Source organism: Lissotriton helveticus, chromosome 9 (genome assembly GCF_964261635.1).
Source record: "Lissotriton helveticus chromosome 9, aLisHel1.1, whole genome shotgun sequence".
Classification (NCBI taxonomy): Eukaryota; Metazoa; Chordata; class Amphibia; order Caudata; family Salamandridae; genus Lissotriton; species Lissotriton helveticus.
In genome coordinates, this window is record NC_136070.1 from 935,686,944 (window position 1) to 935,831,122 (window position 144,179).

At 47.8% G+C, this 144,179-nt stretch overlaps 1 protein-coding gene across 2 annotated transcripts; it reads left to right on the plus strand.

Annotated features, from left to right (window-relative positions):
- Positions 1 to 8,381: 8,381 nt before the first annotated feature.
- LOC144782035 (protein ABHD14A-like) lies at positions 8,382 to 107,211 on the plus strand. 2 transcript variants are annotated; one of them, XM_078661165.1, is made up of 6 exons: positions 8,456 to 8,525; positions 14,313 to 14,489; positions 38,631 to 38,934; positions 77,003 to 77,118; positions 77,679 to 77,914; positions 105,409 to 107,211. In XM_078661165.1, exons 3-6 carry the CDS (start codon positions 38,636 to 38,638, stop codon positions 105,589 to 105,591), a joined length of 834 nt encoding a protein of 277 aa, XP_078517291.1. In that variant the 5' UTR covers positions 8,456 to 8,525; positions 14,313 to 14,489; positions 38,631 to 38,635; the 3' UTR covers positions 105,592 to 107,211. The 2 variants fall into 2 exon arrangements, with proteins under 2 accessions (XP_078517290.1, XP_078517291.1); XM_078661164.1 differs by lacking the exon at positions 14,313 to 14,489 and having other exon boundaries at positions 8,382 to 8,525.
- Positions 107,212 to 144,179: the final 36,968 nt, after the last annotated feature.

Below are 144,179 nucleotides of genomic sequence, written 5' to 3' on the forward strand. Positions count from 1 at the left end.
ACTCTTCAGGGCTCCCCTCAGACCCACCACCCTCATGGCGTGCGGCCCGGGCCCTATCTTTCTCACTGTGCTCACGTTCCCAGTCATCCTTCTGCCATAGGATCAGGTTATCCCTAAGCTTGGACTGGGTGTCTGACTCATTCACTGTGATGTCTCTCTCCTCACAAAACTGTACCAACTCATGCATACTGTACTTAAACAGACCACAGAGGTTACAAGGAGATTCCATCTTGACAGGATGCTCACAGACACGTGCAACACAGGGGACTTAACTGTCAGAGCTGAAGCAAGAGTACACAGTTCAAAGTATTTCAGCAAGCTCCCTACCCCAGAGAACTCACACTAATTTGTCCAGGCAACACACCATACATCCACACACAACGCCCCCTCGGACCGGTAAGGCAGTTTTTACCACCCCTGATTTCTCAACCTGACCACACGGGACACAGGTACCAAACTCTGGGAGCAGGGCAGGGGACAAATGTACTGGACACTCTTTGGAAAAGAAATACTAGAACTTCAAAGGACAATAATCCCCAACATGTAATTATCTAAAATGCAGAGTTTTGTAGTGTGGCCTGTTGCCACTGCGGTACAACGCAAACACAAATCCGGATCCTCACTGCCTGCCACCAATGTTAGAAACGGGATCTCTGGCTGGCCAAGGCTTGCGCGAACGTCAGTCAGAGACCACTACTTCCACGTCAGGGCAAGGGAGTCACACACAAAGATAACCCCTGCTCACCCTCTAGGTAACGTGACGCGAGCAACCAGGCTAAACTTGGAGGCTATGTAGGTTAAGTGTTTGCGCGCGCACCCAGCAACAACTCCCAAGGCCCACCACAAAGGAAACTCCACACAAGGTCATATAAAAATAGCCTTTGTATTATACCAAAACACATTAGATAAGAACACACATTTTACAATGTGCCAACAGGCACGGGCAGAATTTACAGGGAATATGTACAAGACAGGGCCACATGGACCACTGTCAGGAATCATCACTTTTTAGGAATAGTAATTAGCACATAGAACACTTTTAGAACAAGTTAGCACACAACCAGTAATTACTGGTAAAGGGTAAGTACCTCCTACGCAACCCTAACCACCTTAGGAAAATATTGCGCAGAGAACCAAGACCTCACTAGCAACACCTGTACTAGGAGAAAAACAACCACCTAAGTATCACCAACATTTAGGGGTATAAGCATAGGAACATTACACATGATGCATTAACATTCAGCGGTGTTGGCAAAGAAAACACATGATGCATCAAAACACATTCAGAGGTGTAAGGAAGGAAACATATGATGCAGAACCTACATTCAGCGGTGTAAAAACAAGGAAAAACACATGATGCATCAAAACACATTCAGAGGTGCAAGCACAAGCAATTGCGCAAAACACACATGAGCCACAACCTGGGGCAGTCCCTAGGCCCTCTGGACTGGTTGGGGCTAGGACGCCCTGTGTCCCAATGTCAGGGCCTAAACGTAGCAGCTGCCCACGAAGTGCTGGGCAGCTGTGTAGATAATGATGGGGCCAAAGGCGATGGGGGAGCCTCGCAGGCTCTGGACCACTGATTGTCCCCTCTTGGAGCCTCGCTGGGCTCTCAACACAAATCACTGCCCCTGAGCCTCTCTGGGGCTCTACAACAACAATGGGGCCCTGGAGCCTCTCTTAGGCTCGAATTACGAAATGCCCCCTAGAGCCTCTCTGGACTCTTCACAAGAAAATGCCGCCTTTTGGAGCCTCGAGGCTCTAAGACTAACTTGTCCCGTCGTTGGAGCCTCTCTTAGGCTCGAATTAAAAATGCCCTCACGAGCCTCTCGTGGTCTTGTGCCCCGGAGCCTCTGTGGCTCCCAACCAAGTATTGCCCCCGGAGCCTTCCTTAGGCTCAAAGACACTGTAATGCCCCCTGAGCCCCTTGTGGGCTCACAGAGCAACTTGCCCCGTAACGTTGGAGTCCCCCTCCTGGGGACTCAGAATAAACAATTATACCCCATTTGCTGGTGGAGCCTCAGCTCAAGATAGCACAAGCGGGAGGGGCGGGCACCGGCAATGTGCCCCGATGCCCTCCTCCCTTACAGAGCACCCAAGGGCCCCACTCACCGGTCGGGTTGCTGGGGCTCTCCTGACCGCACGCACTGGGCCCGCCTCTTCACACGGGAGCCCCGTTTCTTCTTTACTGGGCGGCTTGTCGGAGGATACGGGGCTCTCCTCACCTCATGGGAGCCCCGGTCTACTTCCCGTCTCCTCCGCCGGTGCAGCTCCGTGGGCAGGCGCGTCCCGGCCTCCTCGGCTGCTTTCTCTCTCGGGCTGCGGGGGCGGGACTTCCGGTCCTTCTCCCAGGGGACGCGCCGCAATTGGCTGGCCGGCCAAACACTTCCGGGTCGCCGCGGCGGCCCTTTTCAGGCACTTGCAGGCGGGGGATGAATTAACCGAGGGGTGGACTCCCTCGAGTTAAAATCTAAAAATATCGGCAAGGTCCCTGGGGAGGTGGGCACTCGCCAGGGGCTTCAAAATCGGCAAAATAGCGGAGTGGGCTCCCGCGCCGTTCCTCACTCAAAATGCGGGCCAAATAATTGCCGGGTGGGCACCGGCTTTAGCAATTAAGGCGCTCCCAGGCGCAAGAGGCCAGTAAACGCGCTCCCAGCGCTAAAGAAACAGATGAAGCGCTCCCAGCGCTAAACGACAGCACAAGTCCAGGAAAAGGACTCTCAGCAGAGCAAGGTGGGGGGGGGGTGCAAAGGCTGGGCCCAGGGGCCAGCTCACTGGGCCCTCCAGGCAGGAAGGCAGCCCCAAGTGGCGGTCTCTCCTGGCGCCCAGCAGCAGCAGCCCCCCTCAAGTAGGATCCAGGAACAGAACACCTTTCATGGGGACACAGCCCCTTCTTATACTCTGAAACCCTTTGTCTGTAGGTGCAGGGTGGGGGAGAAACCAGTCACAACTGGTTTTGGAGCACCCTTGATGGGCTCAGCCACCCCTTTCATTCACTGGCAGGGCTAGGGTCACCACAGGGGGCGGAGCCAGCATTGTGTGGGGAAAGCCCAGCCCTATCAGGAGCCAGGTGAAGCCCTCCCTCACATCACTCAGGCTGATCTCTCCACTCACTCCTGGGCAGACCCATCCAGACTTCCTGGAGCCATGCTTGCCAGCCAGCTCCAGCCAATCACACTCCAGCACCCTCACTGCACACACACATCAATGTCTAGAAGTGGCACTTCCCCACTAGACACATACATGCCGCATACATCATCACGCAGCATTCAATCTCACGAGTTCGCACATACCAAACTCGAGCCTGCACACCTCACACATCAGGAGCTACCAGGGACACAGATATTCCCCATTCATTCCTATGGGAGGGCAGGCCAACCTTACTCCACGCACGCACTTTACTCTGGGACCCAGGGAAAAAGTGCGCCAAGCCAGAAATCATGAACGCCAAGTCGCCATCAAAAGCAAAAAGTTCAGGGGTGAACCAGCCACAAAGGCCCGGGTCCAACAGATTTCAACCTCCTCGAAAGGAGTGTATTCATCCGGAGGTTCCTCTATTTTGTAATAGTGGAATTCGTGTGTTACAGCGTTTGCTGCTGGAAAGTTTATCCATGAATAGAATACCTCTGTCTGCCGATATTCATGGGCCTCTACCACGAATATGACTGTACCACCTCGTGATGTCAGTCCATTTTCTACAAGTTTAAGAGTTATAGTTTTTCTTACATTTACCGGAATGAGTATAACATTCGGGTCATTTTCTTTGGTGACTTGCGTCATCCGCTAGGAGTTGAGCTGCTATTCTAGCTGCCTCCCTTTCGTCGTCACTATCCGTCATTTTTACTAACAGAAAGGATTTTGTTGCAGATCAAGTTTCAAGGAAACAAAGATTAGGTGCACAATATTTTGGAACACTGTATCCTTCAACGTTGACTAAACCAAAAACTATACATAGGAATCTCTTCCTACTAAGTTCCGGCGGATTTTAACCTTTTACCCACTCCAGACGTCTATTGGAGTTTTTACGGGAAAAGGGTCTGTGTGAAAAAGCACGACTGAGTTACTCTAACGTCTTGCGTTAGATTTATCGCCTTACCAAACGTTGGGCGCCATGTAGTGTAGTTCCTATATTCCCAATAGGCTCTGCGCATTGGAATAATATAAACAGCAGTGTAGACGTAGGACTGAGGTCATCTAGGTCTCTACTGACTATATTAGACTTAAGATTTGCCAGCTAGCTCAGAGGTCACTAGAAACTTTCTCGAATAAACAAGGAGGAGTTTAACTTCCCTGGATAGACAAGAAGGGATTAGCTTCTGACAACCATAAAACATGACAACTTTGCTCCCTCAGAATAAGAGTGTATCTCTAGAGTCGTGTGAAAACAAAAGACAGCTATTTCACTCAGTCAAGTGTGCATACTTAGTTTCACCAGATTGCAGAGAATAGAGAGACGGGCGTTTTCAATAAAAGGTGTAATTTATTGAGCAGTCTACTTTCTCATGCAAGAGAAATGAATTGCCACAATTGCAATACTTAGTATAAAGTAAAGTGTGTACAGTAAAAGGAGTATTATGAAATAATACTGTAAAAGCATGGATATGGTTTCTTAGCCATATGATACTTTAAAATAGATAAAATATATACATACAAATATACATTGACTAACGTACTCAACTGGTGCTTCTAAATACGCCTACCCCGGTGTACCTGACCTAAGCCTAATAGGTGGGAAGGAGTAAGTAAGTAGCAGTTAAGTTAAGTTGGTTTTGCCAAGAATCTAAATCAAGAATTCTCTTTAAGGGTTTAGTCTGCTCCGTACCTGGGTAATAGAAAGAAGGAGGTCTGGTATCTCTCTATCAGGACTCGATATCCCAGTAACCCGCGAAGGTATCTGGAAACATTTCTCGGTAGGAGAAAAGACAGCGTCTCTCCCAGTGCGTCAAAAGGGAGGGGCGGCGTCCGTGGGCTCTCGCATCAGTTGGGCTCTCGGGCAAGTAGATAGCCGCTCTGCTCCAAACCACCGTGTGTTTGCTTAAGGCAACGTTGGTATATTTATACCTGAAAGGTGCCGGTTGTGACGTATGGTTGGACATAAGACGTCAATAAAGATGTCACTAAGAACTGGCCGTTCTTACAGTGCTCACAGGAGTTCTAGGACGAATCAAAACAAAAGCAATGGGGATTTCCCAGGTTGCTGGAGGTTTGGTTTGTTTAGAGAACTCGTTGTACTTTCTAGGAGTCCGGGGAAGTAGCCTTGCTTAATGTGGACTGCATGGGCTACGACTAAATATGGATATGATTCTTATGCCTTTATAAGGATATTATTTATTATAACCGTATAAGGGCATAAACTAGAAATATCGAATTAGGTTCCTAGATGGAAACACAATACTATGTCACGACACATTGATTATAATGCATTACCTGACAATGAAAAGGTATGTGTAGTCAAATGTTTAAAAGCATATGAGGAATGTACGAAGGCCTTGAGGCCGCAAGGTTGTTCACAATTATTGACTGCTTTGCAAAAGCCGTTTAAACCAGTGGTGGCTGCCACAATTGCCAGATGGCTTCGCTTCATAATGAAGGAAGCAGGTATTGATACAAATATCTTTGGTGCTCATTCAGTGAGAGGCACTATGGCGTCAAAGGCTTATGGTTTGGGATCTAGTATCCAGGACATTATGCGTTGTGCAGATTGGTCTTCGGAATCAACGTTTAAAACATTTTATTATAAGCCGGTGGGTGATATTACTTCTGTGGTTTTTAATGAGCGTTAAACTAGCATAATCTGAAGCCTCCGGTCCTGTAATAGAGTCAAAAATTTGCTAGCATTCGCGCCAAGAATTTTCAATTCTATTAAGGACACGGAGGCGAGGATTATCCCACCCGGCTTAGTTTACAGTAATAAGCTTACCCACCCAATTATGCAGTGATTACGGTGGTGTTATTTCCTTTCTTTCAGGATCAGATAAGAAGTCTGACTGATCGACGACAGACCACAGGATGTTTGGCCTGAAACCTTGTTTCTTACATGTTGGAGGAGTTATGATCTTATTCAAGTTATTGTTGGACTTGGTTCGCCTCAAAGAAAGAGGATGATGGGAGCATGCAAAGGGTTCTTATGGACTGTGGGGGCGTGCCTATACTCATGTGTATCATGGGAAATGTAGTTTGTTTTACTGTTTTTTATGAAAATATACATTTTCATTGCCTGCTGTGTTTATTGCAGTTAAGATTGAGAAGCATAATCCTCGCCTCCGTGTCCTTAATAGAATTGAAAATTCTTGGCGCGAATGCTAGCAAATTTTTGATTCTCCCTGAAGGAAGCCTGGGAAGTGTCACTTGCCTGATACACCCACCTCAGAAACCACCTCTTCCCATCAAAGGAACATTACATGGAAAAAAACACTTTTGAGAGTGATAATATTTAGAAAGAGATTTGGAAAAGAGTGTGTTTTACTGGGCCTTGTAAGACTAAGAAGAGATAAAGGAGGGCCCTGAAGCAGATCTGCCTAGACATATATCCGACAAATCGAGCCCGCAGTGGCCCACCCAAATGCACCCTTGGCCCACCCAAATAAAAATTCCCGGAGCCGGGCCTGGTTGTACATATTCCACGGCAAGTCATCCACATCTTTGCTCGGAGTTAAAACGTACTGGTGCAGTGAGAGCTGGATCGTGCAGACTAGCCTGGTTCCTCTGCAAATCCTGTGGGAAAGAGCAACGCTTCACTTATGGCTGGATTCCACTGCAGTGTGCACTCTTGTCGCTCGCTCTGAAATGGCAGAGCAGGGTCGCAGTGGTGGCTGGATGCTGCTGGCCCTCTACTGCGAGATCTGACTCCAGTGTGCAGAGCAGGGTCGTAGTGGTCCGTCCGGTCCCTGGTAGTTCGACATTGTTGCTGCTGCTCTGACCGCTGCGTTGCAAGAAGGGAACTCAATAGAGAGGAAAAAAAGTTTCTTATAAAGGATTTCTCTTCCTGCCTCAACGCTCACCTGGCTTGACATACCCCCAGATTCATCAAGAACACATTTTGCTATTCCTTAATAGCGAAAAATACCGAATCACTATTGAGGAATAGCAAAATGCTATTCATCAAGACATCACTTACAAAATAGCGATTTCTAACAATTCCTTTCGCAATGAAGGAATATCTCCCCATTCATTCTTATGGGCCTAGAGGCCCATAGGAATGAATGGGAAGACAATCTCAATTTGCTAATCGCAATTAGCGATTCGCAAATTGAGATTGCGAATTCAAGGGTGCAGGGGTGTCCAAAGGACACCCTGTTGCACCCCTGAAATTGATGTGTGCACATATGTTGCGCACACACATGCCCTTAGGGCATGTGTGTGCGCAACATGAAACTTTGAAAAAGGCACTTTAGCGCATTTTTCAAAGTTTTTGCTATTTACCACGTAGTTAGACTTCGCGGTAAATAGCGGCCCCAGATTGCGAATTCGCAATTTTTAAATGGTTCATGAGTTGCATTTAAGGAATCTCAAATTGAGATTCCTTAAATGCAATTAATCGCAATTTAGCAATTTCTAGAATTGCGATTTTTGCATTTGGGATGATTAATCCCAAATGCAAAAATAGCGCTTGCAAAGGGCCAGATTCTCAGAATCTGGCCCTTTGCGAGCCGATTTTAGTTTGATGAATCTGGCGGATAATGCTCACCTGGTTGATAAAAACTGCAAGACCCGGCCCACTTAAAGCTCTAAATGTGACTGTCTTCAGAGCTCCTCTGTGAGTATAGCAGCTACAGTGAGCTGAAAATCTTTAGTGATTAATCCCATGACCACAGAGGAAGCCTTCCTACGGTTTACTGAATCTCAACAGTGCTCATTGTAGGCATGAGCCACAGAAGTAGTAGGAGATTGGATTTGCTTGTCACGTGATTGTACGCCGTTGCTAAGCAAATTCCTCTAAAGCGCACTACAGAAATGGAGCACAAAGAAATATTTTTTCGAAACAGAGTTCACCGTGTTAGTAATGGGCAGTACAGATGAATGAAGAGTTTACAAAACAAAAATATATCGATAGAAATGCACAGATCATACCTTAGTTGGGACTTTATTTCCCTAGATATACTCAGAATATTACCACATAATTAAATATGCAATTATTTTATCTGCAAAATGATGGGTCGCTCACATACACAGAATGTATTATTTCACAACGTATTAAAATAATGGTCTTTTTTTGTTGCAAATCCGCTTTTCGTTCCTTTGAAACCAAGAAGTTTATTTACAACCCCCTTACGCCGTCGCGTCACTTTCTATGTGAGAAAAAGTGACGCACCAGCGGCGCAATTAGTTTGTAAATAAGCCCCTAATATGTCAACGGATGCGTGTCGTAATACTTACTAGGGTTCCAGTTGCAGTTGCAGATCTCGCTGGAGTCAATCCACGGAATTGAGGAAGTTTGGAACAACGGAAGTGATGTCAAAGGAGGCGTGTCCGAGACCGCGGCTGAAGCAGAAGGAGTGGAGTCTACGTTACCGCAGTAATGCCTGGTGAGGAGATGCTTTGCCATTGGAGCCCCTCCCCTTATTAACTGCCCTGTGGGGTGCACCCACTCTACCGCGCTACATGCCGGTTCATAGGTACCCGAGTACCTTGCCTTTCCATACGACTACGAGCCTCGTAGTTGCCTCATCCTTCCAATGAGATTATATGCGATTAGTGAGAAGGCTCACAGAATGCCCCTCCCGTAATATTAGAATGCACGCTAGTGCATAAATACTATGGCATATATATTCTCCAACAAGTGTGTCCCCGCCCATCCTTATAATTTAGAGGCACACCTGCTTGCCCGTTTTTACAGTGCTAAAAGAGAAGTCTTGATGTTTTATGTGCAGGGCCCCTGGAATTATACGATTCCACTGCTGTTTTTTCCCCTAACATTTATGGGTTTGTAACATTTGCCATGTAATCCAACATCTGCTAAATAATCTTGAGATTTTAGCTAACAAATGTTGTTTGTAGCTCAAACGGATTCATAGTTACTCAAAACATTACGATGTATGTTTGCACGCTGTGAAAGGTCCTTTAAAAATCATCTTGTCTTTTTTTCAGTTGCTTATTTCTGTATTTGGTTGTTAAACTGGTACTAATTCGGTGAAATCTTTCCCCAGACTGTATTAGCATGTATAAAAATTACAAAACAATGAAGAAATACTATGAAGAAACAAAAGAGATGCATACTTTGCTTTTTATTGCCGCCTAGTTTAGCCTACACTGCCGCTTAATTCCATTGATGTATCTACTGCTACCCCTGCACAATCCATCATATGGGATATTTTTTCAGGGGTATCCAAATATGATACTAGTACCCAGGCCCGGTTCTAGCGGGTGGGCCGGGTGGGCCGGGCCCACCCAAACATGAGCCTGGCCCACCCAAACGGGAGCCTTGGCCCTCGCTGTGAGGACTTGAAGGCAGGCCCCAACGCCTTTGGGATCAAAGGTCTGTTTGTGTGTGTGTGCGCGCCGGGGCTGAGACAGCTTCCCGTGGGCGCGCACACACACACATAGACAGTTTTTGAGATGATCGCACCAGAGTACTTCACAGGTCATTAAAAGACCATTTACATGTGACCGAGGCTTTGTTTATTTTTTCACCCCTTCATCTCCACACGGCAAAGGCGGCAAAGGCGACAAATCCTTTCTTTGACAAAGGTAACCTTTGCCTACTGTTCTGCTGCGTGGATATTTCGTTTCTATGCAGTGCAGGAGAAAAGTTTGTTTATTACTATTAACCTTTCCTGACCCCTGCAGGGCTTATCACATCAGGCTGTGACACAAAGTTTGACTAATGGAGTAGGTAAGAGAATGTTTTACTAAACTTTTTTCTTTTTAAAATCTGCACAGCCCCAGCAGGACACATACTTTCTGTGTGCCTAATTTAAACAGTTTTTATCATTATCATTATCATGGCCGATGCAGCACAACAAGCACAACAATAAGACAATTCAAAATGCCCAGATAACACTGGTGATTAATGATCCTGCTGGAGAGCAATCATTTGTCTGTTAGCAGTTTTTAAATGCAGATGAACTGTATTTTATGTGGATAGCTCAGTGGGTCACTGCCTTTGTCACAGAGATCCTTGTGCCACTTGCAGTTTATAAGTTACAATCCTAACATAGGACAGTGACCAATGAACTGTCATCGAAGAGCTGCATACAAACATGAATGTTATTGTTAGAACTTCCCTTTTTTTGTTTTGTGATACCGTTAGAACTTCCCCAGTCTCTCATTATTCTAATGTTGCTAAAATGAGTATGTTTGGGCAGATATACATTTTTATCAGTAAAGCTGACCCCCATGGAATACTCTTTAAATCCTAAGGTTGTGTTTCCCCAGACGCTGATATGAGTAGCGTTATACAACAAATTAAAGCATATGAGAGAGGGGCAACGTAAAGATGAGGGCACTGGAGGAGGGTGGCAGTGAGGGAATCTGAGGAGGAGGGCATAAGGGGGAGGGGCTGTGGGGAGATGAGGGGCACTTGTGGTGTGTGACAGTGAGGGAATCCGAGGAGGAGGTCATGGGGTGGAGGGGAGAGCTAGGTAGAGATGAGGGGCTCTGATGGAGTGTGGCACTGAGGGAATCCGAGGAGGAGGTCAATGAGGGGGAAGGGCTATGGGGAGATGAGGGGCACTTGTGGTGTGTGGCAGTGAAGGAATCCGAGGAGGAGGTCCATAGGGGTTGCATGGAGGAATGAGCGGAACTGTTGGAAGGTGGTAGTAAAGGTATTTACGGAGAAAGAGGTTATTGGTGCAGCACCAAAAAAGACTTCCGCATCAGCGGTGAAGCCGGCCCAGCCATTGCCTTTCTGTTTTGTTTATTTAATAAACAGTCGGGTCATAAGCGCTACTGTGGAACATACTTTAAAGTGCATGCTATGTTTACTGCTATATTCAATGTTTTAAGTTTGAAGGTGATTTTACTAATGTTTTTACCGGTAAAAATTAAAGTGGAGCCAGATGGTGCCTGATATGGGGCTGGGGCCCAAGGCCAGCTGTGAGATAAGGTGCGCTGGAGAGGAGTAGTGGATAATCATGCCTGTAAGGGAGTGCGTTGCAGAGTCCAGGGTCATGTGGAGGTAGTAATGAAGAGGGATCATCCCTGAAGGCTCGCACAGAGGGAGCCTGAGAAGTGTCACTTGCCTGATACTCCCACCTCAGAAACCCCCTCTTCCCATCAAAGGGACATTACATGGAAAAAAAACTTTTTGAGAGTGATAATATTTAGAAAGAGATTTGGAAAAGAGTGCGTTTTACTGGGCCTTGTAAGACTAATAAGAGATAAAGGAGGGCCCTGAAGCAGACCTGCCTAGACAAATATGCGACAAATTGAATCCGCAGTGGCCCACCCAAATGCACCCTTCGCCCACCCAAATAAAAATTCCTGGAGCCGGGCCTGCTAGTACCTCAAATCAGCTTGGTTTTAAGATGCCACACTCATTACCCCCTAAGCATGCAATTAGAGAGTAGTTTGTTATCTTTTCCCATTAGATAAGATGTAAAGCCAGTACATGTGGTAACGATATTGGAACAGAAAGTGTTTTTGAGGATTTTTCATTCGTAAAACTGTATTTATCTTTTAAGAAGTTCTCTTTCATGCCACCTTATGAAATTTAAAAACGTTGTACTAAATTTCGGTTACATACAAAGTGTTGTGATTGTAAGTCAATTTTTTTGATTTATAACGTTTTTATACAGCGTGGGCATTACCCAAAGATGTTAGAGAACTTTGCAATAGAAGCATCACCTTACATATGAATAATACATTACACCAGCAATACAAGTAGAGTGACAAGATAAAAATAGGTACAACGTTAAATAAAGTATCACACAAAGTCAATGATAAGCAGTAGTACAAGGCAACATTTGCATCACATATCAGAAGATAGTGCTGAGTTAAGGATCAAGGGGTAGGTAGAGAACGAGAGAATTAGAGGGCCACTAAATCGAGAGCAATCACCAGGAGGAACTGAGTGTCCAACAGAAACCGGGTAAGCGGTACCAAAAGAGTAATTAATTAAAGTATCTTACAAAGGGAGGGGCTGTCAGTTCGAACTTGAAGATCAGGAGCGATGTATTGAGATGTGAGCCCAGAGGCAAAGAATTCCAACTTCTGGTAGGACTCCCTGAAAAGGATGGAGCCACAGTGCATTCTTTCTTGAATGTCAGCTGTTCTAGAAGTAGTTTTTCAGCTCTACAGGCTGGTACCCTGCTACCAGATATCTATGCCTTGGGATCCAGGTATTGTAGGGTGAAAGTGTGTAATGCAGGCCCATGAGCCACGATTGTCCCATGTTTAGACTTGCACTATGCATTGAGATGTTATGTTATATACATTTATAGAGCACAACGGTTACCCAATGGTGTCCTGGTGCTTAGCTCAAACAGTTGAATAGCAGGATAGCATACAAACTAAATGCTAAAAAGACATGTTTTCAATGCCTTTCTAAAAGACATCAAATCAGGGGAGGCTCTGATATGGAATAGAAGTTCATTCCAAACCCTGGAGGGACAGGTAACAAAGCTTCTGCCTCACCAGTTGACTTTTTTAAAGGGCGGTATATCACCACCTTCTCTCCTAAGGAGCAAGGAGTTCTCTTTGGAGTGTACCAACTAAAACAATGTCTGATATGGTCTGGTCCTCCTTCATGCAGAGCTTTAAAGGCAGTGCAAAGGGATTTGAATCACACCTGTTTCCTTACTTGCACCCAAAGATGCTTTATGGTTTCTTTAGTTACTAATGGAAATTTAGGGATACCGGCGAGCAGCGTAGCTGCTGCATTCTGCAACAGTTGCAATTTATTAAAATGTTGCTTTTGGATGTTGAGATACAAGCCGTTGCAGTAATCCAGTTTTGATAAAATAAGGGAGATTATCACTATGCGTTGACTATTCTGAGGTAAAAGATGCATTATTTTCCTTATCATTCTGAGTTGCTAGAAAGTAGCAGCATTTACCTGATCCCTGAAGGTGAGCTTATCAACTATTACTCCCAGATTTTTTGCTTTCCTGCCTGACTTTGGGAGAGTGCCTAATTCCTTCGGCCACCACCTAGGTGACCAGAAGTTAGCAGTGTTTCCAAAAAAGATGACCTCGGTTTTGTTTCAGTTAAGTTTCAAACAATTCTGCGTCATCCCCATCCTGAACGATTTCATACAATTATGAAACCTCTTACCGCTCTCTGATTCCTTGCCTGGAAGCAGAGATACCACTATTTGTGTGTCATCTGCATAAGAAGTTAGGTGAAATCAAAATGATCGCTATCAAAGGGCCCAGAGCTGAGGCATAAACATTAAAAAGAGTGGGGCTGAATGAGACCCCTGTGGGACCCCACGAGGGAGAGAAAAGGGTTTAGATGTAAACTTATCAAAGGCCACTGTTTGGGTTCTGTCTGTCAGAAAGGATCGCAGTAGCCTCCAAGCCTTGCCCTGAATGCCACAGGCTGACAGACAGTCCAGCAAAAGGTCATGGTGGACCGTATCGAAGGCTGCAGAGAGATCCAGCATAATTAAAGTTGCATTGACTCCCATATCCAGTGCCTCCCTGATTTCTACGGTCGATTTAATAAGCGCCGATTCAGTGCTGTGGCCTCCCCTAAAGCCATATTGTGTTGGATCTAAAATAAGATTTTCCTGTAGGAAACTACTGAGCTGCAAATTTATGGCCCTCTCTATTAATTTAGCCGGAAGGGAAAGCTGGTACATAGGCTGAAAATTATTAGTATTATTGGGGTCTAAATTTACTTTTTTCAGCAACGGGAGGATCAATGCCTTCTTCCATGCTTTAGGGAAAAAACCCGAATTAAACATGGCATTGAATAAAGAGGTAAGAGTATCTGCAGTGGGTTCAGGAGCTAATTTAATCACTGATGCCGGACAAGGATCGTAAGGGGAGCCTGATCTAACGGAAGAAAGTAAATCCAAGGTGTGTTCCTTAGAAAGCAGGGCAAACTGTCAAGACAGCTGGAGGGTCCGTGTTAGGGTTACCCCAAATAGATAGGGCCTCCATTTTGCCAGCAAGGATTTGTTAAAGGACAAGATTTGTTCTACTTTCTGTAAAAAAAAAAAAAAAAAGCAGCAATATTCTCACATAGAGATTGGCTGCTGGCCATTTTAGGCGAACATGGGGAGGCTAATCTAGATACAGTCATAAAAAGTTCTCCTTTGCAAAAAATGTTTTTTTTTGTTTTAAGTAGAACCTTTTTGTATACAGTAAGACTTTGTTTGTAGTGCTCTTTTTCTACGTCTCTAATTCCTTCTCGAATTGTGTTCTAAGCATTTACAGATGAGTTTTTGTTCCCTGAGTTCCTCCGAGTACCATGGAGCTGTAGGCTGGAAGCGTTCAGAATGTAATCTTTTTTTGGGTGCTAGAGTTTTGCAAGCTGCCTCAACCCACTCTGTGTACCACGTGGTGGCCTCCTCTATCTCCACGGGTAGCGGTCGAATAGTAGAGGTAAGATAATCTTCTAACTCAGATCCCTTAATTTTGTTCCAGGCCCGCAACGTGACCGTCTTTTAGAGACCTAACGTACACAATGCTGGTCTGGAAGAAACAGCTTAAATTGGATTGCTAAATTATTAGTCCAGGAGAGTGTCCATGAGCCGGTATAGGCTAACAGTGGATGGTTTGAAAAAATGCCATCCAGGGTATGGCCTGCGGCGTGAGTAGGGCCTTGTATTCGCTGTTAGTCTTATACTACTCATAACATCAAGCAAGGTAGCAGTGTCTGCGTCAGTAGATGATTCCAAATGAAAGTTAATATCACCAAGTATGGTGAAATTATCGTTACAGAGCCCATCCTCTAATAGGGTCACAATATTAGCCAAAAATGCATTCTTTGGGCCTGGCGGTCTGTAAAGTAAAATACCCTTAAAGGAGTGATGATGCGAGAGGAGAAAGCAGAAAGACAGTGCTTCACAGGCGGAAGTAGCGACTGTTTGAAATACTGCAGTTAACGAACTATGATAGATGATCGCTAGGCCCCCTCTTACTGGGCCTATTTAAAGTGTGACATGAGAAACCAAGTGGTGTAGCTGTAATAAAGTCTGGCCCCGAAGCATCTTCCGTCCACGATTCGATGATAGATGCCAATGCTATATTATGTGTCTCTTAACTCAGTGCATTCTGTACAATGTTTAACTAATGATCTAGCATTTAAAAGGATACATCGAGGTGGTTTAACATGAAGCCTACCGTTACTTGGAGGTTTGTGATACATACAGGGCTTGATTGCCCGATGTTCGATCTTAGGTGGATAAACCTTACAATTGTGGTAGATGAAGGATAGTTTCAGGGACTCATAGAAAGTTAGGCACATAGAAGTTGTGTCCTTACGTCCGATGTTAAGTGCATATAGCTCAGACCTGGAGTAGCTAATAATGGATCTAGTTTCGCGCTTGAAAGGTGCAGGGTGGCTGGCGCTGAGCGCAGACCAAGCAAGGACGGGCGCAGATCGGTGCACCCTCTGCGCAGATGCGCTTTAGCAGTCTTTAAGTAACCCCCCCCCCCATTCAAGGTCAATCGATTCAGGTGGGCATGTCCCAGCACACTGAGAGCGCTAAGCAAAAATAATTGGGCAAATCGACATGAGCTTTTGACACGGGTCCAGTAACCCCAGGCTCAGAGGACAGGCTTCCCTGTTCCCTGGGTCTTGCTGGTAAAGTAAAAGTAAACTGAAACAAAAAAGGAAGAATTAAAAACCATAAAACAAGTAAAATATTGGAAGGCAACTGTTTCCAATATGACTCCTACGTAGTAGGACACAAAGGGTAAAGACTAAAGCTAAGAACAGGTATTAAATTAAATTGAAGTACCACAATTCAGGCTATTAATTCACATAGAAAAACATACGTTCAAGTGCACTAACCATAATATATACACATGACCATAAGTCTGTATTATTTCCACAAATAACTTAAAAAATTGTTTTTTTTCATTTACTTGAAGGCAATATATATTTTTTGTATAATAAATATTTACATAAAGTATCAAATTCATATTTTGTGGTATTTTGTACATTTGTTGATCTCAGTGGTTATTGATCCACATATACAATACACTTATTGGTCTATGAAAAACAAATTCACCTTTCTAGAGAACTTACAGACGTACATAAACATGAAAAGTACAATTACCATCACAAAACATAAACATTTAAATAAAGAGACAATTAATAATTAGATTCTCAAACAATTTGAGAGCTGGTGGTAGATGAAAACACTACGTGCGTTTCGGCTTGTATGTCTTCTTCAGGTAGACCGTCTCCACTTTCTCTATTCATTATATAGAAAGCCGTTGTTAGGAGTCCAAAGAAGGGTATTTGTAATATTTGAGGTTCAAATCCTCACATGGGGGTCTGTCTGTAGTCCTTAAGCAAATTGGTGATTATGGAACCACAACTTCCTTCTAATAAGATTTGCAAGTCAGCAATGAATTTCTCAGAGAATTGTCAATAGTGGCATATGCCAACAATGTGGTCAACAGAATATATATGGAATGTCCTGCACAGTGACTCAAACAATTTGTGACCAGTATAAAAATAATTTCTATCTCTATAGTGTTTGTTTGTTGTGCAATACTTATCTTCTTTGATCAATAGCAGGGTCTGTAATGCCGGCTATACCGCTTCCATTACGGTGTTTGCACATCTAATTCTGTTCGCCAAAGATTCTTCCTGCTGCCAGGATTGATGACTGGCCAACCTTTGGGGATTTAAATTCACTTTGCCTCCTAAACCGGCAGATTACCCGTTAACAGCCCGCCAATGACTCCACAAGCTTAGATCTCAAAGACTGCATTAAACGAAGTATATCTGTATTCTAGAGCTTTCCTGACATGTGCAGACCTACTGGCAGCCTTCACTCAACGAGGGACGCCCAAAGGATTCCACCCCATGTTGGGCTGTCATTCTTTTCCCTTGTCCTGAAGAAGACCCCCCATGACACTTGTTCAATAACGCTCTTGTCAGGGTCGAAACGTCAACGATAATATATGGCTCAGCTCTATCAAGTCTCTTGGTTTCAAAACAAAAATCAAATGTGCTATTCACTAGAGATATTGTCTTCTTTTTTGTTCTGACCACCTTTAGCTTTATTTCCCTTGATAACCTGTACATTATTTCACCCTGTATATATGATATGCACTGCACCACTGTCACTGAGCACCCATTGTCACTATAATATATGTCACTCCAATATTTAATTTAATATTGACAGCCTTATAAATATCTGTAAATATACGTGAATGCTCTAATTTACATAAAGTAATACTTATGCAGGCACTTACTTGCCAGTGTTTTTGTGTTCCAACAGCATTGAATATTTGTGCTTTTCTATGATTTATTTATTACTTGTAAACTAATTGATCTTTCCCGACAGAACCATTGTAGCTTCTCATGTACGTACCCAGGTTTTGAGGGACACAGGGTTACCCCATTGTGGTTATACTTACTCCGAGTATTGAGGCATTCTCATTTCTTAAATTGAGCTATAACTCTGAAAATTGTACTCTTTCTTGAGGTATGATCTTACAAATTACCTCTGTTTTGACCCATGTGCACAGGTTTAAGTAATCTCCTTGGTTCTTGTAATGCATTGGTTCCCAAACCTTTTCGACCTGCGGCTCCCATGACCAATTTGCCGCGGCTCCCCATTACGTTACTTTTTTTGCACCGGGTGGGAGGTCGTGTAAGCCCATCCTCTGTGGTACTTCTATTTTAATCCCTGAAAATAATTGGGATGAAGGTTTGGAGAATATTGCGTACAGTGCAAGGATATGTCTACTTTCTTCTTTCACAATATTTGTGTGCTCTTGGGTCATGCAGTGACTGCATCTGTTTGCTGTTCATGCGTGCTCAGCCTGGAGCTGGACACATCCAGCCTGGGGAACCGGTTTGCCAAGGCGCACAGTTTGGGAACCATTGCCCTAGAGCACTCACTGTAAGAATTAAGGCTTTGCATTAATGGAACATAAATACAAGTTCAAACAGAGTTAACATATGGATACAAATGTTACCATAACAGTCTATTGCAATACCTCATGAAACTTGGTGTAAATGCGCCCCACCCACACAAGTACTCCTTCTTAGATGGGACAAATATAATTTCGTAAGGTTCATCACAGGCGTACTGTGCCTTCTTTGGGGGGCTTCTATTACAGAGCGCTATCGCTTTTGTTTAAGTTGGCGTGTGGGCTAACACAGGTGGCAACAGTTTATGTGGTTGTGATCGTGGTGCAGGGCCACTCCTTTGGGCATGTTGACAAAGGACCGGCACGAGAGCTAACCGCAGCGGCTTTACCTGGGAGGCCTGACAACAGATGCGTGGGCCCACCTAATCCTATGATTGAGGATTCATCTAAAGGGTACACTAGTTCCCATCAGGTAAAAGAACAGTCAGTGTATTTCTCCTCACTAAGCACCAACCCATGACCATTTTATCAGCATCTGTTATGCACGTGTCGCTTTTGCGTTCTTTCACAATAGAGTTCACTAATTGGAGCAGATTTATGGATCACCTCCTTCCTCGACGGAAGAACACAAAGAGTCCGCCTACCACCGTACAAGTCAGAGGCCACCAAAGTCATCTGCGGCGTCCCTCAAGGATCCTCACTGAGCCCCACCCTCTTCAACGTCTACATGAGCCCCCTCGCGGCCATCGTACGCAAACACAACCTGAACATCATCTCCTACGCCGACGACACCCAGCTGATCCTCTCCCTGACCAACGACCCCGACACCGCCAGAGCCAACCTGCACGAAGGGATGAGAGACGTAGCCGAATGGATGACGACCAGCCGCCTGAAACTGAACTCAGACAAGACGGAGGTCCTCATCCTGGGCTCCACGCCCTCCGCCTGGGACGACTCCTGGTGGCCCCCCGCCCTGGGCACCGCACCCAAACCGACGGACCACGCACGCAACCTGGGCTTCATACTGGACTCCTCCCTCTCCATGACCAGACAAGTCAACGCCGTCTCCTCGTCATGCTTCAACATCCTGCGCATGCTACGTAAGATCTTCCGGTGGATCCCCACCGAGACGAGGAAGACGGTCACCCAGGCCCTCGTCACCAGCCGCCTGGACTACGGCAACGCCCTCTACGCCGGAACCACCGCCAAACTCCAGAAGAGACTCCAGCGGATCCAGAACGCCTCGGCGAGACTCATCCTCGACATCCCCCGTCGCAGCCACATCTCCGGACACCTGAGAGATCTGCACTGGCTCCCGGTCAACAAGAGAATCACCTTCCGGCTCCTCACCCACGCGCACAAAGCCCTACACGACCAAGGCCCGAGCTACCTCAACAACCGGATCAACTTCTACACTCCCAAGCGCCTCCTCAGATCAACCAACCACGCCCTCGCCGCCGTCCCCCGCATCCGAGGAGCGACAACAGGAGGAAGATCCTTCTCCTACCTGGCCGCCAAGACCTGGAACTCACTTCCGACCAATCTGCGCCTGACCCAAGACCACCTCTCCTTCAGGAAGAAGCTCAAGACTTGGCTGTTCGAGCAGTAGCGGCACCCCCCCCCCCCTCCCAGCGCCTTGAGACCCTACGGGTGAGTAGTGCGCTCTACAAATGACCTGATTGATTGATTGATTGATTGATTTATGAAAAGGGTCTAATATAGCTAATATAACTAGTTCAAATATTTTTCTTAATGTAAAGATGGACATGAAAGGATTTTGTTGCAAATAATTAAATAAAGTCGGAATAACAAGAAGAAACAAACAGGCATGGTATACTATTAAAAATAAAACAACTGTGGAATCGCACCCTCTATGGGTTTCACCTTTCCTACGCAAGGCAAGCTGGCCATTTGGCTGTCTCATAGAGGTAGTTGACTCACGAGCGGTATTAATTGGATATGGGGATTGGACAGCCCTACACTCGGCGGTCTCTGCAGTGTGTATGGCGCTGGGTGTTAAAATGCACTATTACTCTTACCCGAGCGGGTTGAGCAACTGGTGGTTGATCTCCTGATGCCTTGGGATGGGAGGTTGTTGGTGGATGTGATCAATGGGTAACTCGCACTAAAGCATGTTACTGGACGATTGCCTGCTTTAACACCTCCTGCTCGCTGGTGTGTTCCTTTAACGCCTCCTGCTCGCTGGTGTGTTCCTTTAACGCCTCCTGCTCGCTGGTGTGTCACTAAGAGGCACCAAGTGCCCTACCTAGTGAGCGCCAGACGCAGCGCACCCAGGCTGCACTCCAGAGGACGGTGTTATGTTATTACAACTTATATAGCGCACTTATACCCATGAGTGTCTTGGTGCATGTAATTCATAATGGACTCTGCACAGCAACAGCGACAACGGTGCCCCTGGCTGGTTTTGGCAGCCAACCGGGGTGCCGCGGCTCACAGTTTGGAAACAACTTGTTTTTGTTAACAATGTTTGTACTGGTACATGCATCTGAGTTCTAAGGGATCTGCTGAGCTCTTGTAGTTCAACTATGATGTGGCTAGATTCTTGCACGTATATCCTAGTACCACGACATTGACAGGGCTCTCACAATGCACCTCTATATGCCGACTTGACTGTGCATCATAGACCACTACTGAGCAGCTACAAAATGCACATTATACCTGTATGCTGACTCCCACCTTTTACTGATACTGTGGTATTGAGACCTTACCTAGCCCTCAGACTGCATATATAGTCTCACCTGCAATATGCAAAACGGGACCTCTGCAGCGACATTGAATTCACATAATGAACAAGACTATGTACATATTGCCCAGTATTTTGAGACATTTGGTAGGGCCCTTACAAGGCAGCTCTCTTCTGACATGGGGTATGCACTCCTGTTTCTCAGGTGAGAACATAAAACATTTGGAAATACTTATTTTTTTTAACATATTGCAGACACAGTGCATTTTCACAGATTAAATGTCAATGTTAAAGGTCACAATGTTTTTGATGCCAGATGTATCTGTGCAGTTTAGAAGTTCCTCTACAAGTAAGAATACACTGGTGCTTAGAACCTGCAGGGTACAAGTTAGGTTATATGTGAGGTAAATGTACTTGCAGCAAATATGTGTATGCAACATATGCGTCGTTTTCTCCGGTGTCAGTAAAATATGTAAAGGTGTAAGCACTCAATGCAGAGAGTTGTCTGGAAGTTGCCGGGGACAGTTCCAGTGAGAGAACTCAGGGAATTAACTGGTTTGCTGCTGGGGTGTGTGTCAGTGAGAATAACCTTCTGATCACATGTTTTTATCAGACTACAGTAGCTCAGCTTGTTATACTGAAAGATCCGCAATTCTTTTGTACTTTATGGTAATCCACAGCTGCACAGATTGTGAACCGGACACAAGCGTTTTTGTTTAATTATCACTGATGCAGAGATGGAGGTGTAATATTTTAAGGGCCCAGGTTTTACTGAACTACAATTGCCATTTTTTGTGCCTGAAAACTATTTTGCAAGTTCCTTTGTAAGGCTAACACACATTTAGTTTCTATCTCTCGAGATCACACGTTTTCAAGGAAAAAGTGTGGCCCTCTTTCCCGTTTTTAGAGCTATGACTATTTGGAATTGGTAGCAGATTTTCCTGCTCCTGATAAAATCTTATCAGTGCTGGAAGGGTCACTTATTTTTCTTTACCTCATATTAAGAAAATTGTGGCAAGAACATTAATATAAGAAATTAATTTGCCTGTTTTTACCCACAGCTCTATTGCCAAGACATCACAATAAACATTTTTAGGTCTCGCTACCGATGCAGCGCATGCGCTGCTCGCGTGGCGAGACTTATTGTCGCCGGGTAGCTCGCGAAGTGGAGACAGGAGAGGTGCACAAGCTTACCAAACCCATTGCAGACAATTGCTGTGACAGCGCGCTTTAGGAGACATGCGCTGTGAATGCACGCATCTCCTCTCACGCTCTGCCACGCTTTCACTTTCGAGAGGGCGCCTGGACAGCCCATGTGCACGCTCACGGCGTCTTGTTATATGTTGCTGGTGCATGCATATTCCACCACACCATACGTATATTTCTTTGTAGTTTTCCTTTGTTTCCTGTATCGTACACCGCCTCCATGCCAAGCCCGTCTCGGGAGCGGCACGCTGAGGTCCAGGAGGGGAGGGCCAGACCCGGGAGGCGGCAGCTCTCCTCCTCGGCTCTCGAGCTTCCTGTCGTCGGAGCAGCGGTGGAGTCTCAAGGACCGTGCCCGCCCCATCGCCACCATGCCGGACTTCATGGCGGTGCTCTCGGGCCTCTGCGTCCTCTTCACGGTCGGCATGTGCACCACGGGCCTGTGAGTGTCCTAACGCCTGCGGCGGCTCCCCCGCACCCCCGAACCCCCGGCGCACTGATATGAGGTGCACATGTTTAATCGAATCGCCATTGTGCACTTTATACATGGAAGGTAAGCTCCCTCCCGCCTCCCCCCCCCCCCCCCCCGCAACAACTCCATTTCCAAACCTCCTAAATGCCGGGCCGACTGCACATTATGAGATCCGCGTGTTAATAGACTGTGGCAGTTACATACCAACAGTGGCACTGTCCGTCTTTTCACAGCCAGCTAACTGGCGTCACCATCCACGGGGTCTCCTCACATCTCAGGCTCCCACTGCCACACACGCCCCACGCATGGTAAACATTCACTGCCCCGTCCCCCAATCAACCAGAGCCTGTGTACCCACCTGCACTAAGTCAAAGCGAAGGCTCCGACAATCGCCAGGCTCCCCACCCCAACTGACCTTAACAGCCCTTCACCTCCTGCACACCCTCCCGCCGCCCTTCCCAGGACTCTCACTCCAGCTCCCCACTGGTAATAAGAGTCACCCTTCCTTGAGCATGCACTCCAGGCCTCAGACTGTCCCCCGGTGTCAGCCTCCCTTAGTGCTAGTTTATTTCTGTTAATGTGCGGCAAATCCAGCAGTTGATGGACCTTAGTTATGCCGAAAACACCACAACCGCAAAATGGCATAATCCCAGTGGCCCTGTTCTCTGCCAAATAAACCAGGGATAATAATTTTAGTATTAAATCTGTTTATTGACATTAAAGAGCAGACACAAGCAATTATTCGTACATCACGAGACCATGACAATGATAACATGTGAGAAAAGGAGAACTCAAGAAGACAGCCGGCAGTAATGCAAAAGGAACACAATATCATTGCAGGCCAGCTGTCGTGCAGGCCAGATCCACTGGAAGCATCATGGCAGTGTCTATAGATGAGCACAACAACCAAACCCCATAACCAAAACCCCACCACCCCCCTCCAAGCCGCCCACCCACCACCCCTGTTCCAGGTCCATATTCTGTCCACTTGGGCCCTGTCGTCTAACGCTACTTCCCCTTGCGATAACCGCAGAAGGCGCAAATATCTGGGACAGGTCACTTCCCTAAATTCCGTGGCTAAAAGAGTCAAGAAGGGTCGCCACAAGTCTGGGTACTTGTCCCCCTCCCCCTTCGCAATTAGGGACAGCTTCTCCATTCCCAAGACATTCCAAAGACGGTGCAACCAGCCCTGAAAGGTGGGAATGTGTGTGGTCCGCCAGTAGGCGAGAACATTCTGCAGTGCGGAGCCCAGGGCAATGGCCATCAGTCTACCTCGACGGGCGCGCAGAGGATAGGTAATGGGAGTAGGTAAGCCCAGCAGCACATAAGCAGGGAATCTCGGGATTGTCGTGTCAAGGTGTGAGTCCACCTCATCCAGTACTTGTTTCCAATATCCCTGCAGGTGAGTACAGTCCCACAATAATTGCACCAGTGTACCTCTCTCGCCACAGCCACGCCAGCAGAGCACATCGCGCGTACAGTCTATCTCATGGAGCTTCTCCGTGGTATAGTACCAATACGTGGCAATTTTAGTGAGGGTGTCTGTCAAGCCCATGTGATAAGCTGAGTGAGGGGCCCGGTAACAGATGCCCTCCCACTCCTTATTACTGAGTGTGCGTCCCAGGTCTCTCTCCCACCTCACTCTCCCCGAGTTATGGACGTGTGTGTATCTGCCTAGCAACATGCGGTATAGATCCGATATGAGCTTTCGATCAGACTTCCTCGAGATCAGCCAGTACTCGTACTCACTGAGTCCACGGTCTGCACCGCCCCGGATATGTGCATGAAGCGCCCAGTGTCGCACCTGGAGATAGCGGAGGTGCTCCTCTTCAGGCATACCATACTCTCGCCGGAAGGCATCAAAGGGGATAACTCCCTCCGCTGCGTACATGTGCGATAGTACCCTGCATCCTGCCGGGCTCCATTGCGCGAAGGCCGCTGTGTCCTGACCAGGGCCAAAGTCTGGATTGTTCAAAAAGGGTGTCAGCGGGGATGGGAAGGATGTCAGCTCATGCACGACACCCACCAGGTCCCACACTTCCAGAGGTGTCCTCGTAATATACGAGGCGTAGAGGTTAGGGGGCCGATGTTGCCGCCGCAGGAAGGGAACCTCCTGTAGTGTGTGGCCCGCCACCGCCTGGTCCTGAAAGAGCCAGTGCTTCTCAGACTCCCACTTGCTCCATTCCACCAATGACCGCAGTTGCGCCGCTTGATAGTACAACAACAAATCCGGCAGGCCCAGTCCCCCATTCTCAGGAGGCAGCATCGCCAGGCGAAGCTTCATCCGCGGCCGGCGCCCGTTCCAGATAAATTGTGCTAATTCGGATTGGGTCTGACGGATCCAGCCCTCTGGGGGCTTCATAGGGATGGCACGGAACAAGTAAAGGACCTGTGGCAGAATCGTAATTTTAATAGCCGCCACTCTGCCCAGCCAGGATAGCGGAAGGTGTCGCCATCTACCCAGTTCTGACCGGACCGTCTGCCGTAGTCTGGCATAGTTGAGGCGAACCGTGCCTTGTAAGGTGGCCGCCAGCTGAATACCTAAATAGGGGATGGCCTCTGAGGCCCACGGAAAAGGAAAGAGCCCCTGCAAGTAAGCCCGCGTGGGCGCCTCCAGGGAGAGATCAAGTGTCACTGATTTGCTCAGATTGACCTTAAAGCCTGCTACTCCTGCAAAAGCGTCAAGGATGTCCACACAAGCCGGCAGCGATACTCCGGGGGAGGATAGCGACAGCAGAACATAGTCAGCATACAAACTGATGGTATGTTCGAATGCTCCCATTTTGATCCCGTGGACCGTGGGGGCGAGTCTAACGGCCTGCGCTAGCGGCTCCATATAGAGGGCAAAGAGCAAGGGTGATAATGGGCATCCCTGTCGTGTGCCCCGCTCAATGGGGAAGCGGGGCGAGGAGCAGCCGTTTACACGAACTGTCGCTGATGGCTTCGAGTAGCAATTCAAGATCCAAGTGCGGAATCTGTCTCCCAAACCGGCCCTCACCAGGACCTGCTCCAGATAAGGCCAGTGGACTCGATCGAACGCCTTTTCCGCGTCAATTGCGAGCATCATATATTCCCCTTCTGTACGTGTGGCTTTCTCGATTAAGTGTAGTGCCCTCTTGATGTTGTCTATAGTTTGCCGCTCTGAAATGAATCCCGCTTGGTCCGGAACAATCAGTCTCGGCATACGCGGGGCCAATCTCGCCGCAAGGATGCCCGTATATAATTTCAGATCGTTGTTAAGCAGCGAAATGGGTCGATATGCTGCGAACGTCGAGTGGTCCTTCCCGGGTTTGGGGATCACGGAAATGGTGGCATCCAAAAGATCCTCCGTGATCGCGCCCGGTTCCGAAAGGGAATTAAAGAGAGTAGTGAGCAACGGCGCTATCTGTACGCAAAATGTTTTTATAAAAAATGGCTGTGAAGCCGTCAGGCCCAGGGGCCTTACCTAGCTTGAGCTTGGAGATGGCTGAGATAACTTCCTCGGGCCTGATGTTGCGTTCCAGGGCCGCAGCTTGATCTGGTGTAAGCATCGGTAGCTGGGAAGAATCCAGGAAGGCCTCGCTCGCCGCCTGGTCGAGCGTGGACCCCTCATACAGGGAAGTATAGAAGTCACTGAAAGCGGCTGCAATCTCACCATCCCCTGTTGCCAGACTTCCGTCCGACTTCCTGATTTCCTTCACTGTGTGACGCTGCCGCGTCTCTCTAAGCGCTCGTCCCAATAAGCGTCCACATCTATCCCCCCCAGTGGGATAATAATTTTAGTGATAATAAATAAAACACATTATTAAACTAATGGACCGTGATAGGAATTGTAATGCTTAGATGGAATGTTAAATGTAGCTTCTAAATCGTTTTGTTGGTGTTTTGCGAGGTTTGATTTTACAAACTTTGTTGGGTACAGATAAGAGACTGTATTCTCTGTACTTATGTGTTTTCCAACAGTTACGAACAGGTGTTGCTATTATCAGATTCTTAAAAGGTTTCTCTACCTGCATGGCTGAAGCGAGGTCTTATTAAGGCTGGAATATCCAGTGTAGGAATAAGACTAGCTATAACGTAGAATTTTTTGTATTTGTTCACCCCCTCTGTGTTTTCCCATTGTTCTCTTGTCATTTAAAAAAAAATTTAATGCATGTTTCCTTCCCTGTACATGCCAGCCCACCTCCCACGCCTCTCTGTCATGGCATCCCCTAACAGTGTTATTTATGAGCTTTTTGTCTGCAGAGCTGCAGACAGAAAACGCCCATAAACAACTAGCTAATGTTTTAGTGGTACCCAAATCTCCTGCCACGGGGGGCCGACGGCCAATCCTCGACACTTTAGCTGCTTAAGTGGGGGGTTCCCTTCTCCTCAGGCACAATACTTCAAGTTAGTTCTGTGGTGCCTTTGCCGTAATTAGGAGTACTGTGCTGCTCTTTGAAGATAAACAAGCATTTGCAATGCAATAGGTCTCGCATTTGCGAGAGTTTAACATATTGGCACCCCCGAGAACAGGAGGCCATGATCAAGCCAGGGCCGGTTGTGCGACAGGGCTCTGAATAGGTGCCAGGTGGGCTAGCCTGTAATATCGTACGAACCCCGACCGAAGGCAGATGGGAGTGGGGAGACCCCAATGACCGGCCTGCAGCCAGCAAGGAGGTTTGGCACGTCTGAAGTGTGCCGCGATCTGGAACGGCCCCCCTGCGCGTCCAGAAAAAGCAGTGATACGGGAGGAGGACACCATACCCGCAGTGCGTTACCGAGCGGGGAAGCAGGGTGTGGTGAACCGAGTCTTCTACTGGTTGAGGTCCGGGGACAAGCGAAAGGGGAGGAAGATTCTGGGCTGCAGCGACCTGGGCCCCGATCCACGAGACGATGTGGTCCTCACCGTGGCATCCCTCATGAGGAGCTGGAATTATAAAGATCCGCTGCGACCAGGGAAGTACTGTGTGCGACTGCCGGGCTACCACCCGCTCCTGGAGTCAGCATCAGGCCATGTACACGTGGCAGACGGAAAGAGAGAACGTAATATGGGGCCCCCATAACAATAGTGGATGATCCACACTGCTTTGGGCAGAGGCCGGGGCAGGGTACATAGATCATCTATCTCTAGTGCCTGGACAGCAACTGGTGGACGCGACCGGATCGAGTCTGCATCTGGGCCCCAGAGAGTACCTGCAGCGGGTGCTGAGAGCGTTCTGGCTGACGAGAGGGGCGCTCTGAGTACTGGAGCTCCCAGAACCGGTATGCATCCACATGTAACTGTTGTTAACTGGTCTTAAAAGAGAGGGATGTATGGGTAGGTGGCCAGGCTGAGGGGGGGGGGGTCAGTCATATGCCGACTAGAGCGGAAGATACTGGTGAGTTTGCGTTACATCAAGTTGCCCTTCTCAAAGGGACCTAGGCCAGTAGCAGATCCAAAATGGTGAAAGATAAAACTAATAAAGTACAAACAAACAAAATGTAGAACTATGTTCAGCCGTGCCCTCAGGTGTCCACTTGTCCAATATGAACCAGGATGAAAAAGGGGAGGATGCGCAGCGTCTCCCAGATCCAAATCCGCCGCTGGCAGATATTATGGCGGCGATTCACCTCTCTAGGGAAGATATGGTACATAGGATAGATGCTGTGGCGATTGATGTTAATCTCTTGAGATGCGATTTCCATAAAGTGTCGGCTAGAGTGTCAGTCATGGAACAAAATGTGGAGACCATGCAACAGGAGGTCCGCTCTCTCAGGGACACGGTTGTGCTGCTGCAGAAAATGGTGGTCCATCTGGATGACCGTGCTGAGGATGCGGAGGGAAGATCGAGAAGTAACCACTCACATTTTATTGGCTTTCCTGAGAAGGCTGAGGGCCCATCAACTGAACTCTTCCTGAAAAACTGGATTGTCAATGAACTGGCCCCCAAAAGACTATCTAAATCTTAGTGTAGAAAGAGCCCACAGAGCGCTGGGTCCACAGCCTCGCCCCGTAACCCCACCAAGAGCTATCAAAGCCCCTTATTTTAACAAAAGAGATAGAGACATCATCCTCCAGGACGATCTGTCTAACGGACCTTCATCATATCAAGGACACTCCATCCCAATTTATCCTGATTATACTCAAAAGGTACAGGAACAATAACAAACCTTTCTGGCAGTGAAATTCCATCTACGAGACACCGGGCTGAAGTACAGTCTTCTCTACCCAGGCAAGTTGAGGGTGGAACATAAAGGAAAAGCCTTTTTCTTCCAGTCTGCGACTACTGCGACAGCTTGGCTAGATGAGTTGGGCCTGGGATCTGGCAGGTCCTGGCAGAGAGTGGGATGGACTGGGGGCAGGCCCCGGCTCGTTAGGAAAACCCACGAGGAGCACGGCGGCGGCCCAAGGAGAGTTCGGGTACGCTTGGGCAGAACTTTGCAAATGGAGCCGGCCCCTGACTCTGAGGACGGATCCCAAGATATAATTCCGAACTCAGTCTGCGAGCTGAGAGTGGAATGTACAACCTAACAGGGGTGTATCAGATCAGTGTTAATAATACCATATACAGGAATAATGCATAAACTGGGGTGGAATGCCTTTTTTGTAAATTGCTACCACCGGTGGGGAGACCTATCCCTGCACTCTAGGGACCGAGACACGTACTGGAAGCTAGAGGCTTGTCCTCGCACCCGGCGGCTTGCTCGGTCGCTTGTACGTTAAGTTGGGAGAAGCAAAGGCGCCAAGCTGAAGACAACATTGTTTTGGTCATTTTCAGTTTGTAATCTGTTCCTTTGGGGATATGGTGCGACCTCAGCAGGCCCTGATGTGCTATGTTCGGGGGGAGATAGAACCAGCTGTGTTGCCCAGGGGGATGGGGGAGTTCAGTTTGTTCAGCAAGTTGGGGCAATGTAGATGTCTTTCAGAAAGGTGTTTGGTCTGTTCAGTATATGTATAGCCGTGGTCCAATTCGCTAGTTGGAATGTGAGGGGGGTGGATGATGGGTGGGGCAGGGCGAACAATGTAGTATGCTGGAAAGAACAAGTTACTTCCCTTTGGAAACGCTTTTTCTGGTGGATACAGTATCTGCCTGTGGATTCCTCACCTTATGAATATCCCCTGCGCCATCATTCCGCTGAATTTTTTCCTAGCTCTCTATGCCGACGAGGACGTCTGCTCCGCTTGCGACTCCGCACGACATCACCTGAGCCATAAGAGAGCCTCGTCGGCATGATGACATCAGTTCCACCCATTTGTTCCGTGCCTCTGAGGCGAACAGGTGGACCGACAACCGATTCAAAGTATGCACAGTACACAACATTTGAACCAATATACACAGTACGAAATCACAGAGGAAAGCTAAAGAACATCAGCATTTCCTATTAATGTACCAGATAGAAAGAAGATACAATATAAAACAACAAGCCAAATAAGGCATACTTTAAGGTATACAAAGGTCGACAACTGGGAGGAGGGTGGGTCAGTGAGGAAACCACAGGCAGATACTGTATCCACCAGAAAAAGCGTTACCGAAGGTAAGTAACTTGTTCTTCTAATGGATACATCTGCCTGTGGATTCCTCACCTTATGAATAGATTCCCACAGCAGTCCCACTCACGGAGGAGGGTGTCCACCTTCCTTATACCAAAAAGTCCTGCAAGACAGAGCGCGCAAAATGGCCCTCCCTCCTCATCTCGGAATCCAAGCAATAATGCTTTGCGAAAGTGTGGAGGGAGTCCCAGGTGGCTTCCTTACAAATGTCCAACACAAGAACACCTCTGGCTAAAGCAGAGGTGGAAGACTTAGTCCTAGTAGAATGAGCTCTAATCCCCTCAGGTGGTTCCTTACCAGCAAGAGCATAGCAGATCTTGATGCACAAGATGATCCACCTGGATAGAGTGCGCTTGTGCACAGCTTTGCCTTTTGAGCGTCCAACATAGCCCACAAAGAGCTGATCGTCCAAACGTAAGTTCTTTGTCCTGTCCAAATAAAAGCTTACCGCTCTTTTAGGGTCCAGGCGGTGAAGTCTCTCCTCCTCCTTGGAAGGGTGAGGGGCCGGATAAAATAAAGGAAGAGTTATGGACTGCCCCAAATGAAAAGGAGTAACTACCTTAGGCAGAAAAGCAGCCCTGGTCCTGAGGACCATCCTTTCAGCATATATGGTCAAACACGGGGGTTTTGAACTAAGAGCTTGAAGCTCACTCACCCTCCTTGCTGAGGTAATGGCTACCAGAAAGACTGTTTTGAAACACAAAAGCCTCAAAGGACAGCTATGAAGGGGTTCAAAAGGGAAACCCATCAAAAAAGTCGAAACAAGATTAAGATCTCATTGGGGCATAACAAAGGGAGTAGGCGGAAACCTATTGGTCAGGCCTTTGATAAATCTCAAAATGATAGGAGACTTGAATGAAGACGGCTGATCAGGTAGACACAGAAAAGCTGATCAGGCAGACAAATAACCCTTAACCGTGGCCACATCACAACCCTGCTGAGCCAAGGAAAAAGCAAACTGAAGAACATTCAACAAGTGGGCCTTTTAAAGGGTAAATGGATCTCTCTCTACACCAATTAACGAATCTTGACCATCTATAGGAGTAAATGGACTTGGTGGAGTGTCACCTGGCCAATAAAATAACATCCACCACGTCAGACGGGAGAGAGAAGGTACTCTGGTTGCCCCGTTCAATCTCCAGGCATGATGGTGCAAGCTCTGGAGGTGGGGGTGTGAGGAAGAGCTAGAAGTAGTCTTAGGAACCTATTTTGTTCTATGTGCAGCAATACAGAACAAAAAGAATCGTGGACGTTCATAGCTTTACTCTATGCTTCATTTTAAAGCTAAGAATTGCTATGTGTGTCTGGGTTAGGTGCTGTTGCTTCTGTACCAGCAAAGGAGTCAACGACGGAGTCAGTCAGTCAGATTAGCTTTATTCGATTTTGGTTTAAAAAAATCATAAAAGCAGCAACAATACAAAAATACATACCTTAACATTTCATTATAAAGTTAATATCAACTATTAAAACAGGATTAAATGGATATGACGGATCAGCAAATCAATAACCGCTCTAAAAGAAACAAGAAGGGTCATGCATACAGTGCCACAAAATAGCTAATGTACAGGGGAAGAACATCGGGCAAACCTATGTCGGCACTTTACTTGTTAATTGCATACAACCGTATCAATTGAGCTGGTACTCATGAGTGGCCTCTTAAAATTTGGTTATCAGAAAATACAATTTTTAAGCCATGGTTCAAATCTGTTAAAGGCTAGATGGTTAGTGGCGCTAGATGCACAGGGTCCCCTTCCCCAGGGGTTGTATTTCTTAGCCATTAATCTGGGTAACGGAATGTGTGGGATACTTGGGTAGAAGTCATGCAAGTCACAAATGCAAATGGGGCCATCTCCTTCGTTGGGCAGCCAGGATCGTAAGTATGGGGTGGTGTTCTTATTCTTAAATTTAATTAACACCAGGTCCCCATAGGTGTTTTTGGGCAGCGTACCTATCCACCCCACCCTCCTGACGCTCAGGATTCCACCGTCTAGATCAGGTGGCAAAGGTCTATTGTTCTGTAACCAAACAATAGCCTTATTTAGCAGGTCCTGGTATCTTTCGTGTTTTCCCTGGCTAAGTGGGGGAACCCCAGAGAGGACAGTCACGTATGGGGCGGCTTCAGGAGGTAAGTTAATATGTGGCATTTTTACTGGAACGGCTCTGGCCACTGTGTAATTAGTTAACAGAGGTTTCAATGCCACTCTGGGACCTGTTGCGGTAGGTGAATTAAGAGGTAGTATGTTGGTTTGGGCATTCTTACGTATAATTGACTTAAACTTTACAGGGGTAGTGGGAGGATTAGGATAAGCGGGTGTTACCAACTTATTGGTTGGTGAGGAATTCCTTTTGATTTGTTTCTCAATGCTAGTCAGCCTGTCCCCCAAGTCATTAAGTTTTGTTACCAAAGGTGATATGACAGATAGAAACAGTTGCTCTAGCTGAGCCAGCAAAGTCAGTTGGGAGGACGGTACAGGATCATCTATTTTGTCCACATCCATATCCGCCATTGGTGTGGTTGGATTAGAGGGGGAAGATGTGGGGCTGGTGCATAACTTTAGAGTTTTTGGTTGTTTCTCATTGACATTTGCCCCATCATGCTTCCTTTTAATATTGGGACCCCGAGACAGAGCAAAGGACTCAATTTTGCCATTGTTTAAAGGTAAAGGTAGGTCCCGCGGATTTCCATTTAAACTGTCAGATATATTGCTCATAGTTGGGAGGGTGGGGGGGGTGATGCATCCAGGACATACTTGGTGCCACACAGGGCATTGAGCTCCTCCCAAACGGACATGTTTAGTATACAAACCCCCGAAAAAGCGACAATAAGCAGTACAGAGCAAGTCAGTACGTAAAGTGCGTCTCTATACCTCATCCAATGGAAAGGTCAGGTGGAGTAGCCCGTCCTTGCCTCTGAGGGCCTTAGAGGGCCGGCCCTTTGCCCGGGCTTTGCCCGGCGCCGCCCGCGGGCCGGAAATGAGACGTTGAATATATCCTCCCCGGTGTCCAAGGGGTGGGGCTGCCGGTCCTCTCCTCGCAGCCTCCTGGGACAGGTAGTCCCGCTGCGTCCCCGCTCTCCCCAAACAGCACAGCACACAGGGCCGATGCGTCTCCCGCGAAGCGGGAGGCGCGAGTAGTATTTCAAAATCCCCGGTGTCCAAGGGGTGGGGCTGCCGGTCCTCTCCTCGCAGCCTCCTGGGACAGGTAGTCCCGCTGCGTCCCCGCTCTCCCCAAACAGCACAGCACACAGGGCCGATGCGTCTCCCGCGAAGCGGGAGGGGTGAGAAGAATTTCAAAATCCCCGGTGTCCAAGGGGTGGGGCTGCCGGTCCTCTCCTCGCAGCCTCCTGGGACAGGTAGTCCCGCTGCGTCCCCGCTCTCCCCAAACAGCACAGCACACAGGGCCGATGCGTCTCCCGCGAAGCGGGAGGCGCGAGAAGTATTTCAAAATCCCCGGTGTCCAAGGGGTGGGGCTGCCGGTCCTCTCCTCGCAGCCTCCTGGGACAGGTAGTCCCGCTGCGTCCCCGCTCTCCCCAAACAGCACAGCACACAGGGCCGATGCGTATTGACCCTGAGAACAATGCAAGCAGACATCGACAACACCTCCTCAGCGTAATCCCTCAGTTCGGCTCCCTGTCACACAACAACTATCTCCGACACTCTTTCAGTTCAACTAAAGGCCTTGGCACCGAGGCGGATAATCCCTTCCGAAAACAAAAGCACAAAACGCCGCGCAGTGGATTCATGAAGCCGAATTGACAGAGGCCAAGAGCAGTTGGTGCATTCCCTTCAGCCTGGCGTCTGTGAGGTGGGAATGGGGGAATCTCGGACGACGGAGTCAAAATCAACGCATAGGTGTTTGTTGTAGTTAAAACATTCTTCAGCAGTACCTTTCACCCAACGGTCCTATTTTTCAATTTCTTGTGGCTAATCAAATTAATTGGGGAATTACTCCATAAATCCTTATGCTCCATAAACTCCACACAGTGCTTGGTTGTAACGTGAAGAATGTTACCTTTTCTGGCACCAGCACTGCAGTAACTGCATAAAGGACGAGGGCAGTGGCCACGGTCCATCATGGAAGGGCTCAGGCAATCATCCCTCTGTTTTATTTCCAAACTGAGATGGGAGCTAACATGCAGACCTGCCACTGTTCTCAATGAACTGGTGGAACAGGAACATAACCTACAGGACCATATCTTATTTTGCCAAATAACTTGTGTTAGTAGGATACACTCCGCCTCCCAATTCACAAACTGCTCATAATTTCCTTTGATTGATGTAATCAAAGGCTGAGGCTTGGTTCATAAAACCTGGTATAAAGTCACTATGCCAATATCCAATTAAAAATAGATTTAAACATTGTTTAATGGTCCCTAGGCTATTCTTAAAACCATATGTTACATCAGAACATTTCTGAACAATTCTAAGATGTTTCGCCTCCCCAGCATATGGAAAAAAAACTAACCTAAATTTTGCAGTACCAGTGGGACCTCATTCCATAAACACATTATGGGTGGGCTGCAGTTTAAGGAAAGTGAACTTCAACAGATTAACTTTATTGGTGTGTCTTATTTATTCAGTAAGCTGTACACTGATAAGAGAGTTGTAAGATTTAAATTGTTTTTGTGTGCTTGCCTCTAGCTATGCTTCCCACTGGTTCGGAAAAGGGCAGGCAAATAGCTCATATATAAGTTATATCCAAAAGCTGCCCTCTTTACCAGTGTTTTGGGTTACCCCCAATGGTAAACTAGCTTGTTTTAGGTTTTTGGTGCAGTTGAATGTGTTTGCAGTGGCCAAAAGGAGTAGCGTTTGAGGTACTGGCGTTTGGAAGAGTGTTGTACCTGACTGGCTTTTCTTTCTTTTCACGTGTACCAAATACATACCTTGACAAGCGTGCATTTTGGCTTACAGTATCTTCATGACGTATGTGGTTGTTGCTTTTCTGCATTTTCACAATCATTGTAAATTCATTCCTGTGGCATGCAGTTTGAGATATATTTTACTTTATTGAGCAGAATTTAATGTAGTGTATTTCACATTTATTTTTTCCCTTATATCACTATGGACTATTTCATGATTATATCTCATTGTCTTGTTCCTTTTTTCTTATCTGCAACTTTTCTATATTTTCAAATAAAGCTTTTTAAACAAAAAAATTGTGAAGAATAGAGTTTTGTTAGAAATACCAAAAAAAAAAACACAAAAGCTTTATATCAGTGTGTACATGATTCTTGGCACTTTGTGTGACTGTATTGATGTAGCTGCAATGTGCTTTTCTGTTGCTGAGAACCTATAAGGAACCAGAATCTACCTTGCACTCTCGTTGCTGATGCCTTCTTTCCAAAAGGAAATCTGCACGTAAATCAGAGTTTCCACAGATTGCGGACTACCTGCAACATCTGGTTCGGAGGACACTCCATAGTATCTTCCTTCCATTAACATTTTGTAGTTGAAACATATTCCGGTAGTTGGCAGCACTGGTTGCTTCAGGGGTGTGGAATTGAATAAAATATCTACTTGTCCATGGAGCAAGTTGCTTCATAAATCTATTTGTCTTGGAACAAAATCCACTTGTCCCTTTTGTGCCATGTAATGCAGAGACAAATTATGGCAGCTATCTCATTTTATAAGAGCTCTGAAATAGCCTCTTGGTATATGCCAGGGCTTCTTCCTTAGTAGGGTTTGAATACTAGCAAATTCCTTATGTAGCCACTTTTCCGCGGATATACATACCAGGGTTGAAGGTAATGGAAAGCAATAGTTTCAGGAATGAAATGCCCTTTTGTGCAAACCTACTAACTTGCATGTTTTAAGGGTTTTTACCAACTGTTCTCTAACCTTTTACCATACCGTGAAAGGAAATTTATTCCTGACAATGACAGAAATAAACTTTTCCAGGGTTGGGAAAAAGTGGTTGGAGGGAAAGGGAACTTGCACATTTTTCCAGGGTTGGGGAAAAAATGGTTGGATGGAAAGGGAACTTGCAAATACTACGATTTTCGCATGAGCAAATCTACACCTGCAAATTTGCTCATGATAAAATGCAGTTAACAAATATTTTCTAGGAGTACTATATCTTGCCCTACTTCTGTAAAGTCTTGTGTATTCATGAAAGCTGTATATCTGCACTTAATGCAAGGACATGGATGCACCTTTGAGACTTTATTTAATAATTGGGCCCCTAATTAGGTCTGGCGTTGACGTGTCCATTTGTGTTTAATAAAATTCTGTCTAGCTGCTAGTTTCTCTGTGAGTGACAGCATTCTGTTCTTTCACAAGGAGCATATCGACACAGTCGTTTTGTTCAGTGCCAGGAACTACTGTGGCAATGTCTGCTTTTTGAGACCAAAAACGATTATTATTATTATTTTTTTTTTGGTGTAAGACTTTATTTATATTTGCCATTAATACATTACACAGTTCAGTGGACCAATTGTCTGCCGCTTCTCATTCGGTATCAGATCTACGATATTACACAGCTATTTAGCCGACAATCTTCCGGTCCGGCAGCAAAGGTTGGTAAAGTACATAAGGCAATCAAAGAATATTTGTGGAGCATGCGTTGTCTTACTTTTATGTTAATTCAACACAACTTGAGACTCATAAAGATCAAATAGTTACTAAGAATCACAACCATGTATCCTAGTTGTCACCAATCGGTTCAAGGTTCCAGAGCAGTCATCCCACCCCCTCCGGACTCCAGGCCAAGTGGCACCTCTGGTGCTCGGTCCCTCTCCTCTCCCAATCCCCCCCCCATCTCCCAATGCCTCACTCATCCATCTCTTCTTCGTCCCCCGAACTATCCAATTCCTCTTCAGGAAGAGGTTCGCATAAGTCCCCTCTATATCTGTTCCATGCCTGCCAGACCATGTTCCATTTACGAGGGTTGGCTCTCATTTTATATACTGCACGCTCAGTCATCATGAGTTTGTCCATCGTCCTACACCACAGTGCTAGCGTAGGTGTTTCCGCCACCCCCCCACCTCTGTGCAATGTCTCGCTTGGCCACCATGTTCCCAATTGTGACCCATTGCCGCTTCTGATGCGTCAGGTCAGTCCCTTCCCACATATTCAGCAGACACACACGCGGGTCCGGCGTCAGTGAGGTCTCAAGAGCTTGGGAGATGGTGCGCATGACTTGTCGCCAGTATCCCAGGATGGCCGGACATTCCCAAAGTGTGTGCAACAATGTCCTCTCTTCTCCACACCCTCTAAGACAATACGGGTTTTCTGCCCTGTGTATTTTATGTAAGGTGGTTCTGGTGTAGTACACCCTGTGTAATATCTTTAATTGTATCAGCCTGAACCGAGCCGAGACGCCCGCCTCTCGTGGTGACGCCATTGCGGCGTTCCAGTCCGTCTCATCCATGGCGCCTAGTTCAGTTTCCCACTTCTCTTTTAATTTGAGCAAAGGGTCTGGAAGATTATTCAGTAACTTGCGATAAGTAAGTGAGGTGGCGCCGGTTTGCATGAAGTCCGTGAGCAGTCGGTCCTCCAAAGGCGAGGAGTCCGGGACAGTCGACCCTGGCTCAATTACTGGCATTAACGCATGGCGTATCTGTAGGTTTCAGTGAAGCTCCAAAAACTATTTTTGCTTTTGCCAATGTTTGTTATAATGGTGAGGGCCCGCCAGCTCCTACATCAATAAGGTTTTACAAAAGCCATGCCAAAACAAGTTGCACATTGGCAAAACCAAAAGGCTGACCAACTATTTCAGACCTACTGGCTTTACCAATGCTTGTTTGGGTTTTATGTTTCCCATAATCTTATTAAAACTGGTTACACTGATTTTCCATTATGAATATTTTGGGGAAATACTAGCCTACGTCAACACATTTTACTAAATGATGCTGCAAAGAAATGGTATCTAAAATTTTACAGTAGTTTAGCGAAAAGTTGTTGCATTTTTTTGTGAACATTTTATTTTGAAAGCAAAGAATCATCAATCTTGACTTCAAGCTTCTGCAAATATTTGCATCTATTCAGAGAGCACTCTGGGAGCATTACACATAGCCTCATATTGCTAAACATTGATAACGTGTGTACACATTTTTATACTGGAATCACTGTCAGGAGTGCAGTCTGAGCTTACCACATTTACTTGGAGTGCTCACCCTAATAATAAAGGCTTTGCATTAATGAACCATCAATACAAGTTTGAACAGCATTAACACATGGGCACAAATATTACCATAACTGCTGGCAATGCCTTTCCCTGATCCATATTGTGGAACTACAAACTGGCAGCCAAAGGGTTTCTGCTGTAGGGGGTTGGGCTTCTAGTCCCAAGGACAAAATACACATGAAAACTTGTTGCCCATGACCCCGAACAATATGTCCCGGACGTTGGACTATAGGAATTTCACATCCCTGTTGCTTAGAGGTAAACCGTATTTGTTTCAAAATGTTCTGTGAAATTTTCTGTGTAGAAACCGGTTTAGCTTGTACTCCCAAGGAGCATTGCTACTGAATCATTCTTGTTAGATTGTAGATGGCTTGTTTGAGGACTCTATTACAGTGTGAAATTTGGAAACGCAGGAAGAGAGAGGCTAGAGTTGGTTTAGGAGTAAACAATGGCGATTTCTGTTGCTATGGAAAGGACTACTAAAGTGGGGGTCTCGAAAATTTAGACTGCTTTGCGTGAACATCTATTTTATAGTCATTGAATAAGCTTAGTCCAAATCTAGTAGCTTTGGAGTTCATGCATTGTGTTGCACCACTCAGTGGGTCCAAGTAATGGTGGATGTGAAGTGTGGGCCCTCTCTCTGCTTGAAAGTCTTCATGCACAAGTTCTTATTGTTTTGCTTTCTTGCAGACCGAATGAGCCTTGCGATGATCCGCAGCAGGTTGGCCTTCCTTGGATTGGGATTGCTGGTCTCCTTCCTGCTGTACCTTCTGCTCCCTGCCATTCAGCAGGAGTCCTCTTCAATCTCTGGTGAACTGAGTCCCCCGAAGGACAGCATGGATGCACGTGTGGAGGCCCGTGCAGCTCCTCCGCCTCCTCCTCCTCCTCCTCGGAGTAATGTCAGCCTGCTTACTGGGAAGACCGCTGGTGACTCTCCTACCTTCTACATAGAGGCGGTCCCGGTAAATGATGCAGTGGGGAGGAAGGCAAACAGGTGAGTGTGCTCTGCCATTTGCCGTCCAAGAGTCCCATGTAGCCACACAAGATAATAAGCAAGTTGTTTGGTGACGAAGGAGGGTTGAGCAAAAGTTAGTTATTGTACAATTTCTTCCCTCTGCAGTCTGGTGGCCGGTTTCTCTCCATTCAAAAATTAGGAGCACAATCACATCATTGGTGTGTGTGTGTGTGTGTGTATAAAGGTAGTGCATGTACATTCATGCACAGGAGAAGACCTTGTCAGGCATGGGAAGGATAGTCAGACACAGCAAGCATTGCACAATTAAAAAAGCAACGGAAAGCTCTTGAAAATAGAGAGTGATTAAGAGTGGGTATATTTAGAAAAATATATGGGAATTAGAGACTGCAAAAGAAAGGAGAAAGGAAAAGTAATATAGAAAGGAAAAACACAGCACAAGAACGGTTGAGTTTGGACAGGGAAGACTGGCAAAGCAACAAGGGGGTAAAGACTGAAAGAAAAGAGAAGAGACCAGTTCTGGAAAACTTTGAACATGAATGAAAAAATAGAAAAAAGCATGACTAGAAATGGGAATTAATGGAGAAGAGCAAGTGTGAGACGTTGGCTTGGTATATGCTGTCCACTAATTAAAGTGCACCTCTAGGGTAACAATTTGTTTTTTGTTTAATAATTCCTTTGAATTCAACCTCCATTTGGCCCCTTTTAAAACTCCTCCATGATAAGCCTCAAAACAAATATATACTTGCTTTTTCAACCGATTCAGTATTAATCGTTCCAACAGGAAGTGGATCAAAATGAACCCTGTTTTTGGTCCATTTACTGGTGGCCATCTTTGAAATTTCAAGGTCTAGTGCTTCCAGCCTCACCTGTTTCCTATCAAGCATGCCTCCTTGCACTTTAAAACACCGGGATCTGGCAAGCCTCAGTTAGGTTCCGACGAGCCACGAGAAGGTACTACCTTTGGTGATCGCGCTCCTTTCAGCATTGTCTATTTGAAGGCGCCCTACACCGCTCGTGTGAGCTCATTGAGCAATAACGATTAAATTCTAAAGTATGTATTACTATATAAACAACAAAGGAGTGACTGTGATAAAAGTGCTAACAAAAATGAACTAGTGAGGCATGATGTTATTCCGCTATGTGCTGCACATGCGATCAATGCTCACACACGTGCATGCACACAGCGAAAGTCTCTCTGTCTCCCTATGCACGCCCCTTAGGGTCCTCCTCTAGGGAAGAAACCTGGTGGGCTTACTGGTCACCCAGTGTCAAAAGGAGGGAAATGACCTTACTTATTAGAAGGACCCTCACTCACCACTAGTTGGTGACATGCTTCATCATTGGGTCCCCGCTGGGGTGACCGAATGTCCCCCCCAGCGTGCTACGACGCCTGGTTACAGCGGAGCAGGATGTGGTGAGTGCAATAGTGCCCAAATCAGGAGGTGACTAAACGTGAATGTGTAAGTGTATTAAAAAATGCAAAGGTAGTGCCTTTACAACATTCTTTAATAATGGCCAACCTGCATTGAATAAAAACAAAGTGGGCGGACTCCCCAGGTTCTAAGTTAAGGAACCGAAGTCCTAATTAAGATCAAAAGTTGGTCAACATGTTTCTGCTGTCAATTTGCAATTAGCTCAGCATTCTTCAGGACCTACGCAAAAGTCCTCCGGTGGTGTGCGCACACTAAGGCGTACCCTCCCGAGAGGCTCTAAGTGTGAAAAATATATACAGTGTGGAATAACCAGATGGTTTCCATAAGTAACCCACTACAAATTCAGTAGGGATACAAAAGAATCCTGTAGGGAGAGAAGAGACAGACAAAAAACATACATGAGGAGAAATTACATAATTAATTTCATAAGTAAGATGCAATTTATGGCATTAGTCTCTTAAATGAGCAGGTATAGGCGTAATATTGAGTTTATATCACACCAACTGTGAGGTGCTACCCCAGGCTCTGGCGATGGGTGCACCTAGATTAACCTGAATGACCCTCCATACAATGGGACCGGCATCAAGTAATTGCTTAGCTAATAAATCATGACAAGCAATTGTGGTAATCGTTTCTCAATTGTGAAACGTTCGGTTAAAACGCAGTGTTTAAAGATGTTTTATATTTACAAAGGATTAAGATCAAGAACACGGAGATGACAGGGAACTCCCCTCTAAAAGCGGGAGAAATACGAAGCAAATACAGATCTCATGAAAAGCTAGGAAACTCACTTCCTTAGAGGCATAGTCGCGCCCCTTCGGTAAAGACAGCGTAGGGCTTCTTCACGCGGTGTTTGTCTAATGGAAAAGAAGGGGGGCGCGGGAGCCCGCAGGGAGTCAGTACGGGTTAAAAGATCAAAGGGTCAAAAATACATGAGAGGGGGTGGCAGCAAAGACTTACTTTGGCATCCGCGGCTCCCCTCAGTGTACCTGCTCTCGGCTGCTGTCTTCCGGGAGTGCCGGAGCCATGGAGGGGTTGGCTTAAAAGCAGCAGTGCATGATTGGTAGGGCGGGCCCTCGTGGGTGGATGACGTCGTAGGCAGAATGACGCGCCCGAGCGCCTTAAAGCTACACGGGCCCGGGGAATGGATGTCGATGCTGGTTCGAACCCCGGTTCTCACACAGATGTAGTACGGGTCTGCTCGCCCTAATTAATTGCCAATAATGGGAATAATACTGCTAAACGGGTAAAAGTGAATTTGTTAATTTAGAACCCTGTATGACGCGTTCGACGTCTCGAAACTCCACAAACCCGAATAGATGGTTCCCAGTTCAAAAGCAAAAAAATGTTTAAAAGCAAAAATAATTTTTGGGCTTGACCTGCCCTGATTGTTGGAAATTCAAGGGGCTAGGGTTGTCAAAAGGAGAGGGTTTACCAAATATTGAACTTTATGTGATTTAGACTGTTCTAAACAACGGGCAGCCTTCAAATATGTACGCAAATAGCGTGGGATATACAGTCAAGATTGGATGGACATTCCTGCTAGTCGAGGAAAATAACTATCCCATAGTCTGTTAGTATGGTAACATGACCATGAGACTAGTAGGTGGACAGGCGGTTCACCGCCTCAGAGGGAGTATGTGGAACCTAGATGGAAATTATTATCTGCGGACATATGTCAGCCCATCCGATGTTAACTCTGTCTCTATGGATGGTGGATTGATTACTAAGAACTCACACGCTGGTACTCAGAAGTAGTAACCCCAGACATAGAGGTAGTAACCGCAGACATAGAGAACCAAGGAGAAGGGGGTTACTACAAAGCTGGAACTTAGCAAATCTATCACTTTAACACACTGCCCCATGGTATGTCGTCGTTGAGGCCCGTTTTATTAGTACCCAGGCGGTACACCCAGCGTTGTTCCTTCTCAAATAATGAGGACTCAGAACTATTTTCCAGGTGCTCGAGGATAGTCCATTCTAAGTCATTTGTTGTGTGATTGGTTTGTAGAAAGTGGGATGTCAATTTTGTTGTTGATTTTTTACACCGTATATTGCTACGGTGTTCGCATATTCTGATTTTTATGCGTCTGGTTGTCATCCCCACGTATTGTAATCTGCATCTACAAGTAATCAAATACACTGCATTCGAGGTGTTACAATTAGTGTGGCTGCGTTGTTCCCAGCGTGTGCCATCTGTCAGATCAAGGGACTTGGTGTGTGAAGTGAGATGGCAAATATTGCAATTCCCACATGGGTGATGTCCTGTGACTGGTGGTAATCCCCATGCATTAGGAACACTCGGTGTCTGGTTGTTGTTTCTTCTTTCCTCCCTTGGTCGCATATGGACCAGGGCGTCTTTAAGACTTGTAGTCCTTTTATACGAGAAAAGAGGCTTCTGCCAGTGTGTCTTGTTGCTGGTGATGATTCTCCAGTTTCTGGATATGCATTTGCTCACTGCATTTGATAGTGGGTTGAACGTTGTCACACATGTTAAAGGGATTTCCCCATTTTCTGTCGGTGGAGTATCTTCCAACAGAACATCCCTTTGTTGGTTTCTGGCCCTCTTTTGACTTTTGTTTATTATCCCCTTCGGGTATCCTCTGTTTACCAATTTGACGGTCAACGCGTTAGCTTGTTGTTTGTAGGTGGACAAATTGCTGCAATTTCGCCGTATCCTCAAATATTGCCCATACGGAAGATTTTCGCGTAGGGCCCGGGGGTGGTAACTGGTGAAATGTAATAAGTTGTTTTTTGCAGTTGGCTTGTAAAAGGTTTCAGTCTCAAGCCGGTTGCCCTCCCTCCTGACGGTGACATCCAAAAAAGTTAATTGATCACGGGAGTGTTCGTGGGTGAATCTCAGGTGGTCATCGCAAGTATTAACCCAGGAAAAGAACTCGAAGAGTGTGGTCTCATCACCTTGCCAAATCATAAACACGTCGTCTATGTAACGTCGCCATACGGCGATGTTATTGCCGTATGGGTTCCTGGGATTCAGGATGTGTTTTGACTCGAAAACGTAGAGCCCTGCCACCGATGGGGCAAATGTGCTGCCCATCAAAGTCCCTGTTGCTTGTAGATAGATCTTCCCATCGTGTTCAAAAAAATTGTGGTGGTGTTAAAATTCCAGACCGCTTGATCTAGTGCTTCCTTGACCACCTTAATGGTCTCGTCCTGCGGAATGCAGGTGTACAAACTCTCGATGTCCATCGAGACAAGGAAACACGAGTCATTGGGCAAGGTGATTGTGTTGAGTAGAAATAGGAAGCTCTTTGTGTCCTTGAGGTAGGTACTGGTAGATTGCACAATGGGTCTTAGAAAAAAATCACAATATTGTGAGAGGGGCTCCAAAAGTGAGCCCAATCCGGAGACAATCGGTCTACCGGGGGGAGGTAGCACATTCTTATGTGTTTTCGGTAGTACGTAAAAGTACGGTACTCGTCCCTCCGATGTTGTCAAGAAGTCTGCCTCCTTTTTAGTGATCCAGCCATCCCTTTCTGCCGTTGACACAAGTTCGCAGATTTCATCTCTCAGGTCATCTGTTGGGTCCACTGTAGGGGGGATGTAATTAACGACATTACTCAGAAGTCGTCGACACTCAGTTTCGTAGTCTTTTTTTGTTTAGGATCACGATCCCTCCCCGCTTATCCGCACTCTTGATGATAATGTCCTTGTTCTTTTTTAAGGATTGGATGGCCTTAAATTCATCAGTGGTTAGGTTCTTAAAAGGGGTAGGTTCTTGCAACTTTTCCACTTCCTTAAACACAGCCTGCTCAAACGCCAGAATCTCTGGTGTGACTGTGTGTGGGGGTGGTGTGAAAGTCTATTTAAGTTTAAAATCGGTTTCACTTTCGAGCCCTTCCGCTTGGTCTCTTTCAGTGGATTCAAAGAAATTCTTTAGGCGTAGTTTCCTAAAAAATTGGCTCAGCTCACAATGGAGTTTAAAGCGATCAAGCTTCGGAGTAGGGATAAAACCTAGTCCTTTTTCCAAGACTTGTGTTTCAGGTTGGGAAAGGCTATGAGAGGATAAGTTAACCACTAGGGTTTCGCGTTGCTGGGCCCCGGTCTCTGATCTATTGGTGTTGTGTGGGTGAGATCCCCTGTTCCCTCTGGCATATCCCAATGTACTTGGTTGGAACCTTTCTGCCTCCCCCGGTTGCCCCGCCTGCCTCTGTCCTGAAAAGGATGCGGGTATCCTTGGGGGTTGAAATGTGGATATGGCATGAAGTGTGGGTTCCAGCCCATCATGGGAGGGAATGGTGCCTGAAATGGATTGGGATGATACGGGCCCATTGTTTGTTGAGGGAATGGTGCTCCCCAATTTGGCGGGTGATATTCGTTTGAAAATTGTTGCTGCCCCCACCCTCGTCCTTTGCCTCTGCCCCTCCCTCTAGGTCTTTTCCCAGTACTCTCAGAGCTGGAACCACTGGTATTAGAATCTACTGAAGTATCGGAATTGTATCCTGCACTTGCAGAAGGGGTAAAATCAGGAGTAGAGTAGGGATAGACTTTGGCGTAGGACCATCTTTTAAGATCTTTCTGTAGCTTTTGTGATTTGGATTGGGCCAGGTTCTCTTTGAACTCATTTTGTTCTTTATTGAGCTCATCGAGTCTCTTCTTGAACCCCGTAATGGTGGTTTTGAAATGGGCTTCTGTGGTCTGTATTTCCACCAACAGGGCATCAGTATTACTATGGAACGTCCTTTTGAGTGCATGAATACTATTAAAAAAAAAAAAAAAAAGACACACCATGAGATCACACTTTAAAAAGGACGAGTGCACAGACTTTTGCTAAACATCTCCTATTTTTCCAAAGCTCATCATGGGAGTATGAATGAGAGTGCTCAGTTGCTGTGAACATCAATCTGTAACCTTTTGGGGCACAATAGGAGTGTACAAATACTTCCTTTATATATGAATGAATTGTAACATAGGATGTATCTTGCTAGGAGATACATATGTATGAAAGAGTATTGATTAAATGTGATACTGGGCACTAGAAATCACAAGGAGTGTTCTTTTAGATTTATGAGCAGAGGATACTTACCAAATGGTACCATTACATACAACCGGGTTGCACAAGAGAAATATATCACAAAAAAGCTTAAAACTTTCCTTGTGATGGTGATGTGAATAGAAAAGATAAATAATGAAAGCCATGATTTATCCAAAATATTTTTCTTTTCAGGTTCTTAAGATATACAAGTGGTATATTTTTCTACTCTCATAACAGGTAACAAAGGACAGTGTTTGTGACTATCAAGCATATGTACATTTATTCTATCACCCATTGAGTGTTACAGGGATAGTTCTTTTGGTCCTGAGGAAGAAAGCCAAGGGGATGGCTTCTGAAGCATGTCGACCTTGTAGGAGGTGTCTCATTATAGTACACCACCTACACCTCCCCATTTTTACTATTGTCAGCCAGGGAATACAACGTTTTTTCGTTCCACTAGCCAGAGAATTTTTAACCATCTCACATTTTCTTTTCACGATCCCATGCACTACACCTACTCGCCAATCACTGAATAAAGTGCTCCTGCGTCTACGTAAGTCGTTGCACACCCCGTCCTGTAGATGGGCTGGAAGACCCCAATGATGAAGCATGACACTGAATCAGGTTTCAGTGTGTGAGGGGTATTTTACAATTTTTTGAAACATTGCTCTTCCCACAAATTGAGAGAAGGAGCTCTGATCCTTTTGCACCATTTTTCACGTATGACTAAACACTTCAAATAAATATAAAAATAGCAGCACACACATAGGTGCATATATATTCACATAATACATGGTAGAATCCCTATGTTGGATAACACTAATTAAAGTGGGCACCTTGCACCAGTACAAAAACACTTATGGTGATTTAACCACTACAGCGCTAGCGGGTTTTCCCGCTGTGCGCTGAAGGCTCATAAATCACACTTTACATGACAAAGCCAGCTCGTCATGCGCGTAGCGCAGGTAACGCCCATGACGAGCTGGCTTTGTCATTAGCGTGGAAGGGGTTAAGAGGTCAAAGATAACCTTAGAAAACTATCCAAGTGGTAGCTGTGGAGAGCAGCCTTCAGGCTTAGTCTTGAAGGAATGTTAAGCAGCTTGCTTTACCAGAATGCAAACTTATAGTATTGATTAAATGAAAGGCGACCCACATGATAGTTTTAAAAATATGTATTTATTGATATAACACTCTCTAATACAACACAGTATATGCTACACGCAGATATTCATAAAGCACACCACAATACTGTAGCATAGAAACAATAGTAAATAGCACTAATACACAGTGTGCTCCAGGTGGAGATCAGACCATATACTAAAATAGTGGTATAAGAACCACAACTCGAGTCAAGACAGTGTCTAGAGGATGTAGAATCGCTGGTACCGATTGCGTGCTCTGTACAATTCTATGGGGAAGTCGCGGTTGAAGTTTTAAAGTTTAAGGACCCTTCCCAGTGTACTTCGAAGAAACCCCGTGGAAGTTGGGAGGTTGGAGAACCACCCCACCCGTGGATATCGTAGTATCAGAGTTACCTATCCCTGGGAAGCCGGTTGCATAGTTCTGAAGTGGCCTCGGAAACCGCTGTTGATCTCTGTGGTGGACTTCGAAGAAGAGCCACTGGTGGAAAGAAGAAAAGTGTCCGTTGGAATCTAAAGGTGGATTCTTGGTGAAGAGTGCCTGAAAGCAGAGGGGACAGAGTCTGGGTCACTGAGGAGGGACCAGGGGTGCGGTAGACGAATGTCCACCGATGTTGGGGGCTTCAGGTGTGTTGAGTTTTTTTTTTTACTCTGCAGCCACAGGGACCAGGAGACAATGCGAACGACCAGGAGCTGGATGTGAGCTGTCCCACGAAGTATGTCAAGTGCTGAGGGGCCGGTGTCCGGTGGGAGCACCAGTAAGCCTTGGAAACGGCAACCGATGTAGACTGTCAAGAAAGGTTACGGTTCCGACCAGCAAGATCCAGAAGACTCGCCAAACACATGGGAGTCAGGGCAAATCTGGAGCAACCAGGTGAGCCCAAGAAAAGCAGTATTGACTCTCAAGAGGACCCACAGGCCAGAAGCACAGGAGTGGCGAGGGGACCTCCAGCAATTTCACAAAGCAGCAGGTCCACGAAGTGCCCGCTGCGAGGAGGCCAGAGTTCTTTGTAGGAAATGGTGCCAGAGGTTGGGGCTACTTGGAGTCCAGTGCACTTGTTCAGGAAACGCCAACAAGCATATACAGTTGCAAATGAACACGGTGTACAGGGGTACGGGTATTGCAGCCACCACGAGGGATTCTGGCCTCAAACTTGGTGAGAGGGCAGCTCAGACCTCGAAGGACGTAGAAAACCACTTCCTGTGTTGCTGTAGCCTTCGTAGTCCATGGGAGATCAGGAGCAGAATACCGGTCAATCGTGATGTGGTGCCTGCTGTTGCAGGGGACTGACTCCTTCACTCCAAGGGAGATGTCTTCGGTTGTCCTTGATGCACAACCGGTCCTGCACAGAGCCTGTATGGTGCAAGGACACAGACGATGCTTTGACTGAGAGGGATACGAAGTCAGGCCCAAACGAAGTCCAGAGTGTCCAGACTGTCGAAGGTCAGTGGTTTCTTGATCAGAATCTTGTCCACGTCGAATCTAAGGTCCTACAGCCAGGTAAGCCCTTTTGTACCCACCAGAGAGGATTGGACAGATTCAGGGGCCCTCCCAGGGGAGGGTCTGGACAGTTTGGAGGTTACTCCCATGTCTTTTGTCCAGTTTCGCGCAAGAGCAAGAGCAAGAGCCAACGGCTCCCAGGACTGGTTTGAACTGGACTATGCACCGGGACACCAAATATGCCCCTAATGCAGACTTTCGCTCGCTGGCAAGCACACCCACCCAGGCCTAATACACTAAATCCTGTCTGGGAGGTGGTCACACCTCCCTGTGACAGGATGCCTATTCTTCCACCTTCCTCTGTTTGAGCTTGGCTCGGCAGCAGGAGGGCAGAAATATGTCTCTAGTCTGCTGCAACCATTTTTGGCTGCCCGGGACTAGAAGGCAGGTACCGGGAACACCAGGGACCTCACAAAGCTTGTTTCTGAGGGATAGAATCCTACCACAATGTTTGACACCAAACACGATAGGGTTACTTTCAGCCGTTTTAGAGTTAGTCATCGCGCGGTCGCATAATGTCACTCTATAGGTCATAAATGGCTGCAGCACTAGCACTAACAACCTGGGAAAATTGACTCCTTAGGCTGCAGGGGTGTCCTGCTCATGCAGTGTCATCCGCTCACTTAGAACCAAGCACCTTGCCTTCAGGATTGTTAAGGCCAGCTATATGGGTGACTGAGGTTTTAAGTGTGGTTACCCTTAGATACAGTAAGCCTATATCTTAAGTAAGTGGTGAATGCATCAACTTACACAGACTGCAATGGCAGGCCTGTAGTTCCATTTTGCATGGCGTCTCATCGGTGGCACAATACATGCTTCAGCCCATCGGAGTCCTCTGGGGATCTATGCTCTTGGTACTTGACTGCAAGGGTACGCCAGTATCCAATCTGGAGTGTACCTAACTACATAACATGACAGTTTAGGGAGAAAGTAGATAGACCGGGGGTTCTGATTAGCAGGATCCCAGTCCGACTAGTCAAGAACAGTATCACATGAAGCAAAAAGTGGGGGTAACCATAAGAAGCAGATCCTCTGTTCCTACAGCAAGATGCAGTAGAACAGGCAAAGAGAGGAGAAAGGAAGGAGAGTGTGAGGAGACGACAAAAGTAAGGGAAGTGGGGATAAAAGATTTTTAGTGGAGATCACAGTAGTTATTTATTTGTAGGGTGTATGCGGTGAGAATTTGAATATGGAAGCATTCCGTCAGCTGTGTGTTGTCCTAGATTTTCTGTGTAAATTAGTTGATATTCTGTGTTACTGGGATGTTTGAAATCTCACTCAGAATGTGGATCAATGAAAGTACACGGTGAGATTTAAATCATGTTATATTTTTTCAGGTCTATTATGACATAGTGTTAGCCATAAAACGGCACATGACACAAAAGTACCTTTGGGGAGAAGTTGAGTAGCAATGCATTCTGAATCACTTCTACGGGTATAGTCATTCATAAGAACTAAAGAATAAATGCATCATATTATTCATGCCATTCAAACTTTGCAATAGTCCCTTCTTTAGTACTATAGACATCTTAATGATGGAGGCACAACTATGTGCCAACTGATCTGACATCACTCCAATAGGAGTAATGCAGTGCTGATCTACTAGGTCACACCTTCCCTACACACAGAAGCAATACAAGATGCATTATTGTCTCATTAGACGTCATCAGTGAGGTGTAGCTTACAATTATAAACATTACAAGCACCTTAGGCAATCCATGTCGTTGACCCAGTTTCTGAGGGACCTTAAGACCTGGCTCTTCGACTGAACCGTATACACACAAAGGGGGGCTTGAAGAGTTATGATGGACCAGCGAGAGCACACTCCCCAGTTGAAGACTCCAATACACACAAAATCCTTGGGTCCAACGCAACAGGGTGAGCGTCAAATAAAAGTCAAAAATTGTCTTATGGAGAGGGTTTCCCTTGTAAGGACGGTTTCCCTCACACACCAAAGGTGTCATGCTTCATCATGTGTTGGGGGGGACTCCTTTCATCATGAACCCTAGTCATGATGCGGGCTACAACCCCCTGTCTGCGAGGGGGGAGCTCAGGAATGTTTTCAAGTATGAGGGGTATTACTAAAACCCAGTGTGAGCAGATGGGGTGAAGGGAAAGGTGCAGTGCTGGTAAGTGGGTGACTAAAACTAGCTACAGGGTTAGCCTGATATGTTTTATTCGTGCTACCTTGTGCTAGGGTTAAAAACGAATAGCGAATAGTACGGTTGCAGACATTAGATGTAGTCGTACTGATCAACATGTTTCAGCCTAAGACCTAGGAAGTGTTGTGGCTTTCATCAGGATCTCTATAATAGCTACTGCTGTGTGAAAGTGAGTCAAAGAACAAGAAAAGTAACAACGAGTCGGCGTGCATGATATAAGATACTAAACCAGTGATCCAGCCAGTTCAACGGATTCACCGGTAGGACCTGTGGGTGAGACCAACAATAAGCTGTGCAGTTAAATCAGTATAAGAATGTGCTGTACATTTGTCCCACATTTGACATTCCAAAGTTACAAAAAGCGATATTTTCAGGCAGATGCAAGAGAAAAAAAAGAGAAGGCATGCCTGGGTTGAAAATGGCACAGAAGGAGGATGCCCACATTAGTAAGACCAGGGAACTAGTAGTAGTACAGAAACTTTGGGTGTATGCGATACACAGGTGCTCATATAGTCGGTATCACTTCATATAATTTTAGCAAAGCAGATCAGTTTGGTGCATCCAATAAAACATAGGGAAGAGAACACCCTTCATCCCTAAACTCAATCGGAGATTGAAAGCAATTACACAATACTTTTTGGAGCACACAAAGAACAGTCAAAGTCTTAGTTCATGAATATAGGAAGAAATCCGCAAAAAATATCAGTGGGGCTCTTGTTGTTCTTTTCACCACACTCCAATCCCTTAGTGCCAACGCCTACGGCTTCGTCAGGGCTGGAAATAATACAGATTATACACTTTTATTCACAAACAATAGCACTGTGAGTCAGTGCCAGTAGAGCCCACAATATTGCAACCAAGCGCAAAGGAACTAATCAAATGTTTCATGTAAGTGTCACTATGCAGCAGTCCTATGTTTGGATTTCCAAACCACATACATTACCAAGCATGACTAAATAGTTTAAAATACAAAAACAAAACATGTGGTCCTTTAACATCTAGTTCATGGTGACAACGTGATCATTCAACTACTGAACCCTGGGTTAACCAATGTGTTTTTATTTTTATACAACCAATGTGAAAGTGGTAAGTAAATGTACATCCAAGTTGATGCCTGTACCTCTAGTTTCTCTCTGGTATTGATTCCTGATGGGGCAGAGGAGATTCTCTTAGTGCTTACAGAACACACAAGGCAAGGCTTCATAATTATAAACTACTTATCAACAAATAACTCATGAGTGTATGAAAACTAGTCCTACCTCGCAGAATTTTATTTAGTGCTGTTCGCTAGGTCCACAAATTCCTCACAAGTCAGTTTCTAGTCATAGAGCATTCATTTTGAGTCCAATATCCACATGACGAGTTTAGTCTAAAAATAAAGTGCACAGTGTTGTAATTACAGTCGCTTCCCATAAACGTGTACAGTATTGCCAATTAACCTAAAATTCAAGAGCAGTCCGAGACCACACTATGTATAAAGTCGGAAACTCCTCTTACCTCCAAGAAGGACAATGAAGTCAAAAATCCCAAAATGATTCACTCGTCTCTGTGTCCAAATCGTCTGTATCAAACCAGACTCTCCACAGATTTATTAAAGTCAATATCGCAGCGTTATTTGGTAGCCTTGGTCAGCTGTTAAAGGTAACTTTAAATAAAGAATTAAGAAATTACCTTTTGTTGTAGCTAACGTAGAGTTAGTGCCGAATAAATAACGCGCAGCCCTCTTACCTTTACCAAATCTGGTTTACCAGCCTCTCGTTCGCGTGTCCACACCCGTGTGCCCGAGTACTACCATCTCATAAGTATTACTACAGCGATATTTTCAGGCAGATGCAAGAGAAAAAAGAGAAGGCATGCCTGAGTTGAAAATGGCACAGAATTAGGATGCCCACATTAGTAAGACCAGGGAACTAGTAGTAGTAGAAACTTTTTCTAGTGATTCAGAGCCCTAGTGAAATTGGATCACTTGACATAGCAAATAATATTTGCTGTAGCCAACAGACTACAAAGGCCACAAAACCCATGTGTGAAAGCTAGGCATGTCGGAAACTAAATAGCTATTTTCAATTAGCCAGGTCTGTGAAACTCCTGGCACATTGAAGGTGAGTTACCAAAAGTCATTGTCCAATATGGCTATACAGCTGGCACGTATTGCTCTTAGAAAAGAAGTATGTACAACAGGAGTTACCCATAGAACAAAGAGGACGAGGGTTTTAATTATATGTATACAGCAATCTCCACATAGGTGTCATTTAAAGTAAAGATATTGTTATTCAAACTATACTTCGAAAATGTATTCTTATGCACAATACACCAATGGACAACGATATGCCAAGGATGATCAGAAATAAATATGTGTATTTCTTTCGTATAGTCAATGGCAGCACAAATAAATACAGGAAAGTAACTACCGAGTGTGTCAGATGAAGAGACAGTGGTAAAAAACGTGATTCCACGTGTTAAATGAATAGACTATTTTGAATTTTGAAGAGACTTTATCATATTTGTGTATGGCTTTTGGTACAAGATTTACATGCCACTCATTTGCAAAGCTCGGTTCGTGCTCGGGCTCTTAATCCCAAAACCCTTGGCTCGGCTCTCCCACCTCTATTGTCCTTATTTATTTATTTTTTATTATTTATTTATTTATTGGATTTGTAGGGCGCTACAGCTACCCAAAAAGGGTTTCCCGGCACCATGGCAGACAGGGAGCAGAGATAGCAAGGCAGTCGGATGAATATATTGATCAATTAGCCAGGTCTTAAGAGCTCTGCGAAAGTGGGTGTAAACAGTTTCTTTGCGGATGATAAGGGCGAGAGTGTTCCAGAGGGATGGACCGAGGTAGGAAAAGGATCTTCCCCCTATCCTGACACTGGGCACAACAAAGTTGTCCTTCTCCTCCCTCCCACTTTTACTAAATATATCCCTCCTTTTCTCTAGCTGTTATTTCCCCCTCCTCTGCTACATTTCCCCTGCTCTCTGCTGTTGCCTGTTCCTTAATTTGTCATTTTTTTTGTCTCTTTTCTCCCTTTGCTTCTCTTCTTTTGTTTCTTCTTAATGGCATCTGGACCTCTCCTCTTCTCTCCTTCTATATTGCTCCTCTCACCCACCTGTTGTGCCTGCAAGGGCAAAATCCTCAATTTCACTTCACTTAACCCTTGATGGACCAGATGCGCCAAGTAACGTATTTAATTTAACTTGCCATTACAATGGGATACATGAAACTAAACGTTCCTGATTAGAACATAAAGTTATTTTGTCAGGCAGGTCTGTCTGGCTGTCTCGCATAACACAGGATTCCTTCTCAATGATTTTGCCATTTATTAGTGGAATGCGTTTTTTACAGTTCACTTAATAGGTTGCTGTGCACACAAAAACCCATTTAAATGTTAGTGTAATAAGACTGGAAATACGTAAAAACAGTGGAAACGGTTGCATTTAATCAAATGTTGATGTTTTGGGTTGGTGTCACCAGTGCACAGCATGGTAGGATGCCACACTTTCACAGAGGCACACCTTGAGCTGAACAGGGCCAATTCCAGGTCATAGCAATTTTTAAAAAGAATTTTTTTATTCAACATTACATAATCCAGCGAGGCCACTGGAGTGAGAGACCACATGAATACCAAACCTCCCACAATGTTTGGGGGATGTTCACCCACCGCACAAGCCCTCTAGTCAGCGTGTTTTTGTATTTTATGAAGTTTCTGCCACTTATTTTTGGTCTGTATGCGAAATTGCACAGCGGTGGCTCCGCAGCAGGCAGTAATGTGGCTGGATGTACCTTGTCACCGGACATATTCCTGGGAGCCACCAGAGTACTGGACTCTCTTTACATCCACGTCTTGGGATGAGTCAGCCAGTAGTGTTAGGCTGAAGAAAGAGCCAGTGCAAGGGATTAACTGAAAGGTGAATGCCAGAGACTTCACTCTCACAAGACTCCAGGACTACAGGCAGCTCAATTGGCAGAGAAATGGAAGGGGCACATACAATGGTGTTACTCTGAAAACCTGAACCCCTGACTTCTTCTGAAACCAGAGCATGTTATCGGAGCAGTAGTATGTAAACCCTGGAAAGGGTGTCCTTGGCCCAAGACCTAATTATATACAACAAGGGGTGGTGATGGACAGAGTCTCTGAATTAAGCAGAGTACTCTCACCCAGTCAAAAGATCAGGGCTAGATCCAACACCGTTTTTTAGCTCATTGCACCATCCCAGTTTCAGAACCTGGCTGTATGCAAATTAGTCTGTCCCTGGCCCAGTGCATCATGGGAACAGGGGCAGACCAGACTACAAAAGCCAATTCTTACACTGGGAAGGAAACAAGCTTCCGGGGACCGGTTTCTGCCATTTCAGGCGTCTTCGGCCCGGCTTGCTTGAATCCTGATGGTGCAGTGAGCAAGGGACTCACATCTGAGCATACCCTTCCACACTTGTGGTGGCCTAAACGATTCAAAAAGGGGGTGGTGATGGACAGAGTATCTGAATTAAGCAGAACACTCCTACCCAGTCAAAATATCAGGGCTTGATCCATCACCGTTATTTAGCTCACTGCACCATCCCAGTTCAGAACCTGGCTACATGCAAATTAGTCTGACCCTGGCCCAGTGCATCATGGGAACAGGGCAGACCAAACTACCAAGCCAATTCTTTACTGGAAAGGAAACAAGCTTCCGGGGACCGGTTTCTGGCATTGCAGCCGTCTTCGGCCTGGCTTGCTTGAATCCTGATGGTGCAGTGAGCAAGGGACTCATGTCTGAGCATACCCTGCCACTCCTGTAGTGGCCAAAACGATTCAGAAAAGGGGGTGGTGATGGACAGAGCATCTGAGTTAAACAGAACACTCATACCCAGTCAAAAGATCAGGGCTTGATTCATCACCGTTTTTTAGCTCACTGCACCATGCCAGTTCAGAACCTGGCTACATGCAAATTAGTCTGACCCTGGCCCAGTGCATCATGGGAACAGGGCAGACCAAACTACCAAGCCAATTCTTTACTGGAAAGGAAACAAGCTTCCGGGGACCGGTTTCTGGCATTACAGCCGTCTTCGGCCTGGCTTGCTTGAATCCTGATGGTGCAGTGAGCAAGGGACTCACATCTGAGCATACCCTTCCACACTTGTGGTGGCCAAAACGATTCAAAAAGGGGGTGGTGATGGACAGAGTATCTGAATTAAGCAGAACACTCCTACCCAGTCAAAAGATCAGGGCTTGATCCATCACCGTTTTTTAGCTCACTGCACCATCCCAGTTCAGAACCTGGCTGTATGCAAATTAGTCTGTTCCTGTCCCAGTGCATGATGGGAACAGGACAAACCAAACTAAAAAAGCCAATTCTTACACTGGGAAGGAAACAAGCTTCCGGGGACCGGTTTCTGGCATTACAGCCGTCTTCGGCCCGGCTTGCTTGAATCCTGATGGTGCAATGAGCAAGGGACTCATGTCTGAGTATACCCTTCCACGCTTAGGGTGGACAAAATTATTTACAACAAGGGGTGGTCAGGGACAGAGTCTCTGAATTAAGCAGAATACTCTCACCCAGTCAAGAGATCAGGGCTAGATCCAACACCGTTTTTTAGCTCATTGCACCATCCCAGTTTCAGAACCTGGCTGTATGCAAATTAGTCTGTTCCTGTCCCAGTGCATGATGGGAACAGGGCCAACCAAACTTCCAAGCCAATTCTTACACTGGGAAGGAAACAAGCTTCCGGGGACCGGTTTCTGGCATTTCAGCCGTCGTCGGCCCGGCTTGCTTGAATCCTGATGGTGCAATGAGCAAGGGACTCACATCTGAGTATACCCTTCCACGCTTAGGGTGGACAAAATATTTAACAACAAGGGGTGGTGATGGACAGAGTTTCTGAATTAAGCAGAATACTCTCACCCAGTCAAGAGATCTGGGCTAGATCCAACACCGTTTTTTAGCTCATTGCACCATCCCAGTTTCAGAACCTGGCTGTATGCAAATTAGTCTGTCCCTGGCCCAGTGCATCATGGGAACAGGGCAGACCAGACTACAAAAGCCAATTCTTACACTGGGAAGGAAACAAGCTTCCGGGGACCGGTTTCTGCCATTTCAGGCGTCTTCGGCCCGGCTTGCTTGAATCCTGATGGTGCAAGACCTGGCACCAGTGGCAAACAATGTCAACCAAGTCTGAGGCCCAGGAGTCCTGGGGCTCCTTGAAGGGTTGGCTGACAGCCTCCGAAGCCCTGATTCTTTCCCAAGTAATTTTTTAAGTTTTTCACATAAAACTCTACCAACTACACTTTATGACCAGGGGAAGCATTAGCAAGATCATTATGTAATTATCTCTAGAAATCTGTTATGCAGTCTTGAAAAAACATCTTTATTGGCACGCTCTTTCGTGTTCTGGGAGATTTCAGTTCCTTGCAGTTCTTCAGAACATTGTTGGAAAACGACTTTACGGGATGCCAAAATTGATGTAGTATTCCAAGGACTTGTTCAGATAGATAACTGTGCTGCATTTGGCAACAGGATACTTGGCGTTGATGACCTTGCTACTCTTGGTTTGAGGAGGGGAAGATGCATTGTCTTACGTGAACAAACAGGAAGGGGGGCCTTCATCCCCAGCCCTGTACAAGTTGACTGTTAAGATGGATTAGTGGCCTTTGATCTTCAGCATTTACTCATTAGCCAATCATACTCCAATTTGAGTCACCCCAACTAAACAGACTGATTGTGCACCCCACTGCACCAAAAAACGGTGGATTTTGTTCTCGTTCGTTGGTGTTTCTAGGACACAACCTTTTTTGGATGGAAGTTTCCTCATCTTGAACTCCTGGATAGATTGGTGCCTATTGACCTTCCCAGGTGAACCATGCTGTTTTCATATTTTCCTTCTCTATTTTCATGCTCCCCTCACTGTACCATCTGCTAAAGTCAAACATTAAGTCCTGGATCATTCTCATTACTCTTGTGGCAGGTTCTGCTTCTGTAGCTGTCAGCCTGTCCCCTGGATACTCTTTCTTTATGGGGCAACCACATTTTGAACTGAACTTTGACTACCTTAATTAAAAAAAAAACAGACCTGCAGTATCTAAAATTGTCTCAAGATTACCTAGAAACTGTTCTGGTGACAAGAAGGGTGTCTAGTAGTCTTCAGGACAAAAACATGTAGCTCGGATGTGTCCTGGGACCCTTTCAAAGGATCTCGTGCTCTCCTTTATGTCTCACCTAATCAGTGAGGTATTAGGTCAAGAAATGTTGGCATGCAAGACTGCCTTTTTAAATGCCGTAGCTTGAGCTTACTGAATCTGATCTGTCTTCCTTTGTTCCAAGAAATCTTTCTTGGTTTTCAGAGGGACAATTTAATTCAGTTTGTTGGTTTCTAAATTTTGCAAAATTTCTTGTTGGAAGTCTGCATAAAATAGGAAGAATTCTTGCCAACCTCCAATTTCATTAGATGTCAAAAGGACCCTTCACATCATGAATGTAATGTTGGGTCTTTTGTTATTTCATAGATTGTGCTAGATTTAGTCGTCCCTTGCCTGGGTTGTGTATACCTTCAGCACTTCCATCGCGACTTGGGGCAGATTCATGTATTCTTCACTGTTACTAAATGCATGATCTTTTTCCTTCTGAAGGCATAGAGTCCCTCAGAAACAGAGAATCTTTATTCGGATGAAATATACAGCCATAAAAGTTTCATAACAATCGGTTACAATTAAAATCGCATAGTATTAACACCATCAATGCTGCAGAGATTCCTCCTCTGTGCTGCAGGACCTACATTTCCCATTGTTCATGACGAGCTCAGCTCGTCATGAGCACACAAGCAGTGTACTGCATGACGAGCAGAGCTCGTCATGAGCATGGAAGGGGTTAAAACGACATATCAAATAAGATTGTCGGATACATACATATATTAGAGAACAACCTATAGAGTGCATTACCCATATACAGAAGATGCAGTCAAGAAGTTGTGTAAGTGACTATCAAGGAATCTGGAATAAGGAGTCTTGGTGCATCGATAAAATGTTTAAAATGATAATTTCAAAATTACTATATATGGTCCCTCACAGTTAAACAACAGAATCTTTAATTTAAAACATTTTATAGTTTCTCTACTATGTTAGCTACTTAAGGTAAGTCGACAGCAGGAACTTGAATAGTCTAAAACAATTAAAAGCCTACCCGGTCCTCCCCAAGCCGGCCAAACAATCATGTAATATCATCAATTATTTCATCATACAGACATATATGATGCCCCATTATATTTAGATTTTAGAAGAATAATCAGGAACTGATTTTTGTTTCAAAGTCTGTTTTATTTTCAACTTCAGGGGAAACATAGCACAGGTCTTAAAGTACACAGCGCTAAGCCAACAACCCTATACAAGGCCGGCCGCGTTTGCAAGCGGCACAGTTGTTACACAGAAAATGCAACACAAGGAACAAGTATTAACACAGCATGTCGCCTACAACCCCTGTGGGGCCGGCCGCGTAGTGCATTAGATTGTGCTATCTGGAGGTGGAGCAGGAATGGACACAACCTCTAGGGGACCAGAACTTGAATTCACGGGCAAGAGGCCCTAAAAAGACAAACAAAGCGCAAGAGGCGTCAGAAGAAGAGTAGATAGATGAGAAAAGAAAGAGGTAGAAATCAGAAGAGAAGGAGTGGCATGGGCGTGAAGGAGGAGGGAATACAGCGTGATAGCCCCTTGCAGGCCCCGTTGTCCACGCGGGGGGGGCTGTTACGCTAATAGGGCTTCTGCGTGCGGAAGCAATCTGTCAGGAGCAGGCGGGAGTATAGCATCTTCAAAAAGTCGCAGAGCCCTAAGTTTAGTGGGCATGTAACGTGCACGCTCTATCGCGCAAAGGTATTTAATCAGAGGTTGCCAGACCGCTTTGAAACGAGTGTCTCGTGCTTGTAACTGTGCTGTGAAGAGTTCCATCGTAAGAACATGCCATAAGCGCACGTACCAAGCAGCTATTGATGGGGACTCTGCTTTCTTCCAGTATAGCGCTATAAGCTGCTTAGCAGCTCCGAGCATCTGAAGCGCTAGTATCCAATCGCTGCGGGTAAGTGCCTTCAGGTTGACAGGTTTAATGCCCAAAAGAATCGTGCTTGTGGCTTCAGGCAGGGGGAACTGGAAACACCCCTTTAATATGGCTGAGGACCTCCTTCCAGAACAGGTTCAGTAGTGGGTAGGCCCACCAAATGTCTATGAAGTCTCCAGACGCAGTCGAACACCTCCAGCACAGAGGGGAGGCCGCAGGAAGCATCTTATGTGTGGGCGTATAGTGCCATTGCGTCATGACTTTATAAGCATTCTCTTGCTGTGGGACGCTGCGATAGATCTTGGGGATATCGCGCCACAGGCGACTCCACTATGGGGGCGTGATTTACGTATCGGACGTTGACTGCCATTGACGTTGGGATGGCGTGTCCAGGGGATGCTGCAGGATCTGATAGATCAGAGAAACCGGGCCCATCGATTCCTCAAAGGAGCTGACCAGCCGCTCAAAGGAGTGAATGGACGGGTAACCGCCTGATGCATTTCTGCCGAGGAGACCCAATGTCGCAGCTGTGCGTACTGTAGTCCTGCTGCAACTGGGAGACTAAACTCTTCTCTACACTGAACAAACGTTTTGAGGGTGCCTCCCTCAAATAGATCGCCAATCACTCTGAATCCCCCTTGCGCCCACTTGGTAAAAGCACACGTGTGTTATGCTGGAGGGAATAATGGATTCCCTTCGATGGGTGTATGCAGAGAGGGGACTGTTGTGGGGCCTCTGCGCACCGCCACCTTGTCCCAGATATCCAGGACCGTTTTAGTAGGCACCACCATATAGACACTTCGGGAGCGTGCCTCTCGGTGAAGCCATGTGAGGTCCCAAATGGTACGCCAAGTTACCATTCTATCCATGTGTAGCCAAACCATTTCACTCTCAGTTGTTGTCCATTCCGTCGCAAACCGGAGATGGGAAGCCCAGTAGTAATCCATGAGGTTGAGACAAGCCAGTCCCCCTCTGTCCCGCGGTAGCATGAGAATCTTGTGAGAGAACCGCGGTTTACCCCCTCCCCATATGAATGTAGTAAGTTTGCATTGAAGGCCCTGTATCTGATGCAGAGGAATGGGAGTGGGAAGGCATTGGAATAAATATAAAATTTTGGGGAGTACCGACATCTTAATGGCATTAAGTCTGCCCTGCCATGACATCACCAAGGGTTTCCATCCCCGCAGCTCCTCGAGAAGAGCCCTCTTACATTCTCTCCAGTTCACCTGGGACCACGTGTCCAGGGAGGGAGTCATCTGCAGACCCAGATACCGAATGTGACCAGTGGCCCATTGATAAGGAGCGAGAGTCTCCAGAAGCGGCATCTCCTCCTGTGGAATCGTGAGATTGAGCGCCTAGGATTTGTCATGATTAATTTTGAGACCGGAGGCCCGCTCAAAGGTCTGCAACAAAGAATGCAGTGCTGGGAGAGACTCCAGAGGGCGTGAGAGCGTGAGGATGAGGTCGTCCACAAAGAGTGCCACCTTGTTCGGCCGGCCCCCAAGAGAGATGCCGTGTATGTCTGTTGCCTGCCTGATTAGCTCCGCCCGGGGCTCCACCACTAGGGCGAATAGCTGCGGGGACAGGGGGCAACCCTGTCGGGTACCCCGATGTATAGTGAAAGGCTCCGTAAGTTGCCCGTTCTAATCCTCGCCTGCGGGGTAAGATATGGCGCCATGATCATGGACACCGTGTTCCGCCCTAGCCCAACTCTCAGCAGCACCGCCCAGTCCTCCCGGTCGAATGCCTTCTCCACATCAAGCGATATGAGGCAGGCCGGGATATTCCAGTGACGTGCCTTCCCCACAAGTGCGCGATTCTTCGTACATTATCTGCCCCCTGGCGATTGCGGATGAAACCAACTTGGTCTAGATGTACCAGAACAAGCATGTGGAGATCCAAAAGTTTTGCAAGCATTTTGGTATACATTTTCAAATCTGAATTTAACAGCGCTATAGGACGGTATGAGGCACAGAGAGTGGGGTCCTTCCCTTTCTTAGGGATCAAAGCTATCTCTTCCATACCCATAGAGGGCGTGGCCCCTCCGTGTCGGAGAAGTTATACAGCCTCAGGAGATGAGGCTGAAGTTGTGCTTGAAACATGCGATAAAAGGATAGGGGCAGGACATCCGGGCCCGGCGTCTTACCAAGCGGAAGATCTTTTAGGGCTGCCATTAATTCCTCAGCAGAAAGAGGGCCCTCCAGCGTTCTAGCATGATGGGGGGTTGTATCGGGGTCCAAGTGCATCTGTCCAGCACTTCTTCTAGGAGATCCGGCGATTGTTCCTCCGCCGTGTAGAGGGCTGCATAATATGCCGGGAAAGCTTCACATTTCCCGTGGTAACCCTCGCTCCATTCGGTAACTGTCTATTCGCTATATGGGCCTTGGCTGCCCGCGCTCTTAAACGTCTCGCCAATAGCCTGCCCACCTTATCTCCCCCTTCGAAGTACCTCTGCTTCAGCGCTAGTAGGGAGGTTTCCGCTTTATTCGTGCGCAAGAGGCGGAGCTGTCCCCGGAGGTTCGCCAGCCGCCGGCGGGATATATGCGAGAGTTGCTCCTGATCCCGTTTTTCAGCCAATTTTATGTCCTTGGAGAGAGTGTCTTCAAGTTGTCGAGCCTCCCGCGCCCACGCAACCGAGAGAGAGGTGATGTGCCCGCGTATCGTGTCCTTGAAGGCATCCCACACCACGGGAAAAGGCGTTTCCAGGATATCATTTCTGGCAAAGTAAGAGTCAATGGCAGCAGGAATGCTATCCACGTCCGCTGGATTCCGGAGGATAGTCGGCGGCAACCGCCACCGCGAGATACGGGTAGGGCAGGCGGCCGGGTCCTGCAGGAGCAGCTCAACATGCGCATGATCAGAGAGCGATATGGACGACATCGACGCCGCCAGCATGTCCGCACCGGGGAGTGAGATACAAACAAGCAGTCGATGCGAGAGTATGAACGGTGGACATGTGAGTAATACGAATAGTCCCGGATTCCCCGGCGAGTGGTAGCGCCACGTGTCTAGGAGACCAAGATCTGTAATCTGTTTCCGAAGACTGGAGGACATGTCCCCTGCCCCGTCAGGAACTGATTTTAAAAATAAAATACATCAATCCTAAAAAGGAAAGATAAAATATACATAAAAAGATAGTTTAACCGTTTCCTCAGGCGAGTTAAAATGCATTGTTTTTCCTTAGCCTGATTGCAGCAGTAATACAATTGAGAACTGCAGTGCGAATATCAAGCATCACTCATCCACGACTGTGGTTACTTATTCTACTTTTCAGTGCCTTGTTCTGAATCGTCTGGATTATAAAACAGTCACATTGACTAAACGTGATGTACCGGATTGATCCACTTCAAAGAACGTGCCAAGATTGGTCAGGCTTTACCAAAGAGCAGCTTGTCTGAGCCTACAGGCTTTAATTTACTGCCTCCCCTAGGGTGTTCAGTGCTTGGCAATTTTTTTAATGTTTTGGGAGGGAAGAGGGTTTGCAGGCTTAGGCATTAGAAAAGGTTACTTGGCATAGTGTACTTTGTAGTAGTAATCTTGCAGTCCGCTCCTGCCCTTCTTCATTGTAATTCTTTCTTCCTCGTGGTGTGTGCACCCAACCTATATCTGGCAAAAAACTGAGTATGAGTACTGAATTAGGGCTTGCAAAACCAAAGTGGCACAGAAGTATGGATGTTTCTTTCTTACCCTTCCACCCATTCCCCACCGACCAGCTTTCAAGTATTTTCCTCTTTGTGTAAGGTAAGGTCCTGAGGTCGTCTACAGAACAAGCATTTGTATATCTTTAACTCAACACATTTTCTTTAATTTCTTTTCTTACATTTTTATTGTAGACTTGTAGTGCGCTGGTTCAACATTAGATATTCAAGTGGTTTACAATAACGAGTAATCAATTACATCGTAATAACGAGACCCCCAATGGCAATTATAAAATGTTAAGGAGAGAAGGTGGTTAGAATAAGGGGGAAACCTCTTAGAGGCAGAGAGCATTGTCTTCTACTGCAAACCAGCAATACATCTTTCTTGTCTGGTTTCACTGCGAGGTTGGTCTGTTCATGACCGTCTTTATGTGACACCCCTATGGTTTGGTTTCTTCATGCTCCGAGTTTTGTAAAGTCCCTAGAGGTGTGTTCTAAGAACTTTTCTAAATGGTAGAATTTTCGGAGCTACCCTCAAGTTAGTTCCACTTTACAAGTGCCTCTGCAAGCATTCGCCACTCTGATGTTTTCTCTTGGAGTTAAATACAGTTCTTCATCAGCTTCTTCTCTTTGAAACACTTATTGCTACACCCATTGGACCAAGTGTCAGAATTCTGCACACCTGCAAAAAGCAAATGAGAAACATGTTCCTGCACAATTATAATAAAGTGCCTGGAATATTGCCATATCTTGGGTAGATCACTTTATTGTTCTGAAATTAATGATGCTATATTAGAAATTAATTTCATCCTGTTGGTTCCTAGAAAGTTCTGAAATGTTACCACTGGCAAATTATACAACAGGTTGGTTACTTCTCTGGAATTAGGCAGAGGAGTGGAGATAATGGCTCCCTGCATATACGTTACTCTGTACCGGAATTTCAATCCCACTCTTTCCTATTGCACTGTTTTCTCGCCTCACCACTTGGAGTTTTGCATTGTTGTGAGATCTCTTTCTGCCACTAATGCTTTCCTCAAATGTCAATTTTTTTCTACATTTTGGGCCTTGTTTTGGTTGGGCTTCCTATGGCCAGTGTGATCTTCTAACAACTGATTTTTCCAAGGAGCGGTGTTTTTTTTATGGGCATCATTGTTCTGGTGGCGACAGCATCTACCTAGGCTTTTTTCATACAAGGTGCCAGATGTACGACCAGTGTAAATTGCGACTTGCAATTTGCGTTCAATTGCAAGTCTCAAATTGCGAGTCACAATTAACGTACAAAAGTGTGAGACACACAGATTGCGATTCCCAATGGGGTCGCAAAATGCGACCCTCATGAATATTAATGAGGCACTCACAAATTGTGACCCCATTAGGAATGGCCGGCCTGCTGGGCTCAGCAGACCCCCCATGTCTGGGCCTGCTTTTCAATAAAGCAGTTTTTTTTTTAATGCAGACCATTTTCCTTTAAGGAAAACTGGATGCATTTAAAAAATGAAACTTTTCGTTTCATTTTTTAGGGGGTGGTAGTGATCCATGGGACCACTGTCTGCCCTTAAAAAATATTTTTAGAGCCAGGCACAAAGGGGAAGGAGTTCTCTGGTGTCCCCTTCCCGTTTGCGAGTGGTTTACCACCCTTCATGGCATTTGGGGTCACTATTAGGAAGGGAACGCCCCTTCCTAATAGCGAGTCGCAATACCTATTTAGCGAGTCGCAAATAAATTTCAACTCGCTAAATAGGCTTTGTACATGGCCCTGTAGGTTTTTGCATGCGCAAACGGGTCGCAAACCAGTTTGCTCATGCAAAATCAGGTCATACATCTGGCCCAAGGCTCCAAACAAATGCCCTCAAATGTTTGGTTGGTGCATGTATGATATTTCACCTTGTTCTGTAGGCAGCTAGTAGCGTCTTCCCATCTCAGCACACGTCACCCTGCATCAGAGTGACTGGTGGGAAGGCTGCCACCATCACTGTTTCACCTTTAGGACAACCCTTTGGGGCTATAACACTCACTTGCCAATCTTGCTGCACATCTGGCAACTAGCCAGTTGAGATCTTGGCATGCTGTTTTCATTTCTGTATGCCATGCATGAGGAAACCTTTTTGGTGCTTCCGGCCTGGCTGAAGGTTCAAGGGCTTGAGGGAGAGACTGAACAATCCTGTTAGAGGAAGATTTGTTTGGCCTTTAGCCAAATCACATTTTGTGTTCTTGCATAAATTCCGGAAGAGCTACTCTAGAGGATATTTTTGGGGAGAAGGACTGTCTGCTCTGGCGTCCATAGCGCAGGGCAGAAGGATTGTTTGCATTGGAACTACACCCATTTCCTCAAGATCTTCCTTAGTTTGTATTGACCATGGTTGTGCACAGGCAGCAGAAAAAGCATTGGCGGTATTCCACCATTTACTGCTTAGTGGTAGAACTAGCACTGTCTCAGTTGGACATGCTGTAGTAAGTGGTGAGGAGAAAAGTTAATCTTCACTAAAGAAAATCCGCAGTAAGCTTTGTTTTTTGCCTTGAAGCTTTTGTTTGCTGCACTTAATGAAGAGAGCTAATCATGAAGCATCGTATTAGACTTTGGCCAACTACATTAATCCCGAAGAGCATCTTCTTATTGAATAACAGCACAAAAGCTGGCAGGGCACAATAGTTTTAAGTTTTCGCTCAAGCAGCAGTCAAACCTCAGATCTTTTAGGGTGCTCAGTTTATAAGTGCTCTGTGCACTTCTTTTGAACAGGAACTTGTATGTTGAGTTTTGGTTATCCTGCAATATATTGGGATAGGAAATCCATCCCTGGACTTTAAGACTTCAACCTAGGCATTATCTGTATAGGGGTAAGGGAGAGTGAGAGGGAAACACCATGCCAGCTGGGAAACATCACAGGAGACTCCCTCAGCATGCCCAGAGAGGATGGCTTTGGACTTGTCAAATTCAAGGTCGGGTGGAAAGGCCCTGTACTAACAAGGGGGACACAATGATGATTTACCCGTAGGAGCAATCAATCAATCAATCACAGCATTTATATAGCACACTACTCACCCGGTGGGTCTCAAGGCGCTAGGGGAGGGGGGGTCCGCTACTGCTCGAACAGCCAGGTCTTGAGCTGTTTCCTGAAGGCGAGGTGGTCCTGGGTCAGGCGGAGGTGGTTCGGGAGGGAGTTCCAAGTTTTGGCGGCCAGGTAGGAGAAGGACCTTCCTCCTGTGGTGGCTCTTCGGATGCGGGGGACGGCGGCGAGGGCGTGGCCGGTCGATCGAAGTTGGCGTGTGGGAGCGTAGAAGTTGAGGCGGCTGTTGAGGTATCCTGGGCCTTGGTTGTGTAGGGCCTTGTGTGCGTGGGTGAGGAGACGGAAGATGATTCTCTTGTTGACCGGTAGCCAGTGCAGATCTCTCAGGTGTCCGGAGATGTGGCTGCGACGGGGGATGTCCAGGATGAGTCGTGCAGGATGAGTCGTGCAACAAACATGGAAGTCTGAGTAGGGAATGGAAGGCAATATGAACTCGCTGGCTACTGCAGAAGAGATGGCAATAACGAGTCCGAAGGCACCAGGAAACACAGTTAGACCCAGAAGCAACAAGTAAGCAGGTTGTCAACAGGCCAGCTGCAGATCTAGAACTAGACCGCCCAGTGCTGAGAGAGCACAAACCAAATTCGGAAACTGCAGTAAAACAACAAAGCAAAAGGGGATACTCAAGCCAGGGAAAGAACAAAATAACAATCATGAAGCACACAGTGCAGTGATTACTTGAGCGAGGGCAGAATCCATGCAACAAATGGAAAGTTGTCATGATCCACCTTGTTAGTTTGTAGTCTTTAGTAGGAACTAAAAAGCACCCTTACACACACCTGCCTGTTTTTGTACCTAAATACCTCTTGATGGGCCTGCTGCCTAGAGCTGGTTCTCCAAAGTCTGTAATCTTTACCAGCTCTACCTGGGTTTCTCAGACAGAACTGAATTATTTTCCACTAGAGCTTCCTTTCCTGAACTCCCCTTGATGAAATTCTGACACTCATCTTTTGTCTATTTTGTAGTGCAGTTAGGTTATAGGACAGAGGTTTCTCTTGCGTATAATATTGTATTTCACACTTCATCCTTAGACAAAAGTTTGTTGTACTGCTCTTCGGATTAAGTCCTTAAAACTCCTACAAGTTTTCCCATTTGACATTAGCCCCCGTTGTAGTACTGAAGATTTTCCTGTATAAAGCAATGTATCTAATATTTTTAAAAGCTTCCTGGTCCATTTGTCCTTCCTCCGCTGTGCTTCCCAGCCTATAGCTGGCCTCCTTTATCCTGTGAATCTTCCTTCTTCTCGCCACAGATCACCATTCTCCTCCTTGGTTTCTAGTTCCTCCTGGGCTTCATGATACCATTGTTCTTTTTCATCTCCAGCAAATCTTCAGGTTCACCCACGAGACTTCGTATTTCTGCATGTCTTTCTTTCCTGATTATGGTCATCTTCATACTTGTAAAATGTAATCTTTTAGTATGATCAGTGCTGATATTTGAGCTCATAATTCACTATATTGTATGTATGTTTTTTCGTGTTTGCTCCCGATTTCTAATGTGACTGGTACATTAATTGTGCTGAAATCTTCCTTCTCCCACCCACTGCAAAATCACCCCCTTGTATTTTTTACATCCACCTCCCCAGTTAGACACTTGGTCCAAGAATGTACAGCCATTGGGAATGAAGAATTTCAGTTACAGTCTCTTATAAATTCCACAATTATTCTTTATATAAGGGCAGAAGGTGTCACCGTCTTTGAACATATGGTGACAAGAGGCTACCAGGTCTGTGATTTATGAGTTTTCAGACTGTAAAATTCCTAGCAGTATCCTCATTTTAATTCATTCATTTCAATGCTGGTAGCTTCCTGTGCTGTACGAGGAGAGCTCAAAAGGAATTCTGTGGCAGGGATTGTTAGGTGGAGTTCACACACAGACTAAAATATAGAGTTTAGATGCAGTAGAGGGCCTTTCAGGGCAGAACATTTGTTGTCAGCATGGCCATGTAAGCTCCAAAATGGCGCTTTGATTAGAGTTCTGTGCTGCTTATGGCTTATTCCTTGTTCTCCGACAGTGAGTCTGCCCTGCAGGGCCCAAAGAAGATGAAGAGGCATTAGTAGGCCTGGGCCAATTGATGATGATGATGATGCCTACAGTTGATGAACAGTGCCACAGACTTTCTTGCCTGAAACAACTACAAGATGGTGACTTTGGGTTGAGATTTCTGCTCTGCAGTTTGTTGCGGCGTAGTGGCTACAGGAGAATCCCATATCAGATCCGGGAGCCACTCTGGAACACTCTAGTCCTTCACGGACCTGCGGGCAGGTCTGAGGCAGGAGTGGAGTCCATTCCACCCGACACAGAGTGGGTGTGATTCCCCTCATGTGCTCCACGCTGAGGGAATCTATCCTACCTTCAGCTGGAGGACAGGCAAGGTGGAGCCCTAGTAACTGTGCAAAACATTGATAAGGTTTTTATGATTCCCCCTTCCTAAGAACTGGATTAGCAAGCACATGATGTGGTTATGATGTCGATATACAGCTGACAGTGTAGAAGATGATTTTCAAGACTATTGAGAGGAAGAACACTGGTTCTGAAAGCTATGACTTACAGTAAAAAAAGAAAGAGGTTCACTTTATGAACCTCCGAGTTGCTGCTTTTTTCCAAATGTTCCCAAGTGGCGGAGTTGCGAATGGGTGAGAAAATATCCATGTTTTCTCTGGTCAAACCTGTAGCAGTGTGTTTTTCAGAAGACGTTTTAGATCAGAAAGTATTGAGCGGATCCTCCTGGATTGGCTAGAGGCCTGATTTATATGTTGCTGTTTATTGTTGAATAGTCGAATCTAAAACTGCTGAGATTCCTCACTTCAATTATCCCCTTCCGCTGTGTATAGTTCTACTGACTAACAATAATATGGCTTTAATCTTTCTCGACTAAGATGCATTGGTTTGTGCTGGCAAAATGTTTTTCTGTGTCAAATCTAATAGTCATTAAAAACGAAAAAGAAATGTTATAGAGCCACTGGGGGTTCTTTTGGGAATGTCTGATATTGCAGATGTTTCTTTTGAGTGAAGTAATCATATGTTTTGTTTAATATACAACAAGTTGTCTTTAGTGTGCAATATTGGTATTTCAGAAAGGGGAATTTACATTTTGTTCCTAATCTAGATTCGGACCATGTTTGTCAAAATTCAGATATTAGGTTTCAGCTTACATTATTTTTATTTACCTCTAGGAAGTTAATTAGTGGATGCTTGTGCAAGTAAATACTGGTGAGGACTACTCATTTTAGTTAAGAAAATAACACTTTACTTATTGGTATATGTCATGTAGCTGTGAAGTTTAGATTACAGGCAACAAAGAACAATGCAATTGCCTTCACAAAGTGTGCTCAACAGTTTTAAAAGCCAAGTAATTTAAAAAAAACAAAAAAACCTTCGTGGATGCATACGCAGCTTTACCTGAATAGTTGACAGATCTTTGGATATTCACCAATATTCTCAGAATGCTAAAATCTTATGCTTGGTACACCTTTATTTTCAACCGTTTCTTACAAGTAAGTCTACGATTGCATTTGTTTTCTCCTAGGAACAAATCTCATGTTGAGCAAAGGGGTTACACTTCAGCTCATATCTCACATTGGAACTGTTTCTCTTGGACATATGATTTATACTGCAAGTATTTCTCCTGAACTTTTGTCACAAGCAGCTTTTTTGGTGACTTGCCATAAAGGGATAGTGTTAGCACCCTGTGGCTGCGACAATTTGTCTCCTCAGGATCGGCTGCACTTCACGTTTTTCTGTAAATATTATGAAGTCCCAAGGGCTTTTTATTTAAAATCCATTTAAAAAAAGTTAAACTTCGTGCAAGCTCGTCCCGCCTTATATTACTTGCAATTGCTCAAACCTGATTGTATACCATTTGTGGCCGGTTTCTTGAAATGTTCAATGACGTACAGAAAGAGTTTGGATTTTTAAAGTGTTTTAGCATTTTCTGGTATCTTCACCTGTCGCCCTTCTAACCGTAGAAGTATAAACCACCTCACTGTTTTAACTTGGGTAACATGTATTGTGTATTTTAACTTTATGCTAGAACTGTATTTTGTGTTATGAACTTTTATGGTTTTACACCAGTAAACCGAATAAAGTGCTTTGAAATGAAATGACTTGCTTTCTCTTGCAGATCTTCCTTTTTTTGTGTATTGTGGACATCTGTGCTTCAAGTAATAATATATAGGATATAGAAGCCCCTGTTGACATCATAATGATATTACAGGTCACTGAAGAGTTCCCTGTGCATGTAGAGGAAGGAGAACACCGGAAGTGTTCCTTTATAAGGTCATGGAACAAAGAAGGCACTTGTAATATCGTTTCAATATACGATGGAGGATATTTTATTGGTTATAATCTAGCGACACCATCAACCTTCCCTCCAATTCTTGGTGTCTTGCTCTTTCATCAGAAAGAGCATGTTTGCACATATGACGAAAAAAACAACTCTATACTGTAAAATTAAATGCAACAAAAAGCAATTATATATTTGTTGCAAAAAGATACTCAAATCAGTTTCATGTAAGTCAAATTGAAATTGCTATAGCTCACAGTGCCTAGAAAAATGCTGAGACGTTCTGCCTTTCCTGTAATGACTAATAGCCTGAAAAAGGAATGTTGCCATAAATTTCTACTGTCTGATGAGCACAATGACGTGTGTACACAAACGTACACTTCATGACAGTATGGTGGCCGAGCGTGATATGATGATGTATGCCCGTGTATGCCTAACCAGGCATACAGGCACATACAGCATGATGAGGCTGCCATTTTAATTATTTTTTACTTACCTCTCCAGGATGGTGGATGCCACTTGCAGGGATAGGTAATACATTTTTTTTTAAAATAATATTTGAAGGTGGGCAAAAGCGCTTTTGAAAAACAATGTGGGCTAGAAGCAAATGGCAGCTAGTACTCTCTCCACCAAAAAAGGAAAATGTGGGGGGAAAGCAGTTGGGAGTGTGCAAGGCATCAGTGGAGGAGCTTGAGCCGGGTGGAATATATGAAACGCAAGAAAATTGATAGGGAAGCAAGCATTGGATGAGCTGAGGGGAGGTGGAGGAGGAATAGCCCGCACAGAGCGGGGGCACACACAGCAACAAGCAAGAAAACACATGCAGTCTTATAGAGTGCTAAACACGCCATCCAGTTAAAAGGATGGACAAGCACAAGAAGCCATTGACTAAGAAGTAAGCAAATATGTGTGATAAAGTCAATCCGTGGAAAGCAGAGGGCTGGCTCTGAGCCCATTGAAGGTTTTAGTCTGGTCCACTAGAGGTCTTTTGACAGCAAACAGCATAAAACTGTTCGTAAGTAAGATCTGAAAAAACGAGCGCTATGTTTATGACTGGGTTATTTGCAAAACTACCAGACATGTGCAGCAAGAAGCCTAATGAGCCTCTCTTCTCTCTCCAGTGTCTACACCGATGAAAGCAGGGGTGTCCCAGCTTTCATTCTTTACCAGTGATGGATTTCCACACCAAGTCAAGTCAAGTCAAGTCAGAATTTATATAGCGCACTACATACCCATAGGGTCTCAAGGCGCTTGAGGAAGGGGGGGAGGTTTACTTATCGAATATCCATGTTTTAAGTTGTTTTCTGAAGGCTAGGTGGTTTTGAGTAAGGCGGAGGTGGATGGGAAGGGAATTCCAGGTCTTGGCCGCTAAGTAGGAGAAGGATCTTCCTCCCATGGTGGCTTTGTGGATGCGCGGGACAGCGGCGAGTGCTTGGTTGGACGAACGCAGCTGGCGGGTGGGGGTGTAAAAGGAAAGGCGCGTGTTGAGACAATCAGGTCCAAGTTCGTATAGGGCTTTGTGTGCGTGGGTGAGGAGACGGAACGTTATTCTCTTGTTGACGGGGAGCCAGTGAAGGTCTTTCAGGTGAGCGGAAATGTGGTCTGTACGGGGGATGTCTAGTATGAGTCTGGCTGAAGCATTTTGGATGCGTTGGAGTTTTTTCTGTAGTTTCGCGGTGGAACCGGCGTAAAGGGTGTTTCCGTAGTCCAGACGGCTTGTAACCAGAGCGTGGGTGACCGTTTTTCTTGTTTCGGTGGGGATCCAGTGAAATGTTTTTTTGAGCATGCGTAGGATGTTGAAGCATGAAGATGAGACGGCGTTGACTTGTCTGGTCATCGAGAGTGAGGAGTCCAGGATGATGCCCAGGTTCCGTGCGTGGTTCGTCGGTATGGGGGCTTTTCCTAGGGCCGTTGGCCACCAAGAGTCGTCCCAGGCGGAAGGGGATGAGCCTAAGATGAGGACTTCCGTTTTATCCGAGTTCAGTTTCAGACGGCTGTGCTTCATCCACTCGGATACTTCTTTCATCCCTTCGTGTAGGTTGGTTTTGGCGGTGGTTGGGTCTTTGGTGAGTGAGAGGATCAGCTGAGTGTCATCAGCGTAGGAGATGATGTTGAGGTTGTGTTGACGTGCGATGGTTGCGAGGGGGGCTCATGTAGACGTTGAAGAGGGTGGGGCTGAGTGATGATCCTTGCGGGACGCCGCAGATGACTTCGGTGGCCTCTGACTTAAAAGGGGGGAGGCGGACCCTCTGAGTTCTTCCGGCGAGGAACGAAATGATCCAGTCCAATGCTTTTCCTTGAATTCCGATGTTTCTGAGGCGTTGTATCAGGGTGCTATGGCAGACTGTGTCGAAGGCTGCGGAGAGGTCAAGGAGGATAAGGGCGACTGTGTCTCCGTTGTCCAGTAGTATTCGAATGTCGTCTGTTGCTGCGATGAGGGCGGTCTCGGTGCTGTGTTTGGCTCGGAAGCCAGACTGTGAAGAGTCGAGTGATTTGTTGGTTTCGAGGAAGGTGGCGAGCTGATTGTTGATGGCTTTCTCAATGACTTTGGCAGGGAATGGAAGGAGCGAGATGGGGCGGTAGTTTTTGAGTTCGGTGGGGTCAGCTGTGGGTTTCTTCAGAAGGGCGCTAAGTTCGGCGTGTTTCCAGCTTTCCGGGAAGGTGGCGGAGTTGAGGGAGTAGTTGATGACATCTCGGAGATGGGGTGCGATAATGGAGTCTGCTTTGTTGAAGATGTGATGGGGACATGGGTCAGTAGGGGATCCTGAGTGGATGGAGTTCATCAGGCGAGTGGTCTCTTCTGTGTTGATTGGGTTCCATTCGAGAAGGATATTCGGAGGGGGTGACTGTTCGGAGGTGAGTGGGGTGGATTGGTTTACAGGTGTGTTGTCGAAGCTGTTATGGATGTCGGCGATTTTGTCATGAAAGAATGAGGCAAGGGAGTCGCAGAGGACTTGAGAGGGGGTGATGTCGTTAGAGCTGGCGGTGGGGTTGGTGAATTCTTTGATGATGTTGAAAAGTTCCTTGCTGTTGTGGGCGTTGTTGTCTAGTCGGTCTTTGAGCGCTGATTTCTTGGCTGTCTGGATTAGTTGGTGGTGTTTGCGGGTGGTGTTTTTGAAGGCGGCTTGGGTGATAGTGTTTGGGTCTGTTTTCCAAGTTTTCTCAAGGGAACGACAGAGCTTCTTGGATTTCTTAAGGTCATCGTTGAACCAGGGGGCGTTCTTGCTACCTTGCTTGGTTTGATGTTTTTTCAAGGGTGCTAATTTGTCGGCGGTTTGGGTTAACCATTGTGTGAGGTTGATGGCGGCTTGGTTAGGGTTCGTTGAATAGGCAGGGGTTTTTTGAAGAAGCGATGTTGAGATCTGGTCGATGGTGATTTTGTTCCAATTTCTTCGCAGAGTTGGTTGAGGGTGGCTGTCGGTCGAGGTCTTATTGTAAATAAAGTGGATGCAGCTGTGGTCCGTCCAGTGGAGGGGTGTGGTATGAGTGAAGGAGATATGCTTGCTGGAAGTGAAGATAGGGTCGAGTGTGTGTCCTGCATAGTGTGTGGGGGTGTTAACAAGTTGTCTGAGTCCGAGATTGGCGAGATTGTCCAGAAGGGTGGTGGTGTTACTGTCGTTGTTCTTTTCCAGATGGAAATTGAGGTCTCCCAGTAGAATGTATTCTTCCGAAGGGAGGGCGTGAGGAGAGATAAAGTCAGTGATGTCTTCGCTGAATTTTGTACGGGGTCCTGGTGGACTGTAGAGGAGGGTGCCCCTAAGTGTTGTCTTGGGGTCGGTGTGGATCTGGAAGTGAAGGTGTTCGGCGATAGCGAGGTTGTCATCTGAGCTGGTTGAGACGCGGATGGTGTTCTTGTGGACGATGGCGAAGCCTCCTCCTGTTTGGATGGGGCGGTCCTTACGGATGATCTTGTAGCCGTCCGGGATGGCTATGGTGATGTCTGGGGCTGAGGAGGCGTTCATCCAAGTTTCTGTTAGGAAGGCGACGTCTGGAGAAATGGTGTCGAGTAGATTCCAAAGGTCGATAGCGTGTTTGTGAACCGAGCGGGTGTTGAGAAGGATGCATTTTAGGTGGTTGGTGTTGGCACTCTGTTTGGTGTTTGTGGGTTTGGTTTGGGATGTGATGCAGGTAAATTTGCAGGAGTGGCAGGTGAAGGGTCCATGGGTGTGTCCTGGTGCTGCTTGGGCGCAGTTGGTGTGTCGGCCGGGGTTGAGTGCAAAGAGGGAGGAGGTGTTGTATGTAATGCGGGGAGGATGGGTGAAGCGAGGACCAGGGGGTCTGGCTCTGGGCGCGGTCCAGGCACGGACGGGCGTAGACGGGCTTACCTTTGGCGCACCTTCGGCGCGGCCGCAGCGCGTGGACGCTACGCGTTGGGACATCTGTCTAACATGGAAAGTGGGGGGCGGAGCGTGGGAGGGGCAGCAGCTGGGAGGCGGTAGCGGGGAGGAGGGGCGGGCCTGGGAACTGCAATACAAACAAAATGGAGGGTCAGAGTGAAAGTGAGGCAGGGGCAGCAGATGGACCAAAGTGCCTACTGTACAATCAAAGCGCCAGCAAGCACAGAGAGCCACAGCAAATGTCGCGCTGCAATGCAGAGCGGAGCGAGCGGCGCCAAAGGCAAATCCAGGTCAGCTTAAAGCTCTCAAAAACGAGCTACGATGCAAGGCATACACAGCGCAATTACATGAGACACACAGCGCTAATAACGATACCAAATGCGACCAGCAGCACCCACAGTGCGTGAGACCAGGGAGTGAGGGAGGGAGCGACCGTTCAGGAGCAAGTCCGGGCGGTCACAGTGGGTCAGAGGAGGTGGTGAGCCCTCTATTCGTGGGTTGGAGGGGCAGCAGCTGGGAGGCGGTAGCGGGGAGGAGGGGCGGGCCTGGGAACTGCAATACAAACAAAATGGAGGGTCAGAGTGAAAGTGAGGCAGGGGCAGCAGATGGACCAAAGTGCCTACTGTACAATCAAAGCGCCAGCAAGCACAGAGAGCCACAGCAAATGTCGCGCTGCAATGCAGAGCGGAGCGAGCGGCGCCAAAGGCAAATCCAGGTCAGCTTAAAGCTCTCAAAAACGAGCTACGATGCAAGGCATACACAGCGCAATTACATGACACACAGCGCTAATAACGATACCAAATGCGACCAGCAGCACCCACAGTGCGTGAGACCAGGGAGTGAGGGAGGGAGCGACCGTTCAGGAGCAAGTCCGGGCGGTCACCACTGCTATGCAAACAGTCTACCTCTTTGCTGAGGCCAGACAGAAGTGAGGGGAAATGGTACCAGACATTCCTTAAGACCACAACCCCTTTTGTCATGTCATTTGGGTTTTTGATGTAGTGCTAAAAGTCACAAGCAATTTTAAGTTGTTTGCTACTAAGAGTCAACCATAATAGGTATCTATAATACACGTAAAGAGGGAAATACATCCTCACTCTACTGAAAAACAAAAGGAGTAATCTCATATTGTTGTTGTATTCCTACACTCTTATTTTTGATGTTTACGTACTGCAGATTTTCAGTATGTAGGGTATAGAAGTATGCAACATTAAGAATAATAAAACATTTTGGCTATCTCCACTACTTGTCCGTATTTTATAGTTTGTTATAGTGCTTCTTTGAAGTTTAGTAGTTGTGTTAGAAAGGGATATTCCCAATTCTATCTTTGAATAAACCTGGCGTCATATATCATTGTCCCTTTTCACCCCCACGTTTCAGTGGACCCCTGTTTGTCTTCAAAGACCGTCTCAAACAAATGGAGGAAGAAAATCTTGCTCCCTATACCCATATCACATTTACCTGTATAAGGGAAGGCAGAGTACAAAATCCCTTTTCAAAAAGGGCTCATCCTCAGAATAGTGGATCTGCTCACAGTAGGAAAAGAAAGGCAGATGTTACATGAGAGTTTTGGATGTTCTCTAATTCTTGTTAAGAGGAACTGGGCTGACCATTTGGAAGAGTAGTTTGGAGAGAGGACCAGGGTTATAGAAATGGTTCAGACTTCAGACATCCTGGATTTTTGTTGTGAAATCGATTCTGGGATTGTGTTTGCAGTTAGCCGTGAAACAGGAACAGAAAAAATCCTAACTTTGTGCTCTGAATGATTCCACTCTGTCGAAGGACCTGGTTTCGGTCTTGGTGATAGGATATCCGTCACCGTTGTGACAGAGTAATCTATCTGCCGAGTATAAATCCCATATGGTATAATGGGATATATATTTTAACGGACGGTATATCCGTCACCGTTATGACGGAGTAACCCATTCGCCAAGATCGAAATCAGGCCAGAAGTATTAGTCCCCAGCTTTTGGCTTGAATTTCTGGAACCAGATAGTACTATTAGACTTGAATAAACTATCTGTTGACAAACAAGGACAAAGAAGTACAGGCATATATATATTAAGTCTGCTTGACTTGCAGAAATTCTCTCTTGGAGTGCAGGGTGCATACGGTACTAGAGACGGAAAACTGCCCAGAAAATTGACCATTTGCAACTAGACAATTCTGCCCTCTGTTGTGAAGCTTCTTCTCTGTGTCTGGAGTGAAAAACACCCAGCCAAGTTAATTTTTGGGATTCCTATACAGCAGCTCTAACTATTTATAACAAGCCATTTTGCCGTGGACCTGAAATGATGATGGAGGGAGTCTTCCTAAACTTGATACAGTGCTCCAGAGACATCTGGGGCACAAGGAAAGAAGTAAAAAATATGTGTTGTAAACTTTAGGACTTGACACTTTTCTGTCCCTTAGCGTGACTCTTAAGCACAGCACTGGATATTGTGATAGTTTCTCCTTTGCACTGTTCTCATTTGTGAGAGTTTTCTAACTCATGTGTTTTCTTGCAGGTTTGATATTCTGCTTCTTCATGGACAGTCGTTCACTTCCAAGACATGGCAGGATTTGGGCACACTGACCCTGCTCGCTGAGCATGGACATAGGGCGGTTGCTCTTGACTTACCAGGTAGGCTCATAAAATATTAACTTTATGCCTGAGTGCAAAGACATGTCAAAAAGGAGAACAGAGTTAAAGCCACTAATCATTGAGTTTGCAGATCTACATCTTCGTCCCCATAGTTGCATAATCAGGCTTCCTCTAGTTCTGTTTTCCCTGATTGTCATTCTTGTGTGCCCCCATAGCAGCATTGTTTCGTGTCCTTCCAAGCCTAGCTTCCAAAATCACCATTATCACTCAATTCGCTCGTGTTAAAGGACCCTAGCCTTGATACTGTCAGTCATCATGTGTGATTCTGCAGCATCAACCCAGTGTGCAAAGTGTCTGGTCCATCTTTTCATGTATGTGGCTTTTTAAAAAAAATGTAGATCAGTTTGTTAGATGCGTCTTTTTTTAAAAATGGGGGTTGAGGAATGTAAATTCTGTATAGGAGTGGTTTATTTCTGACTATTCCGAAAGACCAATTTGGGTAGCAGTTGTGATGTCTCATCTGGTCCGTGGCTGCTTATGGTTGCATTTTAGCTTGTCTAGTGCCTGAACCATGTTAATATGTTCCTTTCTATTGTTAGGTTATGGGATGTCCCTGGAGTCGAAGGCGAAGGCATCGGATCAGGGCCGACTTGATTATATGCTGCGCATCATTGAGACCCTGGGTCTGAAGGACCCTATCGTGATCAGCCCTTCAATGAGTGGCCTCTTCTCCCTGCCCCTTGTCCTGCAGCATGGAGAGCACCTCAGGGGATTCATACCAATTGCCCCTGTGGGCACCAAAAGCTACAGTGCAGAGCAGTATCAAAGGGTACAGGTGAGTAATCTGTCACCCCTGAAAGAGCATAATTAAAAGAGGGGAGAAGGGGGAGTGAATTTTCTTTGAACCCCAAGATGAGCTAATGTAGTGTGTATTTTTGGTAGAGCTACCATTTTATTAATTCATTCATGTGTGATATTAAATTGCTGTCATATCCAATGAACAACAGAGGCCAACAAGGGCATTTAGTGGTTGAAAAGTTGGAAAAAGTTGGGGACTGCTATATGGTGGGAAATATTTTTCCAGATTCATCCTGGGAGAGAGTAGACATTCAAAGAGGTAGGAAGAACGAGTTTTAGTTCGATTAATCTAGTTTGCGACTGCTTTGCAAAGCCTTTTGCCATGTGTGCACAGGTGTGTTTCACTTCCCTTCACTTGGAATGTCAGACTATAGGAATGTTTTGCTCCTTGTGTCTCTGGAAATGTCTGAGTTACCGTTAGTTTCTATGATAGGGATGATGTTGCAAGTGGATACATTTGAATGTGGGCGGCAGAACAATGCTCATTTGCTCTTGTTTGACACTGTATCTCCACCATGTTGCTTCGCATGGCAGACGTGTGTGATGGACTGGAGTAGGGTTAATGGAAGTGACCATGCCTAGTTAGATTATTTACTTAAATATTGTACTACGGTGCTCTCATCTCGCCTTGCGAATCTCTGTTCCCGTCTATCAGTTATCGATCCACCTGGACTTGGAAGTTCTGGCATCTCAAATTTGTCTTGCCTAATGTCCCACACCCATTTCTCATTTGAGGAGTCTCAGTTTGTTGAAGCTCACCAGTGACAAACCTACGTTCAGATATTAGGAAGCGCCCACCCCTCTGTGGTCAGACAACTGATAGTGTGCTTTGATGGTCTAGTAGAGCCTCTCCCTTCAAGAGCTATTCATGACCTGGGCATACTTTTTGATCAAGTGCTCACCGCTAAAGTGTTTTTGTCCTTCTGCCACAAATCTGTCACCTGTGCCTTCCTCTCTTCCTGTTTCAATTTTGGCAAAATGGTCTGTCTGGGTCTTCCTTAAATATATGCTGGCCCAACTCCAATTAATTAAATACACAGCAGCGAGGCGCGTACTGGAACACGTGCTAGGATCCATTCTCCCACCATTTGGCAGAACTACATGTGCTCTTAGTAACGAAGAGGGTAACTTTAAATGCCTCAACATTTGCTCCCCAACCACTTCCAGTTTGGACCCCCATCTTCCTGCGTTTGTACTTTTAAATACATTATTCGCACAATCTGACAGTGCAAGCTCAGCCCATATTTTGAGCATTAATAAGATCTGGTGCTCCTGTTGCGATGGTCACTCCTTCGCGTACATGAGTGCTTAAATGTGGAGACTTTTTCTCTCTTTCTGCTTTGTCGTTCTATCCTGAATCTTTTCCTTAAGACTTGGGATCTGATTTATGTGACTGATATCCTGTTTGCCTTATTACCAGTGCCATGGGATATAATTCACTTGTAATAAGGTGGACGGGATATCTCTCCTGTTGGCTGAGAAACCTGTCAGCCGAACTCTAAAACATATGCTTTGTTGTTTAAACATTCATTTATGTGTAAGCGTTCCTCTCGACCTTTGTTTGGGACCTCATTCCACCAGGAGGAGAATGGGGAAGAAGAGGTTGGTAATGAGCTGGTGCTATTATGTGGATTATTATTTCGAATAGTTGCGAACTGCCTTGGAGTTAACTCAGTTTGTGTTAAGGATGATTGTTTTATGTGAAAGATGAGTTTGTTTTCGGTTATTTTATTAGTTCCTTCTGACGGTGTGTGCATTTGCCCCTGTTTTGGATAAATGTTTGTCTGTCTGCAGGATGCTTGTGCTTTCTGTGTGTTTTTGTGGATGAAAGATGTGTGCCTGCAAGGTATAAAGGGAGTGTGTGTTCACATACATGGATTTCGTATGTCCACATGTGCCTGCAGGAATTATAGTTATAATTGGACATGTACAAGGGCGTGGGTTTATGTATGTATGCTCATTTAGTGGTGTATATGCAAGCACTCTGGGGATGTACAAATGTGTGTGCACTTTCTATATGCGCACAGCTATGCAGTGTTTGCAGGTGTGAGTCTGAAGAAATGTCTCTTCTGTGCTTGTGTGTGTGCCAGTGTGCTGTATGCATTGCAGGATGCATGACTTTGTGGGAAGTAGACGTGTTAATGCAGCTAAGAGAAGGAGCATCTCTTCCTCTGTTCTTCCTTGCTAAAAACTAAAACAAAATATTTGAAATGCAAATGCCTCAAATAATCATTGTACTCAACCCCTGTCATCAACATGACTGCCCTAATCTGATGACCATCTCAGGAACAGTACAAATATGTAAAATGAAAAGAAGCGAAGCAGCCCACAATGCTAGTTGGAAGCCCAATGCCACATGCAGATGTTGCCAGTATGCAGACTGCCTAGTTTTGAGTCTCAGTTAGACCACTTTTTCCACCACTTTTTTTATTTAATTCTTGTAAGTTTTTTTACATCCCTATTTTAACCTTTTGTCACTAGTTTCCTATTTTTCCATTCCTCCTTCTTTATTTCTTTTATTTTGTTGTCCCTCTTGTTCTGGGTCAAAATCTAAGGGGGTAAAATAAGTACTGGTTCCCAAAAGTGATTGCCTGTGTCCGCCTCCCGTATCCACCTGTAGAAATTAAACACTGCTTGCAAAAAAATTGAACATTTCCTGAAAACATGAAAATCAAAGCAAAAGAAAATTCAATACGAAAAAGCTGGGAAAGCCTGGGAATAAAGAGCATTATTATCAGACACTGGAAACATTGCTCTCGGTCATAAGTCAAATGAAAGAAACCGTAAGAAAAGTTCACTTCATGTTTACACCATTACAAAGAGGTTAAAGATACTTCACATGTAAAAGCTTTTTCAAAGGGGTTAAAATACTTCACACGTGTGAGCCATTTCAAAGGAGTTAAATATGTCTCTGGATATCCTGCAAACTGAATCTCAGTTTAGAAACAAAATGGAGGTGGCAGACAGCAGCACATAAGGCAGCTTAATAAATTTCACAATGACCAAGCAAAGGTTTTTGAGACTGAATATCTTTTAGATCTTAACACAGGATGATGAAAACAAGCATTGACTTAGCCAATAGGTCTCACCTTTGGGACCATATAAGTATGCTCAAATACACAGAGGGCAGGCTTGAAGGGGAGGGGTCTGTGAGAGAGACTGTTTGCCCGGCTGGGCAGTACACGCAAACTGGGGTGATCTGTGACCCACAGAGCCGGGCTGGTTCGGAGGGGAGGGGTCTGTGAGAGAGACGCTCACAGCTGGCCCCGGGCTGCATTGCACAGGGAGAGAAGGGAGCCATGTGCCAGGGAGCCCGGTTCGGCTGTGCACACCCTAGGAGTGACCTAGCCAGAGATTCAAATACACAGAGGGCTGGCTCGAAGGGGAGGGGGTCTGTGAGAGAGTGCCTGGCCGGATCACACACAACCGGGTTCTGTGCACCACAGAGCCGGCTGGGCTGTATACACAAATGGGGTTGATCTGTGACCCACAGATCTGGGCTGGCTCGGAGGGGAGGGGTCTTTGAGAGAGAGAGAGAGAGAGATGGGCTGGATTACACACAGCAGGGTTCTGTGCACCAGAGACCGGGCTGTACACACCCACAGAGGAGATCTGTGAGCCACAGAGCCGGGCTGGCTCGTATACACAGAGGGCTGACTCGGAGGGGAGGGGTCTGTGAGAGACCGTCGTGCTGGATTTCACACAGAAAGTGGGGTGCTCCTGTGCCACAGACCGACCTGGCTCGGCTGCATTCAGAAGAGGCTTAGGAAACATGAGACAGGGGGCAGGCTGGATTACACACTGGAAGGAAGGGACTGCTGCCTGCCGGTGGGGGGAGAGAGGCCTCCTAGCCGGCAGAGGAGGAAGCGAGGCAGCCTGGGAGCAAGGAGGAAGGAATGTGCCGGAGGAGTCGCCGAGCCTCACCAACCGGGAACAACAATAGTTGTCCTGTGAACACATTTTAGCGAGGGGGTGTTTATCAATGAACCCAGAGCAGTATGCTAAATGGATACAGCGAAAGTGAAAGCGCCGCGTTTAAAGTGCACCAGGGCCAGCACGACCGCCATCTGTTTCCAATTAACGGGCGCGATAATTGGAAACAGATGGCACTGATGCTCGCTCCGGAGCACCCTAGGCCAGAGAACAGAGAAGGCAGGACATGCACCCGCCTTGGGCCAATTGCGTGCTATCTTTCTTAGAAAGACGCATTCAAAGCCCAATAGCAAGTGATTAAAAAAAAGCACACGCACAAGCGTGTGTTTGGAGTTTAAAAGCCCTTACTAAATGCCTCGCAGCGCATGCGCGCTGGATCAGGCGAGACCTAAAAATGGATGGTTGAATAAAGACATTCTGGCGTTTTAACATGCAGAGAGGACCATATGAGGGCAATGACAAATGCACCATTACTTATGACAATGAAGAGCAGGAGGACACCACCAAACATCAACTATCTGTAGATCCACCAGGATTGTGATGATTCCCATGATGTTGACTGTGCCTATGAAAGTGTGTTTGTAGAAGCAGAAGTTAACTGAGCCATAACCATGGGACAAACATACCAGAAGGCATGTGCTACAAATATGAGCAATGACCAGGCTGTTTGAGAACATCCGCCTCACCACAGCCAGCATGCAGGATAAAAACAGCAGGCATTGACCTGCATGTGCCTCACCAAGCACCCCTAACCCAGTAATCACCAAAATTGCGGAAAAGGAAACGTAGAGTAAAGAATGAAACATGAATTAAAAACATCACACTTAAAATACAAGTAGTTCAAGAAGAATGTCTCCAACTTCTTCGGAAAGGAGACTGCACAGGAAACCAAAACAATCATAGAGTGACACACAAAAGCTCCCAGCACATGCAACCAGTCGATCCGGGAAGTGAAAGAGAGAGAACATGAGGACAATGGTGTGAGAGAAGTAATCATGTGTACATTTTTATTTAGAGGCCCTCATCCTTCAAAATGCGTAAAAGTGTGTATATGTCACAACAAATCACTTTTATTAGAATAAGGGATCCAGAACACTTAGGGCCTCATTACAATGTTGGGCGGACTCCCGTCGGGCCAACATCGCCAAGGTGTTGGAACCGACTGACCTCCGGTCTGACACCTTTATTACAATGCGACCGCACATGGTGCGGTCGCATACTCCCATTTCTCTATTGGAGCTTGTGCTGCAACCGTAAACTGGCCATTGCACAAGCTCCCATAGATTAATGAGTTTCTGTTCATTCCTGCACACGTGCAGGGATTAACAGGGGGCACATAGGTTCCCCTCGGCCGCCAACTGGAGGCCGCAGGGAGAAGAGAGCTCTGCTAGGGGCCCCCAAAGTCCGCTTTCTGACAGGCTTTCCATGTTGGGAAACCTGCCATGGAAAGCCTGTTGGAAACCGGCATCGTAATCCCGACGGCGGAAACACCGTCCTATAGAGATTACGTGCCGGTTCAGAATGACCGTCCGGTCTGACTTTTGACTGCCTAAATTGTATTTAGGCGGTCGGAAGTGAAACCGTAGATGTCGGTCGGAAAGCCTCCGACTGTAGGCCGGGGGCTTTCCGACCGACATCGAAATAGGCCCCTTAATCCCTGGTTAGAAGTTCCAGGCTTAATTCTTTTCCCTGTCCAAATACGAGTTTGCACAGGGATCAGAATGCAGGGTTGCCGTGTACCGATTATCACAGCTTTGACGCTATCCTCTAATAGATTCCAGCAGGTTAAATTTGGTGTGATTCATCAGGAAAAAGAGCCTAGAAAAAAGGCAAAACCTGTGAATTTGGGTGTTAAATACTGAATCTGCATGTTATGACTGCTGTCAAAGTTGAAACCTCAAAATTCCTGGTGAATTGCAATAAACCTGAATAGGAGAAAGTGTAGGGTGCACAATCAAATATTTTTAAGGCAATCTATGTCAATAACTTATTTTTGTGTTTAGGCGCCCTACCCTGGTTCATTTATTATTATTATTTAGTTGTGGAAGAGGTGTGGCGCCGCGGCCAGGGCGACTGACGCTGGAATCTGGGGACCACGGTTCGATCCCCGGCTCCGGCGGCAGGTTAGCCCAGCACCATGTGACTCTGGGCAATAGCTCGCTTAATCTTCCCGACGGCCCCCAGCGCCTAGAGACCCTTACGGGTGATTGTGCGCTTTACAAATGTGGACTTTACTTTATTTAGGCTGTAATCATCCTTATCGCAACATCTTTCCTACATTGAGGCTGGTTCCTCTAATTTTACTACAACAAAAGGTGTATTCCATTTTTTGTCATCTACTTTTGTTAATATGCAATACTTCCTATAAGGGTGCTATATCTGATACCGGATTTCCATTTTAAGTACAGAATAAAATTAATTTAAATTGTAGTTGTATTTAATAAGCAAAAATCTGGTAAAAGTAAATATTCCCTTTGCCCTCGGATCTGCAGCATACGGCACTCAAAATAGGAAACAAATATTTTCTTCTGATTTTCAGGAAGTGGAGCTATAGTGTAATTAGTATATAAATTGGAACCCCAAATGCATATTCTTGCTATTATCAATTTCCTTTCCCTGTCATTGTGATCTGATGGAGACACCTAGCCGCAGATTCCTTACCTTTGAACTTTCAGACATCAGGCTGCATCCAAAAGATTTTTCATAGCACTACCCCTGCCCCCTGCGTCGGTCGACTCTGCGTGACCTTGTATGACATTGAGTTTGTTGTGACGTCCACAGGGCCACCTCAGCACACTGACGTCAGTTCTTTTCTTACCGCGCCAGCCAGCGCAGATCTGTCGAAGAGAGCTTACCTCCTGTCATTTTTTGACAGACCTTCTTGTAAAAATTTTCCGGTGTGCAGGATCTCAAAGAAGACCTCTGGGTTCAAACCGTGTGGCTCCTGTACCCGCGCCATGTTGGTTATGGACCTCCACCTCCAGTGTCTTTGGTGCCTGGAGCGTGTCCACAATCCAAAGTCATGCAAGGCCATGGCGCAGATAGCTTTGAGGGAGCGGTCCCTAAAGCTGCTTGCGGCCTGGCATCGGGCACCTCAGAGATCTCATTCCAGGTCTCGGTCGAGAGGACGGTCCAAGCACTATTCCAGTGGATCCAAGTCTTCATCCTCCCATTCAAAATCTTGGAAGGGGTCAGGTAAGAGCCACCATAAAAGCACAAGAAGTCGAAGCGTGCTTTGACTTCGCCCTGTCTGTCGCTCAACGAGATGAAGGAGTCTTGGCGTTCAAGGCCACGCTCCACGGAGCGGGCGCCTGGGTGACTCCGCGTATCCATCCCTTTCCAGAGCCCGGAGCGACCCCACCCAGTTAAGAGTTTTATGACATCATGTGCGCCATATTTGGGTGGCCTGACTCTGCTGGTGCATTTTCGGGTCTCGCAAGCTCAGAAAAAGGAGCTCCTCTGAGTTCCGTACCGTCGGCTCTGGCGCGCAGGGCTCCCCTAAGATCTGTTCCCGTAACATTCGACCTTCCCCAATGCCGCATCCGACGCCGAGGCCCTCGACGTCACCGGTGCCCACCTGCAGCGCCGACCCCATCCTGATTCCAGACGACACGGAGCCGGCCGGGCGTCCACTGACACTGAGGCCAGCAACGACTGAGCCATTGGATTTCATGTTGTATCCTAAGTCTTAGTCTGAGGGGTTGGATTGGATGAGGATCGGGAGGGGCAGCAGGACCACTTAGAAGACCCGCCTTATATAGAGGAAAAGGACTGGTACGCGGAACTAGGTGAGACCAGTGGCCTGGACCACATCCCCAGAGCCTAGCATGCTTTCTGCTCCTAACCTTAATACAGAGGAGAGGGCTTCCTTCGCTATAGTGGTGCGTAGGGCTGTGTAGGTCTTGGACCAGCAGCTTCCTACTGTGGCAGTCAAGACCAACGTCTTGACCAAGGTCCTGCTGCCTGGTGTCTCTACTTCAGAACCCTTGCTGCCATTTAATGAGGCCAACCTTGTTCTGGACACCTGGTCAAAGCCCAGCACAGGGACTCCTATGAATAGAGCCATAGCCTGCCTCCATCGCCCTGCACCGGGGGACCCTGCCTTCCTCTCTGCTCATCCGACCCCTGAGAACTTGGTGGTCCAAGCCTCTACTTCCCGTGGCGTGTTCCCTTCCGCACCTCCGGAGAGGGAATACAAAAGGCAGGATCTTTTTGGCAAGAACATTTTCTCTTCCACCAGCCTAGCATTGCGGTTGGTAAACACTGCATTCCTTTTGGGCGGTTACTTCCAATTGTTATGGGAGACGGTTGCACAAGTGCTGCCACAAGTCCCAGAGGAGTCCCGGGCTGTCCTCTCCTAAGTGTTGTAGAAGGGAGGGATGCAGCAAAGTGTACCATACGCTGTGGTCATGACACAACAGACTTGCAGGGCAGAGCTGATTACATCTGGCTTACTTGTGGATGTCCAAGCCAACCTTATAGACATGCACTTTGATGGCTCTCGTCTCTTCGGAGACAGGGCGGGCGCGGTGCTAAAGCACTTCTAGGAGTCGCGGGCTACAGCCAAGTCCTTGGGCCTCTCATTATTATCCCGTCCTGCATCCGCATTTCGCTCCTTTGGTGGCTACGGAATGGGCTTCCAGACGAGCCAGCCCTGCCCTAGACAGAGGACTGCACAAGTTATGCAAACTCTGCGCTGCCGTTGGCGTGGTACGCTCCAACCCGGTGGGTCGGGCTGCCAGAAGTCAAGTAAGTCCACAAGCCCCCACCCGCCTCCTAACTTCCTAGTCCGACTCTCCGAGATCATGGACGTCCAATTGGTGGCAGGATAAGCCATCTCCTTCACTACTAGCAGACATCACCTCGAACAGGTGGGTTTTGCAGATAGTCTGAAGGGGCTACTCCCTGCCCTTTGAGACCTCCCCTCCCTCCACGCCTCCAACATACGATCGGCTGACAGAGGATCACCTTGCTTTGCTTCGAGAGGAAGTCAAGACTCTCTTGGCCAAGGGAGCTATAGAGTGCGTTCCCGGGCCAGAAATAGGCTGTGGTTGCTATTCTCACTATTTTCTGCCCCCCAAAAAGGACAGAGGCCTTCCTCCTATTCTCGACCTCTGAGCCCTCCACTACTACCTCAGAAAAGAGAAGTTCAAGATGCTCACTCTTGCTCAGGTTCTGTCTGCCCTGGACCCAGGAGACTGGATGGTAGTCTTGGGCTTGAAGGACGCCTATTTCCATATCCCTGTCCTGCCTACCCATCGTCGCTACCTGTGGTTTACGGTGGACCACAAGCACGTGCTCCCCTTCTGCCAAACCAGTGATCCTACGGGTGTTCACCAAGGGGATGGCGGTGGTTGCAGCTCATCGGCGGAGATCAGGGTTTCAGTCTGCCCCTATCTCGACGACTGGTTCTTGAAGGTGGGCTTACCCCAGGCCGTCATCTCCTACCTCCAGACTATGGCAAATCACCTGCATTCACTGGGGTTCACTATCAACGTGCCAAAGTCACAACTGACTCCCTCTCAAACGCACCCTTTCATCAGAGCCAATCTGGGCACAGTGCAATTTCGGGTTTATCCTTCTGAGTGACGAGTCCAGGATATCTTGGCTATGATACCGATGTTTCAGCCTCTATCTTGCAATCTTGACTTAAATGCCTTGGGCTTCCAAATACTACAGGCTTCTGCTTCTCAAAAGTGAAGCCAAACACAAGGGCCCAGTATCCGTCAAGTCTGGATTCCCATGGGGCCACTACTATATTTGCTTAAAGTGTACATCACTGTGACCAGCAATGCGTAAAATTCCATTACGAGAAAATATATATTTTTAAATGTATTACATCGAACATCCATGTGACTGTAAAAGCATGCCTTGGCATTCATCTCCTAAACATGTTTTGTCATTGGCTTCTCCTGTTCAGATACGACAACACGTTTTGTTTTTGAGCCCGAAAAGTGTAGCACTGCCTTGTATGCCTATGAAAAAAATAAAGCTGCATTTCAAATGTTTAATAGTCACCAAAGTAAGCAAAGCTTTTTTTTTAACCCCTAATACTCATTCGTGCCTGTTACTTCAAAAATAATTGCCTTGAAAGTTCTGGCAAAAAGATTGGCACCACCACTCTGTTTCGTGCGTCAATGATTGGTTGCAGCATTGATGTGGAAGTTGATAACAGCGGTTAATGAATCCCCTCTGTGGAACAGACTCGGGGGGGGGGGGGGTCTCTGGTCCCAGAATTATCAGGTCCAAAAATTCCGGACCAGGAGACACCGGAGCCCGACTTGCAAGTGCAGCTGTGGGCAGCTGCTGTGCCTGAGATATGCCGGCCACATAAAGCAGCATAGCGGGAACAGAACAGGCTCCACTCAGCTGAACAAAAACCGTCACTGCCATCCAGCCAGGCTCCACACCACGGCTGAGAGCGAAGGCCAGCCACACTATTACCTGCTCTGAGCAGATAGTAAATGTGTGCAGATGTTTTTGTGTTTGTTTGTACTGGGAAAAACAGGCAGAATTGTGACTAGTATGCCTGGGTCTATGTGTTCGAGAGCAGTAACTTGTAATTCCTGAATGTAGGCAAAGGGAATACAGACCAAATCAAAATATTTCATTTGCGAAATCCTTGCATTTATATCTGCGGAACGTGTTATGAGGCCTTAAGAGTGCTAGCCGCTATGTTGGTGTCCGAAGCCCACAAACATGTGTATCGTTTTTGTCTGTACCACCTCTCTGGCCCTGTGATTCCTTGTCAGCCATGAACCAAAAGACTGAGTATGGGGGATTAAAATAACTCTTTGCTTCCAACCAGGCAAAGAAGAATCGCTGTCCTTGGTCCCCTCAGAGCATGGCTTTTATTAGGAGACTGCATCAGTGCCATTCCTGACCAATAGATATACCTTCCTCAAAGATGGTATATCAAAGAAGCATTGGCCTTGCCCATTTAAAGACTACCCACGATTACCCACGTCTGCGGTCAATGAAAACACACAAATTGTGGAAACATCGTACACTCACCACACACCTGTCCAACACATACATACCCATCCACTTCACACAGTCACATACCCACCCATCACTTAACTTCCCCTCCATGTGCGTATTCCTGACTCTTACACACTCACCAATCCAGACTTAATCCCCCCACCAGACATCAGCAAAGACCTCTCACACAAACCTGACTGTTCCCACCCCTGCCTGCGTCACCCTCTCAAACACAAACGACATGCACCGCTGCAAGGACATAACACCCAGACACAAATTCTTCTGACACACTTCCCCCCCACCAGACATACACTGCTACCAAACCCTGAACAGACACTTGCCCACCCTGGCACACATGTCGCACACACACAAAGACAGTGTAGCATAGACATGCACAACAGAGCAGACGCACATTCAAGGCTGGGGAAAACATGGCAGGACTAGTGCATGCACATACAAGACTGGACAAACACACATTCTGGTCAAAAGGGTCACAGATAAGAGAAAATAATGTGTTGTGCATCCCTTTATGAAACGCAAGCAGCCACCAGAAAGACAGCCTGCACACACGCACAGTCAAATGCAGATGCACGCAGTCAATGTCATGCCCTCTTATCCACTACTATCTCTGATGCTGAGGGTCTGGTTGAGCAGCCAGAGCTAGGTGCTGTACCAGAGCTGCTGATATGAGAATGCAGGATGCGATTGCTAAAGATCGAAAAATGGTGCACTGGTTGGGCACACTGTGTTGCAAGTTCTTGAATTCAAGGGAGGACCAGTGGTGAGTGCTGGGAATCAATGCATCGATGACACATGAATCTGGGGAGAGTAGAGGAAGTTATGTTATGTTAAACTTTATTTTTATAGCGTACGTACACCAGGTTGGTTTCTTGGCACTGCTCTGAAGGTGTTAGACTCAGGTGTTGCTAGTATGCCTGTTTAAATAGCCACGTTTTTAGGAGTTTGTTGAAGCTCATGATGTTTGTGCAGGATCTGATCTCAAGAGGCAGAGAGTTGCAGAGTTTGGGGCCTAGGATGAGTAAATGCTGGGGTAAGTGTAAGCAGATTGTGTGTGTGAATGTCTACAGTGTGTTGGGTTCTGTGAGGGGGGCATTGTGTGCGTGTTTGAAGACAGTGTGGGGTGCAGTGATGCTTCTTTGGATAAGTGTACAGATGGTGCCTGCACCAAAGTGGCAGATGATCAGAGCGGGAGACATGAGTGTGAATATTAGGTGAAGGAAAGAGCAGGCTGTCTGCATTGGTGCTGAAGAGCAAGAAATGGGGGGGCATTGAAGGGCAGGTTCTGCCTGTTTCAGGATGGTGGTAGCACAGGTATAGTGCTTGTCAATATTGAGGCTGCCAGCATGGTTCTGACTATGTGCTTTGACTTGGAATGTATGGCCTTGACTTGCTTGGTTGCTTGCAGGGGGAGATGTGAATTTTGTACTGACTCCTTTCCCTGCTGTTTGACCTTCATACACCTGTGCTCTATAGTCAAGACTACCTCAACTCCTAAGCTTAGTAGAGAAACACGTTTTAATTCCATCATTGTTGAGGCGGAACAAGTAGAGAGCAGGGCGTGCTGCCACGCCCCTAGCCCAACCTCTTTCTTCATTTGTGCCCATGTGTGCATCACTACACACATTCGTAAACACAGTTCTGAAAGTTGTTTCTAGTTTAAGGACTAGTTGTTGTATTTGCATTCATCCTCAGCAGCTACTGAGTTCTCTCTAAAGGTGTAGAACATGCAGAGAAATGGCCTTTAGTAGATCTAGTGGCTTGCCTTCGGTGCCGCTTCTGGCTATGCTGACTACAGCTTTCTGGTACTTGAAGTTGTTCTGGCACTACCTTGGATCAGGAGGTGCTTTTACAAAATTTCCTAAGTCTGGTAATGTCTCCAGGGTTATTTGTGAAAAGGAAGTAGTATTCAGCAGAAGAAAAGGTCTTAACGAAGGCAGTTTATTGGCTTCAGGATGAAGACTATTCCTGAAGGACATCTTTGCATTCAACCTTGTCACAGGAAATAGTTTTGTAGTAGATGGGAGATATTCCCGTTTAAAATACTTTACTTTTAGAATGAAGCCTATGTGATTCGTTTACGTCAAGTGCCTAATCGTGTTTCCTGTATATCTGTAAAAATGGGACACTCCCTTCAACCATTGTTGACAAGACTGTTGAACATTTTTCCATAATCCTACACTGTGACGGAAGGAATGCTTGAATTAATCTCAACCATTGGTGATCGCTTGGCATGCAGTTGGTTGTTCACCTCCTGTGCCAGTCTAGGCAGAGGCCAGCCATATGGAAATCCGCCTTGGTTCAGCTACAGTAGAAACAGTCCAACCTAAACTTCTAAGTCAGGTACCCACCCTACGAGAACACACGTAGCCTCAAATGCTCCTGCACATAGGAATGTCAGGAAGTAGCAGAAATGTATTTTGAAGCAACTGCATAACCCCTAGTTTGACAGTCAGTGCGTGGAGATCGGTTTCACCCAATGCCAGAAAGTTGGGTTTCTGTTGGCCACCATAAACAATTGTCAGACTATCTTGCATTCTTCTTCAGAACCAATGGTATTTCAACAATTAGGCTGTTGCACGGAAATCATCCACTTTGACAATAACAATATTAAAAATGCTAATTGAAATGACTTCCTTTTGTATCTGAGTAATGCCCAGTTATCCTTCAAAAACATGGTATAATGGAGAAATTATACATTTGTTTGGAACATCATAGTTTGGTTTGCTGGTTTCACTCTATCCCAGATTCCTTGCTGTTGTAGTAATTGCTTGAGATAGAGACATGTCATCTTGCAGCTTGACAATTGTTTTTTTAATTAGAATCATAAACATTTTACATCACTACTTAAGTTTAGTCATACAATGTAAAGCATAGGCAAAGGCAAAAACATAATATATCTTTGAATTCATTTTCTTCTCTCCCTCCCCCTCTACCCCTCATGTTCCTCAGAATACCCACTTTCCTACCATCTCCTAAATAACCCATAGATTTAAAACATAAACATTCTAGTCTCATAAACAGGACAGTTCAGAAGCAGTAAAATTATGCACTGGGCAATAAATCTGTTACCGACTCTATAGAACCAGCTTGTGCAAATCATCCATAACCTAATAGGTGTATCCATTAAAGATACATCTATCCAATAGTCTATCTTCCTCCTTAGTAGTACCGCTCGAATGCTGCCCCTCTTTCCTCCTCTAAAGTCCACCAATCTCCTATTTTGACCTCCATTTCATATGATAACTAAAACCTCCGCAAACTTTTCCATTTAGTCATTCAGTTGCTATATTATGTTTTCGTAGGAGGCCATGTTAAACATTTCTTATATCCAGGGAACTATTGCCAGTCTATCTCGTGTTCTCAATAACCAAGAATCCAAAGCTTGGCTTTTGCAGTGCATCTGCTACATTATTATATCATGTATTAATACTGCATGGGCTGTAAAAGTGCCCAAGTGTGTGTGTGTAAGTTACCTTTCATTTTATTCCAGACATTAGCTCCACTACTGTTCCAGAAAGCTACATTCCCAAGTTAAGTGCAGTATGCCACTATTGAAGGAAAACTATCTCCAACAGTTTCCCCTTGAACATCACCCTATAATGCTCAATCTTTTGGGGGAGACATTGCCTTCTGGGTAAGAACATGTAATACTCAAATGTTAACCATGCCTGTTAGAAATGGGGTAGCGTGGTGCAGAGTGGGTAGGCTGCACTCCAGGACATTGTGTAAAGCATACACGCAGCACACACAGGTGACACACAAGGCACACTACAAAAAGAGACTCCACACCAGGTTAGGTGAAAAACAGTATGTGTATTGTAGGATAAACACATCAGAACGTAATCACAGTTGCAAATAAACTGTGCCAGCCGGCACTAGGTACTGATTCAAAAGGTACTATATACAGGGCCGGGCCAATCGGGCCGCTGCCGGAACCCTCATGAGTCCACGAATAAATGAAAGTCCACAGGCAATAATGTCTCACCGGCCGTACCTACTGGAGAGAAGACATGCACTTGGCGTAAATCGCTTTAGGCATTTATCGAGGTAGGCCTAAACATAAAACCAGCCACGTAGGCATTAGGGAAAAACATTAGCATAAAGGCATTAGTCAAGAAAACACATTATGCATAACTTCCGGCGTAAATCAACGTTGCTGTAGCCTGGAATAGAAACATCTGGTTAGGCATAGTACGCAGAACACCAGCATTGCAGCCTTAGGGGAAAAGAAACCTTAAGCGTGAGGCATGAACACATGCGCCAAGGACTTCATCCTGGACATAAACATGATGCACCCTAACATCCGTATTCAGCATCAATCACCTTTGCCGTAGGCCTGGAAGGAAAACCAGCATGGCATAACATTAGTCAACATCACAAGCATTAGACCTCTTCAGGAGCCTAAATACCTTAGGCCTGAACCGTGAGCATGTGGCATAGCACCCGATGCATTCCAATAGGCATGAATGCAGCAGTAGGCCTGACAAAACATGTTCTGCACCAATCCTGGGGGATAACATAATAGGCATTATCACTTGCATAAATCCTATCAGGTAGTACATTGGGCCCAGTCATATTAGCATAATGGTGTATCCCTGTTAACACCACATTAGCAGTAGGCAGAGTGGAAACCTGTGGGCATAATCTCATTAGCAGTAGTAACATTAGACCTAAATCATGAGTCATAGGGGCAATATCCTTAGGCATATAAATGCATTAGCACAGGAAGGCGTTAGGCATACCCCCAGTACCTCAGTGGCATCAAAGACATTAAGATAAATCATGGCATAGATCACATCCTGCATGACATTAGGTTTAAACCCCAACAGTGGACATAGAATGCAGACACTGTTGCATGACATTGGGCAGAATCATCTCAGCATAAGGCATACGCCAGATTAGAGTAAACGCACGACACCCACTTAAGTACATTGGCCACCAACGTTGCAGACTCCCACTTTCCGGTGGGGCAGCTGTGACGACCAGACTCAGTCATTGGCGCGTGGGAAACCCCCTTTGAGGTTCAAAAATGCCCACCCCCCCCAGAAGAACACTGGCACCACGGACCAATTAGGAGCCCAACTCCGGGACTTCTGAAGTCAAAGGTAGCCCCACCCTTGCAGCGGGGTTCGTTGGAATCCTCTTAGTGGGACGGTGAAGTTCAATAATGCCCCCAAGAAGTACCGTTGCAGCGGCCCGCAACTGTGGCGCCGCTGGGTAGCCGAAAAAGTCACTGGCCTATCACCACTGCGGCCCGGGGGAGGGGCACACCCCACGGGGAATGAATCACAATGAGAGGCTCAGCAGCCGTCCGTTGCAGCCTCTAAGCAGCGATCTCTCCCCCAACATTGGAGGGGCGCGCTGTCCTGCGGGCCTGCTCAAGACCCACTGGCCCAACGGCTCGGGCGCCTTGCGAGCACAACACAAGCCCCTCCTGCAGCCCCACTCACCGGGGCTCCATGCGTTGCTCTGGGCTCCTCTCTTGGCAGGCCGGGCTCTCCCCTGACCTGGGCACCCCGCCAGCAGCAGCCCTCCTCCTCAGCTGCTCCGGTCGCGGCGGTGCTTCTACTCTTCACCCGGTCCCTCTTCTGGGGCCCGGACTTCGGTATGGAGCCGGCGGCCTCCGGGCTCTTCCCCTCAGCACCGCGGGGCTCTCCCAGCTCACGGGAGCCCCGCTCGGCCACGCTACTACTTCCTGCCTAGGCCCCGCCCATGCCAGGCAGTCTACACACCTTCCGGGTCGCCGCTGGCAGCGCGGCGGCTCTTTCCTTGCCCTGGCCCAGGCGGCGGCAGGGATTTACGGTGAAAATGAGGGGTAGGCTTCCTCTAAACAAAAGCACACACGCGGGCGGGCACCTGCGGAATTTAACCAGGCACAAGTGCGCACACATGAGGATGGGCTCCCGCGGTGCTTTCCTCCAACCGCTCAGAGGCAGCACCCACGCAGGGTAGGCTCCAGCTTAATTTCAAATAGGCAAGACTAACGCAATAACGCGGGGTGGACACCCGCGAAAGGCAAGACACAGGGGGAATCCCACACGCCGGGATTCCCTCAGGGCACGTAGATTCCTCAACAGCGTGCTGCAGGGCAGCAGTTCCTCTTCTCTTTCCACAAACTGGGGAAGTCCTGGGTAAAGTATAGCGCTCCAGGGACAAAAGATAGCTCCCCTCCCTTGGAAATTTAAGAAGATAGTGCTCCCAAGGCGCTAGGCAGCAGGCAGCTAGGATTGCAGCACTCACAAGCAGAGCCCAGTCAATTAAAATATAGCGCTCTTGTAGCACAGCACTGCCGGGGTCAGCTCCTCACCTTGTGGGCAGTAAGGTACAGCGCTCTCCTTCTCCAGGCATCAGCCAGCAGGCAGGGCACAGTTGTAGCGCTCACAAGGCGCTAGGTAGGAGAGCAGCAGGCACTACTGGACAAAATCAGCGGTCAGTGGGCACTCATCAGGACAGGGCTGTAGGTCCTAGGAACCATCATCCTCTGTAACGTGGCACTCCTCCTGATACAGCAGCCTTTAATCCAGCAGCGGGGCTCACTAGCCCTGTGGACAGCAGAGGGGTACGGTTGGGCACAGGGGCCAGCACACAGGCCCATGTGGCGGTACCTCCTGGCAGTAGGTCCCCTCTTATTCAAGTCCACACTCAGTCTGAGCACATGGTGGCACAGCCCCCCTATTTATACGCCCCTCATCCCACCTACCAGACAGTGCCAGAAGCTTCTAGAATCGTCTTGGGAAACCGGTCCTGACTGGCTCTGGGGGAGGTGTAGAGAACCCTGGGTACCAGGCTTACCTCCAAAAGCTTGTGGTGCTGGGAAACAAGCAACTAAGACTGGTAACCCACCTCAGGCGGCACAACACACATCCATTTTAAAAGTAACATGTTTAAATAGTGAAAGTCAGTCTGCGCGCGCCATTGCGCGGCATGTATTACAGCATCTCATACCACACATTGCCTGTACATTCCTCTACCATGGGGGAGATATCCTCTAATGGGGAAGGGGGGGGGGGAGTGGATCCTCTGTTAACAACAGTACAGGCCATTTGTCTTCTTTGTAATGAACTTGGAACCGCGTTGATCACCACTCTTAATTGTTTGGTAACCAGACGCGTAAAGATTGAACCTGCAATACTCCTGTCTAATCCTGACACCACCTTCTTATAAAAGCACATAGTAATATAGGTATTTCATGATTTTTGAATCTACCCATATCCTCTGCCAGAGCTGCCAATTGATAGTACCAAATTAACTACTGACCATCACACTCCTACAACAGTGAAAAATCTGACTATTCCAGGCAAACCAAAGTTATAAAATTACGTGGGCAGCAGGGATTAGTCATTTTGAATGTATAAAACAACTGTTATTGTGCTTATAAAATTAGACAAACAGCGCCACCATGTGGCGGATTGTCATAAGAGCAAGAGTTGACAATTAAGTGCTGGTGCCACTTACTGGGTCTTTCCAAAACTGCAAAACAATAAGGGGTAGCCCTTTCCTAACCAATATGGCTACTCTGCCTTTACAGCGGGGTATACAGGTATAATCTTCGCTTTCCCCACGCAGCCCTTTTCTAGCTTATTTCCTCCCTACTCAATCTCTTCCAAGTTTCTCTCTCTATAATTGAGAGGCGAGTCTCCTGTTTCAGGGCGATGGCTGGGCTTGTTGTGTGATATAAGAGTTTTCCTTTTATTAAAATGAGTCAATTGTTCACATCAAGTGATACTGTTGTTAGGTCTTGTTAGTTTTGCAAGGTTTAGGGCTCTGATTATAAACGACATTTTAGAAGGGAAGTGTCAGAGCTTAGTTTGTAAGAGATCAAAGAAAATGATGCTTACATGAGCTTGTTTTATGCTGTCGTATATAGAAAGTAAGATTCAGGTGTAGCAAATGGGTTCTGGCCATTTAGTCCCTAGGATTATTTGCTTTTGAGTATTCACTTTTGCTGTGAGTGAATCTGACTACTTGAGTCTCGGTCACGATAAATGGACTGAGTACGCTAACCACGACCAGTGTCTGCCTTTTAAGAGAAGGGCGCTGCTCCGCAGCTAAGGTATAACAATGGACTGGTTACTCATGAACATATGAGCACATGTGTGTGAGTTCATGTGCGGGCTGCACATATGAGATTAACGCTGTGCACAGCCTGGTATCTCCGCAGAGATAGCCTTTCGCAGAACGGACACTGCTAGGATTGATACTGACCTAGGGGAGGCCTTAGAATGAGAGTAGCCATTCATACTGTAGGTCCATGTTTCTTACTGAGGACCTGTGATGTTTACACTGCGGGCACATTATAGAGGCAAACTATCTTAAGGCACAGTTTTGCTCTACTTAGGCCTACATGGTCAGTTCCTGGGAAAGTAAAGGGGTGGGAAGGAAAGCTGCAGCTTATAATTAGCTTGTCACACTGCACCTGGTGTGGAACAGCCGAGGCCCAATGTAAACGAAGAGGGAGCCCAAGCATTTAGAGTAACACATGAGGGCCTCGCCTTTGTAGTTTTGGAGGGAAGAGATCAGGCAGTATTGCCAGCTAAGGGCGGAAATCCAGATGCAACTTGAAGTTATCATCTTAGATTGTCCCAGAATTCTGTGCGGCAGAGTTGGGCCATGGGTGGAGAGATGATGTAGTATCCTAGGATTGATTGGCCAGGAGTGCCTGGCTCCTAACACTTTCCACCCTCACGTAAAAACCCCTGCACAAGGGAGAGACAATTGAGAAGAAATTGGGCTTGATAGCGAAAACAGTGAAAGGATGCTCAGCTGGAAGGAAAAGCCACTCGATGCCTTGCAACTAAGGACTGAGGACTTTGACTCCAGCCGACCACCAATACTAGGATTGATGTCTTCAGGGCCATTTATTCTGCCCCCCCCCCTCCCCTATGCCCTCTGTGGACCCATTTGAGGAAAGAAGCTGCACTCCACTGCGTCCTGGAAGCTCTGGGGCCTGAACGGTGCGGCAAGGGGGGGTGCTCTTCTGGCTGGTTGCAGAGGGGCTGCACTAGAGGCCCCCATCAGCAAGAAAAGAACCCAGGAGACAGGCAGATGACGGGCCTGGCACAGGGAGTCCAAAACTCCTGCTCTCCAAGCAAAACCTCATTTAGAGGCCAGGAGGCCTGAAGAGAATGATCCTGGTGGCTCGCACCAGCTACAAGGAGCAAAGCAATCGTAAGATGAAGAAAGTAGGGTCAACAAGGACCGAGATATTCATCTGCAAATATTTGCTCTTTAATACAAAGCAAATGGTGCATAACACTGCACCATATTTCATATTTTAAAGCATTATCTGGGGGTGGGGGGGCATGGCCTGGTGGATTTGATGTTGAATTTATCCCTGTTATGGAGGGGATGTGCTTGTGGCTCTCCCCTTCTCAGTAATTGCCCCTGGGCTCTCCGTCTCCCCGGGGACTGACACAGTAATACCTGGGGGCCGGGTACCCACTCCTGGAACCCCAATGTGAAAAAGAGATTCCACCCCTGCTTCCTACGCTGACATCTGTGGGAAGCGGTACACGCACCACAGAATCCGCACCCTGCCCGCATAGAGCGGGCAGTGGGAATGAATGTGCTTCCCCAATGCCAGCAACCAGATGTGCTGGCCGGGCAACTCTGTCTGGCAGCCGGTAATGGACTGCATGCACTCCCCACAACGTTGTACAGCACTTGGGGACCCAGAATGCTGGGTGTCACCAAAGATATTTCCATCCACCTAAAGATCATAATTGTAATGAGAGAGAGATACACTTTTCCATTTTCAAAGAAAAAGCACTGACTGGACAATGATTTATGGAAATGTTGTTGTTGTACTAGCTAATTGGCATTACTAGCCTGGTATTGGGATGTGGAATTACTTCACTATCCTAAGAGAGTCAGGTTCTATAATGGAGTACTTGGTTCACAGTAAAAATACAATTGCAGAATTATTACTTGCAAAGGACTCACACCCTTCACACTAATAACCCAATTACTTTCTGTTGGCATTACATCTAATGAGGAAGCAAATGGTGTGAGATCCTGTCCCAAGTCATCCTGAAAGCTGTCGGTTGCTGGAAGGGGCGTGCTGCACAGGTCCAGGGCTTTGTTTCCTCTGTGGATTTTCCTTAGTGCTTTCAAACCCGCGAAGCCCGGGCCAAGGGCGGGCCCGTTGTAGCCCGGTGGAGACCGGACCGGGCCATCCCTCCAGGCCCGCGGCTAGCTGCTCTAGTCCCGCCTGTGCCCCACTGTCACGGCCGGGTTGAGACCCAAGTACGTCAAGACCGGACAAACATGGCAACGAGGGAGACAAGGGGTAAAGCCACGGCATCGTCCACCATGGTTGCAGGTACTTTGGACAGCTTTCTCATCAGAGCTAACACTGCAGTAAATAATGAATTGACAGCCCTAGAAAGACAGCTTGTGGAAGGGATTGAAAGTGCTAAGCGATCTTCCCTGGGTTCAATTTTGAATGCTAGATCCCCAGAATTATCGGATGCCTCCCACTTATCTCTCTTGGATAGCATTGATCAAACAATTGAATCAGTTTTACAACAGCTGAGGACCCCCTCAAACTCACACCGAGACTCCCTTCATACCATACCGGAGGTGATTTCTTCTCCAACATCTCACCCAGTTTTGACTTTGGACGAGGGGAGTGACTCCAATTCAACACACTCACGGGGTCTCCGGGAAGGTGCTGTCCCAAAAAGAAAAAGAGCTAGACAGTCAAAGGGTGCAAAAAGGGCCAAATTGGATCACGCCTCCAACTTCACTGTCAATATGCCTGACGTGATGGAAACCTCCTCCACCGCGACTGTTAATGTAACGGCGAGTCCAATGCACCCTGCACATATGCAGATGCCATTGCAGTCTGGCCCGTTTATTTTTGGTGAGGGGTCTTGTGGTGGTAGGGATCAGTCCATTCACCTCATTACCAACGTTCTGAAAAAACTCCTAGAACCCCTGTTGGCCAGGCTTGACTGTATCGACATCAGACTACAAGCAATAGAAAAAGAGACCGGGGGCATGGAGGATCATCTAAGAACCTGGGCCTGCACTCAAGGTGAAACTAGGATGAGTATGGGGACTCCCTCTTCCCTTAGTGTTTCTAGCACCCTAACCTCAAAGAAGACCAATCCCTCCTCTACTGTGAGTGTACCCATAGCCACCCTACCTAAACCTAACCCATTACCCCTTCCAAGGCAACTTCCTCCCGTGCCTTTAGTGCGAAAGTCAAAGTTGCCTATTCCAACGACTAAAACGAGGCAAGAAAAGACGCCCACTAGGATGGTTGATCGCTCTCATCGGATTGTTGATAGCCTAAACCGGCCAAATATAGTTAATCTGCCCCCAGAGGCGGCAGCCTACACTGTAATTCTGACCGGGGTCCTTGAGATTTCCAACTCTGCATCGGAATCCTTTGATTCCCTAAGAAACAAAGTCACTAGTTGGCTGAATATTCATAGGCCCCTGCCAACAAACATGAGAGGGGAAATATTGATGGTCAGGAGGGTTCCTTGGGTAGGACACACTGTAAAGAAAATAGGGGGGGGGGGGTGCATTTTAGTAAGCTTTAGGGATTCCCAGCTTGTCACTCACATTTGTAATTGGCTGGGGAGTTCGGGAAACACATCTATCCAACTGGTACCGCTGTCCTTTTTTTTATCCAAGAAATAACAACCTGCACTCGGGGGTGAATGATGGTTGGACTAGGGTGGGATTTGCCATCGACAAGGTATAGGCCCCTACGTCATGATACACTAACACAGAGCAACTATGCTCATGTGAATAGGTATAGCTGCCTTGATCAGGTTGACTGACTTCCACGGGCAGAATGCACTGGGGGTAGTGAAGGGGTGGTCCCCCACAAAGCTCAGCTGGGGACAAGGGCAGATATCTCTGAGGTTGGTAATTTTAGCCCTGTCCTCATATCCCCCGATCGGCCAAGCACCATTAGTATTCCAGAATCCCCCACACAATTTCCCACCATATCAGCTGGTCACCATGCAATGAAAATCCTCCCTGTGAATACAGTATCCCAAGATGCAATAGACTCGGGGTTCTGGAAGGGCAGGCACCCCTGGATGGGGTCATAGTCACCAACCTAGAACTAGATGGCGAGAGTGTGTTGGGAAGAGCATCCAACCTGGGCCCAAAAAGGATGAAGGTTCTCTCATGGAACCTTGCAGGTATCGCTAACAAAATAGATTGCAGCGACTGGGGCTCCCTAGTAGATAGCAATGACATCTGTCTCTTTCAGAATACTTGGGCTAGGGAAGTCTACCCCAGGGTGGGTTACGCAACTTTTTATGTCCCTGCCAGGTGGGGTGGCAAAGGGAGGCCTTCTGACGGACTCTCAATCTGGGTGGCTACCCACTTGGGTTGTATAGCGGAAATTATACCTACACACTCGGAAGCCGTACAATGCGTTCTCCTTAAATGGCCGCATGCTTAAAACCTGGCGATTGTTAATGTTTATTCTCGTCTAGTGAGTGTGTCCATGGAATCATCCACTCTAGACCAACTATCTCTATTCCTGGGACTATTACCCGCCCACTCTAAGATTCTGATGGGAGGGGACCTCAACTGCCATTTTGAACCATTACATGGATTAAAGGAGGGTGCCCTAATGGCTGAGGATGACTACTGGGGGATTCCACCCTGTCAATCGCCCAGCCTGAAATCATGGTCTCCCCTGGCGCTGCAGATTATGTCCCTTACTTTGAATTATGCCCTGAGGGCTTGTAATGGGCGCACCCCATCTGACAGTCCCTCAGTGTGCACTTTCAATAGGAAGGACCACGAATCACGCCTAGACTATATTTTTGTAGACACCAGTATGTGGTCTAAGGTCTTGGACTTTAGGGTGACGGCGAGAGCAGACAGCGACCATAATGCTCTCTGCTTGGATATGGTTCACCCAGGGCCTAAAGAAAGTACACCACTAAATGATGCAGAACAAGATGTAGGTACCCTAGTATTATCCAACAACAGACGTCGGGTAAGATGGGGGAAACTAGTTAACTCCACAGAGTGCATCACGAAAATTTATGAACTGGTGTTCCCAAAATTGGTTGAAAAGGATGACTTGATTAATAAACCCAAAGCTACCGATTTCAATAAGAAATTAGGGCAAATCCATGCAGACCTAGTTGACCGGCTAGGAGAGGTCTTTTACCCTGTGACCACGAGAAGGAAGAAGAGGACACCAACCTCAGCTTGGTATAATTCCTAGTGCAAAAAGATCAAGACTGAGCTAATCTCTATGGTCAAGTCTGGCACTGATAAAAGTAAAGTACATGAGCTGAGACGAAAATATAGGGAAGCCATCGCCCACGCAAAGTCTGAATGGGATTGGGATTGATGGCATAACCTAACAATGGCATTGGAAACCAGGGACTCAAGAAAGTTTTGGTCACTAGTCCAAACAGGTTCAGGGGAACCGAAACCCGCAGTAGAGCCAAACAGTGCTGCTTCGGTATGGGAATCCCATTTTAGTAAACTGTATCAACAGTGTTCTACAATCCCTATAGAGGTAGTTTCTGACACCCCCTCTGAGTCTAATGAGAAACTAGAGTTCACTTTGGGTGAGGTATTAAATGCAATAGGGAGACTTGCACGGGGGAAGGCTCCAGGTCTTGATAAACTCCCTGGAGATTTATTCAGACATCAACCAGAGATCTGGGGTCCCTACTTGCTTATCATTTTCAACTCAGTTTTGAGAGGAATGGAGATCCCCTGTACTTGGCTGGGCGCAGAGATAGTACCGATTTTTAAAAAGGGCTCTCCTCTGCTCCCAGCCAATTACAGGCCGATCAGCCTTATAGATGTACCCCAAAAACTCTTCGCCCGTCTTGTGCTGGACCAGCTCCTGGATTGGATGGAGGACAATGCGATCCTTAGTCCTCTCCAGGCAGGCTTCAGGAAGAACACATCCACCATGGATCAGATTTTTCGCCTCGTCCTCCTTTTCTGGAAAGCGGTAGGGATTGAGGGGGGAAGTCTGTACATGGTGTTTGTGGACCTGAGGTCCGCATTCGACCTGGTACCACGCGAGAAACTATGGGTGGTTCTCAGGGAGTTAGGTGTTCCCCCACAGATTCTACAAGAAATAATCAGGCTCCATAATGGCAATTTTGCCCAGGTTAGGTGCGGGAGGGATGGGGCACTGTCGTCTAGGTTCCCAGTTGGCAGGGGGGTAAGACAGGGTTGTGTCTTAGCACCGACCCTGTTCTGCCTCTACGTCAACGGTGTAATATCTTACCTTGACAATGTCACCAACAACGACGCCCCTAGGTTGGCAGGCAGGAGGGTTCCGGCAATTATGTTTGCCGATGATACTCTTCTGCTTTCCAAATCCCCGATGGGGTTCCAACGGATACTGGATGGGTTTGGGGATTTCTGCAGGGCTCATGGCCTTGAGGTCAACGCAGAAAAAAACAAGTTCATGGTATTCAATCCCTCGGCAACAACTAGGCCAAATCCAACCTTGGGATCTGACAGGCTGGAAAGGGTTAGAACGTTCCAGTACTTGGGGGTAACTTTACATGAAAACTTATCTTGGGGTCCACAGATAGCAAGTTCTCGCCTAAAGTTGGCGCAAATGGTTGGGGCCATTTTGAAGGTTTCGAATTCTTCAACCTTCAAGCCAGTTAGTCCAGCCCTGGAGATGTACAAAATTCAATCCAGAGCAGCCTCATCATATGGTGGTGAACTGTGGGGTAATAACGCGGGGACAGAACTTGTCAAGGTGGAGACCAACTTCCTTAGACGGTTGCTGTCTCTACCACAAGGCACGCCTCTTTTACCGCTGAAATTAGATTTGGGGCTACCTTCAATAGGGGACGAGTTAGCCCTAAAGCCATTGATGTTCTGGCACAGGCTATGGTCCACTACCGAACTGTTCCACTACAGGCAAAATCCGAGGCACGTCCTGAGCTATAATTGTTCCGACAGAATCCCATGGCTGGCCTATGTAAAACGAGAATTTTCCCAATTAGGCCTGGCTGATCTGTGGGATGATCCCGAAAGAGGCTGTCTTGGGGTGTCCCGCAAAATGCTCACTAAGATCTATAAGGATAAAAGTCTAACTACGCTCCTGTGCACCCTGAATATTGGCACCCGCACTGAACAATTTCTGGTTACCAAAAGTTCTTTTAAGTTTGAAGAATTCATGGACATGATTTTTCCCACTACTGCAGGGAAACTTTTTATCCAATGGAGGTTTGGTACACTGCCCCTCAAAGATTTCACAAGTAAATGGTCTACATCGGACGATAAAACCTGTCCTGGGTGCAGCACGAATGTGGAGGACGAACTACATGTGCTGTTTTTTTGCCCTGCATATAGTAGACCAAGAAAGTACTGGCTAGTACCCTTGTGCAGGAATCTAGGCTTCAGAAACTGTTTACAATCGTATAGAATTCTAAAGACAAGTACCCTGCACTATATTGTTTTTGCACTATCCAAGTATTTAATGGCTATGTGGCTGAAAAGGAAAAAAATACTGAAAGGGTAATCCATAACCATGAAATGAACTGCAGTGAATGGTACCTCACATATATTGAATCAAGTAGTTTCTGCTTCCTTGCATTGTTTTTATATTGTATGTTAACATGTGATTTTAAATGGTTTTTTATTGCCTCTTTTATGGTCTTAATGGCCGAAATAAAGAACTTTTGGATTGGATTGGAATTACTTCACTATCCTAAGAGAGTCAGGTTCTATAATGGAGTACTTGGTTCACAGTAAAAATACAATTGCAGAATTATTACTTGCAAAGGACTCACACCCTTCACACTAATAACCCAATTTCTTTCTGTTGGGATTACATCTAATGAGGAAGCAAATGGTGTGAGATCCCGTCCCAAGTCATCCTGAAAGCTAGCAACAACACATATTAACTACCATGTTTCAAGTATAATCTCTTGGAGATCATCTTTAATTTTTTTCTTTTTTTTGTTCCTTTCTAAACTTTTCAAAACATTTTACTACTGTCCTGTATCTTGTCAACAGACGGCAGTGTATGCAAACATGTGAATCTATAGCCAAAACATGATTTTTTTTTAAAATGCTTTAGCGAAGTGGGTTTTTGATTTATCTCTGGAGCACTTCTGACATAAGATACCGTTGGTATATAAAATACAGCTTAAAATAAAGTTGTACTGTGGAATGCTGATGTAAAATTCAGTGAATATATTAGATCTATTATGTGGAATGACCTTGTGTGACGTATAGTTAATGTGGGGCAATCCTTAGATAAAGTGTTTGGAATGTAATAAAGAAAGGTGCAATGTATGTTCATAGCTTTTATGGCTTTCCTAATTACTGCTAAATTAAATGCACTTTGCTCATCTACTGTGGATGTGTAGAGTATTGCTGCGAAAGTGAGAACTTTTTACTGTATGGTAAAATGAACTTTGAATCAAATAACTGTAAGAGCATAACAATCTATTGTGCTTGTCTCCTTATTTCTCTTTCTTCTGTTTTCCCATTCATCGTCCCATTTTATTTTCCTTCTACATTCCATTCTCTTTCCTTTGTCTCCTAACCCCGATACAGACACCCACTCTGATTGTATATGGCGAGCGAGACACCAACCTGGGAACTCAGTCACTGGAGAACCTTCGCCAGATCCCGAAGCACACCGTTGCTATGCTTGTTGACGCGAAGCATGCCTGCTACCTGGACCAGCCTCGCCACTTCCACCAAGCCCTGATCGGTTTCCTCAATAGCCTCAAGTGACCTTCGACTTCAGGCCACCCACCTGCAAAACGTGTGGGTAACAAGTGGGGAGATGGACTAAAGGCTTTGGTTTAAGCCCTGGATGCCCCCAGAGCTTGAAACATAACCACCTGGCTGTGGTTAGACAAGGACACCACAATCTTGAGAGGCAGGCATCACTCTTTATTTATTAATAGCTAGGAAGTGGGTGTTTGCTGGATTGCTTGCCCTCTCGCTGGGGGCTTGGGGGCGAGCTTAGGTCTGACACTTGGAAAGTAAGGTGAATGACTTTCCAAATTGGGAGTGTGGTTGATTCAACATTACAGAAAGGAGAGAAAGTGAATGGAAAGGTGCTCATTCCTTGTGTTTCTCTGTCACTCCCCTGCAGTCTGCATCATTGACTGTTAATTGCTGACATTCGCAGAATGCATTGGAGCCACTGTTCTCGATGCCCTATCCAATGTGTGCATATCCTTGCAGTCTGTGTGAATGCCGTACGCGTGGCATTTTGAATTTGAGCACACAAAACCAGAATCTGTAGGAGCAAGCAAACCTAATACAATTTTAGTTCTGACCTGCATGCATAATGACAAAGTTGAGCAAAGAAAACCAGACTCTATAGGAACAAGCAAATCCAATACAATATTATTTCTGACTTGCATGCACCATAAAAAGGTTGGATGTAGACCTCTTCACAATGCTTGATTTCCTTTCCACAGTCTCCTTACCTTTTTGTGCTTTGTGCTTTATATCTCTACCTGGGCTCTGTCTCCTGTACTGGCTCCAAAGAGCTTAGTTGGAGAAGCCCATTGACAAGTATCTCTGGTCCTACCCACTCCAGGACTTTCTTGAAAGGAAGGTGGACTTACTGATCATAATGAGTAACAAGTAAAAAAGTATTCCCACCTCTTTTTTTTGCTGTCTCTAGTGATGCTACGAAACTCGGGAGTTCTAACAGCAAAATGTGTAACTTCATTATTTAACAGCCTTGGCGATGCACCCAGTCATCACTTTTGTAGTTACAGTTTTCGAACCTAATAATTCAAGTTGCAAGGCTTTGCAAAAGAGCTGCCCTAACCCGCAGTGCATGAGGAGAATAACAATTAACATTCCCTTTTAATTTGTATTTGTAGAAATAACTGATCCAGAAAGGCGTTGCTACATTCATGTAAATACGGTGTCTATGCAGAGGTTACAAGTAGCCTTTCTTGAGCACCATCAGCCCTGATATCGGAGAACCTGGAACTTGAGTGATTTGCTCATGTTTGTATTAGGGCAACCATTTATGGGCTGAATGAAACAATCCAGGCATGGATACCATAGTAAAACATAAGGGACTTTGATAGTAAAAGGGCCTTATTACAGCGAGGGCTCAGCGCTGGTTTTTGTTGTAATATTTGCTTTAATTATTGGACTAAACTGATGTTCATGTGATACAGTTGGGGCAGTGTTGGTTTGTTCCTAATGCTGTAATGGAAGACGTGTTAGAAGAAACTTTAGAGTTGGTAGGTTAGCAGGGTGATGGGTTCACCCTAGCAGAAGGTGAAATAATGAATTTTGTGCACAGTGCTTTGGGATTTAATAGAGTTGCAGTTTGTTACATTTTCTTCATTTGTTCCTTTAATAAATGTTATCACTAAACTAATCTTCAATGATTTTTCTTGTGTTGGTCATTGTAGGAAAATGTACCCTTCTCTGTAGTCTGCCCTGATCTTTTGGTTTTATGGACCTGGATTTACTGGAACAGAAGAAGAATGTAAACGCTTTTCTTCGACATTATCTTTCATATGTTGCATGCTATGATCAATCCCGATATCCGGATAAGAATCAGCAGCGCAATAGGTAAACTCCACAAATACCAGCACACGTCAGGTTTTCTACCACATGTTGAATGAGAGGGAGTCCCTGTGGATCACTTCGATTTTCAGTAACTTAATCAACGTTTCTTACCAAAAAACAACTTTAAAAAGTAATTCCTTTCCGACTAAAAGCTTCTGTGGACTCTGTATGATTTTGTATCTTGGACTTTGCCCCAGGTGACCCACTTCATACCTTAATTTTGCTATATTAATCAGACAATCTGCTGTGGTTCTCCAATGGCAAAACTTCCTGTACGGAAAAGGCCTAGTGTCATGTGATGAAAAATTGTTATACTGATAAAGAATACATTTATTTGTGTCCTCAAACCATATGCTGCAGGATTGCACAAACTGCCAAATCGTCTTGGGTAAAATTCTCTGTGATAGCGAGAGATACCTGCTTTGTGCTCCAAGGGAAAGACACTTATTGAATAAATTGTCCGTCCGTGCTTAATGATCCACTTAGAAATCACAGTTTTATGCCACCTAGAGAAATTGGATCATGGGGCTAAAAGGGCAGATATCCAAGGGCTGACCTTGCAATCCTCATTAGATCTTATATTCTGTCATTTCACCAGCAGTCGAGGTGCAGCATCCTCTGACAGATCACTGAAACATCATTTGCCATTAATATCATCATCAACAAAATGCTTTGTCAGTGAGAACCTCATTAATGATCACTACACGTTCATTGACAATGGCCTCTTCTTCGACCTAAATGGGTATCGACATGGACACTCTTGACACTGATCCTCTTGTCAGCTAAGACCTGATCAAAGAGGATCTCGTCAACAAATACCTCATCCCTTAGGACCTCATTAATGACCACCTTGTCAATGACTATATGCTCAGATATGTTAATGATCATCTTGCTACCAACCACTCCATCAGTAGCAATGAAGTACAGGTTCATCAAGAAGTCTACCTTGTTATCACTGGCACAGTCAGTGCCAGCCTCATTGATGATAGCAGCAGTTTCCTGACAATGCCAACAAGGTTTACAACTCCACTTACTCGAGTATCTCCTACCAAACGTCTACTAATCGCAATTCTTGACAAGTTTGAAGTTTCTGTGAATTCAGACTGAGCTCTTCTAGATATGGTCATCTTCTAGATAATGTTGTTTGACCAAACCATATTTGTTTGCCGTAGTGATGATCTGTAAGAGGAAGAAGAGAGGTTTTGGAGGAAGGCGTAAGGTGATCCATATTTCTAGGACCATTACCTAGAGAGTTGCTATGCACCTCTTCATCTGAGATTACATTGCAAGTACCCACAGAATTACACCGTTCTCTCCTGTAAATGATGAATAATTTCCGTAGGTATTTGTTAGTACCAGATGAATAGCAAAAGGAGCCTGTCATGCCTAGAATGCCAGCCTCTTCTTCAGCACCTACTCCTTCGCTGCAGTTGTGCAGACCACCGACACCGACTGATACCAGGAGGGCCCATTGCAGTATGACAGATGAAAGGACTACATTGCACCCAAAGAGCTCCATCTACCTCTCCACTCGCGACAGCTGGGAGTCACCGGGATGGTCCTCCAATGGATTACCTCCTTCCTGGAGGATCAGTCTCAAAAAGTCCAACTAGTAGAATGTAGGTCTAGGCAGGGTGTCTTGCATTGGGGGTCCCACAGAGCTCTGCGTTGTCCCCTCTGTTATTTAATATTTACCTACAGTGGTTGGTAGAAGCACTGGCATAATTAGATTGTTAGGTTTTTAACTATGCGGACGACACCCAGTTAATTGCGCAAGTTGATAATTCTCCCCAGCACAGCTCAATGTCCAGAATATCCTCTGGATCACTATGAACTGGATGACCTCTAATTCACTTAAGGTAAACCCGGATAAGACAGAGGTGCTTGCTCTTACTGCAGAGGCTTCACCCTGGTCCAGCCTCTTCTGGCCCCAAGAGCTTGGCACCACCCTGACACCAGTTCCAGCCGTGAAGAGTTCGGGTATCAAGCTGGACACCAAGCTAACCTTAAACAATCAGGTGTCTGCTGTAGTGGGGAGCTGTACGGGCCTGATGCTGCTACTCCGGAAGCTCAGGACCCTGCTGTCATTTTCCACCATGTGTACCGTCGTGACGCCTGGATTATGGTAACGCAGTATACACTGGGCTTGACAAACTCCTAGGGAAACTTCAGGTGCTTTTAAATGATGCAGCAAGGCTAATCTTTAAACTGCTACGAAGAGCACATGCCACCCCTCTGCTACAACAGTTACACTGGCCCCCTATCAAGCAGAGGGTCAGGTTCAAGGGTTTGTGCATCGCACATAAAGCACAGTATGGAGTAGCGCCCAACGACATCAAAGATCGCCTGAAACAGAGCTACATTGGGGGGCGGGCTTTCTCAGTTGTGATTCCTCAGATCTGGAACAAGCTCACGGATAGCATGTGCAGGGAAACCACCCTACTTCCGTTTTGGAGGAAACTCAAAACCATCTTGTTTACTGAGGCATTTGGGTAAATCCACCTTCCTGTGTGCTCAGTATCTTCGGGATTAAGGGATTTCCATGCTCTTGATCCATGCTGCAAGCGCCTAGAGACCTTTGATGATTGGCGCTCTACAAATATAGTATAACATAACATAGCACCCAATGCTGACTATCCTTCTGCAAGATCACTATATTTGATGATATTCTGTAAGAGTCTATTGAAAAGTTTATTCTCCCCATGCCCACCCTGGAAAACAATGTTTTGTTTATGGTTTTAATGTAATACGTCTGAAATTCACTTGCCAATACCTACGATTCACTATTAACTGAAAGATGGTCTTCTAATAAGCACCAAAGTCACTTTTGGGGTCTTGTCAAGAATCAAAACAAAAAATACAGGCGATCCCCAGTGTGGCATAGTGGGTAAACAAAGCCAGGTGCCCTGATTGTTTTAGAAGCTTAGAGGAATTTAAAGAAACCATTTAGTCAATTCACATTCCACTTCTCCAAAAATGCAGTTGTTATACATCCCACTTCCCACGGTATGACAAAAAATCTTCTTAACATAATACATATAGGCTTCAGACTAAAGCATAGTGTGGAATTGGCCATCCTACATCTCACCAACGACGGCCTCAGAATATTGGCCGCACAAGAATCTTGTCTTTGCATTTTTAGGTCTGTCAGAAGTGTCTGACACCATTAGCTCTACATTCTTGCTAGTCATCCAATCAGCCAAAATCTGTATTTTCAGGTCCATCCAAAATATACAGTCAGACCAGGACAAGAATTAATTTTGAAATACTGGTCTCCTTCAAGTCATAAACATACATCGTAAACTGCACTGTGCCACCAGGACCAGGACTTGGAGCCACTAATCGAAATGATACAAGGAGATAACATAGCCATACACAAATATGCTGATAATACTCATTCATCAGGGCCTCCAATCCATCGAAAATAGTCAATCTAAAAAAATCTCCCTGCAGAAATTAATTGATTCATGTCACTCTTCTTATTTAAACTGAATTTTAAAAAGGCCAAATGTGTCCTTCTTTTTATCCCTGCTTGTTCAGAAATGGCTTGAAGCTTTTGCCTCCTTATACATTGCCCTAGTAGCTAAATCCTTGGGATTCACTATAAACAAGAACCTAAATGTCAATGGCATGCCAGTACACTGATGAGAGCAGCAACACATGATCTGCATCTGTTGAAGAAAATTAAGAACTTGATCTCCCCTGAAGACTTCAGTTCCTCGGTACACTCCTGTTAGAAATGAGGGTCTCTAATTGGCAGACTACCTTTGTCCAAATAGGGGGGACCCTTGCTTCCAGTCAGGGTAAGGGGGATTCACACTTTAGATAACCCCTGCTCACCCCCTTGGTAGCTTGGCTCAAGCAGACAGGCTCATCCCAAAGGCAATGTGCAGAGTATTTGTACCAACACTCACAGTAACACAGTGAAAACACCACAAATGGACACTACAACAGTTTAGAGAAATAAAATACCTTTATCTAAGCTAAACAAGACCAAAACAACAAAAATCCAACATACGCAGTTAAATATATGACTTTCAACTTGACCTATAAAACTATGGATGCATGACTTTTGCACAAAGTACCTGAAGATGTATCAAATTTCACATGGCCAAACAGCCGCAGAGTTGGAAAAAGAGATGCGACACTCTTGCGACCTTGGAGAAGTGATGCGACAGTTCTGTGACACGCAGAGGACGAGTTGCGTCGAATCTGGTCTGTATGGGGAGTGATGCATCGATTCTTCGTGATGGTTCCAGTTCGCAGGTGATGCATCAGGAAAGCATGCAGGTACGATGCGTGGAAATCGTGGATGCAGCGATGCGTCAGTCCTCTTCAGCTGCGATCCCTCGATGCGTCGATTCTTGCATCGGCGACAGGCACTGCAACGGTTTTCACAGCGGCACGGCAATTCGTGAAAATTCTTCTTGCGCCTTGGAGATGCGTCGGGAAAACAGCCGCAAAAAGAGCGATGCACCAATTTTAGCAGTTCTTCACATTTCTTCTTTCTTCCAGGACCCAAACAGCAGCAACAACCTCCAGAGGCCCAAAACTGGCTCAGGAACCTCTTGGCAGACTAGAACTCACAGCAGTAGAGTTCAGGGAAGCTGGGGGTGACGTATTTGTGTCCCTGAGACTTCAGAACAGGAGGCCCATACACTTCAGGCCCTTGGAGATCTCCTTCAAGCAGGGGACACAGCACACAGCAAAGTCCTTCTCCTTTCCGTGGCAGAAACAGCAACTGCAGGCCAACCCCAGACACACAGCAAGGGCAGTACTTCTCAGTTTCCCCAGCTCATCTCCTTGGCAAAGGGTCCTCTTGAATTCCAGGAATGATCTAAAGTCTGAGGTTTTGGGTCTGATACTTATTCCCCAAAATATCTTTGTTCTCTTTGTGCAAGGGGCTCTGAGCCCATATTAATCCAGTTCTGGGGGCACTCTGCAATTGCACAACAACATCCATGGTCCGTGTGCTTTTTGGCTCCAGATACACCATGGGGGGGCGGAGCCAGCATTGTGGAAAGCAGGCACATCCCTATTCAGGTACAGGTGCTACTCCTCCCACCACTCCAAATGCAGCCTAGTGCTGACTCATCCAGACTCCTGGAGCCACTGCACCACCCCAGCACCTGTCACTCCAAAGCCAGACAGTCAATCCACAAGCAGGCAGAGGTACACAGGAAGGTTGAACAAGAAAATAGCCACTTTCTAAAAGTGCTTGGGCCTACCATAGGGGTGCCCTATATGTAAGAAAAGGGAAGGTTGGGGCCTGGCAAGTGGGTGCACTTGCCAAGGCGACATGGCAGTTAACAAACTGCGAACTACAAGAGAGAGCAAGAGAGACCTGCCACCTTGATACACACAGGTCCTGTACTAGGATCCTGACATATAAATCAAACTACGGAGCAGCCATCAAGCAAGAGAGATAACATAGGACCCAACAATCCAAAGAAATATTCATAAACCTATTTTATTCGTATTGCTCAGTGTTTTTTATATATATGTATTCTTTTACAAAAATAGATAAAAACATATGCAGATTAGTATTCTCAATATATTATCAAGCGGTCCCGCTACAATCCGTGGAAATCTAAAAAACTACCATCATCAAACATTCAAAGTAGACATGTACCTAAAACCTCACATTCATGTCTCTACATTCATTCACACACATACATAATGGCCACAAGATGGATGGACAACAGATGGAATCAAATTGTCAATGATGTATACAGGTGGACTGAAAGATGTTAAAGGGACTGAACAAATGATACAAAATCCAGTAGCCCACACTAGCAACGCGCGTTTCGGTGTATGGCCCACCAGGGCCACACCTTCATCAGGGCGAAAACGAATGAACCACGGGGGGGGGGGGACAGATCTATACAACAAGTAAGTACGATCCAGGCTAGACCCTGCTGTTTCAGTCACGGTATGTATAGCGTTACTGCAGGGCACGGCTAGTCTCGAAGGGAGGCGTCCCACAATAGAGGGTGCTCAAAATAGAGCTCGGTCCGCTGGCGAATATAAATAGAACAGACAGGGGCCCAGATGCATCGACCGTTGTCAGTTCTCGCACAAAACTTGAAAGTCAGAGGGGATATGGACTCGACAGGCAAAAGATAGACAACTCCGGTTTTAGAGCGGCATAGGAAGATGTGTGAAACTGCTTCGCGTCTCAAGGGTAGCGGGCAGCCATCTTGATAAGATGAATCGGCGAGGTCTCCCTTGGACGTTACGATGTGCAGGCAGCCCGTGCGGAACCTGGGTCGATGACCTCCAGTTAACATACTGCGCACAGGCACTGCGGTGGCAGGCCTGAGACATCTTTTCAGGGCTACTCAGGTGGGTGGCACAATCAGTGCTGCTGGCCCACTAGTAGCATTTGATTTACCAGCCCTGGCACACTCAGTGCACTTTACTATGGACCTACTGGTAAAACAAATATGCCAATCAGGGAAAACCAGTCACAAAAACAATTTACACAGATAGCATATGCACTTTAGCGCTGATCAGCAGTGGTAAAGTGCACAGAGTCCTATAGCCAACAAACACAGGTCAGTGAAAAAGGAGGAAGAAATAAAAGTTTGGGGATAACCCTGCACAAAAGGCCATTTCCAACAACTCCCATTTAGACCATGACAATTCCCCATTACCAAAATCCATACTCTTTCCCCTTAAACCCACCCTTCGTTCAACAGCACAGTAAGCAAATATATTTATAATGTTCAAGCTAAGGCGGCCATGCTTCGTGGCATTGAGCTATGGGGGTACTGCAGTGTATCTAAACTTGCTGTTGTGGAAAATCGCTTTCTGGGGTCACTAGTTAGTTTGCTCCAGAGCACTCCCTCTGTGCCTCTACAGCTGGATATTGGATTGAAGAACGTATCTGAGGGGGGCAAAATAAGACCTTTGTTTTAATGGAGGTGCATTTGACACCCTGAAGAGTAACTAAATATGAAATATTGCAGCAAAGTTTATAACTTGGTTATGTGAATACACAATTGGCAAATATTCGGTTGGAATCTCTGTGCGTTGAGCCCTTGAAGGCTACACGTATCACTCAGAGTGTTGTGAGAGAGAGCTAGTGGTCTTACATCCGGTAAACAACTTTTGGCACAAGTAGTTGCGGTGCGCGAACTTCATCATTCTTAGACTTTAATTCCATGTTTGTCTTTGAGCCTTTTCTTGATTAGTTCGAAACCCCTCTGGCCAAGCAGCTATATCCCTTTAAAGGAATTTTGCAGCAAATAGAAGCTTACATTTCTGCCTCGTAACTATAAATGTCCGGACTGTAGTGCAACAGTTAAGACCATTGAACATGTTTTGTTTTTGCATTGTGTATAAAATCCAACATAGGAAATGGATAGCATCTATAGAGCGCTCAATTTCCCTGAAACACTACCCATCAGCCTTAAAAAATTATGAGGGCTAATACTAGCGAGGTATACGTATTTGGCGTATCCAGATTTCTTCGGTTCATGTCATACCTGAGGAAGAAACTGTGTAATATAAATACTAAACATGGTTACTAAACCTTCTCCATCCCTTGTAGCTGCTAGAGTGTCCAATTTTTAACTTGATTGGTGTTTGCGCTATCTTACGGAGCATTTTAGACTGTTGAACCACAAATTTGATATGGAATGTATAAGAGTTTCTATTTGTTTCCATTGTAATGGATGGATAATGTATTGTTGGAAATTATATTGGCACCTTTTTATTGATTTATTCTAGTGCCTTCTAGCTTCAAATTATAAAACAGAATTATATATTGATTTTTGTTTTTGTTATGTGGGTTTGACTCACTGTGATTGTTTTAAATTGTCCTAAAGTGTTCTTTTTATATTGCAAATTCATATATATCTGAAAGAGACTTCTAGCTGCAGATTGCTTACCTTATAATATGCCCCATGTGTCAGACTGGATCAGAAAAATCTTGAGCAGGACCTCTGTTTGCTGGTATGTGGCACTAAATGGCTCTGAGGCCGCCATTGTCAGCTCTGGGTGTGATGTAGGCAGTGCCTATATAGGTGCCACCACAGAGCGTTGACCTCAGTTCTTTTCTTTTTGAGGCTTCAGTGCAGATCCTGAAGAGCTACCTCCATCACTTTTTCACCACATCCCTTTGTCAACCTTCCCGGGCCTTTTTGCTCCTAGTGTGCTGTAGGGATGTTCCCTAAGAAACCTGTAGGTTTTAAACCCTGTGGAGCCTGTCACAGTCAAATGTCTGTGACAGACCCCACCGCCTATGCTTGTAGTGGCTGAGCCTGACCACGACTCTGGGCCAACCCCCAAGCGATCTAGGAGTGGGCAATGTAGCTCCTGGCCCTGAACGATTCTCCACCGCTCCAGGTCCTGGTTGCATGGATGATCCCAGGCCTGCTCTCAGAGTCGTTTCCACTGGTCTTCGTCAAGGTCCAAGTATTTGTCGGGTAAGTCCCACAAGAAGAAGAATAATACCAAGAAATCTTCAGTTGTGCTGGTGCTGGTTCAAGTCATTGGATGAGGCACTGGAATGATGTCACAAGTCTAGGTCCCACTCCCAAATATCCCCCACAAAGGCTGAGTCTGAGTCCCTGCCTACCTGAGTTTCCTAGGGCCGGAGTGACCCCAGCCCAACTCAAGGAGTTATGTGAGGCCATGAACCTCATCTTTGGGCAGCTAGACACCTCTGGAGCGCCCTCGGGCCCCTCAGGTTTGGGAAGTGCCGCCAACTAGGTTACCACCAGCAGGTTCATCCTCGCTGGCAGTCAGACCCTCTGGATCTCTTCTTGGATCCTGACCGACTTTGGGCACAACCATATTTTCTCAATAGCACCCTACCTCTGGGAGCCTGGTGATGCAGGCCTTTACATCTACGGTTCACCCCGGCGCATTTTCTACCAGTCCACTGGATAGGGACTCCAAGAGGTTGAATACCTCCGGGAAGAGGATTCTCTCTTCAACCAGCCTTTCACTGCAGTCAGTAAACACTGCATGCTTCTTGGACTAATATAGCCACACAGTGTGGGACTCGGATGCCCATGGTCTTGGAGGAGACCCAAGTCATCCTAACTCAGCTCTTTTCCGACAGCAGGGATGGATCCAAGTTCACCATCATACGTGGGCTGGACTCCACAGACTCGTTGGGCAGGTCCATTGCTTCATCGGTGGCACATCATCACCACACCCCGTGAAGATAAACTGGTTTCTGTAGTAGGGGATCTCTGTGTATAGTCATAATCTAGTGAATAGTCCCGCTCATGAGCGTGGACCCCGGAGCAATCAAAAATAATCTCTTAAGCTGTCTAAAATGCAGTCCTGCACAGACACTTAAGAGAGAATTTAAAGACAAATAATGCAGCCTATATCCACAGGCTACACTGTCCAGTACTTCAACTAGACATTCCACCAAAACCACAAACGGCACAGCCTGCCAAGTTTTCATCATAGAAAAAAACTTCCCCTTTTACCAACAAAGCCTCTGGAATGATAGAGAGGAAGGGGAGGACAGACAAGCCCCATAGGCTGCCATTATGTGGCTCAAAAAGGGATACCTTGCCTTTAAGATAACTTTCTCAGTATCCCAGAATGCCCAGCAGGTCCCATTTACTTTCAGTTCTTTTTTCCGGCTCCTGCTAGCAGGACCCTGGAGCATTGAGCTCTCCCTTTTTTGGGTTTGTTGTAAGAACTTTGCACTTTTAAAGTGTGTGAGTGTTTACACTAGATGTGTTTTGGTGCCCTCTTCCTCTTCTAGTATTCTGAGCACTCCTTTTTTTGTCAAAATGCCAGCATTGTTTGATAGATGCCCGGAGTGCTCCAGGAAGAAGGCCAAGTCGGACCCACACCCTGTGTGTATCCTGTGCCTGTGTAACAAAAGGGGGGTAACGAGGGTGGGATCAAATGTTGACCCTTAGGCTCAATTTACCATTCCGAGAATTTAGAATGGAAGGTCCAACCTGAGTCAGAGCCCAGAATAGCAATGCCTAGCAAAAAGGGGACTCAGTTGTTCCTAAGACAAGAGTGCTACGGTCAAGGAAGGAAAGAGGTAGATAAGAGGGTAGTGCTCAGTGGAGGACAACCCTGGGCATCCCATTAGTTGGAATGAATGGCCTCACACACTCTTGCAAGTGTCATGCTTCATCATCGGCCGTTGCTCCTCGTTGGACAGGCGGTGCAATGTCCAACGGGCTCACCTCTAGGAGGGGCTCTTTACCGGAGATCTTTTTTCCAACAGCCTGTGGGTGAAGTGCAAGTGAGGGGCCAGATAAGACGTGAATAGTGCAGGTGGGTGTGTTAAAATATAGCAAGGGATACCGGAGAGCAATTTATTCTGGTGGTTCCCATGCTATAAGTAAAACCAGTGGGTAGCCTATGATCGCCAGAAGTTAGGTTCTGTATCACGATCTAGGACTACAGGGCGTTCTGTGAGGTCAACATGTTTCTCGCTTCTGCAATTCTGCTGCGATTCTTCAGGACCTAATTGAATTATTAATACATCTATCACATGGAAAGACCTCTAAGAGTGTCAATCTCTAATAATCATTGTTAGTTAATGTTGTAGTACCTGGTTGATACTGCTCTTGCCTACAGGTCAAGGAGTACAGGTGTCAACAGTACCCGGTAGGTGTGACTTCAAGGGAGAGAGCCAATAGGGGTTTAATGGTTCTCAGAGCCTTGGTCCAAGCTCTTGTGCCTACCCATCACTACCGGGATCCGACCCGTACAGGCCACCACCGCAGGCTCCGCCGCAAGCACCCGCGGAACGCCCAAGGCCTAGAAGACCTAGATCTCGCTCCGGATGGAGAGGGAGATCCAGGAGTCGCCATCGCTCATCGACGAGATCCAGACGACACCGTAGGAAGGGTCGGTCTAGGTACAGCACGGATTCGTCCAATGCAAGGGACTATTCGCCAACTCTATCAGAATCCCCTCGGACGAGGGTATCCCCAGTGGACGACGTGGTCTCCTTTCAGGAAATCTTGTTGAGGGGTGCGAGCAAGCTGGGCATCCAACTGACTGTGCCCACACCTAGGACCTCCGTAATATTTGAGACTCTCCACAAGAAGCACCTATCTAGGCCTCTGTTGCTCTTGGTGCCTGGATTAGTGGAACCCGCCATGGAGCTCTTCCTCATTCCGGCGTTGGCGAAAGCAGCCCCCTCCAGGCTGCAAAAGAAGTACAAGGCTCCTGATGCGGACCCGGCTTTCCTCCGATTGGATCCAACTCCGGATTCCGTAATTGTGACGGCGGCGAGGAAGCAACACGCGACCACCCCGTCCTCAAATGTGCCTCCGGACAAGGAGAGTTGCTGGTTGGACTCAGCGGGCAGGCCGCTACCTCCATGAAGGCTGCCAGTGCATCTGCGCTGTTGGGGCGCTATGATCGGGCGCTGTGGGAGTCCCTCCAACAGTTTGCCGACCTCCTCCCACGGGAAAAGAAGGAGGATTTTATGGAGATCCTGAATGAGGGATTGCTGGTGTCGAACCAGCTTATCAGCGCAGCTGCAGACTCGTCGCTCATGGCAGCCCACGGGTACTGCCATGGAGTTAATCAGAGGCGCCACGCTTGGCTCAGATTGACGTCACTGAAGCCCAGCAGAGGGTGGCCAACCTGCCCTTCTCGGGCGAGACCCTATTCAGGAAACACGCCGACGATGAGATGGCCCGCATGAAGGCGGAGGCTGAGACTCTGATGGCTGTGGGCTTGGAGAAGCCCAAGGACCAGAAGAAGAACTACCGCCCGTTCCAGAGACGGTACGGGGCACAGGGCAGAGGGCGAGGTCAACATTCTGGACAGCAACAGCAGCAGCAGCAGTTCCAGAGGAAGCCCTTCCAGAAACGTCAGAGTGGCAGGGGTGGACAGCAGTCTGCCACCGCGACCAAAGGCCCGGCCGGGTCTAGGCCCTGAGCGATTACTTCCCCGTCATCCGTTACCCACTTCGGTGGGGGGAAGCGTTCAATATTTTCTGGCAGAGTGGAGAAAAATCACTCCGGACAAGTGGGTGCTGAATATTGTTTGCAATGGATACAGTCTTCGGTTCACCAGCCCGCCTCCAGCAATTCCACCGGTTTGCTCGCAGTTTCAGCTGCACGAGCTCCAGGCGGAGGTTGATACCCTGTTAAGGAAAAGGGCGATCGAAGACGTCCCTCTGTCTCAAAGGGGAAGAGGTCTGTACTCACGGTTCTTTCTGGTCCGCAAAAAGGACAAGAACGAGTTCAGGCCTATTCTGGATTTGCGACAAGCAAACAAGTGGATTCGCAGAGAAAAATTTTGCATGCTGTCTTTGCACCAGATTTACCCTCAACTGCAAAGGGGAGACTGGCTGTGCGCAATAGACCTACAGGATGCATACTTCCACGTGCCCATTGCACAGAAACACCGGAAATTCCTGCGATTCCAACTCGGCGCCAATCACTATCAATACACAGTGTTATCGTTCGGGCTGAAGTCTGCGCCCAGGACCTTTTCCAAATGCATGGCAGTGGTAGCGGCACACCTGAGAAAGAACAAGGTGTTTGTCTACCCGTACCTGGACGATTGGTTGATCAAGGCATCCTCCTTCTCGGAAGCTCAAGCGCACTTCCAGAAGACGTCTGTTCTCTTGAACAAGCTGGGGTTGCACATCAACATGTCCAAGTCTGTCCCGACTCCGGTCCAATGCCTACAGGACTTGGGAGCCTCCATCAATACGCTGTCTGCAAACGTGTATCCTTCGGAGGAAAGACGTTTATCACTCCTTCGGAAGGCTCAGGCTCTTATGACTGCTTCATCTATGACAGTGAGGACGGTGTCTTCTCTACTGGGGTCGATGGCCTCCTGTATCTTCCTCACGCCACACGCACGGCTACACATGAGACCGCTGCATGAGTGTCGGGAGGATCAGTGGGACCAGAGGAGAGGAAACTGGGACGACAAGATACGACTGTCTCTGCATGCTCTACAGTCTCTGAAATGGTGGTGTTCAGCGGAGAATCTCCTCAAGGGGGTTCCCTTCCACAAGGACATTCCTACTCAGACTATCGTGACGGATGCTTCTCTCCACGGCTGGGGAGCGCATTCCGGGGAGTTACAGATCCAGGGAACGTGGTCCCAGACGGAGTCCACGTATCACATCAATTTTCTGGAACTCCGAGCTGTTCACTTGGCACTGAAGGCCTTTCATCCGTCCTTCCAGACCAACTCTCTGCTTGTACAGACGGACAATACGACCACGATGTATTACCTCAACAAGCAGGGGGGCTCGAGATCGCGCACCCTGTCGCAGGAGGCGCAGGCGATCTGGCACTGGCTTCTTGCCAGAGGACTGACGATACCGGCTACTCATCTACCAGGTGTGCAGAATGTTCAGGCGGACGCACTGAGCAGGCTGATCCATGAAAACCATGACTGGGTCATAAACGACGAAGCGCTCGGAGACGTCTTCGCCAGGTGGGGCACTCCATACGTGGATCTGTTTGCCACCGCCGAAAACAGCAAATGCCGAGACTTCGCATCCAGGTACTACCAGCAGGGAACGCTGGGGAATGCGTTATGGATCAACTGGTCGAACAGCTTTCTGTACGCTTTTCCACCCATTCCCCTGATTCCGGCGGTGCTCATCTAGCTGGCCCAGTCCAGGGCACGGATGATCCTGATTGCCCCGGAATGGCCCAGGCAGTGGTGGTTCACGGACCTGCTTCACCGGTCTCTCCTTCCTCCCATTCGGCTGCCGTGCCGGCAGGACCTTCTCATGAAGTTCAGGGGGCAGATGGTGCACCCCAATCTCTCGTCTTTGAGTTTGGCGGCATGGCTCCTGAGAGAGTGCAATATGGCCATTTGAATCTCCCTGCAGATTGTATGGACATACTGAAGGAAGCCAAGAGACCTTCCACTAGGACTTCTTATGCATACAAGTAGAAGAGATTTTGCATCTGGTGCAAGTCCAAGAACTATGATCCAACGACATGTAAAGATGTAATCCTTCCGTACCTTTTACATTTGGCGCAGTTTGGCCTTAATTTTCATTCCATTAAGGTTCATCTGTCTGCGCTGACTGCCTACAGGAAATGCCCTTCACAGACCTCCTTCTTCCAGATCCCTGTGATCAATGATTTTTTGGAAGACGTGGCTTGCAACTGGCGAGGATGGTCGCAGCCTAACAGGGCTCCCGACCCCCCGCCTGCTAATCCGACGAATACTCCTTCACCTGGCCTGGGATCCCCGCGAAATTCCGGGTGATCCCAGACAATACCTCGGGGTCTGCTCCGGTTGATGCAGCACGCTTGTGGCTGTACTGAGAGGGGTACGAATCAGCAGCAGAAACTCTGAAGGCCGTGGCACAAGATGGCGGCACCCCCGAGGACTGCGCCGTAAGGTTTGCTGCGACATCGGTCCTGACGCCAGGCTGCGGCGGATGACTCGACGCCCAGGGGACCAGAGAAGCAAGTGACCGATCAGTGGGGCCTCCGACCTCCCCTACTGACGGAACCGGGGCCGCGCTCCGCGCCGTCTAGCGGTCCCGACGGAGCTCCTCCCTGCCCGGGAGGCGACAAATCAACACCCCGGCTCCCGAAGGCCTACTGCGGCTGGAGGCGCTGGGGGCCATACTGGACCGTTCTTGCCGACCCTGATAGACTGGACCGGCTGCGGCGAGGGGACCGGAGAAGCGCATGACCGGTTGGTGCGGCCTCCGCCCTACACGACTGACGGTGCCGGGGCCGCGCTCCGCGCCTCTAATAATCCCGGTGAGGCTCCTCCCCACCTGGGTGGCGAAACATCGATACCCCGGCTTCCAGGGGTCTAATGCGGCTCGGGGCGACAGGGGCCATCCTGGGACATTGTTGCCAGCCCTGTTAAGCTGGGCCTGCTGAGACGAGCCTCCGGCAGTGGGACCTACGGAGCTCGGCGGCTCCGGACCTACTTCGACCTAACTCCATTGGGGTACAGTGACACTAGGAGCGACCTTGTTGCCCCCACTACCTGCTTGAGTCACCCAGGCACTAGGGCCTCGTAGAGTGGGAGACCCCCCCCGCGCCCGCCGGACTTCTGGGGAGCCTCCTCCCGCCGGTTTCTGCTGGGGGGAAGGGTGGCCCTCCGCCGCGCCGATATCGGAGAAGTGAAGTGCCCTAAGTGCCGGGACTGCCTGTGGTGCCACCGGCTGCGGGGCACCGGGGAGCCATCGTGGACACCTGCCTCCTAGATATCACCGAGAAGGACCCGACCTGCGAAGGCAGCTGTGGCCGGCACGGAGCGGGCGGGGAGCAGGAGTTCCGTCCAGAGTTGGCCCCTTGGTGCTCGAACGTCGCAGCCGCTAGGGAGCGGGGATTGGCATTGACCCCCTGAGTGCTGCCTCACCGCCACGGACGCCGAATTGACGTCGGATTGTGCACACATTGGTGTCGAGAGTATGGGGAAGTCGTCACCCGGCAGCCCTAGGGGGAACAGCAGTGAGGAGCGCTGGACGCAACTCCGCGGAGAGGGCCGAAGTGCGCTGACCTGGACGTCCCGGGATTCTCGGCGAGCTGGGGCCCGGAGTGAGTGGATGTGACTGACCCCGGGAGGACCGACCTGCCTATCCCAACGAACCGCAGACCAGAGAAGCACCGGACAACCTGTGGAGGCTCGTGCCTGTTGCCACCGGTGTCGGAAAGGCCCTGGAACACGGACGGTGACGCAAGATGGGGAAGCCCAGAGGCCCGAAGGGTGAGGGAGGCCCTAGTTCGGAGGCTCCTGACGACACATCACAGACCCCGTCGGACTTGCAACAGATGCAGGACCGAATCCTGGAGGCTATAGCCGCCACAAAAGACGCCCTACATCAGGACATAGCTCAGGTGGCAACGGGCCTGGGGCTACTGCGGGCGGACAATGGGAAATTATCGGACAGGGTCAAGACCACGGAGACCGCCCTGAAGGACCTGGTGCCTGCACACAAATCCATGGAAGGTCGTCTGACGGAGGCGCTGGACCGCATACAGTCCCTGGAGAGGCGGGCGGAGGATGCCGAAAACCGCAGCAGGCGCAACAACGTGCGGTTAGTGGGCCTTCCGGAGAAAAAAGAGGGCCCCGACATTGTGGACTATCTGACTACCTGGCTGAAAACAAAAGTGGCGCCTGAGGGGCTCTCTTCTATCTTCACAATTGAAAGAGCACACCGTGTACCCGCCAAACCACCCAGTCCAGGACAGTCATCTCGCCCGGGGGTAATCAAACTATTACACTACAAGGATAGAGACTGGTTGCTACAGAGAGCGAGGGAAGCGGGTCCCTTCCAAGTGGACAACAGCAGGGTGACGTTGTTTCCGGATTATACCTTCGAGACCCAGAAGCTACGAGCCTCGTTCTTATCCATCAAAAAAGAACTGAGGACGGAGGGCCTACAGTACTCGCTCCTTTTTCCAGCCAGACTGAGAGTGGTGGTAGATGAGAGATCGCTGTTCTTTCCTACTTCGGCGGATGCATGGGCCTGGTGGGACACCTACAAAGCCGGCACGGACGGTGCGCGGCTCAGAGAGGAGGGGGAACGACAACAACAGCCGGTGAGGAGATCACGGAGGTTCCGGGGACGTAAGCGGAAGACCGGAAAGCCAACGGTCTCTCAGACGGAGAGTGAACGGAGAGCTGCGCTACAAGCAGTTATTGACTTGTCGGGTGCAACCTTGACTCAATCGGAGCGGGCCTCGGGCTCGGAGGACCGAGCAACGGGCTCAGAGACAGAACTGTCAGAATTTGGCGGCGCGAAAGGCCTGGAGGTCACGCCTTAAACATCGGGGGAGATTATTGAAGGCTGAGAGCGGTACACTGCCCCAGTACTACCTTTCGACTACTGAACTTTGCCACGACAACCACCGGAGCAGGCAGCTATTGGACGGTAAATTTGTGAGTAGCAAAGTATTGCGGGGGGACGGGACTGAGGTTCAGGTTCCCGAAGCCAGACCGCACCCCTTAGGGCCCATAAGTCCTCCGCAGCGCAGACTGTGGATTAGGTGGGTAGGAGAGCACGGTTGCTCACACATAGTTTGGATGGGAGCGGCTCTTGCGAAGTTATGTCCTGTTCTGGGGGTGGGGGGGCCTGAGGCAGTTGGGGTGGCCCGAGGCACGGTTAAGGGAGGGGGGAGAGGGACTATTTTTGCGGGGAGGGGGGAAAGTGTCATCACAAGCGACCGGAGACATGTTTATGTTGCGACATACCGCATTGCATGGGATAATGGCTAATGCAGGAATGATAAAATGTGTGACTTGGAATGTGAGAGGGCTTCATACCATGACTAGACGACACAAAGTTCATGCATATCTGGTCCGTAGGGGGGTCCATATTGCGCTGCTACAGGAAACACACCTAACGAAAAAGGAGGGAATCGCACTACAGCGCAGATGGCGGGGACACTTGTTTAATACTACGTATTCAGCCTTTGCTAGGGGGGTCTTAATTTGGGTAAGAGCGGGCACCCCTTTTCAGGTAATCAGACAGGTGGTGGATCCAGAAGGGAGGTTTGTAGCAGTGGAGGGGAAACTCAGAGGTCGACACATAATGCTTTGCAGCGTGTACGCGCCCAATGTAGACCACGCAGCATACTTTGTGAAGCTATCTGGGGAACTGGCTAGCTACCTTGCAGGCCCTATCTTGATGGGAGGGGACTTTAATTCGGTGCCAAATGTTGACCTGGATAGATCACACCCCCCCCATTACATTCGTCCCCTGTGCGCAGACTAGCGAAATGCAGATCGGACTGGCAGGAACGGTGGGAACTAACCGATGCTTGGCGCACACAACACCCGTTAGAACGAGATTACTCATTCCACTCCGGCCTCCATGACCTCCACGTCCGTATTGATGCCTTCCTGTGCTCGCCGCTAGTACTCCCTACAGTGGCCCGCACCGAATACCTAGCACGCACGATATCAGATCATAACCCCCTCTTAATATCACTTGACTGGATGACCGAAATTTCCAGGGTCCCGACATGGCAACTTAGATCAGACACGCTGGATGACCCACCATTCCGCGAGGCGTTGGGGGACAGGATCGACCAATATTTTACGGAGAATGAAGGCTCCGCCGACTCCAGAGCCACGGAATGGGACGCCTTTAAGGTGGTGGTGAGGGGACACTGCATTGGAAAATTCGCTGGGGCCCGCAGAACTTTGCTGGATGACTTAGATAGGGCGGAACGCAAGCTACGGGAGGCTGAACTGGCGCGCCCTAATCGACCTGAGCTCCAGGAGGGCCTCTGTGCGGCGCGGGAGGCGGTGGCGGTGGAACTTGAGCGCCTCCGCAGCTATGATTACAAGACTTATCTTGTGAAAACGCATGCTGAGGGGGATAAGGCGGGGACCCTACTGGCTTGGCTTGCCAACCCCACCAGACGCAGCCACCCGATCCTAGCCATATCAGAGGGGGGGGGGGCCACACGAGTACCACGCAGCCGGAGATCCTTGACAGCTTTAGATCCTACTATGAAAAGCTATACAAAAGTGAGCTAGGCGACAAAGGGGAGGACATAGATGCATTCCTGGACGACCTGCAGCTACCACGATTGGAGCAGGCGCAGGCGGATGCCTTGGGTAGCCAAATAGACCTGGCTGAAATCAGGGGTGCAGTGAAGCGTATGGCCCGTAATAAGACCCCAGGGTTAGACGGACTGCCAATAGGGTTCTATGGGCGATACATAGACCAGCTAGCCCCGCGGCTCCAAACAATCTACAACGAGGCTAAAGACAAGGGACGACTGCCGTGCTCTATGCGCGAAGCCCTAATGATCCCCCTATTGAAACCGCGAAGGGAGAGCACCAACACTGCGTTCTATCGTCCGCTGTCAATGCTGACAACCGACTATAAGATTCTGAGCACAGTGCTAGCGTCCAGGCTGCTGCAACACATGCAGGCACTGGTCCACAAGGACCAATCCGGATTTATACCCACGCGTAACACCACTCACAATATCCGAAGATTAACCCGATTAGTGAGTCACCCGCCGCTGGAGGCTAGAGCACCTCTAGTGCTGGCAGTTGACATAGAAAAGGCTTTCGACAGCCTGGAGTGGGAATACTTGTATAAGGTGCTGCGGCGCTTTGGTCTCGGAGAGGGCTACATAAAGTGGACGAGGATATTGTACACGGCGGCGAGGGCGCCCTGATTTCACCCTGATTTCAAACCAATTTGAAGTGAACCGCGGAACCAGGCAGGGATGCGCGCTGTCCCCACTGCTGTTTGCCCTGGCGGTGGAGCCTCTCGCGGCGATGGCAAGGAAGGGCGACTACTACGGGGGCCTGGCGCACGGAGGGAATCGCCACTTTATCTCGCTGTACGCGGACGATCTCCTCCTCTTCCTAGAGGATGCCAGAGAAGCTGTGGAGGGAGCGGAAAGGCTCCTCGCGCGCTTCGGAGACCTATCCGGCCTGAGAGTCAACTGGGCCAAGACCTGCCTGTTCCCCCTACGAAAAGGCGAAATACAGCCCTTCATCCGGCCGCTGCTTCGATGGGAACCTGACTGCTTAGAATATCTGGGGGTACACATATTCCACGAAGAGGCGGACATGCTGGAGGGAAATGTGGGCCGCTGTCTCCGTACCTTAAAAGGCAATAGGGGGGAGGAGCCTAGCTCGCGGCCGTAATGGTCGCCCTTTAGCTCGGCTCCCGCAGCCCTCCGTCCTGATTGCCTATCCTGTCTTCTATCCTGTCCGGGGACGACACGTTTTTGGGGCATTGGAAACATAACGGCTTGTTTGTACTTACCATCCGACCCCGGGGTCTCGGTGTGCAGTGGCTCCGGAGTTGTGGCCTCTGAGAGATCGGGGCCTCTGCGAGACTTGGACCGGGACCTGGCCGGTGGGATCCGACGGCTCTCGGCCCCGGCCGAGAGCGAGAACCAGTGTTGGGAGCCGATGTGCGAAGATCCCGGCGATCCTGACCCGGGCCTGCCCGGGTGGCCGCGCGGCCGACGTGGGTGAGAGGCCCGGGGACCTGAGTCTGTGAAGGGGTCTCTCCCCGCCGCTGCTTTGTCCGGTGGCCCTGGTCCTCGGGGCCCGGACTCCGCTTGATTGGGGCACCGGTGCTGGTGCTGGCGGAGACCCGTCTGGGGCGGATATCCTTTTGGCATCGAGGCCGCCCTTGCTGGGACCCCCGGAGCTTGTAAAGTCCTACATTTGAGAACTGTTCTTTCCGGGGGTCTTGGTGAGCGGCGATTGGGCTGATTCACGAAATGGCGGCCGACCCTCTGAAACGAGAATCACCCGGTGGCGGCGGGCCCGTGTTGCCTATTGGTATGGGGAGCGGATCTGGGGGACGTGGGCCGACGATCAGAGATGTCCTGGAAGCCCTGAGATCCCTACACGCCTCCCTGGCCCTGGGCGTCTCGGTGGGGACGCCGCGATTTGCCGCCATTTTGGGCAGCCATTTCCTCTTGTCGCCCTCTTGTATCGAGGACTTCATTGCCTCGCCCCCCTCGATTGACTTGAGTGTCTCCGCCACGGATCGAAGATCGTGTAGTGTGTCGGTGACTTTGGGGTGCCCTGCTTTTCAAGGTTCGGACTCCGGGAATTTGGATGCTGTACCGCGACCCTGTTCGACATTGTTGCCTGGAACTATTGATGGACTGCCTCCTGTGTCTGCTCCGATGACTTTGCCTGTGTCTATAATTGGGGCCACCTCGCCCGCTCCAGTGGCACAACTGAACTCCTGTTTTTCATTACTCGTGCTGCGATATTTGATGCATCGATATTTTCTGTTTGGACTATTGCTCCCTTGTGGATCTATCAACCCCCCAAGTAACTATGCTAGTTACCATCCTACTCGATTATATGCTGATTTCGTATTTAGTATGTGGTTTTACATTGCCATGTGGTGGGTGGGGTTTATCGCTCGAAAGGGTTGGGGGTGAAATATACAACTTCCGTTTGATTCCCGGTATACGATTCCGTAGCATAATTGTTTTTTCATCGTAGAAAGGTGGGAGGTCCCCTTCTTCTACTGTTATGTGGCGCGTGATGGGGTGTCGTCCTGGTCTGTTTTTTACTGTGCTTGTCTGGTTGGGCGGAGGGCTGCGGCCGCCCGTTCGGATTATTATGGTTATTCTGCTCCTCCCTCCTGTCTTTTTTTTCTCCGCTTTTCTTGCCTTTTTGTCTCTTTCTTCTTCTTACTTCTCGCTATATTTCGGGTTCTGGTTTAGGGCGACAGGCACGCTGTTTGAAGGGTGGGCCATAGCCTTCTACAGGGGTGCAGGGTGGGACGGGTGGGTTGGGCTCTATTTTTTGTTTGTCTTCTGGTTCTATGGCCCTTTCTATCTCTTTTTCGTGAGGCCGCGTCTGTCCAGACCTCCTATGGTGTGTTTCGGGTGGGGGGTGTGGCGTCGTTAATCCTCCTGCTCTATTTCGGCTGTCCTTCTCCCCGATCGCCATACCCCCACTTGGGCCGCTGCTCCTTTTGTCTCCTGTCTTCCCGCCACGGGGGCCTGTGTCGGCGTATCTTCTTCCTTTCGTTTTTCATATTTTCTTATTTTCTTTTTATTATTTTATTTTGTCTTCCCTCCATTTTCCTTTCCCTTCCTCTTCCCCCTCCCCACTTCGTCCCCCCCCCTTTGTTTTCCCTTCCTGTGTCCCAGAGGTTAATATGACGGACTGGTTTTGCTGCATTGATTTTCCGATCCCTCTGTTCTGGCTTGGTAGTGTCTTGGGAGGCGGGCATGTTACGAGGATAATACTCAGGGGCTGATTGTGTCTCACGTATCCTGATTTTCTTGACTGCATTGTGTCGTCCCCCCGATATTTTGCCCCATTGCCCCCTTATTAATGTTGAGGTTGGTTTGGGATATCGGATGCCTCCGTATTGAAAGTGAGCCTGTCATGTGTCTTCTCCCCATATTATAAAATTAAGCCTTCTTTATTCCTGTGTCTTAGCCCTTTGGTTTTTGTATTTTATTCCCCTTCTGTGATTGTACGGCCTCTGCTTTGTATTGATTGATTATGTAATATTTGCCTGGTGACTCCTGATTATTTTGCACATTGCAGCCGGCCGGCTTGGTTGTAGGCCTCGACTTGTCTCACCTTTTGATGTCAATAAAGGTTTTCAAAAAAAAAAAAAAAAAAGGCAATAGGATCTTCTGGGCTACTCTCCCGTTATCAGTGACGGGCCGCATATCCCTGCTCAAGATGATAGTCTTACCCCGGTTGCTGTATTATTTCCGGACGCTGCCTATTTCGGTGCCGGCTGCGATTTTTCGACAGCTGAGATCAATGATCATTTCCTTTTTGTGGGGTACGGGCAGACGCAGAATTGCACTGACCACGCTGACCCGCCCGAAAGACGAGGGAGGCCTGGCGGTCCCAGAATTTGAACTCTACTATCTAGCGGCCCAGCTTCAGACCTTTACGCAAGAAATTGCGAGGGTGTACCGCGGCCCGGAGCAGGAACGAGACAGCGGCACCCCCCGACACGTGCTAGCCTACATTGCCCTACGGCAGCGACTCACACTCAGAGACCTTTCCCTGGAAGAGAGAACCTTCCGCCTGTGCTGGAATCGATCATTGAGACGTGCGGGGATTAAACACCCATACGCACCCGAGATCCCACTGGGCATGGTGACAGCACTTCCACATGGGGGAGACTGGTCGCGCTTGCTGGGCTGGGAGGAGGCAGGGCTACAGGTCATAGGGGACTTATACGAAGATGGGACATTGGCCCCGTACCAGATGCTGCAGGAGCGCTACGACCTTCCACGGGGCGACTACCTATTGCATGCGGCGGTGGTGCGAGCCATTCAGGCTCATTGGAAGAAGGGGTCAGAGGAACCACCGACGGCGTTGGCCTGCCAGTACACTATGATGTCGGCAGGCACCTACAAGGCGGTCACATGCCTCTACTCCAGAATGCTGAACGAAACCTTGCAGCCTCTGACCGGCCTGAAGGCCAAATGGGAATTAGACCTGCAGACGGAAATCCCTGACGCCACGTGGGCGCAGTTGGTGGGACGCGCTAGAAAGAGCACGAGGAACGCACGCTTTCAGCTAATCCACTTTTATATTCTCCACAGGGCCTACCTTACCCCAAACAAACTACAGAAATACTTCGGGGCGGAGGAGGCAGCTTGCCCACGCTGTAACAAACTAGGGGCGGACCTGACTCACATGCTCAGACTGCCCTCACTTACAGGACTACTGGAGGGAGATTGGCGACACATTGAACGAAACGGCAGGTAGGGACCTCCAATACACTACGGCTGTCAGTATTCTGCACTGGTTTCCACACACGCCCAAAAATAAAGTGTCAAGCAGATTCATCGACATGGGCCTCCTCTTGGCCAAACGAGAGGTGACGAAGGGATGGAAGTCGAAAACGGGGCCAACACACCGGAGGTGGCTAAATGAGTTTCTGAAATGGGCGGCAAGCGAGAGCACGATCAGGTACCAATTAGCATGTAGAAGGGCGGACGAGAGGGCTCTGGAGGCGGCGATGGAATGGGAACTCTTGGTGCAAGCACTGCGAGATAAAACGATTGAGGAGGAGGAAGACGAGGGAGAAGTACCAACCGACACCACTAACATACATATGGTGACAGCGCCCTCACCAGCCACACATACTCAGTAGACGGTTAAGACCTCCTGCTAGTGGTCATATAGACCTACACACTTGGCCGGGCGCGCGTGGTGACACTGGGGGGGGAGTGGGGGTTTAGGGGGGAGTGGGGGGTTTCTTCTTACGGTTGTATGGACGAGGCGGCTATTTTCTAATACACCAGGGGGGGGGGAGGGAAGGGGGAATGAAAATCAAAAGCAGACGATGGACCTCCCCAAATGACCTACACAGCGACTGATCAATGTAAGGATTTTTTAGTCTGTACTTCTCGCCGCCAGACCTCCGGATGTGGGCTGAATGGCTGTGTATAATATGTGGATACATGGATGAGGGAGCGAGGACTCCGCGCTAATGATAATTCTCCTGATTGCAATGCTCTGTATTTGGTTCTGCAATAAAAACGGTTTAACAAAAAAAAAATCAATGATTTTTTGGAAGGCTTGAAGAAAGTGTTTCCTCCTGTCTGGCTTCCTTCGCCTTCATGGGAATTGAATGTGGTGCTGTCCAGATTGATAAAGGAACCTTTTGAACCTATTCATAAGGCTTCGTTGCAGCACCTGTCCTTGAAGGCGGCGTTCCTCGTGGCCATTACATCGGCCCAAAGGGTGAGTGAAATTCAGGCGTTGTGTTGCCAAGAACCTTATACTGTATTACATGCTGCTAAGGTTATGCGTACTCACCCTAAATTTCTTCCTAAGGTTATTTCTGATTTCCATGTTAACCAGACCATAACTTTACCTATGTTTTTTCAGAACCCTTCCTCTCCAGCGGAAAGGTCTCTACATTCCCTGGATGATAGGAGAGTGTTGAAATTTTATCTGGATAAAACCAAGGATATTCGTAGGTCAGACCAATTGTTTATCAATTATGGGTCAGTCAGGACAGGTCTTGCTACATCAAAACAGTCCATTTCGAGGTAGATTGTGTCCTGTATACAATTGTGTTATCAAAAGGCTAATAAGACCTTAGGGGGTAAACCTAAGGCTCATTCCACCAGGGGCAAAGCTGCCACGACTGCTTTGTTACGTAATGTTCCCATTGCAGAAATCTGCAGGGCGGCCACTTGGAAGTCGGCAAAAACAACAGGTGATGGACAGAATGCAGAACATTGTCATACATTCACCCCAGTACAGAGATCTGGGCCTAAATCCATAGTTTTTTTGCACTCAACACCACCCCAGGTCAGACATGGCCATATGCAAATCAGCCTTGACCCTGTGCCTCATGGGAACAGTCCAGCCCGAACTGCCAAGCCATGTCTTTCCTGGACCGGAATCAAGCATCCAAGGACCGGTTTCTGGCTATCTGCCGTCATCAGCCTGGATAGCTTGACTCCAGTGGTGTGGAGAGCATGGGACTCACGTCTGAGCATACCCATCCCTCTCGGGGCGACAAAGGCAAAAACAACAGGTGATGGAAAGAATGAAGAACATTGTCATACATTCACCCCAGTACAGAGATCTGGGCCTAAATCCATCGTTTTTTTTGCACTCCACACCAGGTCAGACATGGCCATATGCAAATCAGCCTTGACCCTGTGCCTCATGGCAACAGTCCAGCCCGAACTGGCAAGCCATGTCTTTCCTGGACCGGAATCAAGCATCCAAGGACCGGTTTCTGGCTATCAGCCGTCATCAGCCTGGATAGCTTGACTCCAGTGGTGTGGAGAGCATGGGACTCACGTCTGAGCATACCCATCCCACTCGGGGCGACAAAGGCAAAAACAACAGGTGATGGACAGAATGCAGAACATTGTCATACATTCACCCCAGTACAGAGATCTGGGCATAAATCCATCGTTTTTTTGCACTCCACACCACCCCAGGTCAGACATGGCCATATGCAAATCAGCCTTGACCCTGTGCCTCATGGGAACAGTCCAGCCCGAACTGCCAAGCCATGTCTATCCTGGATCGGAATCAAGCAGCCAAGGACCGGTTTCTGGCTATCAGCCGACATCAGCCTGGATAGCTTGACTCCAGTGGTGTGGAGAGCATGGGACTCACGTCTGAGCATACCCATCCCACTCGGGGCGACAAAGGCAAAAACAACAGGTGATGGACAGAATGCAGAACATTGTCATACATTCACCCCAGTACAGAGATCTGGGCCTAAATCCATATTTTCTTGCACTCCACACCACCCCAGGTCAGACATGGCCATATGCAAATCAGCCTTGACCCTGTGCCTCATGGGAACAGTCCAGCCCGAACTGCCAAGCCATGTCTTTCCTGGACCATGAGGCACAGGGTCAAGACTGATTTGCATATGGCTGTGTCTCAACTGGGGTGGCTTGGTGAGCAAAATAATGATGGATTAAACCCAGATCTGTGACTGGGGGTGAATGTTTTGCCATTGTGCAACATTCCGTCCATCATCTTGTGTGTTTTACTGTTCACCCTATGTGGGAAGGGTATGCCCAGACGTGGGTCCCTTGCTCACTCAGCAACTGGAGTCAAGCTATCCTGGCTGAAGACGGCTGATAGCCAGAAACCGGTCCTAGGATGCTTGATTCCGTTCCAGGAAAGACATGGCTTGGCAGTTCGGGCTGGACTGTTCCCATGAGGCACAGGGTCAAGACTGATTTGCATATGGCCGTGTCTGAACTGGGGTGGCTTGGTGAGCAAAATAACGATGGATTAAACCCAGATCTGTGACTGGGGGTGAATGTTTTGCCATTGTGCAACATTCCGTCCATCATCTTGTGTGTTTTGCTGTTCACCCTATGTGGGAAGGGTATGCCCAGACGTGGGTCCCTTGCTCACTAAGCAACTGGAGTCAAGCTATCCTGGCTGAAGACGGCTGATAGCCAGAAACCGGTCCTAGGATGCTTGATTCCGTTCCAGGAAAGACATGGCTTGGCAGTAAGGGCTGGACTGTTCCCATGAGACACAGGGTCAAGACTGATTTGCATATGGCCATGTCTGAACTGGGGTGGCTTGGTGAGCAAAATAACGATGGATTAAACCCAGATCTGTGACTGGGGGTGAATGTTTTGCCATTGTGCAACATTCCGTCCATCATCTTGTGTGTTTTGCTGTTCACCCTATGTGGGAAGGGTATGCCCAGACATGGGTCCCTTGCTCACTAAGCCACTGGAGTCAAGCTATCCTGGCTGAAGACGGCTGATAGCCAGAAACCGGTCCTAGGATGCTTGATTCCGTTCCAGGAAAGACATGGCTTGGCAGATCGGGCTGGACTGTTCCCGTGAGGCACAGGGTCAAGACTGATTTGCATATGGCCATGTCTGAACTGGGGTGGCTTGGTGAGCAAAATAACGATGGATTAAACCCAGATCTGTGACTGGGGGTGAATGTTTTGCTATTGTGCAACATTCCGTCCATCATCTTGTGTGTTTTGCTGTTCACCCTATGTGGGAAGGGTATGCCCAGACGTGGGTCCCTTGCTCACTAAGCCACTGGAGTCAAGCAATCCTGGCTGAAGACGGCTGATAGCCAGAAACCGGTCCTAGGATGCTTGATTCCGTTCCAGGAAAGACATGGCTTGGCAGTTCGGGCTGGACTGTTCCCATGAGGCACAGGGTCAAGACTGATTTGCACATGGCCGTGTCTGAACTGGGGTGGCTTGGTGAGCAAAATAACGATGGATTGAACCCAGATCTGTGACTGGGGGTGAATGTTTTGCCATTGTGCACCATTCCGTCCATCATCTTGTGTGTTTCACTTGGAAGTCGGTCCATACCTTTGCTAAGCATTACTGTCTGGACACTGATTCCAGGGCAGACGCTCAGGTTGGACAGGCTTCGCTGCGAAATCTGTTCGCACAGTAGTGGTGTTGTACTTCTTTTTCTCCACCGCCGCTTGGTGTGGGGATGGGCTTGCCATTCTATTCACTAGATTATGACTATACACAGAGATCCCCTACTACAGAAGGAGTAGTTTCTGGCCTGTAACTCCAGTTCTGTAGTAGGGATATCTCTGTTATAGTCATAAGCGCCCGTGGAGAAAGATGTTCATGTTCGGAATGCTACAGGTCTAGCGTTATACGCCTTCAAAAAGAACTGAAAGTAAATGGGACCTGCTGGGCATTCTGGGATACTGAGAAAGTTATAGAAAGTTTTCTTAAAGGCACGGTATCCATTTTTGAGCCACATAATGGCAGCCTATGGGACTTGTCTGTCCTCCCCTTCCTCTCTATCATTCTAGAGGCTTTGTCGGTAAAAGGGGAAGTTTTTACCCTATGATGAAAACTTGGCAGGCTGTGCTGTTTGTTGTTTTGGTGGAATATCTAGTTGAAGTACTGGACAGTGTAGCCTGTGGATATAGGCTGCATTACTTGTCTTTAAATTCTCTCTTAAGTGTCTGTGCAGGACTGCATTTTAGACAGTTTAAGAGATTATTTTTGATTGCTCCGGGGTCCACGCTCATGAGCGGGACTATTCACTAGATTATGACTATAACAGAGATACCCCTACTACAGAACTTGAGTTACAGGACAGAAACTACTCCTTCTCATGGGATGTCTAGGCATCCCTTATTGACATGCCTTTCGACTGCACTCGTCTATTCAGCAACATTGCTGTTTTGGCGCTTCAGTGCTTTAAGGAAAGTAGAGTAATAGACCAGTCTATTGAGCTCACCATAGCACCATGCCAGAAGCACTCTTCATTTCGCTCCTTCAGTGGCTACGGTAGAGGCTGCCAGCCTGGTCCGTTCCAAACTAGCCACCATGGCCAGCAGGCTTCACAGCCTTTTAGTGGCAGTGGATGCGATTCCCCCAAGTACTGTGGGACCCAAAGCCATAGGTCTGCTCTGTACCCCAACCCCCTGGCAGCTGCAGCCTCCAAGCCTCTTTAGTATGCCCTTACACCAACATGGGCACCAAGTTGGTGGCAGTATTAGGCACCACCTGTCCCATTAGCTGCCATAACTTCACAAATTGTCCGGCAAATTTACACCCTACCATTTACAGATATCCCACCATCTCTGCCACCATCATCAGATCGTCCGACAGCGGACCACCTCTCCTTATTACGCCTGGAAGTGCAGGCTCTTTTGGCCAATGTCAGAAGTAGGCCATGATCGTTATTCCTGATGCTTTCTTGTGGCCAAGAAGGATGGGGTCCTCCGCCCTATCCTAGACCTACACCCTGTCAATGCCTTCCTGAGGAAGGAGAAATTCAGCATTCTCATGCTTTTTCACATCCTGTCTGCACTCGACCCTGGAGACTGATTGGTAGCGCTCACATCCCTGTCCTGTAGTCCCATCTGCATTACCTGCGGTTCACAGTGGGCCAGGAGCATTTCCAGTACGCTGTGCTCCCCTTTGGCCTCACCAGCACCCTTCAGGTGTTCTTTAAGGTGATGCTAGTGGTTGCAGCACTTATGCACCTGTCAGGGGTTCCAGTCTTCCTGGACCTTAATGAGTGGTGGCTGAAGGCAGGCTCGCCCCAGATAGTGGTCACACACCTCCAGACTAAGGCGGGCTTCCTGCATTTGCTAGGGTTATCAACTGCATGTCACAGTCACACATGACTCCTTCCCAGATGCTCCCTTTCATCTGAGCCTTTCTGGACACGGTGCATCAGTGCCTACCATATGGAGCAGAGAGTTCAAAACATTTGGACCATGACCCCGATGTTACAACCTCATTCCTGGACTTCGGTGAGACTGACAGCTGGGTCTGGTGGACTTCTGTTGGTAAACTATGCTTGGTGGCATACGCAGGCTTTGCAGTGAGATCTGAAGTCCCAGTAGGCTCAACACTTGGGTAATCTCCAACCTTTTCCAGATCTCGAAGGAGACTGCAAAAGATCTGCAGTGGTGGTTATTGGACAGAGATTGGGCCAATGGCAGACCCCTCTCCCTTCTCCACCCAGAGCTGACAGTGGTTACGGATGCTTCGCTTCTGCAAATAGAAAAATTGATGGACAGAATGCAGAACAATGTCATACAGTCACCCCAGTAGAGAGATCTGGGCCTAAAGCCATCATTTGTTTGCTCACCATGCCATTCCAGTTTGGACCCAGCCATATTCAAATCAGTCTTGACCCTGCACCCAATGGGAACAGTCCAGCCCGAACTGTCAAGCCAGGTCCTCCCTGGACTGGAAACAAGCACCCTAGGATGGTTTCGAGCTTTCAGCCCTCATCAGCCAGTATAGCTTGACTCCAGCGGCATGGCGAACACGGGTCCCACGTCTGGGCATACCCGTCCCACTCAGGGTGACAAATGCAAAAAGAACAATTGATGTACAGAATGCAGAACAATGTCATACATTCACCCCAGTACAGAGATCGGGGCCTAATTCAATCGTTTTTGGGCTTCTTGGCTGGGGCAGCCATCTGTCAGAGGTGTAGATCAGAGGCCTCTGGTCTCCAGTGGAGACTGGGCCCACATCAGTCTTCTAGAGCTGAGGGCTATTAATTTGGCACTGAAAGCTTTCCTGCCCTCCACCAAAGGGAAGCTAGTCCATGTTTTCACTGACAACACTACCACCATATAGTATTGCAACAAGCATTGCTGAGTGGCGTAAAGGATCCTGTGCCAGGAGGCTCTGCGCCTCTAGAGATGGCTTGGACTGGCAGCACCTAGCTGGATCTCTAAACTTCTAGGCATACAAACTCAACAGTTGATGCCTCACTGACCACGAATGGCGGCTGCATCCAGAGGTGGCCCAAGGACTCTCAAGACTGTGGATAACCTTGGCTGGATCTATTCGCCACCGCCGAGAACATACAAAATCTGAAAGAGACACGTTAGTATTAGATTCCTTACCTTAGAATATCCCCATGCGTCAGACTGGATCCGGAAATTTTTGCGTAGCAGTACCCTTGCGCGTCGGTAGGCGTTGTCTGTGGCTCTGCGTCCGTCGTCGGCGTTGTGGGCGCCGTGATGTCGTCGTCGGAGTACTTAGACGCCGCCTCCGCGTGCTGACGTCAGTTCTTCTTTTTTCCGCGCCAGCAAGTGCAGATCTGGAAAAAGCAGTAACCCTAGTCAATTTTTTACTAACTTTTTGATTGTATCTCGAGTCTCTCGACTCCGAACGGTGCCGTAGGGATGCCCGGCTTCAAGCACTGTGACGATTGCGACCGCCTGATGTCGGTCACGGATCCTCACCGCGTCTGTTTATCTTGTCTGGGCGTCGACCACGACGACAAGGCCTGCTCCGACTGCTGGGCCCTCTCTTCGAAAGCCAGGCGGGAGCGGTCTCGCAGGCGACTCGAACTCCGGCAGTCGGTCCGGCGCCGTGAGAGGTCCCGATCCCATGGGAGGTCGAGGGACAGGTCGCGGGCTCGGAGCCACCACAGTTCCGAGGGTAGGCCGCACTCCTCCGGGTCGAAGTCGTCGTCAGGTAAGAGGCACAAGAAGTCCAAGCGGCGTCATCGCTCTTCGGACTCCCCCCGACGCTCGCACGATGCGGCCGGGGGTTCGGGTGACACCACCCACACGGCTCCGTCAGAGTCGCGGGCGCCGCGTGCAGCTCCACACCCTCCGGTCCCTGGGCTGAACGCGTCGCAGGAGGAGATCGAGCGCTTCCTCATGGCCATGAGGAAACTCTCTCCTCCGGCGGGCTCCGCTGCGCCTTCGGGCCCAGCGGACCCGTCTGGGGCCCCTAGCGGGTCGGCGCCGCAGGTCCCCCCTATCCTGGCGCCTTCTAGCCCGGCGCCGGGGGGTTCAGTTGTCCCGGCGCCTTCGGGCCCGGCGCCGCAGGACGCCACTGGACCTCCTTCGGGATCTGGTTCATCGCCGGTGGATCTTACGACCTCCCCGGCGTCGGACCCGCAGGTGTCGCCTCCGGCGCCGTCCTCGGGCCGCGCCGTCCCCGGTTCCACCTTCGTTCCTGGGCGCCGCTCCAGACGCCGTTGGGTGAGTTTCACTTTTATGAACAGGCCCCATTAGTTGAGAACCCTGAGTTTCAGGAGATGGGTGATGAAGAGGACTGGGAGGGGTCTGAGGACCCTCTGACCAGGGAGTGTCAGTCTCATGAGGACTGGACGGGAGGCCAGTGGCCTGGACACCTCTCCAGACACTGGTTTTGTCTCCCCTCCTACCGTGGCTTCGGAGGAGGGGGCAACCTATAGTGTGGTGCTGATGAGGGCTGCCAAGGCCTTGGGCCTTGAGCTCCCCGTCGCGGCCGTGAGGACTAACCTCCTCACTGAGGCCCTTAAACCGCAGTCGAGCTCGGCCGAGCCTCTGCTGCCCTTTAATGAGGCCTTGACCGACGTTCTTCTGGGCACTTGGTCCAAGCCTGCTACGGGTTCGCCCGTAGATAGGAACGTGGCCAGGCGCCACCGCCCAGCCCCGGGCGACCCATGTTTCCTGTCCTCCCACCCTACCCCCGAGAGCCTGGTCATCCAGGCCTCCAATTCCCAGACCGCATTCCCGTCGGCCCCGCCGGACCGGGAATCCAAGAGGTATGATCAGTATGGGAAGAAGATCTTCTCATCCCTTAGTCTAGGCCTGCGGTCTTCCAACACCGCCTACCTCTTGGGACGTTACACCCACTCTGTGTGGGATAAGGTCGCGGAAGTGCTGCCAGAGTGTCCGTTGGAGGTACGGGCCAAACTCGGCCAAGCCCTTGTGGAGGGCCGGGATGCAGCCAAGTATTCCATCAGGTGTGGGCTGGATACCACCGACTCGCTAGGTAGAGCGATGGCAACGACGGTGGTGGTCAGACGCCACGCCTGGCTGAGATCCGCCAACTTCTCGGCTGATGTCCAGAGCACACTCATGGACATGCCGTTCGATGGCCGTCGCCTCTTTGGCGACAAGGCAGACCATGCGCTTGAGCGCTTTAAGGACTCCAGGGCTACGGCCAAGTCCTTGGGCCTCTCGGGCCAGCGCCAGCAATCGGCTGCCTTTCACTCCTTTCGTGGCCACGGAAGGGGTGCGCCCACACGCGCCGCCAGCCACGCTCCGCAGGGCAATACCCAACGCGGTGGCGGCCGTGGGAACCGCCGTCCGGGCGGTCGGGGGCAGCGGCGAGGTCAGTCCACACCTTCCCCCGCAGCATCCGCCTCAAAACCCTCCTAGTCCGTGCTTTCAGGCCCATGTGACGCCAGTGGGGGCAGGGTTCCCCATCACCACCTCCACTGGCGCACTGTCACGTCGGACAGGTGGGTGCTGCAAATCGTACGAAGGGGCTACTCCCTCCCCTTCGAGGCGACTCCTCCAGCCATGCCACCGCAGAACCACCGTGTATCGGGGGATCATTTGCGACTTCTGCAGGAGGAAGTTACGGCCCTCTTGGCCAAGGGGGCCATCGAGCGCGTTCCTGGGCCAGAAGTAGGGTGTGGTTGCTACTCCCACTACTTTCTGGTACCCAAGAAGGGCAAAGGGGGCCTGTGTCCTATCTTGGACCTAAGGAACGTCAACGGCTTCCTCTGGAAGGAGAAGTTCAAGATGCTGACACTGGCTCAGGTCCTGGCTGCCCTGGACCCAGGAGACTGGATGGTAGCGTTGGACTTGCAGGACGCTTACTTTCATATCCCCGTCCTGCCTGCCCACCGGCGCTACCTGCGGTTCCACGAGCACTTTCAATTTACCGTGCTCCCCTTCGGCCTTACCAGCGCCCCACGGGTGTTCACAAAGGTGATGGTGGTGGTCGCAGCTCACCTGCGCAGATTAGGGGTTTCAGTCTTCCCCTACCTCGACGACTGGTTGTTGAAGGCGGGCTCGCCCCAAACAGTCGTCGGCCACCTACAGACGACGGCAGACCTCCTGCACCAGCTGGGGTTCTCCATCAATGTGCCGAAGTCACACCTGTGCCCCTCTCAGAAGCTCCTCTTCATCGGAGCGGTTCTGGACTCAGCGCGGTTTCGGGTTTATCCGCCCGAACAGCGGGTCCGGGATATTCAGGCTCTGATTCCCATCTTTCAGCCATTATCCCGGGTTTCGGTCAGGTTGACGCTTCGGCTTCTGGGGCTGATGGCCTCCTGCATCCTGCTGGTGCATCACGCCAGGTGGCGGATGCGGGCTCTGCAGTGGGACCTGAAGTTTCAGTGGGCCCAGCATCAGGGCAACCTATCCGACCACGTCCTGATCTCGGAGGGCACTGCGAGACAGCTGCAGTGGTGGCTTACGGACCGCGATTGGGTCAGCGGCAGATCCCTCTCCCTTCCCCAACCGGAGCACGTAGTTGTGACGGACGCATCCCTCCAGGGCTGGGGAGGCCACATGGGGGAGGCGGAGATCAGAGGCCTCTGGTCTCCGGCGGAGACCCGGCTCCACATCAACCTGTTGGAGCTCAGGGCGATTCGTCTGGCACTGAAGGCATTCCTCCCCTCTGTCCGGGGGAGTGTAGTGCAGGTGTTCACGGACAACACCACCGCCATGTGGTACTGCAACAAACAAGGCGGGGTGGGGTCGTGGATCCTTTGTCAAGAGGCTCTTCGCCTTTGGCAATGGCTGGAACGCCAGGGCGTGACCCTGGTGGCTCAACACCTGGCAGGTTCTCTGAACGCCAGGGCGGACGAGCTCAGCCGTCGGTGCATGATGGATCACGAATGGCGTCTGAACTCGGACGTGGCGCAAGGCCTCTTTCAGCGATGGGGAGAGCCTTGGTTAGATCTATTCGCCACCGAAGAGAACGCGCAATGTCATCAGTTCTGCGCGTTGGAATTTCCAAGGCGGCACTCGCTCGGGGACGCTTTTCGTCGCAAGTGGCGTTGCGGTCTGTTGTACGCCTTTCCGCCTATACCACTTCTGCCCAGAGTGCTGAAGAAGATCATGCGCGACCGGACCCAAGTCATCCTTGTGGCTCCGGACTGGGCGAGAAGGTACTGGTATCCAGAGCTACTCAGTATGTCAGTCGATCCCCCGGTTCGTCTGCCTCTTCAGGAGGACCTTCTGTCGCAGCAGCAGGGGACGGTCCTCCACCCCAACCTGTCCAGTCTCCACCTCCATGCTTGGAGATTGAGCGGCGACAGTTGAGGCCATTTGACTTGCCTCCTGAAGTTTGTAACATCATTCTGGCAGCCAGGCGTCCCTCCACAAAGTCGGTATACGCCTGCAGCTGGAACAGATTTGTGGCATGGTGCACAGCAAAGGCTGTGGATCCCCTTAATGCCCCTCTTTCTGAGGTCCTTCTCTTCCTTCTTTCTCTTGCCCAGCAGGGCTCTGCTCTGGGCACTATCGAGGGCTACCTTTCTGCCCTTTCAGCCTTTCTCAGGCTGCCTGATCAACCTTCTTTGTTCAAGTCCCCTATTGTTAATAGATTTCTTAAGGGCATCACACACACGTTTCCTCCTGTTCCGTTTGTGATGCCTCAGTGGGACTTAAACCTGGTTCTTACATTTCTGATGTGCGCTCCCTTTGTGCCACTTCACAACTGTCCTCTTCGCCTTCTGACTTTGAAGACTGCTTTCCTGGTTGCCATCACCTCTGCCAGGAGAGTGAGTGAGCTCCAGGCCCTTTCTTGTACTCCACCTTTCCTTTCTGTCCATCCGGACAAAGTGGTGCTGCGTACCAAACCTTCTTTCCTGCCCAAGGTTGTCACGGCCTTCCACATCGGGCAGTCTATCACCTTGCCAACCTTCTTCCCGCCACCGCATCCCTCTAAAGAGGAAGAGCGGCTCCACCGTCTGGACCCAAAACGTGCGCTCTCATTCTACTTGGATCGCACGCGCCAGTTCCGGGTGGATGACCAACTCTTTGTTGGTTACGTGGGCGCGAAGAAGGGGAAAGCGGTGCACAAGAGGACCATCTCCCGGTGGATCATCCTGTGTATCCAGGCATGCTACTCCTTGGCTAGGAAGGAGCCTCCTGTTGGATTACGGGCTCATTCTACCCGAGCGACGGCGGCTACCACTGCCCTGGGCAGGGGTGTGCCCTTACAAGACATCTGCCAGGCAGCTACGTGGGCATCGCTTCACACGTTTGCAAGACACTACTGCCTGGACAGCCAAGTCCGGAGGGATGGCTTCTTTGGCCGTTCCGTCCTCCGGGACTTTCTGGTGTGATTATTGGTTCGCAGACCCACCACTGGGGTTGGTATTGCTGTGGTATCTATTCTAAGGTAAGGAATCTAATACTAACGTGTCTCTTTCAGATGCACAAGTTACTACTTGTGTAACGATATATCTGTAAGAGACATTAGTTAGTATTAGATTCCTTACCGACCCGCCCATCCTCCCCGTTCTGCGAACCAATATCTAGGGTTAGGGTTGTCCCCTTTCAGGGCCCTAGTTTCAATGGCACCAGTGTTGGTTTTTAACATGGCTCTGCGTTTCTGGCGCGGAAAAGCTGTGTCTAAGAACTGACGTCAGCACGCGGAGGCGGCGTCTAAGTACTCCGACGACGTCATCACGGCACCCACGACGCCGACGACGGACGCGGAGCCGCAGACGACGCCTACCGACGCGCAAGGGTACTGCTACGCAAAAATTTCCGGATCCAGTCTGACGCCTGGGGATATTCTAAGGTAAGGAATCTAATACTAACTAATGTCTCTTACAGATATATTGTTACACAAGTAGTAACTTGGCCGTCAGCACCTCTGCACATACAACTAGACTAGAATACGGAACTCCTATACGCCTTTCTGCCAATACCTCTCCTCCCTGAGTTCTAAAATAGATCATGACCAACCGGGCCGAAATTTTCCTTGTGACTGCGGATTGGGCTTGGTATGGTATGCAAAACAACTGTGCATGAGCATCTGTCTTCTTCCGATCAGGCTGTCCTTCAGGAGGATCTCCTGTGTCACAGCAGCAGAGCAGGGTTCAGCACCCGAATCCACACACTCCGCCTTCATGCATGGAGATTCAGCAGCGACAGTTGAAAGCGTACGACTTCCCTCCCAAGGTCTGTGAGGTCACCTTGGCTGCCAGACTTCAATTGACAAAGATGAATATGCCTGCCATTAGGCAGATGTGTGGTTTGGTGTGCTGTCAAACATATTGATCCAAAATCTGCACCCTTGTCTGAAGTGTTGTTGTTTGTTTTGTCTTTAGGCCGGCAAGGCCTTGGTCTGGGCACAGTTAATGGGTATCTTTCGGCCATAACAGCTTTCTTCTGGTTACCTGATCATCTCTCCATGTTCAAGTCATCTGTTGACACGTTTCATGAAAGGTCTTCCACACATGTTCCCTCTCAAGCCTTTCGTTATGCTCCAATGGGACCTTAATTTGGTTTTGAAATAGCTGATTTGTTTCTCCGTCAAACCCATGCATAGTTGTCCTCTCCCACTTCTGACACTCAAGACAGTTTTCTTGGTGGTCATCATATCAGCCAGGAGGGTCACCGAGTTTTGTGCTCTGTCTGTTCAACCTGTCTGC

Bases quoted from the DNA above. Each gene is read 5' to 3' on its own strand.
- LOC144782035 (XM_078661164.1), top strand. The intron at 38,935-77,002 runs GTGAGTGTGCTC...GTTTTCTTGCAG, and splicing joins GTGGGGAGGAAGGCAAACAG to GTTTGATATTCTGCTTCTTC. The intron at 77,119-77,678 runs GTAGGCTCATAA...TTCTATTGTTAG, and splicing joins GGTTGCTCTTGACTTACCAG to GTTATGGGATGTCCCTGGAG.